At 37.6% G+C, this 144179-nt stretch overlaps 1 protein-coding gene across 3 annotated transcripts; it reads right to left on the reverse strand.

The window, feature by feature from the left end:
* Positions 1 to 14183: 14183 nt before the first annotated feature.
* On the reverse strand, positions 14184 to 103920 carry GNAI1 (G protein subunit alpha i1). Of its 3 annotated transcripts, none has more exons than XM_059934070.1 (9): positions 103815 to 103920; positions 103105 to 103273; positions 50090 to 50132; positions 49855 to 49996; positions 40578 to 40735; positions 37041 to 37169; positions 30567 to 30696; positions 28740 to 28893; positions 14184 to 16282 (listed from the first exon to the last, which is right to left on the reverse strand). In XM_059934070.1, exons 2-9 carry the CDS (start codon positions 103220 to 103222, stop codon positions 16092 to 16094), a joined length of 1065 nt encoding a protein of 354 aa, XP_059790053.1. In that variant the 5' UTR covers positions 103223 to 103273; positions 103815 to 103920; the 3' UTR covers positions 14184 to 16091. The 3 variants fall into 3 exon arrangements, with proteins under 3 accessions (XP_059790053.1, XP_059790055.1, XP_059790052.1); XM_059934072.1 differs by having other exon boundaries at positions 103105 to 103269; positions 103815 to 103915; XM_059934069.1 differs by lacking the exon at positions 103815 to 103920 and having other exon boundaries at positions 103105 to 103519.
* Positions 103921 to 144179: the final 40259 nt, after the last annotated feature.

Below are 144179 nucleotides of genomic sequence, written 5' to 3' on the forward strand. Positions count from 1 at the left end.
TTTTTCTTTTTTCTTATCCTGCTGTGTTTTTTTGTATTTCATGTCTATTAGTATCAGTATGCTTTGACTACTTTATCATGTTCTGTTGTGTAATTACTACAGGTTTTTCCCTGTGGTTACCATGGAGCTTACATAAATATTTCAAAATTATAACACCCTATTTTAAACTGATAACAACCTAACTTTGATAGCATTCCTAAACTTTACACTTTTACTTCTCCTCCTGCTCACATTTTAGGTTATTGATGTTATAGTTTACATATTTTAATATTGTATATCCAATAACAGATTATTATAGTTATGGTTACTTTGCCACATTTGTTTCTTAACTTTTAGAATTGTAAGTGAATTATCACCACCACTGCCACATTACATATTTCTTCTGAGTGGTCAAGTCTGCTTTTGAAGCTCTCTATTCAGTTCTTCACATCAGTCATTTTATTTTTCAGCTCTAGGATCTCTGTTTCATTTTTTGGGTAATTTCTATTCATTTGTTTAACTTCTTTTGTTCATGTATTGTTTTCTTAAATTTGTTTAGTTGTCTGTGTGTTCTTATAGTTCACTAAACTTCAAGAGAATTATTCTGAATTTTTCGTGTGACAGTTCATACATCTCCATTTCTTTAGTGTCACTTATTGGAGCTTTATTAGTTTCCTTTGGTGGTGTCATGTTTACCTGATTTTTTGTGATTCTTGATTTCTTTCATTGGTATCAGCACATTTGAGTAAGTGGTGTCTTCTTTCAGACTTTACAGCTTCACTTTGGCAGATAGTTCCTCACCAGTCAGCTCAGTTTGAGCTTCTAAATGTGTACACTTGTAACATCCTTGGGCAGATGGAGCTTGCTAACAGGGTCTGTTTTCTGGTGAGGCCACTGCCCAAGCTATAAGGTTGGGGCGGGTGTGTTATTGGCTGAGAAGAGTTGGTTCTACGTCTGTGACTGCTGACCTGGTTCCCTGCCCAAGCAAGTCTGAAGGATGGGTTCTGCAGTTGTGTGGGTTCTATAGTCAGGCTTACTAGATGGTTGGGACAGAGTCCTATACTCAGTAGTAGGCGGGTCTATGAATTAGCTTCCCTGCCCTGGTGGGAGAGCACAAGGGGCCCCAGGGCCTGCATGGCTCATTGTTTGGGGACCTCAATCAGGCAAGACTATGCACTGAGTTCCCTGGCTAGACGAGAACACCAGTTTTGCTCTGCAAAGGGAGAAAGCCCTGGGCTGGACTCTCTGTTCAGGTGCCACTGTAAGCAGGAATGTTGGATGGGCTGTGCAGCTTCCCATGTGCTCTAGTTAAGCCTGATCAGATGAGCTGAAAGCTATCTTCAGCAAGGGGTGGAGCCATGAATTAGTTTCCCTTCCCAGGTGGAGTGGGAAAATCGGCTCCAAGATTGGAAAGGCTTTTTGTTTGTGGTCTTGACTCAAGCTGACCCATGCACCAAGTTTTCTGCCTGAAACAGGCCACTGGCTTGGCTTTGCAAACAATCAGCTCTGCCTGCCAGACTCTCTGCTCATGTGTTGCTGGGCTGTGCAAATTTCCAGGTGCTACAACCAGGCTTTCTGGTCAGGGAGGGTTGGGAGCTATACTTAGTGCACTGGGCTATGACTCAGACCCTCACTTCCCCACCCCCAACCTGGGTAGGGGCAGACCAGGCTCCAGAGCCAGCAAGGTCCTTATTTGAGCACCTGAATCAGGCAGACCTGCATCCCACCAAGTTCCCTGGTCTGACTGCACCACCATCTTGGTTCTGCAGATGAGCAAAGCTGCTGTTTGGGTCTTCTACTTGAGTGCTGGAAGTGAGGAGTCAGTCTGTCAAGATCCAAGTGCTGGTTTGTTGCAAACCCCTCCTCCCTTCTCCATCACAGTCAGATTCTAAGTGATCAAGCCCGGAAGATCCACCAGTTAATTTCCAGGGGGGCGAGACTGGAGTTGGGGCTCCCAAGAAATAACCCACAATGCTGGTGGATGTCCACCCTGGGCTCTCTTTTCCCACTGGAGGAACTGTAGGCTCAGGGGTGCTGGGCGGCCTAGGGGAGGGGCAATGCGGTCAGCAGGTAACGGCTCCTCTTACCCTTCGAATGCAGTCTGTCCTGGTCTCTGTGTTGCAAGGGTGTGCTTCAGTCTCACCCCTGTGTTCTAGGGTTTTCTCAGTGGTGTCTTGTCCATGAATAGTTGTCAGCTGTTTTTCTCATGAGAGGGAGCAAAATCAGGAAGGACATATGTTGCCATCTTGGTGACATCATTCCTGCATTTTTAAGTTGCTTTTTGATTAGCAATTAACCATAGTGTCTATAAGTGGAGCTGGTTTAACAGGTCAAATGCTTTCCAGCTGTCCTTGACAATAACTAAACAGAAAGGACGTTTTTGCCAAAGGTTCAAGGAAAAGAGAGGTAACATTTAATTAGAAAATATGGTACTTTTATATGGCTTATTAGATGAACTCTTGCCAAATTTGAGGCAAGTCGTGTTGAGAAAGAGCTCTGGGCTGGAACTGCCAGCCAAGTGTGTGACGTCTTCTACTGCTTAGTAAACAGAATAACCATTGATTTTGATTATCCACACAGTAATGCCAAGAAAAATCATAGGCCTATAAAATAAAGTTTGACTCTAAGAAATTAGGTAGAGGATTGATGCTGCTTTTTTCCTATGGAAAATAATGGTTCCAATGTGAACAATGATGTATTTAAGTAAAGGTAAATGCAGTCTACTGATTTAGTGATATGAAGGGTAGAAACAGACTTACCAGAATGAAGACAGGACTTGTGTATGAGCATGATTTGATTTCCTAAAGATGGATTCTTTCAAACATTAGATTGTTTGATATAAAAAATGAATATAAATTTACCTGAATATTAATGCCTTTAATGGATACATAATCATTTAATTAAATGATAATTAAGTGGCTATAAAAGCTATTCTTTTTCTTCTTATAATTCTTAGAGCAACTTAAGTCAGCTTTAATCATTTAGGCTATTCCAAACTTTAAAAAACCCCAAACTAAACATATTTCTAAAATGTGTCTTGATAATTTCAACTATTTACCAATGAAATTATTCACATATCCCAATACAGTTTTATTTGGTACACGTTGTACTGAGTAGAAAACATTATATTTCTCATGGAATGATTTATGTTTGTATACTCTCATTAGAAGTATGGCTAAAATATGCATATATGTAAAATAATCTTTCTCAGATTGATACTATTCAACTAATGAACTCAAATCCTGAGGGAAGTTTGAGAATCTGGAAAGCTTCAATTATACAGAGAAACAGATGTGATTTTATTGAAACTTAGAAGAGATGTGATTTTATTGCTGTCGTCTGTCTTGATGAGAAATACAAAGCATGCATCTAAGACCTTGGAATATTTGATGTCCTATCCTGATTTAAGCCCTGCAGAATATCAGATTCCTGTCCTCCTCCACACCTCCAGGGAGCTACTCTTTCTGAAAAAAGTTCAGAAGCTTTTTTAATGCATGACTGTGCTCAGTCCAGTCCTGTGGGAGTTGTGGAGGAAGAAAGGAATTTGGCTGGGGGAGTTGAAAAATATTAAAAAACAAAACACAACACAGTAACAACATTAAAAAAAAACACTAATATTGTGATTTGGCTTAAGAATGCTAAAGAGATGGGTTTGTAAACCAGGATTTAGTAATTTTCCAGTGCCCTGATGTATCTACTCCTATTCCACGTATTGGAACTAAAAATAAAGATACAACTATTTGAAAAACTCAGTTTTAGTTTTAGAGTATGGATTTAAAATGTGTATTGCTCTCTTTTATTACAGCTGACATATTTGAAGTGAGAATGAGATAGCCAACCCCCTCCCCCTGACGGTAAAGGCCATATTACACCAAACCAAACCATAGCATTTTATAACTGGAGTAGTCTTCAAGTCTTAGCTTTTTATCCATGGTATCTGCTTCTCTAAAACTTGGGAACTGTTCCATGGAATGCAAATAGAGTTGTTGTGGAAGAAAAAAATCAGTGTTTCACTTCCAAGTAGAAAGATAATGCAAGATGGCTTGAGTATTTTATATATTCCATGAGGCACATTAACCAAGTAAGGAGGAACAGGTGGAATTTTAAAGATATATTTAATTTAACTCAGTATATCCAAAATATTAATTTAACATGTACATTCTTTGTTCACATAAGTCTTGGAATTCCTGTGTGCCTTTGCCCTCATGCCACACCTCAGTTTGGACCAGCTACATTTCAAGTGCCCTGGGGTCACATATGGGTGGTGACTGTTGTGTTAGCGCAGCTCTAGGTTTGTAAAACAGCGGGTTAATACACACAGGGGCTTCTTTACTGCAGGACTTTTCATGGCCATTGACACACTAATGTACACCAGGCACACTTCACATCTGCTTAGGCAACACCATCTGGGACACACTGCACGACACCCTGCGGCACTCTTAGGGAAAAAAACCTCTTGATGCAACTGGATTCTGAAGCCATGGCTAACAATTGACTTTCAGCCCTGGATTTTACTCCCACTCTGCCATTTGCCAGGGATTCAGCATTACACCAGACAGTTAACCTTTCTTAATTTGTCTCCTTATCTGAAAAATGGAACTTTGAACGATGACATTGCAGGACTGCTCTGATGACTAAATGGGAGCATTCGTAAAGCACCGTGAGAAGTGCTGGGACACAGCAGATTCCAAGGAAATGTATTACGTATGCATTTTCTATGTATAGTTATGATATTAGAAGGGACAGGTTATGTGTAATATATTAGAAACTTATGTATAAGCTTATCGTGTTGAAGGAATCCTTATTATATTAGTAAAACTTTTCAAGGGACTCAATTTAGAACTCTGTTGGGTTTTTTTCCTATATAAATATATATATTTTTTTAAGCTGAAGTATAATTGATTTACAATGTTGTGTTCGTTTCAGATGTACAACAGAGTTATTCAGTTACACACACACACACACACGTATATATCTATATCCATCCATCCAACTATCTATATTCTTTTTCAGATTCTTTTCCATTACAGGTTATTACAAGATATTGAATATAGTTCCCTCTCTACTATACATAAAATAGACAAAGAACTTTGTTGTTTCAAATCTGCACTTAGAAGCCTTAGGTGTAAGAGATCAGAGGTGGGGTCTCAGAGAGAAGAAAGGGCACTTTATATTGGCTCCATGCTTTCCCCTCTACCTTTGGCCAGAAGAACTCTTTAATCATTAGATGTTAGATGAGTTTCCTTTTGACAAAAAATATACACAGTTAAAACTAATTGGTAATCTAAAATAATAGGGAATTTAAGAATGGAGTAAAATATATTCCCAAGCCTGCAAAAAAGTTCCATTTATTAGAGGTTAATTGCCTTGTGAAGTAGATTGCTATGAGAAATGGTCACTTATATTAACAGGTTACTTATGTTTGTGAAAAAGGGAAACGCGTTATATGCTAGTGGAATGCTGCACAATGAGCACCACAAATTAGATAAAAGAATTTGCTGCTGGGATGGTCCACATTCCACAAGCTACAGAATCAACAATTCAGTACTATCGGGTTGGCCAAAAAGTGCCTTCGGTTTTTAAGTAAAAATAAAAGACACAGTTTTCATTTTCACCAAGAACCTTATTGAACAACGTGTTCACCCTTTTGTTCCACTACCTTCTGCCATTTTACAGGCAACTTCATAATTCCATCCTCCCAAAACTTTTTATTTTTTGAGCAAAGAACTGTTCCAGTTGCCTTTTACAGCCTTTTACAGTCTTGCAGGGAATGGAAATTTTTTCCATTAAGAGAATTTTGTAAAGACCGAAATAACTGGAAATCCAAAGGTGCAATGTCTGGTGAATATGGCGGATGAATCAGAACTTAGGGAGGAGCTCATAATAGAGGACTCCCTTCTAATCCCACCATATACACAACATTACCTTCTTTGGATGGAGACCGGCCTTTGGTGGTGTTGGTGATGGTTCATTTCACTTGTCCCACGATCTCTTCTGTTCCACATTATTGTACAGTATCCCCTTTTCATTGCCTGTCACAATTTGTTTTAAAAACGGAATGTTTTCATTACATTTAAGTAGAGAATCGCATATGAAAATATGGTCAAGAAGGTTTTTTTTCCTTAACTCATGTGGAACCCAAATATCAAAGTGATGAACATAACTAAGCTGGTGCAAATGATTTTCAACACTTGATTTGGATATTTTGAGTATGTCGGCTATCTCCCGCATGGTATCACACTGATTGTTCTCAATTAATGTCTCAGTTTGATCGCTACCAACTTCAACTGTTCTATCATGGAGCATCTTCCAGTAAGAAATCTCCAGCACGTAACTTCACAAACCACTTTTGACACGTTCGATCAGTCACAGCACCTTCTCCATACACTGCACAAATCTTTTTTTGCATTTCGGTTACATTCTTTTACCTTTCTTGAAATAATAAAACATAATATGCCGAAAGTGTTGCTTTTTTTCTTCCATCTTCAGTATTAAAATGGCTACACAAAAATTCACCAATTTTGATGTGTTTTTTTACATGCACGCTAATATGACAGCTGTCTCATACAGTCTAACAAAATTGTTTCTAATGAAGTTAAAGACAACTAAGTGCTACTAGAGCCATCTTACAGAAAAAAACAGATCAAACTTTTTGGCCAACCCAATATTTTTTTTCCTTGAATGAGTACATTTTTATTCATAGACAGATAGAATTTTAAAGGTGGAAGGACATCAGGCATTTATTCCTTATTCTACTTATTTTTATTTAGATATAATTGACATTGTTTTCCACAGTGGCTGCACTTATTTACATTTCTACCAACAGTGCACAAGGATTCCCTGTTCTCCACGTCCTTACCAATGCTTGTTATTTCCTGTCGTTTTTATAATACCCATTCAATAGGTATGAGGTGATAGCTCATTCTGGTTTTGACTTGAATTTCCCTGATGATTAATGACTTTGAGCACCTTTTCATGGACCTGTTGTCCATCTATATGTTTTCTTTTGAAAAATGTCTACTCAGATCCTCTGCCCATTTTTAAATCAGATTGTGTGTATTTTGCTAATGAGTTGTAATGAATTCTTTATATATTTGGTCTTTATATATTTGGATATTATCCCCTTATCAGATACATGGCTTACAAAATTTTCTCCCATTCTGTAGGTTGCCTTTCCAGTTTGTTTATCGTTTCCTTTGCCATGCAGAATCTTTTTTAGTTTGATGTAGTCCCACTTGTCTATTTTTGTTTTGTTGCCTTTGCTTTTGGTGTCAATTCTAAAATATCACCACCAAGACAGCTGTCACGTAGCTTACTGCATATGTTTTTTCTAAGAGTTTTATGGTTTCAGTCTTACGTTCAAGTCTTTAATCTGTTTGTAGTTAATTCTTTTGTATGGTGTAAGATAGTGGTCTAGTTTCATTCTTTTGCATGTGGCTGTTCAGTTTTCCCAACACCATTAATTGAAGAGTCTGTCCTTTTGTCACTGTATATTCTGGAATCCTCTGTCATAAATTAATTAACCATGTATGTGTAGATTTATTTCTGGACTCTCTATTGTTCCTCAGATCTATGTGTCTGTTTTTAATGCCAATATCATACTTTTTGATTACTATAGCTTTGTATTATAGTTTGAAATCAGAGAATGTGCCTCCAGGTTTGTTCTTGCTCAAGATAGCTTTAGCTGTCTGAGGTCTTTTGTGGTTCCATACAAAATTTAGGATTGTTTGTTCTATTTCTGTGAAAGACACCATTGGAATTTTGATAGGGATTGTATTGAATCTTTAGATTGCTTTGGGTTGTATGGATACTTTAACAATATTAAGTCTTCCAATCCATGAGCATGGAATATCTTTCCATTTATTTGTGTCTTCTTCAATTTGTTTTATCAGTGTCTTATAGTTTTTAGTGTACACCTTTTTGGTTCAATTTATTCCTAGGTATTTTATTCTTTTTTGTTAATTTCTCTTTCTGATTGTTTGTTATTAGTGATAGAAAGGCAACAGATTTTTGTTGACGTTTATATTGACTTTATATCCTGCAACTTTACTGAATTTGCTTATTCTAATAAGCAGCAGCTTTTAAAATATGAAAATATATATAGTCCTGTGGAACCACAAGCATAAATCCTACTGGCCATCAGAGCCAGGTGATCTGGAGCCATCTTCTGGAAAGCGGTTGCAAAAATTGGGGCATGAGATGAGTGTGCAAGCCCCTTTCCAGGAGATACTGGCAACCTGGAGTGTGGCAGAGGGAAGCACACAGATGGTGTCTGCTTGGCCTCCCTCCCCTACACTTCAGTAGACCTCTAGATATATGCGAAGTCAGAAGCCTGCCCCTTAGGTTGCATCTCCAGGACAAGCAAATAGGCCTCTTTCCCATAAAGACTGGGGGTGTGTTTCAGTCTGCTGTCTGCGCTGTTCCCTGGTGGTGGTAACCAGCTAAGAACTGTCTCTCCATTTGTTACAGCCCCATGAAACCCATGAATGAAAGCCCCATTTGCTACCAGAGACAGGCAGTCAAGGGGCATCCCCTGGTTGACAGACAGAAAAACTGGGCCACCAGACATGTGTACAAGCTCACCTCTGGCAGGTACTGTCACTCAGGAGCTCAGCAGAGGGAGAGTGAAAAGAGAATGCCAGCCTTCTGAAGTCTCTGGAGAGGATTAGAGTTGGCCCTTAGATGTGTGTTTAATAAGCAGCCTGCCCCTCAGGCTGCGACTATGAAGATGAGTTAATGTAGCACTTTCACAGAAAGACGGGGCTGACAGCAGTCTCTGGTCTCTTGCTGGGCCCTGGGGATGGTAGCCCGTTAAGAACTCTTTCTCTGTTTGTGACAGTCTCTTGGGAATGGTGAGTGTAAGCCCCACTGGCCACCAGAGCCAGGCATTCTAGCGGTGTCCCCTGGGCAGCAGCTGCAAAAATTGAGGTACCAGATGAGGGTGAAATTTCCTTTCCAGGAGATACATGTGACCTGGAGCAAGGCAGAGGGAGCCGGCTGTCCTCTGTCACTGGAGAGTATTTCAATAGGTCCCTAGATGTGTGTTACGTTAGATGCCTGTCTCTCACCATGCTTTAAGATAAGCATAAAAGCCTCTTTCACAGGAAGTTTGGGTGCTTTTCAGTCGGCTGCCCCTGTGGATGGGCCCTGGCGTGGGCGCGTCTGTGCTGCGTCCCTCTGAGAAGCGTTTCTGTTTGCTATAATCTTGTGGGTCTCATGGACGTGAGCCCGCTAGCTTCAAAGTTAGATGTTTTGGGTGCTCATGTCTGAGGTGCAGGCCTTAAAAGTTGGGGTGCCCAATGTGGGGTTCAGACCCTTTGCTCATCAGGGAGAAGCCTGGGGTTTTGAGTTCTGTTCTGATTGTGGGTTGCCATGCCGTGGCTGGGTTTCATGACAAGATTGTGTTTCACATTCTCTTACCTGGTTCGATGTGGGTTTTTTTCTCATTTGCCCAGTGTGTAGGAGTTGCTCAGCTAGTTTTTCAGTTTCTTTCCAGAAGAAATTGTTCCACATGGAGCTGTAAATTCAGTGTGTCCATGTGCGGCGGCAAGTTCAGGATCTTCCTATATTACCCCTCTTGAACCAGAACCCAGGATTATTTCATTCAATGAAAATTAAAGACAGAATTGTTTAGAAGTAGCTTTGACTTCACTCATTTTTGATTTTCAAAAGTAAGGAAAAGGATCAAAGTTGAAGTTACTGTGATATTTTCACAGAAAATAAAATTCAAGAGGGCATGACAGAAAATTCCAGGTAATATCCAGTCTTCACAGTGGCTTATTTGTAAGACTAGCTTTACAATGAAATTGTACAAATATGTCAATTTAGTAAAAATTAACTGCAAAATTGTACACCTGTGTTGGAAAAGGAATTTCTTTGGTTTGGATTCTTAGGTTCTCAAGAGTCCTACTCCATGTACTTTCTTTCAGGTGAGGCACTATGCAATTCAGAAGGATATGGTACCTTCTTTTGCTAAAAGTGGCACCACCTGCTGAAACAGTAGTTAAAATCTGCTTTGACTTATCTTCTATGCATGGTTTGCTAAATACTAGCATCTCATTTTTAATCAGTTACAATGCATTCTTAATTTGAACAACTATCCCTTGGCAATGTTTCCATTCAGTTTGTTGGTATGGAGACCCAGGAAGATGGCCAGTAAATCAAAGAAGTTGAAAATATTTGACCTTATATATGATGCTCAAGATTTATAACATGGTAGGCCTGTCCCAGTTCAGGCCTCCTCAGCCCTGGCCTGCTAGATTGCAGCAGATTCCTGCCTGTGCATATTTGGGTGTTTCCGGGCTTGATGAAATGTGTTTCATAACTTTTAAAGTAACTAAAAAATCCAAGTAAATAATAGAACACATCACAACAGACACCAAAGCAAGCAGTTACTGGTTAAGGGAAAAATACCTAGGAAACAGGCCAATGGAGTTGTAAAATATAAAAGTTTTGATATAAAGCCATTTTAATTATTAAGATGGGGGTTTTCAGAAGCAAGAGAAAATTTCCCAAACTAACTTTAAAATAACATAAATCTCCCATATTTTTGGTTACGTTAAATAACATCATAATAAATAACATAAATAATAAAAAAATAAAGATAACAGAAGTGTCCTGAAGTTAAGGAGATGCATTTTTTTTCTTCTCACATTTTTCCGATATCATTATCAATGTGAGACACTCTGAAGTTTTAACTATAGAGATGAATTATGATAGTTATCTTGTTTGGAGACATTTCATTCAAAGCTCATATCAACAGCTGCTGGTTAAGCACTGATTATGACTTTAAAGGCACCCCCAAATTAAATAGTTTTTATAGTCAAATAGCAATAATACTTACTGAATGTTTACCACGTGCCAGGCTCACTTCCAAGTTCTTAACAGGCATGTGAACTTAATATTAATGGTCTGATTATTTAATCCCTATTTTTTCAGATGATAAAAAAGAGGCCAAGAAAAATTAAATAACTTGCCCAGGCTTCCCCAATTAATAAGAGATAGAGCCAGGGTTTGAACTCAGATTGAATGCCAGGGCCTAGGCCACCCCCACTACTTTCAACTTCTCTCTAACATAACACATTAAGCAATGACAATGCTAACATCTGTAATATAGATTACATTATTAAACTCCTTTACACAAGGCACCATGGGTGGTTCTGTAGATAATAAGTGATGTAAAAATGCCCATCACTGTTTGTCCCCTTAAGTGCCTTCAAATCTAATGGGTGTTGATAACATAAATAGCTTTGATACAAGATATAGTATCATATATATTGTTTGAAGTTTTTATGTATTTTTATTGAGATATATTTGACATATAACATTATATTAGTTCATGTGTACAACACAATGATTTGCTATTTGTATATATGGCAGAATGGTGACAATAAGTCTGGTTAACGTCCATCACCATATAGTTACACATTTTTTTTCTTGCGATGAGAACTTTTAAAATTTACTCTTAGCAACTCCCAAATATGCTACCCAGTGTTATTAACTATAGTCACCATGCTGTACGTTATATGCCCATGACTTATTTCATAGCTGGAATTTTGTAGTTTTGACTCTCTTCACCCATTTTGCCCACCCACACACCGCCTCTGGCAACCACCAATCTGTTCTCTGCATCTGTGAGCTGAATTTTTTTTTTCTTTTGATTCATATACAGGTGGTATCACACGATATTTTTCTTTCTCTGATTTATTTCACCTAGCATAATGTCCTCTTCAAGGTCCATCCATGTTGCCGAAAATGGCAAGATTTCGTTTTGTTTTATGGCTGATATTCCTCTGTATATGTGTGTATCACGTTTTCTTTATCCATTCATCCATGGATAGACATTTAGGTTGTGTCCCTGTCTTGGTTATTGTAAATAATGCTGCCATGAACATGACGGTTCATGTCTTTTTAAGTCAGTGTTTTTACTTTCTTTGGATAAATACCCAGAAGTACAATTTCGGAATCATATGGTAGTTCTATTTTTACTATTTTGGGGAAGCTTCATCCTGTTTTCCATAGTGACTGCCCCAATTTACATTCTCACCAATAGGGCACAAGGGTTCCTGTTTCACCACATCCTTACCAACACTGGTTACTTCTTGTCTTTTGAGAATAGCCATTCTAACAGGTGTGAGGTGATAGCTCATCGTGGTTTTCGTTTGCAGTTCCCTGATACTTAGTGATGTTGGGCAACTTATTATGAACCTGTTGGCCGTCTTTATGTCTTTTTTGGAAAAAATATCTTCATATTCTCAGGCCATTTTGTAATCAGGTTGTTTTTTTGCTATTGAGTTGTATGAGTACATTTTGGATATAACTAACCCCACATAAGATATATGATTTGCAGTTTTTTTCTCCCATTCCACAGGTTGCTTTTTCAGTTTGTTGATGGATTCCTTTGCTGTGCAGAAGCAGCTTCTCAGTTTGATGAGGTCCCACTTATTTTTGCTTTTATTGCCTTTGGTTTTGGTCAAATCTAAAAATTTATCACCAAGACCAATGTCAAGGAGCTTACTGCCTATGTTTTCTTCTAAGAGTTTTATGGTTTCAGGTCTTACATTCAAGCCCCTAATCCATTTTGGGTTTTATTTTTGTGTGTGGTGTAAGATAATGATCCAGTTTCATTCTTTTGCATGTGCTGTCCAGTTCTCCCAACACCATTTATTGAAGCGACTGTCCTTTCCCCATTGTGTATTCTTGGCTCCTTTGCCATAAATTAATTGACCACATATGCCTGGGTTTATCTTTGGGCTCTCTATTCTGTTTCTCAGATCTATGTGTATGTTTTTATGCCAATACAACACTGCTTTACTCTCGTTTTCTAATATAGTTTCAAATTATGGAGAATGATGTGTACAGCTTTGTTCTATCTTACGTATTTTTAGTCTAAAAATATTATGATTCAGATAAACTCAGAAGGTGAGAGTGGGAATGGTTAAAAGACTACTTAGCCATTCTGTGGAGATAAGGTAGCATTATTTGGAGTTCTCTGATAGACATGAAGTCAGAAGTCATAGGTTTGAAACCTTGATCTTGTTCGTTAATTAACCTCTCTGAGCCTTTTTTGATATATCTCACAGTTACTGTTGGCATTCAGTTAAGAACATACGCATTTTATAATATGGATTTTTTTTTGGAAAAGATTGAAACTGAATGAATGAGGTGAAGCATGAAAGTATTTTTTAGAAGGGTACTGAAATAGATGGAAGGGGATTTTAGAAACTAGAACAGCTTTGGGAACCTTAGGAATGGGAACTAGGACTATGTGATTGGTTCAGCTGGGGTGCTTGCCCAGTGATGGGGACGATGAACGGTTCAGGGAGGTGAGAACAGTGATTGGCAGCCCCGTGAGAACCATGCAGCTCCCAGGAGGGCAGACTGCAGAACAGATGCCACTTGATCTAAAAAAGAGACCACAAACACAAGTGCTAAGAAATAAAAATAACAACATTAACAGACGTGAATGAACATTTCCCATGTTCCAGGCATTGTTTTAAGCATATTTCAGGTAGTATGTAGTACAATACTTGAAGGAAAGCCCAGGCTATGCACAAAGTATTATTAGAATGTGAGGGAGAGAGAGGGGATGTAGTGAAGTGGGCTCAGATGATGAAGAGCCTGGAATGGAAGGCTAAGTTAGATTTCACTTTATTGACAAGTCAGAGCCAATGCACAGAAAATAACACAGCCAGAGTTCTAGATTAGGATAAGTAACCTGGATTAAAGAAGGGAGAAAGTGGAAGTGGGGAATGTAATAAGCCATTTTAAGTGGAAGTTAAGCAAAGACCTGAATTCAGTAGGTGGTAGTGGGAATGGAAAAATAAAACAAAAAACACATGTGAGGCACTGGGAAAGTAGACTTGTGAGCAAATGGTAACTTATATGGCTGAAAAATTCCCCACTGAGGGATTAAATGAATGAGAGTGCAATGGCAAAGTCAGAGGTGAGAACTGGTTGACAGGGAAAATGATGAGTTTGGTTTGCACATACTGAACTGGAGCAGGCAGTCACTTCTCAGAAGGGGATATCAAGCAGGCAATTCCAAATGTGGCACCACATCTCATGCGGATACTTGGGGCAGGGAAAACTCAAGCTTCTGGAGTAGATGAAATTGCAGAAGGACAACACAGATAAAGAAGAAATGAGCACACACAATAGACTGATACTTAAATGCTAATGCAAAACACGTATTAGCCAACAGGTTTGTAAAATTTTAAAAATTCAAATTTATTAGGTTTTATTAGTAACACAATTACACAGACTAAAGTTCAGGAATTCATCAATTATGGTCACCAATATGTGCTTCTTGTGGCGTTTTAAACTTATTTCTCATGATTCAAATTGATTTACAGGATAGTTGAACTTCATACATAGCTTCATAATATGAATACAACAGGTCTTCCATCCATAAAATTAATGAAAACATATCTTTCATGAAAGGCACATAAAGAATCTAAACTAACACATTTGAAGAATTTTGTTAAGAAATTTTTGAATTTCTCTACATTACAAAGAAGAAAAACAAATCCCCAAAATGAAACGGTTATACACACACGCACGCACACACACACACACACAACCACAAAGAGACTTCAACAAAATGATAGCACACAACTAAATTTAGAAACTACTTACCCATGAAGCTTACTGAAAGACTAACTTTTTCAAGATGAGTAAAAAAGAGAAGTAGGGTATGGAATGTTGTTCACTTTGCTGAAACGAGGTCATAGAGACACGCCATGAATAATTAAAAATGACTATCAAAATTCAATATCTAGCAGAAATGTAACACTTACTTGAGGATACACACAATCACTGACTTAATTAAATGCTGTTACTCATTTTCTAATTAAATGCTGTTACTCATTTTCTAAGTGTAATTGCCCATTTCATTCTCAGAAATAATAGCACGGTTTAAAAAGAAATAATACAAACTCAAGCAAGTGGAGGAAATTTGAATAATCTAAGGGAAAAAAGTAATTTTAACATAGCGTGATAATTAAATTTGAAACTAGTTACTTACATATATGAATTTAAAGGTTGCATTTTATCATCAGCAGAATATTCAAAGATCTTTCTTGTTATCTTCTAAACAAGGAGCTATCATGTATAGTAGGTACAAGGGATTTCCCAAAGGAAATACACAAATGAATGTCTCAAAATTCATTATGCTAACTTATTTTTTACCCACAAAAATGCTCTCACACCCACCTAAACTTAGTTATAAATAAAAATGTAGTTATTTAAAGTGTATAAAAATCTGGCATCACCTTTAAGGCAATGCATGAATACCATCCAAATATTAAAATTCAAAGTGAAAACAAACCAACCGAATAAAAATTAAGAATTTATAATAAGTCTGTAAGTATATCCTCAAAAATCTGAAATTTGTTTTCAAACCAAATCTAATGTAGAATCAGATTAGCATGCATTCTTAAAAGAAAAACTGAAATGCATACAATGTTTAACTGATCCAAAGGCAGGTATACTCATCCACTTCAAGAACATTTCAATAAAACACATTAAATTTAAAGAACAAATCATGTTATTAAAATAGTCTGTGCAATGTTTGTACAAATAACATTTTTATGATTACAAGTATACATATAATCAAGACAAGGGCTGCAATGTGTCCTAATATTAATTACTGTACTTAAAAATTTACAGGACATGAACATAAATAAAGCTGTTTAAAACTGGCAAACATAATAGTCTGTCATTCAGTACAAAGTACTTAATATTTCTATTATTTCCCAAGCCATCACACTAAAATCATAAGTTGCCACTCTTAATACCTAAAAGTAATGTGGAAAACTAAAGTCATAAATACACGTATACATACATTTGCATATTTACACTTACACAGAAGTCATCAATACACTAGAGTCCAGCTTTAACACTGCCCTTAGTTTCACACTGCAGGACCACTTCTCACATTTAAGAAAGGACCTTCCATTACTTCCAGTTTAAAAAAAAAGAAAATTTTGGTCAGGTCCCAGATGCATTTCCCATATACTACATTCTGTGTTGCTGCAAGACTCTAGTCTAGAGAGATCCACATATAAGTACTCATTTGGTTTGAAAATGCATTTTACCATTTACTGCAAAACTCAGAAGAGACCACAATCTTTTAGATTATTTTTTATGATGACATCTGTTACAGCATCAAAGACAAACTGCACATTCTTGGTATCTGTGGCACATGTGAAGTGGGTGTATATTTCCTTCGTGTCCTTTCTTTTATTGAGGTCTTCAAACTGACATTGAATATATGCAGCTGCCTCTTCATATGTGTTTGAGCCTGATATGGGAAAAGGAAAGAAACATAAGGCGAAGTTAAAATGAGTGTACCACTAAGCAACATGGACCTTAAAATACTGAAATCAGTTTCTTATGTGTAAAATATGTGGACTCTATAATCGTCTTTGCCCTTCGAGAATAAGATAAACTATTTCTTCTAAGTGAAAAATACCCAGTGTTAATCACCCTGTAATGACATAAGTTACCCTTAAAAAAAACCCAAAAAACAAAAAGCACGGTATTCCAGGTTCCCCATGATCTTTGTTTCTGCCTCAATCTCCAATTGTCAGAGTCCCTTTTTTCTAACCCCTTATACTCTACATCCTAACACAGAACCACTCAGTTTCCTGACGGTGGCACACTATTTCACTTCTAGCCTAGTGGCTGGATCAAGAAATGTTGGCTGATGCTGATCGGTATTTTTTATTCCCCTTCCTATATATACATTAATTAGCATTTCTCAATTTTTGTATTCAAAAACTGTACAAGGGTCTACAATGTGGTTTATGCCTATGAGGTTACAAAAAAGTGAATGACACACTTCTGCTTTCAGGTGACTGACTGAAGACTCCTGAGTACAACACTTTGCTACTTGGCAGTATCTAAAGATAATCACACATACTCTGTGACTCAAGAGTTCAGTTTTCCAGGTGTGTCCTTGACAGAACTATATACATATGTTCACCAGAAGACATATAAAGACTGTTAACAGCAGAACTTCTACTTTAGGAAACAACCCAGAAGTTCATTAACTGTAGACTGGCTAATAAATCCTGGTATATATTCATACAATGAGCTGCCATAGAGAAATGAGAATAAAAGAACTATTGCTACACACAATACTATAGATGAGCTTCATAAACATACTGCTGAACAAATGAAGGCAGACACAAAACACAGTATATGCTGTAAACAACTGATGTTTAGAAAACAAGTTTGGAAACAATCAAAATTAATCGATGAAGACAGAAGTCATAATAGTGGTTACTCTTTGTGTGAGTAGGTGGGTGGATGGAAGTTGATCAGTTAAGACTGGGAGGGGCATGACAGGGTTTCTGGGGACCTGGAAATGTTCTATTTCTTGACCTGAATGGTGCATATATCAGTGTTTTCACTTTTTAAAATTCAGTAAGTTTCACATTTGTGCTAAGTATGTGAGTATCTATATACTGTATCTATATAGTTTATATATGTATACATATGATACTTCAATAAAATGTTCCTTTGAAAAAAACTGTTAATTCTGTCTCTTGCAGTAATAACACAAAATTATGTGACTGGACTTCAAGGTCCTCTGTTACCCAGCCTGCTTGGTAAAGCCAATCTAAGACCCTCTGTTCCACATTTGAGGCTCACTCCATGTCAGGAGGAAACCTATATTCAAAGTACCACCTGTGTTACTGCAGTGCTTCCCCTCCCCTGTACTTCACCAGTTGTTTTCATAGCTTGGCTACTCTAAGTAATGCTGCAATAAACAGAGAGGTGCATGTATCTTTTCCAGAAAGTGTTTTCATTTTCTTCAAATAAATACCCAGAAGTGGAATTGCTGAATCATATGGTAGTTCTATTTTTAATTTATTGAGGAATCTCCATATTGTTTTCCATAATGGCTGCACCAATTTACATTCCCAGCAATAGGGTACAAGGGTTCCCGTTGTTCTACGTCTTTACCAACGTTTGGCATTTCTTTTCTTTATGATAACGGCCATTCTAACAGGCGTGAGGTGATAGCTCATTGTGGTTTTTTTTTTTTTTAATATTTATCTTTATTTGGTTGCACCAGGTCTTAGTTCGTGGCTCACCGGCTCCTTAGTTGCAGCATGCGGACTTCTTAGTTGCAGCATGCATGTGGGATCTAGTTCCCTGACCAGGGATTGAACCCATGCCCCCTGCATTGGGAGAGTGGAGTCTCAGCCACTGGACCGCCAGGGAAGTCCCGCTCATTGTGGTTTTGATTTGCATTTCCCTGATTGTTAGTGATGTTGAGCACCTTTTCACGGACATGTTGGCCACCGGTATGTCTTCTTTGGAAAAATGTCTATTCAGATCCTCTGCCCATTTTAATAGTGAAATCGTGTTTTTGTTACTGACTTGTATGAGTTCTTTATACAGCTGGCCCTCTGTATCTGTGGGTTTGCAACCAGCAAATATGGAGGACCAACTGTACTATGCCATTTTATGTAAGGGACTTGAGCATCCATAGATCTTGGTATCTATGGCAGGTCCTGAAACCAATCTCCCAAGGATATGGAGGGATGACTGTACATTTTGGATATTAACCCCTTATCAGATAAATGTTTTGCAAATATTTTCTCCCATTCCTTAGGCTGCATTTTAATTTTGCTGATGGCTTCCTTTGCTGTGCAGAAGCTTTTTAGTTTGATGATGTCACCCAATTTATTTTTGCTTTTGTTGCCTTTGCTTTTGGTGTCAAACTTAAAAAAAAATCATGACTGTCAAGCTCACTGCCTGTGTTTTCTTCTAGGAGTTTTATGGTTTCAGGTCTTACGTTCAAGGGTTTCAGGTCTCACGTTCGAGTCTTTAATCTGTTTGGGTTTATTTTTGTGTATGGTGGAGAAAGCAGTCCAGTTTCATTCTTTAGCATGTGGCTGTCCAGTTTTCCTAACACTGTTTACTGAAGAGACAGTTCTTTCCCCGTTGTATATTCTTGGGTCATCTGTCATAAATTACTTGATCTTGTATACATGGGTTTACTTCTGGGCTCTCTATTCTGTTCCTCAGATCTATGTGTCTGTTTTTTATGCCAATACCACACTGTTTTGATTACTGTAGCTGTGTAATATAGTTGGAAATCAGGGCACATAGTGCCTCCAGCTTTGTTCTTCTTTCTCAAGATTGCTTTAGCTTTTGGAGTCTTTTGTGATTCAGAATTTTAGGACTATTCTCTTTCTGTGAAAAATGCTATTAGAATTTTGATAGGGATTGCATTGACTCTGTTAGACAACTTTAGGTAGTATGGACCTTTTTAACAATATTAATATTCCTCCAATCCATGGGCATGGAATATCTTTCTATTTATGTGTATCTTCTTCAATTTCTTTCATCTATGTTTCAGTTTTCAGTGTACAGGCCTTTCCCCTCCTTGGTTAAATTTATTCCTAGAAATTTTGTTCTTTTAATGCAACTGTAAATCTGACTTTCAGTTTTTCTTATAGTTCATTACTAGTGTTACAGATTTTTGTATACTGATTTTGTATCCTGCAACTTTACTAAATTCACTGATTGTGAGTTTTAAGTTTTTTTGTGAATCTGAGATTTTTCTATGTGTAATACCATGTCTTGTGCAAATAGTGACAGTTTTCCTTCTTGCTTTCTGACTTGGATGCCTTTTCTTTTTCTTGCTTAAACTGCAGTGGTAGGACTTGTAAATACTATGTTGAATGAAAGTGGTGAGACTGGGAAACCTTGTCTTATTCCCTGTCTTAGGGCAACAGCTTTCAACTTTTTACTGTTGAGTATAATATCAGCTATAGGCCTTTATTATATTGAGGTACATTCCCGCTGTACCCATTTTGTTGAGTTTTTATCCTAAATGGATGTTGAATTTTGTCAAATGCTTTTTGTTTTTTTTGCATCTGTTGAGATGATCATGTGATTTTTATCCTTCATTTTGTTTAGGTGGTGTGTTGCATTAATTGATTTGCAGACAGTGAACTATATACTTGCATCCTCTGAATAAATCTCACATAGTTGTGGTGTAATGATCCTTTTAATGTATTGCTGAATTCAGTTTGCTAATATTTTGTTGAAGATTTTTGCATTTATGTTTATGTTTATCAGGGATATTGGCCTGTAATTTTAAGTTTATCAATTGGCCTGTAATTTTATGTTTATCAGGGATATTGGCCTGTAATTTTCTTTTCTTTTGGCATACTTGCCTGGTTTTGGTAACAGGGTAATGGTGGCCTGGTAAAATGAGTTATGGAAAAGGAGAGAATGCTTCCAATTTTGGAAGAGTTTAAGAAGGACTGCTAACAATTAATTCTTCTGTGTTTGGTAGAATTCACCAGTAAAGCCATCTGATTATGAACTTTGTTTATTGGGAGGTTTTTGATTCCTGATTCAATCTCCTTACTAACATAGGCTGTTCAGATTTTCTATTTCTTCATGATTCAAACTTGGTAGGTTGTATGTTTCTATGAATTTTTCCATTTTCTCTAAGTTGTCAAAATAAGTTTAAATTTTATCTCTTAAGTAAGTTGCTAGCAGACAACCATATACTCTACAAATCAAATTTTAATTTACTAAATCATAATAAGGTTGGTACTCTGAAATTCTAAAGCAATAAACAATGTCTTCTTGACTCACAGGAGCTAATACAACCTCTAAATTAAAAACATGTTTTGAGAAAACAGCTTGCCCTGAGTGCATGGCTCAATTTGCTGTATCTATTGTGGGTAGCTAGTTAGATTATTGAAGCCCTAGAACTACAAGATACATTCCTCAACTTGATTTTAAGTTTTGGAAAAGAATGACTAGGGGGAAGGTGACAGATATTTTCTAACGTGATAGAACTGTCTTGAATAAAGGTTAAGTACAGATGATAATCTGGTTCAACACTAGAGAACTGGGTGCCTGGTGATCTAATTCAAAGGGAGATAAAGGAGATTTGAATTAAAAAAAATAACATGAATTCAGTTGGAGTCTCAGGTGCTAAAAAACATGGATAGATTCAACAAGCAGTTGGAAATGCAATCCTGAGACTCAACAAAGAAATTAGAGTTGACAACTGAATTTATCATGCTGAGAATAAATATGACTATGAAAGAATGGAGTGCTAGAAGACTATAAGACTGCAGATGGAATCTGGTGAAATGCCAAAATGTAAATAGATAAAAAGAGGAGAAGACAGGAGCAGAGAGAGGTAGGGGATAAACCAAGTGAGTAGTTTGGAGGCTACAATGGGTTCTCCTATAGCAAACAGTAGCCACAGGGATTAAGAGCTGAGGGTGCAACAAGAGGTGACAGCATCAATACTTAGCATGTGCAATGAAGTTTTTAATTATAGTCTTAACACTGGGACTATGAAAGAATTATGTAATACTCTCTTTGCTCAAAGAGCCTGAGATCAGTGATTCTTATTAACTTGACAACATACGAAAAACATTTTGAACACAATGCATACCTGGCAAAAAACGCGCTAACAACTATCTTCTTGGCTGCTCTAAAAAATCCCTGTAAGTATGTAATATTTGAGGATTGATTTGGGTCCTCTGATAATATTAGCACAAAAGGGCTACTTCACAATAGAAAATGACAAAGGTGAACTGAAAGACAGAGGAAAGTAAAGGCCAAACTGAGCCACCTTGATTCTGGGCAACTTCAATCTTGGAATTAGAACTATAAATAATTTTATTCCTAACAAAGCACTAAAAATGTTTCTGAATAAGGTGACTTAGGACACTATGACTTTCAAAAAGAAAACAAAACTTTTAAAGTAAGTTAATTCTGTGAAATTATTTCAAAGTATAACTTTGCGATACATAAAAAGGGCTGTAGTAATGAGTAGGAGGATCATACTGATTGGAGACCCTCCTGCTTTGCCTCCATTGAAAATATATAATTAAATGTATTCTGGTTGTTAATGTCCTGGATGTAGGAATGCAACAGACTTGGGTTTGGATTTGGACTCTACTGCTTCATTAAATCACAGTGCTCTCACCTACATAAGTGGGATGTAAAAGCACTGATATCATATGGTTGTTTTAACACTGCCTGTGAAAAGGCAGTGAACACTCACTGTACAATTTACTGAATACAAAATTGACAAATTTTGTTTATAATGAAACAAATTCTTGAGACTTGGGCAGCAGTGGGGGAAGCCGGATTCCACGACAGCGACAACAGGGATCGTGGCAAGAATCACGGCTTGAAGGCTGCCCCGGGTGGTCTCATCTTCCTGCAGCTGGTAGACCCTCAGGCTTAGTGGAGCTGTTAACAGAGGCAGCGGTCACCCGGAGCAGCTAGAGTAGCACCACCAAGCTCCTTCCCCTGGAACTACACTCAGCATCACAGCATCAAGATGCCATATGTCTCCGTGTGGCTGATAGGGACTTGGTGCCTGGGCCTGGAGTCAGGCCTGAGCCGCTGAGGTGGGAGAGCCAAGTTCAGGACATTGGACCACCAGAGACCTCCTGGTCCCACGTAATATCAGTCAGCAAGAGGTCTCCCAGAGATCTCCATCTCAATGCTAAGACCCACCTCCACCCAACGGCCAGCAAGCCAAAGATCTCCATCTCAACTCCACCCAACGGCCAGCAAGTTCCAGTGCTGGATGACCCATGCCAATCAACTAGCAAGACAGGAACACAACCCCACCCATTAGCAGACAGGCTGCCTAAAATCTACTAAGTTCACAGACACCCCAAAACACACCACCAGACGTGGACCTGCCCACCAGAAAGACAAGATCCAGTCTCATCCACCAGAACACAGGCCCCAGTCCCCTCCACCAGGAAGCTTACACAACCCACTGAACCAACCTTACCCAGTGGGGGCAGACACCAAAAACAACGGGAACTACGAACCTGCAGTCTGCAAAAAGGAGACCCCAAACACAGTAAGTTAAGCAAAATGAGAAGACAGAGAAACACACAGCAGATGAAGCAGCAAGGTAAAAACCCACCAGACCAAACAAATGAAGAGGAAATAGGCAGTCTACCTGAAAAATAATTCAGAGTAATGATAGTAAAGATGATCCAAAATCTTGGAAATAGAATGGAGAAAATACAGGAAACGTTTAACAAGGACCTAGAAGAACTAAAGAGCAAACAAACAATGATGAACAACACAATAAATGCAATTAAAAATTCTCTGGAAGGAATCAATAAGCAGAATAACTGAGGCAGAAGAACGGATAAGTGAGCTGGAAGATAAAATAGCGGAAATAACTACCTCAGAGCAGAATAAAGAAATAAGAATGAAGAGAATTGAGGACAGTCTCAGAGACCTCTGGGACAACATTAAACGCACCAACATTCAAATTACAGGGGTCCCAGAAGAAGAAGAGAAAAAGAAAGGGTCTAAGAAAATATTTGAAGAGATGATAGTCGAAAACTTCCCTAACATGGGAAGTAGTCAATCAAGTCCAGGAAGCACAGACTCTCATACAGGATAAATCCAAGTAGAAACACGCCAAGACACATATTAATCAAACTATCAAAAATTAAATACAAAGAAAAAATATTGAAAGCAGCAAGGGAAAAGCAACAAATAACATACAAAGGAATCCCCATAACATTAACAGCTGATCGTTCAGCAGAAACTCTGCAAGCCAGAAGGGAGTGTCAAGACATATTTAAAGTGATGAAAGGGAAAAACCTACAACCAAGATTACTATAGCCAGCAAGGATCTCATTCAGATTTGACGGAGAAATTAAAACCTTTACAGACAAGCAAAAGCTAAGAGAATTCAGTACAACCAAACCAGCTTTACAACAAATGCTAAAGGAACTTCTCTAGGCAGGAAACACAAGAGAAGGAAAACATCTACAATAACAGACCCAAAACAATTAAGAAAACGCTAATAGGAACACACATATCAATAGTTACCTTAAATGTAACAGATTAAATGCTCCAACCAAAAGGCATAGACTGGCTGAATGGATACAAAAACAAGACCCATATATATGCTGTCTACAAGAGACCCACTTCAGACCTAGGGATACATACAGACTGAAAGTGAGGGGATGGAAAAAGATATTCCATGCAAATGGAAATCAAAAGAAAGCTGGAGGAGCAATTCTCATATCAGACAAAATACACTTTAAAATAAAGACCATTACAAGAGACAAAGAAGGACACTACATAATGATCAAGGGATCAATCCAAGAAGAAGGTACAACAATGGTAAATATTTATGCACCCAACACAGGAGCACCTCAATACATAAGGCAAATGCTAACAGCCATAAAAGGGGAAATAGACAGTAACACAATCATAGTAGGGGACTTTAACACCCCACTTTCACGAATGGCCAGATCATCCAAAATGCAAATAAATAAGTAAACATAAGCTTTAAACGACACATTAAACAAGATGGACTTAATTGATATTTCTAGGACATTCCATCCAAAAACAACAGAATACATTTTCTTCTCAAGTGCTCATGGAACATTCTCCAGGATAGATCATATCCTGGGTCACAAATCAAGCCTTGGTAAATTTAAGAAAATTGAAATCGTATCAAGTATCTTTTCCAACCACAATGCTATGAGACTAGATATCAATTACAGGAAAAAAAATCGGTAAAAAATACAAATACATGGAGGCTAAACAGTACACTACTAAATAACGAAGAGATCACTGAAGAAATCAAAAAAAACACCTAGAAACAAATGGCAATGAAAACACGACGACCCAAAACCTATGGGATGCAGCAAAAGCAGTTCTAAGAGAGAAGTTTATAGCAATACAATCCTACCTCAAGAAACAATAAACATCTCAAATAAACAACCTAACCTTATACCTAAAGCAATTAGAGAAAGAAGAACAAAAAAGCCCCAAAGTTAGCAGAAGGAAAGAAATCATAAAGATCATATTTAAATGAAAAAGAAATGAAACAACAGAAAGATCAATAAAACTAAAAGCTGGTTCTTTGAGAAGGTAAACAAAATTGATAAACCATTATTAGCCAGACTCATCAAGAAAAAAAAAGGGAGAAGACTCAAATCAACAGAATTAGAAAGGAAAAAGGAGAAGTAACAATTGACACTGCAGAAATACACAGGATCATGAGAGATTACTACAAGCAACTATATGCCAATAAAATGGACAACCTGGAAGAAATGGACACATTCTTAGAAAAAGCACAACCTTCTGAGACAACCAGAAAGAAATAGAAAATAAAAACAGACCAATCACAAGCACTGAAATTGAAACTGTGATTAAAAATCTTCCAACAAACAAAAGCCCAGGATCAGATGGCTTCACAGGCAAATTCTATCAAACATTTAGAGAAGAGCTAACACGTATCATTATCAAACTCTTCCAAAATATAGCAAAGGGAGGAACACTCCCAAACTCATTCTATGAGGCCACCATCACTCTGATACCAAAACCAGACAAAGATGTCATGAAAAAAGAAAACTACAGGCCAATATCACTGATAAACATAGATGCAAAAATCCTCAACAAAATACTAGCAAACAGAATCCAGCAGCACATTAAAAGGATCATACACCATGATCAAGTGGGGTTTATCCCAGGAATGCAAGGATTCTTCAATATACGCAAATCAATCAATGTGATACACCATATTAACAAATTGAAGGAGAAAAACCGTATGATAATCTCAATAGATGCAGAAAAAGCTTTCGACAAAATTCAACACAAATTTCTGATAAAAACTCTCCAGAAAGTGGGCATAGAGGGAACCTACCTCAACATAATAAAGGCCATATATGACAAACCCACAGCAAACATCATTCTCAATGGTGAAAAACTGAAAGCATTTCCTCTAAGATCAGGAACAAGACAAGGATGTCCACTCTCACCACTATTATTCAACATAGTTCTGGAAGTCCTAGCCACAGCAATCAGAGAAGAAAAAGAAATAAAAGGAATCCAAATTGGAAAAGAAGAAGTAAAACTGTCACTGTTTGTAGATGACATGATACTATACATAGAGAATCCTAAAGATGCTACCAGAAAACTACTAGAGTTAATCAATGAAAATCTGGTAAAGCAGCAGGATACAAAATTAATGCACAGAAATCTCTTGCATGCCTATACACTAATGATGAAAAATCTGAAAGAGAAATTAAGGAAACACTCCCATTTACCACTGCAACAAAAAGAATAAAATACCTAGGAATAAACCTACCTAAGGAGACAAAAGAACTGTATGCAGAAAATTATAAGACACTGATGAAAGAAATTAAAGATGATACAAACAGATGGAGAGATATGAGAGATATACCATGTTCTTGGATTGGAAGAATCAACACTGTTAAAATGACTACACTACCCAAAGCAATCAACAGGTTCAGTACAATCCCTATCAAACTACCAACGGCATTTCTCACAGGAATAGAACAAGAAATTTCACAATGTGTATGGAAACACAAAAGATCCCGAAAAACCCCTTACCTAAATGTAAGGCTAGACACTATAAAACTCTTAGAGGAAAGCATAGGCAGAACCCTCTATGACATAAATCACAGCAAGATCCTTTTGGACCCACCTCCTAGAGAAATGGAAAGAAAAACAAAAATAAACAAATGGGACCTAATGAAACTTAAAAGCTTTTGCACAGCAAAGGAAACCATAAACAAGACAAAAAGACAACCCTCAGAATGGGAGAAAATATTTGCAAACGAAGCAACTGACAAAGGATTAATCTCCAAAATATACAAGCAGCTCAATATCAAAAAAACAACCCAATCCAAAAATGGGCACAAGACCTAAATAGACATTTCTCCAAAGAAAATATACAGATTGCCAACAAACACATGAAAGGATGCTCAACATCACTAATCATTAAAGAAATGCAAATCGAAACTACAATGAGGTATCACCTTGCACCAGTCAGAATGGCCATCATCAAAAAATCTACAAACAATAAATGCTGGAGAGGGTGTGGAGAAAACGGAACCCTCTTGCACTGTTGGTGGGAATGTAAATTGATACAGCCACTATGGAGAACAGTATGGAGGTTCCTTAAAGAACTAAAAATAGGACTACCATACGACCCAGCAATCCCACTACTGGGCATATACCCTGAGAAAACCATAATTCAAAGAGTCATGTGCCACAATGTTCACTGCAGCTCTACTTACAATAGCCAAGACGTGGAAGCAACCTAAGTGTCCATCGACAGATGAATGGATAAAGAAGATGTGGCACATATGTACAATGGAATATTACTCAGCCATAAAAAGAAATGAAACTGAGTTATCTGTAATGAGGTGGATGGACCTAGAGTCTGTCATACAGAGTGAAGTAAGTCAGAAAGTGAAATACAAATACCATATGCTAACACATATATATGGAATCTAAAAAAAAAGTGGTTTTGAGGAACCTGGGGACAGGACAGGAATAAAGACACAGACGTAGAGAATAGACTTGAGGACACGGGGAGGGAGAAGGGTAAGCTGGGATGAAGTGAGACAGTGGCATGGACATATATATACTACCAAATGTAAAATAGATAGCTAGTGGGAAGCAGTCGTATAGCACAGGGAGATCAGCTTGGTGCTTTGTGACCACCTAGAGGGGTGGGATAGGGAGGTTGGGAGGGAGACACAAGAGGGAGGGGATATGGGGATATATGTATACGTATAGCTGATTCACTTTGTTATACAGCAGCAACTAACACAACATTGTAAAGCAATTATACTCCAATAAGCATGTTAAAAAAATAATGCAATAAATATAATATTTCACTTTCACATTTTTCAACCAAAAAAAATTCTTGAGACCTTTTTTTTTTTTTAACAATGAGGATGGAGTGAGGGTAACTTGTATCAATTAGCTAAATTAACCAAGCTTCATAATGTTTAGATTTAGAGATCAGATAAACTATTGGTAGTTAAACTTTTTTTTTTTGGCATCGAACTTTCTTCATTAAAATAAAATAAAGCCTTATTCAGAAACCCAATATGCAAAACAGATGAAAGCTAAATTACTCTGCTTTAGGGAGGGAGAAGTTGAGTGTGGAGGGGGGCAGGGGGTGGGGGGTGAGTATCACTGTTCCTTGCACCCACTTTCAATAGCAGCCAGGGAAGTGTTCCAATGAACTAAACTTAACCAATGTTTTAGCCCAACTTCTGATTTCACAGATGGGGTAGTGAGACCCCATTAACTGCCTTGTTCAAGATCAAATAGCTAATTATGGAAAAGCCAGGACTGCATCTCAGGTCTCCTTTTCTCACTGCAGACCATTTTACACAGCAGTAAAATTAAAGTACCACTAACAGTCTCATTACCAAAGCCTGGATTTCTTGTGAAACCTTCCCTGACTCCCCTGAGGAGTTAGCTAACAGACTCCTTTCTAATTTTTCCCCCTTCCAATTACTATCCATGTTCCTTTGTACTCACGTGCTGCACTGCTATTGTGTCTTTGTTTGTTTAGGAGTACCTCTGTCTTTGAGATTAAGTCAGTGACCAGAGACACATTTTATTTATTGTGCATCACACAATACCTGACATAAGATCTGTTAACTGGATGAACCAATCAATATCGTAAGTTTACGAAGACTTGGAGTCATCATAGAAAATTATCTAAAAGCTTTTCCCTAAAATGAATGTTATTTTCAATCATCTCACCCACAACTCATGGAACTACTTGTGCTTGAATGCAGTTTGATAAATAATTTCTCTTAAAGGTTAAGAATTACTAAGCCAAAAGATTCAAATCAACAACTGAAATCTTGCCTTAGGGAAACGTTCACTTAGAAATATACGAGCTGACAAGTTATCTACAGAAAGTAAAATACCTGCATATTCTGGATAGCATATAGTGAGAGGGCTCTTTTTGATTTTTTCTTCGAAGAGATCCTTCTTGTTTAGAAAAAGTATAATAGATGTATCTGTAAACCATTTGTTGTTACATATGCTGTCGAACAACTTCATGCTTTCATGCATTCGGTTCTGTAATAGAATACAGCCAGTTTGTCATAATGGCAAGGATTTTGAGAAATATTACTTTTAAAAAATGAGCGTGGAAAAAAAAAAAGTATGGTAATACAATAGAACTTAGATGAAAAATAGGTAACGTCCCACAAAAACATATTTTTGCCATTTAAGAACAAGCACACACTTTGATTTTAGGCAAGATGAGTGTCTACATCACTCATCACTTTTTTGCATTCAACCAGTACTTGCTGAGTGCCGGCAGCGTGTCACTGTGCTGCAGGACCCTGCGATCTAGAAATGCGAAGTGCAAACGTTTCAAAGGAGACCTCATTATTACAGAGCGAACTGAAGTTTCCATTAAAAGATAAGTAGAGGTTTTTAAAGATTAATAAATTAAACTGAAAAAGGTGAAACACAATTAGCCCAATACCCTAAATATAATGGTACATTAGGGAAGGAAACCTCCAATTCCTGCTTCCTGCCCTTCCAGGATTTGTGGTTTCAAAAAGGGCACTAATATATTTTATAGTGCCAGAATGACAGAAATGAACATGTGCACTACACCTACTGCATGATAATTGTATATAACTTATTTTAATAAAAGAAACTGACACTTATAGCTTTTTTCTAATTAAAAATATTTCCCCCAGATTAATGGTACACTGAAACATATCTGAAAATTACATGACAGTAGCAAAGTATAACAGAGATCAAGGATTACTGAGCTGGCAGAAGTAATAAATTAAGAAAAATAAGCCTTGGACTATAATGGAACTAACTTTATTTTCATTTAGTATGTAGACACCAGATCTCAGAAATGCCTAGTTAAGCATCTAGGGTTGAGGTGAGATTAACTTTTTGTCAGGATCCATCTGTTCTTCTTTGCATTCTAAAAAGGAAATATACTACACAGAAAAGTTAGAGAAAAGAGCCTGAACTTTCAAATAATTTACGCATTAGCAAGAATTCTTCAAGAATTTTTCACAGGGCTTCCCCGGGGGCGCAGTGGTTGAGAATCTGCCTGCCAATGCAGGGGACGCGGGTTCGAGCCCTGGTCTGGGAAGATCCCACATGCCGCAGAGCAACTAGGCCCGTGAGCCACAACTACTGAGCCTGCGCGACTGGAGCCCGTGCTCAGCACAAGAGAGGCTGCGATAGTGAGAGGCCCGCGCACGGCGATGAAGAGTGGCCCCCGCTTGCTGCAACTAGAGAAAGCCCTCGCACAGAAACGAAGACCCAACACAGCCATAAATAAATAAATAAATAAATAATTAAAAAAAAAAAAAAAAAAGAATTTTTCACAGAAAAATTCTTGGCTACATCTCTAGCTCTTCATATGCCATGCTCAATCTTTAAAAGTGGTTCTGGGCTTCCCTGGTGGTGCAGTGGTTGAGAATCTGCCTGCCAATCAGGGAACACGGGTTCGAGCCCTGGTCTGGGAAGATCCGACATGCCGCGGAGCAACTAGGCCCATGAGCCACAGTTGCTGAGCCTGCGCGTCTGGAGCCTGTGCTCCGCAACAAGAGAGGCCGCGATAGTGAGAGGCCCGCGCACCGCGATGAAGAGTGGCCCCCGCTTGCCGCAACTAGAGAGAGCCCTCGCACAGAAACAAAGACCCAACACAGCCAAAAATAAATAAATAAATAAATAAATAAAATTAAAAAAAAAAAAGTAGTGGTTCTACTTGCCATTTCTTCATCTTCAGCTAGAACCAGGTCATAGTCACTCAGCGCCACACAGAAGATGATGGCGGTCACTCCTTCAAAGCAATGAATCCATTTCTTCCTCTCAGATCTCTGTCCTCCCACATCAAACATTCTGTAAGAGGAAAAATAATGAGTTTGACATCACGCTGAATGTTCAGAGGCTCTGAGGAGTTCTATAAAAATCAACAGAAAAAGCTCCAAATCGCATAGGGAATGTGGGATGGAAAGAAAGGAGAAAAGGACTTTATGGGAGGAAAATAATGTCACAAATTGATTTTCACAAAGGAAAAAAAGTCTGCTGGTTTTTAAACCATTTTGTTTTATCTCACAGTAGAACAAAACAAAAAACCCAAAATACCCTAAAAAAAAAAATAACACATTCATTAACGTATGAGAACACGTTAGAACAGAACATGAAAACAAATACAAAAGAAGGGGCAGCGCTATAAGAATGCGGAGATGACAGAATATATTCAATTTGCTAAAGTCACAGAACATTAGAGGCAGAGAACATGGTCCCCTCATCCAACTACAAAATGTTTTCTCTCAGAAGCAATACAGCAGAACTTCGATGTAAAGGAGAAACCATCCCAGGTAAGAAAAGCTGAGCAAGCAAGTCATATTTAAACAGGGGCAAACAGGCTGCCTAAATTAAAAAGTAAAACCATGGTACAGAAAAAAAAAGATGAGATACATGGATGGCCTACTGAACAGTCTGAAAATTAGGATTGAAAAAACTTAATTTTTACATGATACACAACAGTAGACCATTGTAGGTTACTGTACAGGGTAGTAACACAAACAGTACAAAAACAATAATCTTTTCCTCTTTTCCTTGTAAGAGTTTAAGTTAAGCACAAGTTGAAATTCACATAGATTATGTTATGCAACCTAGAAATAACCACTTACATAATGGAAACACTATGCAAACTGGTACATTTTTAAAGGCTCCATTTATCTAGATACTGCACTAATTAAAATAGTCCCTATTTAATTCTCAGGCAAAAAGAATTTTCCCTGTAGAATAGTTTTGGCCTATAAACCAAATCCGAGTACATAGGATCTGTACTCATTACAAAAGTAACTAGTATTGTTACTTTTATCATCATCTAAGTGCCATTCTTTCTATTAGTTTAGCTAGTAAATTGTTCATTAAGTTTAAGTATGCTCTATAACAAAATCATTCTACTACACACCAAAATGGGTAAGATATAAAAAGGACAGCTGGTAATAAAGATCAGACAAGAACAAAAGAAATTAAAATGATTACCCATTTGTTAAATTGCCAAGGAACACAATTTGAAGACAACTTTACCAAAAAGATAATATATTTTAGCTAACTTCTCTGATCAAATGTCACATATTTCATGACCACTCCATATAAAATAACAACAAAACCCACCCTGTCCCACATTATCACTCTGTTGATGGCTGGTTTTACATGTCAATTTGGCTAGGCTATCACACGCAGCTATTTAATCAAACACTAATCTGGGTGCCGCTGTGAAGGTATTTTCTGGTTATGATTAACATCTGTAGTCAGTTGATTTTCAGTAAAGGAGATTATCCTTGATAATGTGGGCAGACCTCATGCAATAAGTTGAAAGGCCTTCAGAGCAAGAACTGAAGTTTCCCAGAAGAAAAAAAATTCTGCCTCAATACTGTAACATCAGTTTCTATCTGAGCCTGCTGTCCTACACTACAAACTTCCAATTCGCTGGCACCTACAGTCACGTTAAGCCAGTTCCTTGAAATACACAGAACCTACTGGTTCTGCTGCTTGCGAGAACCCTGACTGACACAAATTTTAGTACCCAGAGTGGGGTAATGCTGTAAAACAAATTCCCAAAACTGTGGAAGTGGCTTTGGAAGTGGGTAATAGGGAAAGGCTGGAAGAATTTTGAGTTACTTGACAGAAAAAGCCCAGAATGCCTTGAAAGATGGTTGGTTAGAAATACGGGTATTAAAGGTGATTTTGATGAGACTTAGATGGAGTGAAGAGGATGGTAGAAAAGCTTCTATTCTTAGAGAATGAATATATATCATCATGGACACAATGTTGAAAGATATATGAATGTTGAAGATGTTTTTGTTGAGGACTCAGAAGGAAATGAGAAGTATATTATTGGACACTGCAGAAAAGGTAATCCTTGTTTTAACGTGGCAAAAACTTGGCTTAACTATTCTAGTGCTGGGTGTAAAGTAGGACTTGTAAGAGATGAATCTGGATATTTAGATTTAGCTGAGAAAATTTTCAAGCAAAGAATGCAAGGTACAGCCTTGGTTCTCCTTGCTGCTAAAGTAAAATACAAGACAAAGGAGAGAAATTGAGGAGTGAACTAATAAGCAAAGAGGAACCAGACCCACACAGGGAAGAAGGCCAAGGACTGGAGTGATATGGCCATAAGGCAGGGAACACCAAGGACTGCTGACAACCACCAGAAGCTAAGAAGAGGCAAGGGAGGATTCTTTTTTCAAGCCTTCAGAAGGAGCATAGTCCTGCTGACAAACTGATTTTAAACGTCTGGCTTCAACTATCAAAAAATAAATTTCCATTGTTATATGCCACTAGTTTGTGGTCATTTGTTACAGCAGCTTTAGGAAACTAGTATACCCCCCCCCATCTTGCTTTATTTCTCTTTGTAGCAATTATCACCCCCTGAATACTAAACAGTTATTTCATCTCCTCTCCTCCCCCATCCCTAAAACAACGTAAAGGCAAAGACTTTGTTTTGGCCACATTATATCCCCTCCACTGGACAAACACACACACTTCATAAACATTTGTTGAATGAAAGAATGAACTCTGTCTACAGAATATTTTAAAACACTTTCAAGCAATAATAGACTAGTTTTTACCAATGGCATTTTTCACAGAACTAGACCAAAAAACTTTAAAATTTATCTGGAAACATGAAAGACCCCGAATTGCCAAAGCAATCTTGAGAAAGAAAAAGAGAGCTGGAGGAATCAGACTCCCTGACTTCAGACTATACTACAAAGCTACAGTAATCAAAACAGTATGGTACTGGCACAAAAACAGAACTATAGATCAATGGACTAGGATAGAAAGCCCAGAGATAAACCCATGCACCTATGGTCAATTAATCTATGACAAGGGAGGTAAGAATATACAATGGAGAAAAGACAGTCTCTTCAGTAAGTGAGGCTGGGAAAACTGGACAGCTACATGTAAAAGAATGAAATTACAACACTGTCTAACACCATACACAAAAATAAACTAAATGGATCAATAATAGGTTAGTTTTACCATGTTGAAGATCTAGACCTTCCAGTTATGCTGTGGGAATGTTAAATATAAAAGCGCTTTAACTTGATAATCAAGTAATATGAATACAGAAGAAATCGTCAATTTATTTAATTTAGAAATGAATGAGGGTCATTTATATACTGGTCATAAAGAACCTTTAATCTAAGCCACTGCTTCTCAAACTTCAGTGTGCATTAGAATCACCAGGTGGGTAAGTTGATGCTGCTGATCTGGAGACCACACTTTGAGAATCACTGGCCTAATTCATAAGTCAAGGAGCAAAAATGACTAAGAACTAATAAGACAAAGGATCAGACTGTGCACAGAGCATTTTCATTATTTCACAAATACAGGAGAATTATCTTCAAATTCTGAACTTCTATTTCTTTAACCCAAAACAAAGCAAGATTATAGTATGTTCTCCTTCATATGAAAAGATGAGACTTTTGACTAGTATCAAATAGGGAGTGAAATTGAGTTTTCTTAGGTTTCTCTTTTTAGAGGGAACAGGGGGAGGGAGGGAAGATGGAAGGGGATATATTGGCTATCCTGAGCTATGCTGACTTACCCTCAGACTGTCATCTAATTCCACTGTGACCAAGACTGAGACAATGCTAGTTGACCATATATGAATACCAACCCCATAAATGACATTCCACCCTAAAACCAACTGCACATTACATTACTAAAGAAAAGGAATAGAAACATGTTATGATGATTTTCTAAGAGAAGGGATGCTTTAATTCTATATTCAGCAAAAATATAACAACATAAAACTGTTAATTCTTTAAAGCAAAATAATCCTCATAGACACTTTCCATACATGCCTAGTCACAGAGGTGATAATGTATATTGTTAAGTTATAATGCCTTATTGCCTCATTTTGAATGTTAATTCCCATACCACAAAATAAGTGAAACTGAAATTTTATATCAGCAGTTAAAAATCAGACAATGAATTTATACCACAAAACACACAAAATGATAAGCACACTCAAGAGTTCCCAGTAGAATTATTCTAAGTATATTTTTGCCCTCATTCTTCTGAGGCTCACTTAACATATAAAAAGCAAAGTTGGAACCATATGTTAGCAATGATAGTAATTTAACAGAATTCAAATCCAAAATAAGACAAAGTTTATTTGAAGTTCCTGACAGACCTATGTTTATCTGTAAGTCAGCAAGTGAAAACAGTAACTAAAAACATCCTGTGAAATTTTACCTCACCCAAGGAGACTAAACAGAGCGAGATAAGTGGACTTCCTGGAAGGACCATGATGACAGACAACTCCTGATGTTGAAATGGCAACTTTGAGAAACCTAGGCTGGAAGTGAAGTGTATGGTCTGGAAGCGAATGTTTAGGGCGCATCTACCGAAGAACGAAACTGAAATTTGCACAGCTGGATTGCCCAAAGCACCAAATAATTGATGTGACATTTACCTTTGCCGTTTCCCATCATTTACAGAGCTCACAACTCTACGTTTCCTTTTATAGACAGTAACCATTTTATGTATAAACCTCTGACAATGAGCAAGATTGGACCAGTCTGTTAAGAATCTTAAACAAGTTTGCCCTTACCTAACCAGGGGCCTATGTCCGGAATCCTTACTTGCTAACCCTAACCCCATGCATTTTCTCCTGAAACTTCATGGTTAGAATACAGTCATCATCTGAACATAACAATTTAAGTTTGCTATAGAATATGGTCTTAAAGCAAGGTAAACAGAAACCAAAAAAATCAGAATTTAAGGTGTACTAGGATTAAAAAAAGACCCAGTAAAGCTTAAAATCTAACACTGAATTTCCTTATAATTAAAATCACTTTATAATTTTTAAATACATCTGGCAACAGTTATCAAATAAGACAAATCAGATTATTTAAAATAATACTATTTTAATATTCCTCAGTTTGGTTATTTAATATTCTCCAAATAGTAAGCAAACTAAAAGAAGGTAAATGATTTCAATAAGAGATCATACCAGCAGGGAAAGGAAAAAAAAAAAAGCCCACTGACGCCAAAAAAAAAAAAAAAAAAAAAAAGTGAAAACAGAAAAAAATTAAAAGCAAATGCAAAACAGTACCATGTTACAGTACCAAAAGTTACACGGTCAGATAAACTAATTATGATCTATATCTCTGTTTAAGAAAGCAGGGCAATGTTTGTTTTTTTGGAGGGAAGCTGCCAGGGAAAATTGAAATTAAATTTTAGTTTTCTGGAAAACTTAATTACATGAATCACTGAATGTGGGATAATGTAGTGATAAATGATAGTAACAAATGTATTATATTTAAAATACTTATGGAGAGAATCAGAGGTATAGTTGCATATATTTAGGTGTGCTCCCCACAACTTGTAATACTGAGCTTCTTTACGAGGTCAGCTGATGAATATTTGTTTTTAATCTTTCACTAGGAGCCTTTCTTTAAGATGGTTTCAGAAATTCTACTTTATTATCATACTGCTTCAGAGCACTGGAGTTAACTGAAGCAAAATTCAGCAGTTTTTCTCATACTTTGAAAACTGTTACTTATTGGAAAAAGAAAAACATAGTTCTGTAAATCTGAATGCAATGTTTAAATGAACTTCCCTGAGCCCAGTTCATTACACAATGAGCGGACTAGACAAAATGAACTCCAGATTCCCTTTCATTCTAAAGGCTACCACTTAGTGCTTCTCTGTTCAGACTTCAGTTAAGTTATAGTACACTGTAAATTAAATGAACATTTTTCATCATGAAATAGTACAAACATGAGTTTACATAAATAAAAATCTTTGTGAAAATTTTTAAAAAGATAACTTTTAAAAATATTTCCATAAATAAGCATATATTCTATCAGTAAAACCTAAAAATGGATGGCAACACTTTTCCAAAATATAAAATATTAGAGCAGTACTTCCTTTTAAAAATAAAAGCCAAAAACTATTTTTATTTAAGTCGCTGTGAAAAATATAGGCAAAAGGAATTTGCATGGCTATTTTTTCTTAAATAAAAAATATAAATATTCCTCCTGAATGTTTCTTGACCTCTTTCAGCCCAAAATTCTTTTCTCCAATCAGCTGTGAAACATTTTTTGTAATTTCAAACTCTAAAAATTTTAAAACTTTTATTAGTATACCTTTTTTTCCTTAAACAATGTGTTTTGTATCTAAATTCATAAATCATATGTTTTGAAGATACTCACTTAAAATGAAGATCTTTGAAAGTAAAATGGGTTTCAACAATTCCTGTAGTTTTCACTCGGGTTCTGAGAACATCTTGTTGAGTTGGGATATAATTTGGTTGTGCAATTCTGTCCAAGTCATTCAAATAGCTGAAAAAATAAACAACAGTATGCTAATAGTTAACACTGTCAATAAAGATCATCTAAACCAGAGTAAAACATTCTGATGCATGCAATACTCCAGATTACTGAAGTTTTTATATTTCTGTGAAATGATGTAATTTTAAGTCTATATCTTACACAACTCTCGCAGAAATGAAAATGTTTATACTTCTCCAGCCACAAAGTTCCTTAAATATTTCAGTAATTCTCCTTGTTGGAAAAGAAAACAAAGTAATAACTTCATAAACATCCAAACTCACGGCACACCATGAATTTGTCCCTTGAAACTCTTTATTACACTTCTTCGATGTAGCACTGTGTTTATGTTCCAGACATTATTCGTTTGTTGAGAAATTAGAAAGCCTTCCTAAGTAGTGAGGAAACCTCTGGCCAAAGGCTGAATTCAAATATTGTTCCTTTTCAACCAACCTTAAGTAACATACAGGAAAACACAACACATGCTCCTGTACTCTACATTTTACTGCCTCTATGAATCAATATTCATATTTTACTTCTCACTGATTTCAGTCACTCAGTCAACACTTTCTGCCAATGATGCAAAATATGTTGTGCTATAAAAATGTAGTGGTGCCATACCATGCAGTTCTTTTATTCTGTGTCCACTTAGGTATTAGAATCAATAATGTTACAGTCCAGGTATGGAGAGATTCAGGTGAACCTGAGTGGTTCAAGAGGGCTTCACGGATGGTGAAGGGCATAAATAGAAATCTGACAGGTGCAACGGATAAAAGGGAATGTCATTCACATCAGGAAAAGCAGTAGAACAGTACGGAGGTAGGAGGAAGTCCATCAGTAGGCTACGCATGGAATTAATCCTAAGGTCAGTTGAACGTGGGGAGCATCACCGAAGTGTTGTCTAATACTAGAGTGGAAGCGTCCAAGATAATTTAGACGATACATCTAGGTTTATTATAGAGAGGCACCAACTTTTGCAACTTTCATTGATGTTACCCTCTGAAACTGTTCCTTAGCCATTTAGAATGGGGTCTTACAAACAAAAGGAGCTCAATAAATATTTGATTTCTGGAGATGGGGTTGGAAAGCTATCCCGTGAATTAGTAATCAAAATGTTTTAGACAGTTAAGTCTATGTATGTGATGCTGATACCAGAAGCTGACACCAGAATACATGGAGATGACAGCGTGAGTTATCTGTATTATATTTACTGAATTTAAAATAATCAATGTATTACTGCATTGGTGATAATCCCCTAGTACCTCATCCGTGTTTTTAGTTCCATATATATAACATTCACCTTACTGTAAGAAAACCTGACTTAAAAAACAAACAAACAGGCCATGGCTAGATTTTACTAATTGTCCCTTTGAAATAGTGAGCTATCCTTATTTAAAATTTACTGATTATTCCTATATACATTTCTTTGCTTAAAACTGCTATAGTTCTATTAGCCTCTAAAAATAATGCACATTTATATTTCAACAAGACAAAAAAGAAAACCAGGCATCGTGAAAAACTCCAATTGTTTTAAAAGATCACAAATTTACAATGTAAATTGGTGGTTAGATGGCCTTAATGGGCAGCTTGGCAGCATCCCCCATCTCCGGTCAAGAATTCAGAAATCAAGATAGCTTGTAACTACCACAGGGAAAAGAGATTTTTATGATTTCCTTCATTCTTGAAAAATGGCTCCATTATTGCCATCTTAAGATGAGAACTACTAGTAATGAAATAATGGGGAGCCAAAGTGACACGTTTCTTTCAGAGCGTGTCCAAGCGCTGTGCACAGGACAAAGGGTCTTGGTAAATATACTGAGGGGGGTCCAGAAAGACAAGGGGAAATGAACTTCAATCTGTTGTCCCTAAGAAGCACCCCTTAATTATTCAAATAGTTCCCCTTGCTGGGCTCAGCTCACAGACACCTTCTCACCGTGAGTGACTTCCACTTAGATCTTTCTTCAGGTTCTGGTGGCGCCAAAGCAAGTATGGTGGACTAAGAGCTGTGTCCTTGCCCTAAGAATTTTTCTTCTAATTTTCTCTTCTAGCTTCTGTAAAGTTTGGTTTAGTAATTTAAGGGCATATTGCGTGATGACCATGTATCAGGCAATGGAGATATAACACCGGGCAAAAACAGACCTTACTGAATTTACAGTGCAGTGGCAGAGATAAAAAAGAATCAAACAGTCTCAATATAAGTCAAATCACCTCAAAATAAATGTAAATCTGTGAGTAGTATAGAAAAAAATACATCACATCATGAATACCTAACAGGGAGTCAAAGGCCTACTCATCGAGTTGAAAGAGTATTTCCTTGTAGAAGTGAGGACACACTAAAAATACATATTAAGAAATATAGCATTATAAAAATTGTGACAGGTGACACAGTAATTTGTATTACTTATTCATTCACACTAAATCATTTACCTAACACTGAGTACTCTGACGTGCAATACAATACATGACATGCTATACGATAATAAGGTCCTCAGGAGCCATACCCGTTGGTTTTCCACTGTGGCAAAGTATGTGTATTTACCTGGACCTTCTAATACCTGTCATCTTCTATTTAATCCTCACTTGTGTTCCTAAGAGCCAATAGCTCTGTCAAGAAAACTGAGTAATTTTGGAAAGTAAAATGAGTGCAAGGCACATGTTTCTAGTCATATCATCTTTGACATTTCTGAGTATGTGTGCCAAGTAACGGAAACAAATCCCTGATTTTTTTTTTTTTTTTTAATTCTACGCAGATCATCAAACAGAAAGCTCCCTGATTAGGTTTTATCAAAACTTCCTTTATAGACATTCTGGGGCCACCACCTGGAAAATCAGGGCAGATTTTTCTTCTAAAAAACTAGACTTAGATATCTGTAAACAATGTCCAATGCAACAGGGCACATACAGTTGACAACTTTCAACTGTACAGCTATTTTATTTTCATCAGTGAGAAAATATCTTGGGATCACCATGCACCCCTTTAAATGGGGTGCCTGTCACTCAGGGTGTCTGTCACTGGACAAGTAACTTCTCAGGCACTTAGTAAACAAAAAGCACACAAATCAGTTACTCTCCCCTTTGGCTAGCTCCAGGCAAACTAGAGATACACCCAAATTCAGAGTAAATGTTGGCAAGTTCCAATTACTTTCTTGGAAGTATACTGGAAACAGCTCCATTCTGCACGTTTCAATTAGAGTTACATGAGTCTCTTGAGACAACTTTTGAACACAAGGGAAATACGAGCCTTGCTACCTACAAACACACACAAAAAAGACAGAAAAAGTTTTGAAATACTGTCATCCAAAATATCCTGAGTTGTACAAGAATGTGTCAGGCAAATCTGCACTAAAAGTGACTTGGCGGTATACCTGACTTCCAAGTAACTATTCATGATACAGTAGTTCTGAAGTTACGATTACTTACTATGCTGCAGAATCATTAAGCTGGTACTCCCGGGATCTGTTGAAGCAGGCTTGTACACCACTGTCTTTCCACAATCTCTTTATAACTCCAGCAAGTTCTGCAGTCATAAAACCTTCCTCAGCAGCGCCAGCAAGCACAAAGAGTTGGCGGGCATCATCCTGAACATTCAAAGTCCATTTTTATTTAAAAAGTAAAAAGGCAGACACTACAGATAAAGTACATTATAGATTACAAAAAGTGCAATAGTGAATTTTCTTTATGCCTTTTATTGGTGTCATAACTTGGATTTCTCTAAAAGCACCACTTAAAAAATTGGCTTAATCAAAAAAGCATAATCTTAAATCATGAGTCCATGTTTTGTGATATTAGTAACAGCTATCAAGGCACTAAGGAGCTGAAAGAATGACGACACTTGCAGCTCATGAGAGAATATATTAACCAACTACCCACTGACAGTCTGTTGTACCCTTTTGAGAAAACAGAAGAATGTATGCTTTGCCTCTCCCTTACCAAAATGTTTCTAATCTAAAAAACACATTAACACCATTAGAGGTTATTTTTAGAATCTAATTAAATGTTAGCTTTGTGATATACTTCATCGATGCAAAATAAGTTCAGAGAAGGGAGAAATCAATGTGGAATAAAGCAAGAATAGCTCCACAGAATGGTGTGAGATTTTTCAGAAGACCTTAAAGTATGTATACCTTAAAATCAACGGGCCAGGAGATGGGGATAGCTGTTTGCTAATCCAGGCAAGGAAACAAAATCAGCACAGCTTTGGAGTAGAAATACTCATGACACATATAGAAGACAGCATGCAAAGATTTTAAATGAAGGAATACTACACATAAATTTAATTAAATTTTGCTTAAGTTTTGAGGCTACAATATTTACAGTTATTCCGATCCATAGGTAATCAAGCCCACTAGGTCAGTGTTGTCCAAAAGAGATGGGAGCCACTGACGCAATTCTAAATTTTCTAATAGCACATTTTAAAAAGTGTAAAAAAAAAAAAAAAAAAGTAAAATTAACTGTAACAATATATTTTACTTAACCTGTATATAAAATATCATTTCAACATGTAATCAGTATAAACTTATTGAGATATTTCATATTATTATAGATACTTAGTCTTTGAAATGTGGTGTTTCTTTTATGCAGACAATGCATCTCAATTCAGATTAGACACATTTCAAATACTCAGTAGCCACATATGGAGTAGTAGCTACAGTGCTCTATAACACAACTCTACTCTTCAGGTAATAACACAGTGAATACAAAAATAAGGGATATGTGAAGTTACCATCTTCGCAAAGATTCTTTCTGGCCTGAGATATGCAGCTTTATGTTAACTGGATAGACAGTCCATAATTTTTCTCTAGGGGCATTTTTTCCAACGTGGTGTAGTAGCTCTTTATAAAGTGACGCACATATTATGATAAGGCATACAGAAGGGAAGCATTTGGTGACACAGGCTAGCAGAGGGTACTAGCTGACAATATAAATTCATTCTACCACCAATTTGTGAAACATTTTCTTTTCAGAGGGAACCCATCGTGAGAAATAATTAAGTCACTCAGCATGGGAACGTATTATTCAAGCATATGTTTCCCTTTTTAGTAAATCACAAGAGAAATGCATGCAAGCAAGTAACACTTGTACCATGTCCTTAATAAACCCCAACAAAACACAATTTCAAGTCGTTTTTAGCACCATTTACCTAATTCCAGTAAACAGTTATTCACTTTTCCAAATAATGACTTATATGAGAAATTTCTAAATTTGGTTATTTTTATTTTTAAGTGACATCAGACATATTTTTCTCCATCCACTTTAGAAAAGTGCTTTTCACTTAAGTGAGCTTTAAAATGAGCTTTCATTATGATATATTTATTCAATTTCCATAAAATTTGTTGACAGAAAAGACTAATGCCCTCTGGTATGGGTCATAAGATCACGTTCTCTTCAAACTTTCCGGGAAAGAAGCCTGAAGAAAAGACTTGGGAAACTGTGGAAGCTCTATTTATAAACTGCGGCATTCAAAAATGTCTCCTCTTTACAAAATGTAAAGAAGTCTCTTTTCCTTAAAAAACCAACTGGAATACTCATCTCCATGTCATTAGCAGGACATTCAGATGTCTGCAGATGAGCTTTAAGTAATAAATTTAAGCAGGAAGGTACTTCAGAAATTATTCTACCTAATTTTTTGTTTTGTTTAAAAAGAACCTGAGACATAGAGAGATTGTGCAATTTATTTAAAGTTCCACAGGTAATTAGTCACCCAAACCCACATATTAGTCAACAATTACTAAGTAGCCACTGCCTAAGACAAGATAAATTTGACAACTGCAGAATGATGACAATAATGCTATCTTGTCATGGACTTAGGTCTTTTCAAGATTCATTTAAAATGTTACTTAAGAACATTTAAGAAAGAAAGACAAACTTGAGTGTACTAAAACAGTATGACATAGTGTCGAAAAAGGGTAGGGGTTACTAAAGGGCTATAGGTAAGTAAAGCAGTTTACAGGAACTCTTTTTGTAGTGTTAAAAAGAAATTTATTTGCCAGGCAATTATTTGCAAGTAGCAAGGAAAAAAATCCTTGGATGTAGCCGAGTTAGTATGTTTTCAAGTGACTAAGAACTAAATGAAAATAAGATGGTTTAAAGAATGTAAATTCTAGTTCATGTAACTGCATGTTTGGGGAACTCAAAGGAGATGGGAAATGCTATCTTCTCATGCAGTGATGATCAGGGGGCAACTGTTAGTTAGTGACAACACATTTTATTTGAAGCCGTCACCTATTTTGTGAGAATTACGGGGAAGAGAGGACTTTGAGGGACCATGATGGCTGTCTTCTGATATATCAGGAATCATCAAAGGTAAGAAAGAACAGACTTTGTGCTTAGGCACAGAGCAGAAAAAGAATTCTGAGGGCAAAAGATATCAGATTTCAATCCAATAAGAACACTTTTTCACAACCAAAGCTATCCAAAAACACAAAAAAAGGAGGGAGAGTGAGAGACTGAAATTGTTAAGCAAAGGCTAGATGAGTGTTTCAATAGAAAACATCAGAAAGCCCTTCTACGATAGAGGCTGAGTAATATGATAAAGGAGTGTTAAAAAAAAATAGTGCACCTTTGAATTTTTGACCACAGGGATAATATATTGATGTCATGATTGATAGAGGTATAGAAATCCTTTGTTTCAATGGTTTAGGATAATTATTTCATTAATAACATTAGGCAACAATACTGAACACCACATACAATGAGAATTACTGACATATTTAATCTACCACGTTTCTAGAGCATACAATCACTCCTATAAATTTAAGACAGTTATACTGCTTTCACCAAAGTTAGTGTACTGGTAAGGAAATCTTGAGAACTTTAGTGAAGTCACCTCTCCAAGGCGCCTGGTGCTAATCCCAGATGTTAAAGAATTGCTTTAAGAAATAAACAAATGTAAAACTTTTTTTCTCTAAAAACACAACTGTAACCAAAGTAAAAATGACTGAGGCAAGGAAAGAGGAAGTTGTTTTTCTTTTTTTCCCCGTAACACTGCTTAAGGGGGAAGGGGTGGGGGATAAAAGTAAAATCATCTAAATTAATTTTAACTAAATTGCAGACGGCAAAATTTTTGACTAAATTGCAGTGAGCATGAGCTTCATTATGTCAAGAAGAGAAATTATAATAAGTATGTTACACAAATATAACTTTTATGTATATATTTATGAATCTTATAACTATATAGCTTTAATTTTCAAATTAATAAAATAAATATTAAACTGTTCTTTGTATGCACAATAGAACCTATTGTGAATAGACAAACGTAATAAATACTACATGAACTGAGCAAAGTAGAAAAATACTGTGCTGGAGGCATATAATACATTTCAAATGAAGGTTAATATCACTTTGTCACATATATAAATCAGTATTTCTCAGAATCAAAAACAAAATAATATTATAACTTCTTCATCTTAGTTCTCAACGATAAACCAGACTACTATAAATAATTCAAACATTCATCTGGAAAAATGATAAGTAGAAATAACTAGAAACATTTTGAAAAAGAATACTGGGGACAGAGGGCTGAAATGACCAGATATTAAAAGTCTACAATATATAGAACATCTCGTATTAATGTAGATCAACAGGGGGAGAAAATCCCAAATGTGAACTTACATGACAAAGGTGGCAAGATAAATCAGTAAGAAAGAATACAATTATTCAAAAAATACTTGCGAATAATTAGCCATATGAAGAGGAAAAAAAATAATGTAGATCCTTATTCCATGCATAAAACAAAGTTTCAGAGGGATTAAAGAACTAACATAGAAACGATGCTGAAATTCACTCCCCTAAAAAACTTTTAAAATAGCACAAATATTTGGTAAATCTTTGGTTGAGAGAAGATTTTCTAAATTTAAACACAATGGAAGAAATAATAGGGGAAAATTTTTTAAATGACAACCTAAGATTAAAGGCAATAAGCCAAATGTGAGAGAACATTTGCATTAGTGGACAAAGGGTTAATATGCAAGTACATACAAACAAGCAAATACATGATCAAAACACCAAGACTCCAATCCATAGATGAATAAAGGATAAAATAAGCCACTAACATAGAGAAATAAAAAGTCAATAAAGAAATGGAAAACTGCATAGTTACATTAAAAAATTGAAAATGCAAGTTAAATTAAAATAAGACTTACTAATAAATTAGCCAATATTTTAAACATGTCAGACTCCAAATTTTGGCTACCCAGAGTGCTAGAAAAGGCACTGCTGCTAGGAAAGTAAATTGACACAGCCTTTCTCAAAAGCAATCTGGCAAATCTGGCAGAGACATAATCTAACTAAATAACGAAATAAATTTAAAAATTAGAGGAAGAGAAAAGTGGCCATTATGCAGGAGCACGCTGAGGTTTGGGGGAGAAAGGGAGCTTAAGTCAATTCAAGGCAAGGTTTTCTGTTCCTTACAGCCCAGCTTATTCCAAGGAAGTGCTTCTCAAGCTTTCTGGGATGAAAGATCAGTCTTGTGTTTTATTTGTTTCATTTTCTTTTGTTTCCAATCTTTCAAAGCTAATACTATTGGGAAAATAACATTTAAATGACGTAAAATATAAATACATTTTTGTAAACTATCAGAGTTAACATATAAATTACTCTGTCAATTGCAGTAAAAGTTTGTCTAATCGTTTCCTTTACTTCTGTACTCACCTGTGCACATGCTTGTGTGCAGGCACTGTCCATGGACCACATTCTGAGCAGCACAATTCTAAGTGATGCAGTGACATGTTGATAGGCCCCTGTTCAACACTTCCCTAACTGTACATTACTAAAAACAAAATAATCTAATTTATCAATAAATTGTCATCCACAGATGGACTACATGTATTATGAGAGTTTTGAAAGGATATTAGGCACAAATTTTGATTGCTCTATTCCAGCCTTAAAAACAGTTTTGTTTCCTCTCATTTTAAATAACTAACGTGTAATCTGCTTTGCATATCTGCTAGCTGCTAAATACGAAGCAAACCACAGCAAATTGTCACTGTCTCTTAAAATTTTACATCTTTTAGTCAATTCTCACCCAGTTAACCTACATATTAAAATGTAATTCCAATCAAGATACCGACAGGCTTTTTTTGTTTGTTACAAAAGGGTTGTGAGGAATTAACTTGATTCCCAAGTTTATCTGGAAGAGAAATGCATTATAGCCTTTATATTTTGGTTAAAAAAGAACAATGGGATGGGTGCACTTACCCTACCAGATACCAATATCCTATGAAGCAAGAGAAACTAAAATAATGTGACTCTGACAAATATAATAATAGTAGTATAATCATTATAAATAACAACAGCAATAACAAACAGTTACTGAGCATCGATTATGACCAAGGCATGTAGTAAAGGCTTGTCATTATTTCTCAGTACCCTGTAAGGTAGATGTTATTATTATTTCCATCTTATTACGAAAATAAGTGACTGAGCTAGGGAAGAAAAGAATATATCAATAAAAAGAAAAAATGGAGTTCAGAAAAACACTCAATTTAATGCTAAGGGTAGCATTTTCAAGTCACCCAGGAATGGAGTATTTAATACATGGTTGTAGGCAAGGGATGATCAGATTATAAAATATACTTAGATTCCACCTAGAAAAAGGAAGATAATTTTTAAAAAATAATTGTAAGCTGAAGAATGTCTGACAAGGCACAAAACACAGAAGTCACAACTGATTGAAGAAAATCAAAAGTTCTGTAACAGGAAAAATACTGTTTCAAAAAAATAAAAGAAATATGCTGAATAAAAACATTTGTAAAACATAAAGAAGTAATATCCGTAATATTCAAAGAGATTCAGTGTGAAAAGGACATGGAATTTAACAGAACTGAGTAAAGAATACTAAGAGGAGTCCATAGAAGAGATACAAAATGACAAGATTCTCAACCTCACTACAAATCAGGAAAATAAAAACTAGAAAGAAAGATAATATTTTTTTACTAAGATATTAAAAAATTAAAATGTTAATGTATCTAAGTTAATGACACTCTGGGAAAGTTGACACTGATGCACGGTTGCTAGAAAAGATTATTCACTTTGTGTTTTTTCTGAAAACAGAAAAAACTATGGTACCTATCAAACTTAAATATCTGGTTATCCTTCAACTTAAAAGGCTAATACTTCCAGGAATTGATACTGTAGAAAAAGAAATATATTCAGCCTTTCTCTATACTGTTTCTTCTTTCTAGAATGCGTTTTCCTTGTTTTTGTCTAGAAAACTCTTAATACATGTTCCAATACCAAGCTCAAAGTCCCTTCCTCCTGTCTAGGCCATGTTTAATTCATCTTTGTATTCCTTAGCACAATTTCAATAGCCTCATAGTATTTTAAAATTTGCAGACTTCCCTGGTGGCACAGTGGTTAAGAACCCGCCTGCCAATGCAGAGGACACGGGTTCAATCCCTGGTCTGGGAAGATCCCACATGCTGAGGAGCAACTAAGCCCGTGTGCCACAACTACTGAGCCTGTGCTCTAGAGCTCGCGCGCCACAACTACTGAGCCCCTGTGCCACAACTACTGAAGCCTGCACGCCTAGAGCCCGTGCTCCACAAGAGAAGCCGCCACAATGAGAAGCCTGCTCACCACAACGAACAGTAGCCCCCACTTGCTGCAACTAGAGAAAGCGCGCAAGCAGCAACAAAGACCCAACGCAGCCACCAATAAATAAATAAATAAATTTATTAAAAAATAAATAAATAGAAAAATAAGATTTGCATAGAGGTAAGGCAACAAAGACACAGAGAAGACCAATCAGAACCAATGAGAGAGACTGAAGATGTTTATGTGAAAGAGTAACAATGGCTAAAGCTAACAGAAGTAATAGTCGGTAGGTAGGAAGAAAACAAAGGACCAGGGGACAGCTAGAGAGAGCTTAAAAAGAGTGGATGAAACTAGCACCAGTGAAACAAAAATGAGCAGCGCAGGCCCCCATGTAGATTCCAAAGCATCAGAAAACCAGTTTTAAAAAAAAGCTTGTGGTGAGAGAGCAGTTATTTCCAGTCAGTCCTGAAACAGCCCAAATCTGCCCCAAAAAGGACAGAAAATGACAACATTCCTTGAGAGAAAAATATGAAAATAAAAAGACCTCATAAAAAGCAGCTTGCATCAACCCATCATTACCTCGTACAATGGAGGCTACAAAAACCTCTCTCTCTAAAAATCACACGTAAGATCTGAACACAGAATACTGTACACATGAATTGGAATTAGAGTACAATTTATTCAATTCTTTATCATAGGGTAGCTCTCTTTTGTGTAAGACTAAGAGCTCAAAAAAAATTTGCTGAATGAATAAATGATAAATGAATAAGTTACAGCCTGAATGGATAGTATTGATAAGGCAAAAATTGTCTGGATATGATCAAATCTTACTTCAGATAAGATAATTTAGAAGAATGCTATGAATTATTATTAAAAATGATCTTGAAATCTATTTGAAAATTTTAATTCATTACCCTAAGCTTTTTAATCTTTGCTTAAAAGGAAAAGCTTAGTAAATTAATATGGCCTAGCAACTTATAAATATTAGATTAACTTATTATAAAAAATAAACCAGATTTGCTTTACAGATTTCTCCAATGTATGTTCTCTAACGTTGCTTTCATTCATTTTTTTTCCTGTTAAGCACACATTGAGCCTCTACATAAAAATAAAAACCTAACAGACGTTAAGAAGACAAAAAGTTACGGTCTCTATGTAAAAAATCTTCATAGTATTATCAGGGAGATAGCACACACACATTGAACACATAAAAATAAAAGGGAACTATAAAAAGGGGTAACAGTAGTAGTAGTAATAATAAATCTACTTTGTACAAAAATATTAAAAATTAATCTAGAGATTCAGTTAAAGGTTTCTGGGAAGGTCAAGTTTTACATCAGTTATTAAAAAAAAGAATCAGTGAAGAATAAACCATAATAAAATAATACTAAAACTTGAAACAAACAGATTAAGCAAGCAAACTGGGACTAGGGGAAAAGGAGAAAGAGAAAATACCCTATGGACTGGCTGGGCCTACTTCCAATCAAACTGAAAATAAGTTACACATTGGGCCCAACAAGGAAGCACAGGCACACTGCATTGGTTACCACCATGTGGCAATCTTTCTATCATGTAATGTCCTGGGTTCCAGTTTCTTTACGGATAAAATAAAGAGGTGAAACCAGCTTGTCTCCTAAGGTCCTAGCTGCGAAATTCTGAAAGATGTTTTCTAATAGCCAGTATTTTCTGATTCCAAAGGTTAGCAAACTTGTATACTGTTTTCATTATCTGAGACTAGATTGCTTTTTAGTCTGGGCATGAACGCAAATAATTAGATCAATTTCAGCACTCCAAATCATAAAAACGAATTCTGAAGAATGCCAGTGTAGGCAGTTTACTAAACTCAGGAGTAACTACTAAAAACTGCTATGGAGACACAGAGGTGCCCAATATGCCATGTTATATAGAAAACACTGCAATGGATATCGAGTGGTCCCAATCATCTTATGGATAAGGAAAGTATTCTAGCTCTAAAGGGAAGATTATGTAAACCTGTGTATTCTTACTTCACTCACTTCTAAAGCTTCTGACCTACTTCACTCACTACCATCCTTCTGGTAAAGGATAAATCTATGTTGATAAATCTATGTTATAGAATATGGTGTTAATCATGCAAGTTGTTTTTTTACTCATCAGGTCTGCTCCAAGGACTTTAGTAACTTACAGCCCGGGCCGAGTCACCGAAGTCTATCTTCAACCTCCCCATGGCCCTAATGATAGCAATAATTGATTGGATGGTGTTACTGTAGACCACTGCTTTGTACTGTTTACATTCCTCTTCCGAATAACCAGCTTCGTGGATAATTCTAACGAGACAAAAGAAAAAAGGTAACACTTACTTCCTTTGATGGAACAGTACACGTAAACATAAAAAAATTTAATGTTTTAAATCTACTTACTTCATTTGCTTCACAATTGTACTTTTCCCAGATTCACCAGCACCTAAAAAAAGGGAAATAAAAAAAATGAGGGATTTCTAATTTTATCACTTATGTATATCTAACTCCCAACACACACTCTGTCTCTTACAGTTAATTTTTAAAAAATTTTTATTGGAGTATAGTTGATTTACACTGTTGTGTTAGTTTCTGCTGTACAGCAAAGTGAATCAGTTATACATACACATACATCCACTCTTTTTTAGATTCTTTTCCCATACAGGTCATTACAGAGTATTGAGTAGAGTTCCCTGTGCTATACAGTAGGCCCTTATTTATTTTATATATAGTAGTGTGTATATATCAATCCCAATCTCCCAATCTACCCCCCTCTTCCCCCAAGTTTGTTCCCAAGTTTGTTTTTTACATCTGTGATCGAATTTTTTTATATCAAAATGATCTTTATTGGTTTCCAAACATACAGAAAATTTCTTAAAAATAAGTCCCATCTGTTTATTACATCATAATTCTTAAACTCAGCTAAAAAAGAAAATGCTTTCATCGATGTTTTTATGTATTCCCTGAAGTATTAAAAAAAATTCTTTCTTCTATAACTTAACACTGAAGCAGTATAAATAAATTTTACTCAAGATTTTGCTCCCCACTGGAGGATGTTTAACTGTCTGGCCAATTATCATAATTTGCCTCATGTGAAGTGGACAGCCCACTGGTGCCAAGAAACCACGAAAATTATTTTTAAATATTACATTATAATAAAATAGCTATCTCACACGTTATATAGTCAACCACCATTACTGAACAAGTGACACACAGCCGACATGCTTCGCTAACACTGGGGATGCAATGGGATGGCAGAAATGTCTCCCCCTGTGTTTTTCTTTATTCCCTGTCATAAACCCATTCTCAAAACTCTCCTTCACCCTACATATTCATGACCTCCTCACAATTTGAGTCTCTAGAATTATGCCATCATAACACGAAAATATCACTAACCAAATGGCCCTTTATAAAAATTAGAACCCTCTAGATACTGTGAACATCTGAGCACAGGACACAAAACAAGGAAGGTATGACAAGTCTATTGTTTGGCTTCATACTGTCTTTGGCCAGGGCTACAGATCATGGAGCTGTTATTACTGTCTGAGAGACAGGGCTCAGGATTTTCATTACCTAGGCCTCATATTCGCATTTTTCCGGAGCCACTGCTACATGCTCTATGCTCCAGTGTCACTGAACTTACAGTACCGACAACACCTACTGCTGACGACGCCACCAATCTTCAAACATACTGTTCCTCCTGCCAAAGCGTAATTTGTTCTGCTTCCTAGAGCTACACTCATGATGCTGTATCAACCATCAAACCTACCTCCTTCCTCAGCCTTTCCTGACCCACTCCTGCTGTGATCCCTGTTGCCTCTCCCTTTGAACATTTTCTACTTGAATGCTCAGCAGCTAACTTGTGCTAGACACACAATCAACCAGAAATGTACCCGAATGTATTTAAGCTATCTGTGAAGGATCAGTTAGATGGCAAACTTCTGGGCCTCATTCCCTTCTCCCCTTCCCCCTCCAGCTACACACATCCAAGTCATCAGAGGCATCAGAGAATAAGTCATAGTTGAATGACCTATTTGAAAACCTGGGGGAAAAACTGCTTAAATTTTACTTGTGATTTGATATTCAAGAAATTTTCCCAAGATAGCTGCATATTAAGTAGAAAAGCAGGCGCTGAATAAACAATGAGGGCATTATTCATCTACAGACAGCCTTTGAATCTTGGCAGGGCATCTGCCAATACAAACAACTCCAAGATAAACAACCCATTATATATTAATCAACAACAATATACTTGGCTCTATGAAAAGCACAATCGTAGGCATTATGGCTCACACATTTCTCTAATTCAAGAGAAGTCCGCCCAAGTAACACACCCTCGGCAGTTTCCAGCAGGGCTATCTTCAAGGGGGCCCTCTGTGCTTCTCGGGCACGGCAAGTTGACTCAGCAGCAGCCGTGTTTTGCTGATAGGACGTTTAGATCCCAACATCCATTCACGGGGTGGTGATTCCACACGCACAGTGAGCTTCGATGAACCCATGGCCCATTCTGTTAGTGAAACAACTCAGAGGTTCAGAGAAAGGCTCACATGATACAAGCTCGTGAGGTCTGAGAGCCATACAAGGGGAAAATCAGAAATAGCAAAGAATAAGATGGTTACCAGCTGAACTCTGTGTATGCTGATGAGAATTTTTCAGTCTTAATGAGAAAAAAGCAAGTTTTCCTAATGTTAGACATTATCTTTAAATTCTAACTCACTTCCTATCTCATACAATAGTTGGTGACATGGGACACTGAGAGGCTTACTCCACAATGAGCATCTAGTCAATGGCTTGCGGTTCCAAAAAATCCTGAAATATGTTTAACATTAAAGAGTGGAGATGGCAGTGTTATTGGCTGGATTTCTACCTAATTTCTTTGCTAGTTAGACAAGGTACTCTCTGTGGACCAGATTTCCTAAAGACAGAAATACTGGGGAAAAAACTTTCATAATTTAGCAGTTTATATAATTATTTTTCAATTCTTACTTCCATGCAGAGACTCCTAACAGGAAAATTAGAAATGCTGCACGGTTATGGTTCCAGCATTCTAAACACTGGTATTCTTTCCACACAGCGTACAGGAAAGAGTTAAAGGTGGTCCTCTAGAAATCTCAGTCAGCACAGTCCTGTATGAGAGACTGACAGGAAGCAATACTGTAAAAAAACAACAAAACAAACAAACAAAAAACCCCTCAGAGGTAGTGGAGGCAGGAGAAAGGAGAAAAGGGTAAATTTTCCTAGCAGTACTCGGCTGGGCAGCTATTGCTTTTCAGTTCAATCCACAGGCAAGATTAAAAGAGTGAGAGTACCCTTCTTTCAAGAAGAAACAAGGAATATGTAACACGGATCAGTCAGGAAAGATCAAAGCGTGGGACCGTTGCGGTCACAAAGCTGAGACGGTCAAGGTGACTAGGTGGCCTGTAAAGTAACTGCTGACAAGCTGGTGGCTGTGAAATGAACGAGACTCTAGGGTAGCGGGAAGGGAGGCTGTAGCTCCCCAGGGCGAGACTGTGTGCAGCGTGGGCACAGCGGGCCAGGAACCATGAGGCCACTGAGGGGGTGCCCCAGACCTCTCTTTAAGGAGGAAGTGGCGGATGGAAAACTGCATCTCTGAGAGTAAATACTGAGCCCAGCAGGTGTGTGAAGTGGAGCTGGGCACCTGATAATGCACCACACAGATAATGGGAGGGCAAAGGACCATCACCACAGTAACGCGGGCAGGGCCTCGCCTGCGGCTCCGGGCTGCACACACAGGGCCGCTTATTAACGGGACTCGGAAAAGCAAAACGTATCAAGGGCGGACATGGAGAAGGACGAGGGAGGGGAACGACTAAAAGCAAATCAAGGTCTAAGTAAAGTAACCCCTTGGCTAGATTATAAGTCCTTGAACAGAATGATATAAGTTACCATTATAAAAATGATAATCAAACAGGGCTCACCCCTGATTTTTGTTGAGGGGCAGTCTAGAGAAATTTGGAATTTTAACTGTGGCGAGGTTTAAAAGAAAAAAGAAAACACCTCTGACCTCAGAAAACACATACTCCCCCCCACCAAGAATATGCTTTATCCATCTTTGCTTGGGTTCACATTTATATCATTTATTTACTGGTTTCAGCTGCCTAACATCAAGGCTGTTCAGCATGAAAATGGTGATTCAGTCAAAGTCACCTTACCTGAATTCCTGACACCACTACTCCACTTTTAAAAACTCCCAACTTTTACGTACAATTAAACCATTTTTACATTCAATAAGACGAAATTACAATTCAGTTTAAACTGGAATAAAACCAAATTTACAAGTGCATTTAAAGTCGCTTCTGCTTATCATAATGCTACTGTAAGATTAATAAGATCAAGGTCCTTATTTTTAAGATAGAAGCAAATAAAGAGGATGCAAGGGCAAATATTAATTAAAAATAACAGGTTTAATTATCCTCCTTGAAAGTAAAGGAAAATTTCCCTCCCTTTTTCTTAGGACATTTACTTTAGAAAAATTTTAAATGTAAGTGCTTTCTCCTCTCTTTGAAATGTATATACAGTTGACCCTCGAACAACCTCGGTTTGAACTGCATGGGTCCACATATATGTGGATTTTTTTTTTTCCCCCAATAAATTCATACAGCACTACGCAGTCTGAGGTTAGCTGAATCTGTGGCAGGTTCTGGAACCAATCCCCTGCAGATACCAAGGGACAACTGTATACCCTTTTGAAAACTAAACAGGTGTTTTTTGTCAGCTTTATGATCAAGAATGTCTTTCTCAAGGACCTGACAACCATCTCTTTGAAAGGTAAACATCACAGGAGATAGCACCCCTATCTTCCAGTTTCTGCAGGTAGGTAGGAGTCTAACTTGGGTGGGTGTCTTGCTCCAAGTTGCAAAACTACCTCTTGTCATAAGGTAAGTTTGTTTCTCTTCTGGATAAGGTCCATTAGCTAAAAGATGGTTACCTCAATTACCAGGTAAAGTTAGGATGAACTGTGTGTGACATAAGGTGTTGTAAAGCCTCTCATTTAGGGACTAGCTGTCATTTATCTCGAAAACATGTACGTAACCGTAACCGGTTGAATCAGCTTGGCTATGTTAAGTGGGTGGCACACCTTTCTGTCTTGCAGTCTCTTCATGGACTGCTTGTGGTGCAATCCGTTCAATAAAAAAATGGTTTCTTTCTCCACTACCTTTGTGAAGATGATTTCTGGGTTGGGAGAAGACTTTGTTTTTAATTATAATTCCCCAACATGGGTAACAGACTAGAAATCTTTATTATTTAGCCGTGAGAAGCTCTGGACTTACATTTATATAAATATATATGTATTTATAGGCTATATCTGACATTCTGGGATATAAAAATAATGACTGTAAACAGCAGAATCTAGATTCCCCCAAATGATCCCCTTTCTCCAAATATTAACTCCCCATAAAATTACTCCCCGAGCCATTCATGTCTGAGATAGGGATCACACTATTACACTGCACAAGGATGATTACACACACAAGACTACTCTAGAATCCAGGTAGGACAAAAGAAAGGAGAATCGTGGGCAACACAGGAAGCTTTTTCCTGGCAGCCTAGTCAAAGAGACCACAGAAGTAACTAATTGAACTGAGGGGTCAATGTTTCTACGAGTCGAGTCTCGAGACTCACACGGTGAGGGTAAGGGAGGATAGAGGACTGGGGGCCACAAGTATACTCTTCAGGGTCTACAAGTTTGCTGCAAGAAATTTTAATTCAGTGTTTTTATTTGTATAACAAGAGTAATTTAAGAAATGCTGAGTCATCCGAATGCCTCTATCTAACTGAATTTCAGGATCTATATTTGAGTTTGTGTTTATAGGTCCTGAGATACTCAAGCAAGTGCCAAACATTGCACCTTGCTTGAGAATCTATCCATCCATCACTCTATCTGGTTTGGCTGTCAACCACTAGACCCCCTATCCAAAGAAAGGGCCATGTGTTTCCAGCAGGCCAATCCGAGTTGTGTTTGAGAGTAAAATTCCCTATCCTTATACATCTTATACAAACCATCAAATAGAACATTTTACAAATTAATATATGTAAACATATTTATATATAATATACATAAAATATACTAAAAACTTAACAAAATAATCACTTTGGATACACTGATTTTTTTTTTTTTCCTCCAAGAAAGGAATGAGATCTAGGTGCCAGAGATTTTCCCTGGCCTTTTATGTGAAAATTATCAAGAAAAAAAATCACAGCACTCAAAGCATAATGTGGAATCTGGCCCACAGAAGTCACTTTCCATGATCACATCATGGAAAACACCATTAAAGGATGGGGCCAAAACAGAGGGAAGCAGCACTGAGAGAAAACTAGGACAAGAGAAGCCAGACAGCAACCCTTGAGCCTTTAGATATAGTCATATTTAGGGAGTCATATTACAGTTGACCATCCAGAGTGAAACACTGTTGAGAGTTAAAGGGGGCACAAGCATAAACTAGGACTGACCTGGGAAAAGGAGAAAATATATCACTCTAGTCAGAACTGAAGACGATTTCAATTTGATTTCCAAGCTATGAGTCAGTTATGAGTTTGCTTTCTGTCACATGGACCTGAAAAGAGTTTTGGACTGACCCTGTGCCAAACAGTATTACTTTAATTATCTTTAGCTAATGAAGGAAAAACAAAGGAGGTTAATGATGCATTTGCAGCAAAGGTCAAATGATAATTACTGCCTGCTTTACAAAAGAAAGTTACAGAAGTTCAGACGGAGAAAAGATGTGGGAAAATCAGTCATTATACAGCCCACTGTAGAAGAGGGATGCCTTAATCCAAGAGTCATACTGTAAGTACAATTTATTGACTTATATTGGGTTGGCCAAAAAGTTCGTTCGGGTTTTTCTGTAACATGTTACAGAGAAACCCGAACGAACTTTTTGGCCAACCCAACCATCATTATTTGTCTTACTAAATTCATATTAACTTTACTTTTTAAATGTTCATATACATTATGTTATAAAATTGTTTGGTTTTATAGTTCATAGAAGACCTATAAAGCATACGGAACTTTGTTCCCAATGACACTTACACACTTTTGTGAAAATAATTTAGAACTACACAGGGGGGAAAGGTTTTCCTTTATCAGGGGGCCATACACTGCACTGTCTAAAACTCAAGTCTAACTGCTCTCGTGTTTTTGCTCAGCGGTTTACTATTAAGGACCAGTAAATAATTAACATATACAAACTCTCAACTTTTCCTATGTTGCCCTACAATTCTCCATGGGTCTCTCTCACATTTCTGAACATATGTGAGCAGAGGCACCGACTGCCTTTATTCTCAACCATCTTTTCAAAGATGTTTATAACCCATTGCTTGTGCAGCCATGGCTCTCTTCGTGTTGCCCTTAGGGAACTGGGGCTGGGTAAATCGCCATAAAGGCTGATACTCTGGCAACTGCAATTGCTGTAATAAAGTCATTTTTGTCTCTGAACCAGGACTCTCATGCCTTCTGCCAGCAACCATGAAACTGGGGTGGGAATTCTCCAGCAGTCCAGTGGTTAGGACCCCATGCTCTCGCTGCCATGGGCCCGGGTTCGATCCCTGGTTGGGGAACTAAGATCCTGCGAGCTGCGTCGTGTGCCCCCCTTCCCCCCCCAGAAAAAAGGAAAAAAGAAACTGGGGTAAGCTAACTTGTTAGCTTGTAAGTAGGGTAAAGTCTCAGGTACTGAATAATTCTTGACATGCTCTTCTGCTTAATTTTTAATTAAATCCCAAATTTGACAACTAAGGACGCTTCCAGCCATGATCTCTACACCTGTACTACTTATCTTTCCTCAAATGGCAGCTTAATCAGGTTTGTCCAATAAACCCAAAGAAACAGCTAGAACAGTGCTTCTCAAAGCATGATCTAAGGACCAGTAGTATCAGCAACACTTAAGAAATGTACATTCTCAGGTCCCACCCAGAACTTACTGACTCAAACTCGGGCAGTGGGGCCCAGCAGTCTGTGTTATAACAATCCCTCCCAGGGGTTCTGAGAACCAGGGAGGTAGAAGAAAGGTCGCCTCCTTTTTTCTTGATTGGAATCAGAATTATTATAGTGATTAAGTTGCTGACGAGCTATAACAAACTATTATTTTTATGAAATATTTATATTTCCCTCCTCCCCCTGAAAGTGAGACAAGTAATATTGTTTTACATTTCTGCAAATAGCTTATTAAAAGACAGCTTAACTCTCCTATCTATGTCTGCATTTAATAGGATACAATGTATTACTTTGGTTGAATGAAGAAAATCCATTTTCACATAATAATGTAGTTAGAAAATGAAAGAGCATTTTAATAGCATTTGTAGATAATTGTGGATAGTATTCTTTGATTCTATACCAAACTTTGAAAAGGGTAGCTTAAAGTTTGGTTATAATGGATTTCTGTGAACTTTTCATACTTTGGTAGCTTAAAATCCACTGGTCTATCTTGTACTTGGAATGGATCCCTTACCCATGTCTGATTTGGAAATTAGTTCACTGACTTATGCAGAACTGAATGTTGACATATTTTCAATATTAAAAAAAAGAGCATTTATTTTTAAATTGCCTATTTAATATTATACATAATTTCACCAGAAAAAGCTTTAGGTCATGAGATGATATCAAGCTCCCAGTGGTAGGGACATGGTTTTTAAATTTCCTTTTTCTTTTTTTTTGGCTTGAAAGCTCAAATTTTATTATTGGCAACAAATACTGTTTGCTGTTTTCCTTGAAGTGACAACCGACTAACTGCCAAATCCCCAAGTCGGATTAACCATAGTTTTCTATCAGTCTTTCTTTCAAGTGAAAATGGAATGGTATTCCAGGAAAAGAGCAACTAGTTCAATTCACAACTCAATCAATCACACAGCTGCTCTTCCTCAAGACAACCAACGTGCTCTGGCATATGCTAAAGTAGTTTGGGAGTACTTCCCATTTGGTCACACAGAATATTAAAGACATATGTACTTAATGGTCAAGATTTAATAAAAATAATCATGCTTATGACTTCAGCATTTTTTAAATCACAAGTGCATAGTAGTGAAGAACACAATGACTACTGGTACAATCTCATGCTACTGACATGATTCAGCAGTTTGACCATTATTACTTTGGTACCATTAGAGCAAACAACACAATAGAAAAGGCAAACAACATCTTAGTATTACTACGAAAATGGTCTCAGGGCCCCCAGAGTCCACAGATCCCTCCTAAAACCAGATTTAATGTCCTTCTCCCCACTGGACTATGAGCCATGAGGGAAGAGAGCCCCTGGTTTCTGTCACCATGATATCCCCAAAGCTAACTCCCATGGCAGGAGCACAAGACACTTATTCACCAGCTGGATGACAGGAAGAGAGGGAGGAGAGCGGGAGGGGAGGGGAGGGGAATATACAACAGGAAGAAAGCGTAAGAAAATGTAACTGAATATGTATATGAATTGTGGAAAGGAGAATTCTGTTAGAAGACCAGAAGAAACAAAGAAGTGGGTGGAAGCTTGTGACTTCCCCTTAAAAACAGGTTCTCACACACACACACAAAACAAACAAACCCAACAACAACAACAAAAAAAACAGATTCTCTCCTTCTATTGTAATAAGAGTAGTGGCTTGGAACATGGCAGCTAGAGACTACATTGCTTATCTTTCCTTGCTGCTAGGTGTAGCCACTTCACCCCATTTCTCACCAAATCACGATGTGTGTAAAAGGAAAATGCAGCCTTGGACTCTCTGTCTCCTGTTCCTACGAATGAGCCAGAAAATGGGTGTCCCTGTGGTCTTGTTCCAACCATGTGAATTAAGACAATGTCCAAGGGACGGTAGAGCAATGAGAAGGCAGGAACTCAGGTCCCTGAATGGTCATGTGAGGCAGAGCACCCCAGCTCTAGTTAACCTTAGATCCGTTACACAAGAGAAATAAACACCTATCTTCTTTAGGCCATAGTCAGGTTAGGTTTCTCTGATACAGAGCTAGGCCTTCATGCTGACAATTTTTTAAAAGGTGGTCTAGATTTAAATATACAAGCAAATATAAAACAAACTAAAAAGTCCCCAAACCTACAAATGTTTTTAAAAATTACCATAAAGTAGACAGGCAAACTAAAGAATAGGGAAAACTATCAGTAATTAATGAGTATCAAAATGTAGATTTTTTTTTCCAGTGCACAGCAAAGTGATTCACGTGTGTGTGTGTGTGTGTGTGTGTGTGTATGTATTCTTTCTCAGATTCTTTTCCATTATAGGTTATTACAAGATATTGAATATAGTTCCCTGTGCTATACAATAGGCCCTTGTTTATTTTATATATAGTAGTGTGCATATGTTAATCCCAAACTCCTAATTTATCTTCTCCCCTTCCCCACTATCCCCTTTGGTAACCATAAGTGTATTTTCTATGTCTGTGGGTCTATTTCTGTTTTGTAAATAAGTTCATTTATATTGCTTTTTAGATTATGTATGTGATAACATATGATACCTGTCTTTCTCTATCTGACTTACTTCACTTAACATGATAATCTCTAGGTCCATCCATGTTGCTATATATATATATATATATATATATATATATATATACACCACATCTTCTTTATCCATTCATCCGTCAATGGACACTTAGGTTGCTTCCATGTCTTGGCCATTGTAAACAGTGCTGCTGTGAACATTGGGGTGCATGCATCTTTTAGAATTAGAGTTTTCTCCAGATATATGCCCAGGAGCAGGATTGCTGGATCATATAGAAGCTCTATTCTTAGTTTTTTAAGGAGCCTCCATACTGTTTCCATAGTGGCAGCACCAATTTACATTCCCACCAACAGTGTAGAAGGGTTCCTTTTTCTCCAACCCTCTCCAGCATTTACTGTTTGTAGACTTTTTAATGATGCCTATTCTGACTGGTGTGTAGCTGTCCAGTTTTCCCAGCACAACTTATTGAAGAGACTGCCTTTTCTCCATTGTATACTTGCCTCCTTTATCATAGATTAATTGACCATAAGTGCATGGGTTTATTTCTGGGCTTTCTATCCTGTTCCACTGATCTGTATGTCTGTTTTTATGCCAGAACCATACTGTTTTGATTACTGTAGCTTTATAGTATAGTCTGATACAAAAACAGAACCCATATATATGCTGCCTACAAGAGAACCATTTCAGTTCTAGAGACACATACAGACTGAAAGGGAGGGGATGGAAAAAGGTATTTCACACACATGGAAATCAAAAGAAAGCTGGAGTAGCAATATTTATATCATAAAAAATAAACTTTAAAATAAAGCCTGTCACAAGAGACGAAAAAGGACACTCCATAATGATCAAGGGATCAATTCAAGAAGATGATATAACAATTGTAAATATATACACACCCAACATAGGTGCACCTCAATATATAAGGCAAATGCTAACAGCCATAAAAGGAGAAATCGACAGTAACACAATAGTGGGAGACTTTTACACCACACTTACATCAATCGATAGATCATCCAGACAGAAAATCGATAAGGAAACACAGACCTTAAATGACACATTAGACCAGATGGACTTAATTGATATTTATACAGCATTCCATCCAAAAGCAACAGAATATACATTCTTCTCAAGTGCACATGGAGCATTCTTCAAGACAGATCACATGCTGAGCCACGAAGTGAGCACCACAAAGTGAACATCAGTAAATTTAAGAAAACTGAAATCATATCAAGCATCTTTTCCAACCAGTGGTATGATATTAGAAATCAATTGCAAGAAAAAAACTGTAAAAAACACAAACACATGGAAGCTAAACAATATGCTACTTAACAACCAATGGATCACTGAAGAAATCAAAGAGGAAATTTAAAAATACCTAGAAACAAATGAAAACAAAAACATGACAGTCCAAAACCTAGGGGATGCAGCAAAAGCCATTCTAAAAGGGGTGTTTACAGGGATACAAGCTTACCTCAGAAAACAAGAAGAATGTCAAATAAACGACCTAACCTTACACATAAAGCAACTAGAAAAAGAAGAATAAACAAACTGTGAAATTAATAGAAATGATAAAGATCAGAGCAGAAATAAATAGATGAAGAAAAAAACAGAAAAGATCAATGAACCTAAAAGCTTGTTCTTTGAAATGATAAACAAAATTGATAAACCTGTAGCCAGACTCACGAAAAACAAAGAGGGCCCAAATCAATAAAGTTAGAAATGAAAAAGGAGAATTTACAACGGACATTGCAGAAATACAAAGCATCATACGAGGCTACTACAGCAATAAAATGGACAACCTGGAAGAAACAAATTCTTAGAAAGGTACAATCTCCTAAGACTGAACCCGGAAGAAATAGAAAGTATGAACAGACCAATCACAAGTACTGAAATTGAAACTGTGATTTAAAAACTCCACACAAACAAAACTCAAGGACCAGATGGCTTCACAGGCGAATTCTATCAAACATTTAGAGAAGAGTTAACACCCATCTTTCTGAAACTGTTCCAAAAAATTGCAGAGGAAAGAAAACTCCCAAACTCATTCTATGAGGCCACCATCATCCTGATACCAAAACCACACAAAGATACCACAAAAAAAGAAAATGTATATTTTTAAAATTCATAATGAATTAACATTAACTGACAAGAAAAACACCAATACTCTAAATAACAAAAGACATAAACACAATTCATAGAGGAAAAACAGATACAGTAATTTTAAACTGTATATAGATATATATATCTTCATACTAAAAAAAGTACCTTGAAAGAAATACACTGAAAAGTGTTTGTATCTGACTAATGCAATTTTATGCCTCGAACATTTGTGTAATTCCAAATTTTTAAACTGTAAGACTGAATCAAAATTATACAATTTATTTATAAAAATTTGGTCATATCTCTCCAATGATTAAAGTTGAATAAGATCATCTTCTTTAATCTCGTTTGTTTCAACCCACGTTCCCATCTCATCACTCATGCACATAAATCTCACATTCTGATCACAGCAAATTACTTTTACTTCCAAAGTTTCACGATCATCCCCGCCTCCATTCCTCCCCCATACTTTCTCCCAAGTGGAGCCCTTATCAACATCGGCACTACAAGGGACCACACCATGTTCAGGCAGGGAGCATCTGGGATTGAATTTTCCCAACCAAGGCACGTCCAGTTCTCAGGGACAGTGAAAACTGAGCAGACAGACACCAGGCCTGCTCCATGGCCCAGTATGGCAGGCGGGAAAACCACCCAGCCCGCAGCCATACAGAGACTCAGGTGAGAGATTCCGAGGCCTGCACTTTGAGGCAGCTCAAGCAGGCAGGCTCTAAGCAGGCCATGAGTTACAGCACCAGAGACTTCAACTGTGATACCAGGAGCACCTAGGTGAGAGCCATTACCTCCGTGATCAGAGGAGGAAGAGGGCATTACATCTAAGGGACTAGACCCTGTTCCCGCTGCAATGAGCTCAAGAAAGTCACTCTTCCCTCCCTTCCCACTCACAGTCCCCCACAGCAATTAGGGAGAACAGCAGGAAGGAAGGATGATAAGGGATGAAACATTTTTATCTGAACACTACATAAGTAGACTGTTTAAGTAATCAGATTGGACCAAGGCTTAAGCAACATTGAACATTTTGTAATTTTCCCTGCTAATCAGCAGGAAGTAAATTGATTTTAGGCTAAATAAAAATTAAAATAGTGTGAATCAACTCTTGTAACCCTCACTATTAATATACAGGCAATGATTTTTAAGCATATTTTTAAAAAGACAAGGATATTACACTTTCCCCTATCAAACATCCCAAATTTTACACACTATCTCCATAGCCTGTTCAGAGGAATTATTAAACCAGACTTGGAGGACCACATGTCTCATATCTGATGTGAGCTGACATCATCCTTTCACCACTTTGAACACTTCCCTTCAGTACGTAATCCGATGCACATTCCCTTTTCTACTTTCACCAACTCAGAATAAATCAGTTCCGTGTGGTGCCAAGCTTTTGGCAAGTATACATGTACCTTAAAGTTTTAGTCAGGATTCTGGTTCAGGCAGTGGAAGTGGTTTAAACACAAGAGAAAGAATTCCATCGTTCTTTCACAAAGCAGTCCAGGGCTTGCGGTCAGCTTGATACTGTGAGAGACCCAAGCACCTTCTATCTTATTGCTCTGCCACCTTCATGACACGGCTTCCGACTCAGGTTAGGTATATCTGTTCAGAATCCCACCGGCACATGAACTTGCAGTCAGTGGGAGGGGCAACAAGTAGAGGAAGTGAGGGAATGTGCTTTCTCTTTAAGGGGACAACCCAGAAGTTGTAACTCATTTCTCCTCATATCCCCGTGACCAGAACCCAGCTTCCTGGCTTCACTTGGCCACCAGGATAGCTGGGAAATACAGTCACTAGCTGTGTAACTATGTGTCTAGAAAATAGATATGGAGGGACCATGCATACTGGGGAATAACCAGAAATCTCTGCTTAGCTAGCCCATAAGCGTATTCTTTTCTTTCTTGTGTCATCTGTTCCACCTTCAAGTTAAAAAAAAAGCAAAAACTTTTAAAATGAAACATTATGCCAGTCAATATATACAAAATGAAAGAGTTGGGTTTGTGTTTTGTTTTTTATTTGTTTTGGTTTCCTCTTGAAAACTAAGTTGGATGCCTTGAAAAAATGTAATAAAGCAAGCAAGCTATTTAAAAAGGCCACTGAATTAGATAAGTGTGAGAAATTGTCCAACAGAGACAAGCAAAAAAATTAAATCTAAAAGGATTCTTCATTCATATTCCTTTGCAAGTATCTTTAATTGAAAAAAACAAACTGGACATAAGGGGTTCATTTTGGATATTCAAAAAAGACGACTGTGAACTATAGTCAGTGATTCATACTCCCCCCAAAAAGGCCATGATCGTACATCAAAAGATTGCTGAATAGCATTATACCTATGTTTTCAACTAAAACAAAATATTCAAGTTATATTTGCAAAAGTTTTTTTTTCAGGGTTTCCCCTTAAGACAGGTAAATTCTGATCCCATCAGCACAGAGAATTTCTACGAAGGAAACTTCCCCCTGCATATCAACATATTCAGAACTTAATTACCTTTATCTCCCAATTTTTATACTCCTCCTACAACTATTTTTCTAAAATGTTTAAATTTGTATCAACTGTTTAACCAAAAACTTCTGAGCACGGCATTGCAAGGATGCTAGGATTTGGACCCACATGCCTTTTAGCCTCACGTCTTCTATACTATACACCTCCAATCATTCTCTAGCCATGTAAGTCTTCAAAATAATCTATCTAACCTATACAGCCAGAATTCTAGCATCTATGCGTCAAGGATTATGTTAGGCAATCAAGTCAAAGTTGAATAAATCATGGGTCCTGACTCTAGAAAGTTGTATCCAGAATCAAAAGAGATAGTCAAGAAATGAACAATTTCAATATACTTTCTTTCATTCAAAACATATGAAGTACCCACGTGATGGCAGGCACAACTCAGGGCATCGAGGGCAGGGTGAGTGGGAGTAAGAGCTGTGGCCCCCATCTCATGAGGGGAGGAAAAGGTGGCAGGAAACACTTCAGATCTTGTGGCGAGGAAAGGCTACTTAGAGGGGGTGACTGATACATGCAGATCTTTTACTTAAAATATCAACACCTGCTACTAATATCTCTCAACAAATTGATGTATCCAGTAAGTCAGTGGAAGAGCTCAATTAATGAAAGGAAGAAAATGACAGTAAAAGGTTACAGAAAAGTTAGTACAAACAAAACGTGCACAAGTATGTAATTCCAAAGTATAAGAACTACAGCCCTAATATACTTTTAATGGCATACTTTTATACCATTCTCCTAGGAAGGACACTAATAGGATTATGTCCAGAGAGGAGGTGTAGAGGACTACAAACTCCTTCATTTGAGCAAAGGCTGATGATGGAGGGAGGAATGTTTAGAAAAAGACCAGGAGACAACAGGATGTCTGATAAACAGCTGAAGAGCCCTCTCATGGGAAGAGAAGTTATACTGTGTGACACTCAAGAAGGCTGAATTAAGATCAATAACAAATTACACAGAAGCAAACCTGTCTCAGTAAAAGGAATAACCTATTAATAAAATGATGCCAGAATCTATAAAAACACATCATCTGTCAATAGGATTATTATTCCCCCCAGTTCTTTATAGCAGGAGGCATATATATATATATATATATAAAATTTTATGTCATTTTACATCAAGATATACGTTAAAAAGAGGGGGCTTCCCTGGTGGTGCAGTGGTTGAGAATCTGCCTGCCGATGCAGGGGACACAGTTTCGAGCCCTGGTCTGGGAAGATCCCACGTGCCGCGGAGCAACTAAGCCCGTGAGCCACAGCTCCTGAGCCTGCACGTCTGGAGCCTGTGCTCCACAACGAGAGAGGCTGTGACAGTGAGAGGCCCGCGCACCGCGATGAAGAGTGGCCCCCACTTGCCGCAACTAGAGAAAGCCCTCGCACAGAAACGAAGACCCAACACAGCCATAAATAAATAAATAAATAAATAAATAAATAAATAAATAAATAAATAAATAAATAAATAAATAAAAATTAAAAAAAAAAAAGAAATGGTGCAACTCCCCATTTCCCACAGTTAAAAATATTGTACACTAAACAGTTTGTTAAGAGGGTAGATCTCATTTAAGGTATTCTTACCACAATAAAAGGGGGTGTGTGTGTGGAAAGAATGGGGCAATACAGAACTCTGGATTACACTACTGGAAATCTTTAAAATTACTTGTACCACCTTGATTTATGCAGTCGTGTTTAAACTGTAGGTTTCATACAAACAACAATAATAAAAGACTATGTAAAAGACTATGTTGAATTCATACATTCTGGCCATAGCCAGTTTCTGTATGGGGTCAAAGTCCCATGGAGATGAATAAAAGAAAAGCCTTCACTGCTTTTTCTCATCAGTTCTCTCCACCAAACAAGAGTGAGTCTAAAAACTATCAAATGATGGGGCAGCTTTAACTAAATACCTCACTCCATGCAAATTGACACACAGAACCCTAAAGTTCATAAGTAATAGAAAAAAAGTCTTCAGTAAATATCCAATAAATTAATTTTTGCAAGGAAATAAGGAAATATTTTTAAGTAAAAATGAGAATAAACAATGCATCAAATCCCTCATGACTGGCTAGGACATAAAATAGGTTGGCAAGTATTGGCACACTAATCAGAAAAGATTTATTTAAGCAAAGAGGCTTTACATCACTTAAAAATTTAGTCTGGTTATCTGTAAGAGAAGGAATTACTTGATGCTAATTTGAGAACCCTTTAGTTTCTAGTTGAACCGGTTGCTCTAGGACTATGGAACCAGAAACAGTAAACTTCTTAGATGCCGACTGGGTTTTCTTTTCAAATTGTCTTTATTATAGCCGTATTACACTTACTATAAGATTTGCTAACTTCTGTATGTTAAATGTGAAACACGTGTATAACTAATGAAATACATGTCTTGATTCATCCTCTCTAATGGATGTAAATGCCAGATTAGGGCTTCCATTAGGGATTTAGTATACTTAAATTTTAAGAGTTAAGTAAGAGTTAATAAACATGAAAAGATACTACTGATACATCAGTAGTCATCAGGGAAATGCAAATCAAAACCACAACAGGATACTACTTCACATCCAGGATGCCTGCCATATAGCACAGCGGCCCCCAACCTTTATGGCACCAGGGACCGGTATCATGGAAGACAATTTTTCCACGGACGGGGGGAGGGGGTTCAGGTGGTAATGTGAGCAATGGGGGTGGGGGGATGGCTCAGGCAGTAATGTGATCTATGGGGAGAGGCAGATGAAGCTTTGCTTGCCCACCACTCACCTCCTGTGCTGCCCAGTTCCTAACAGGCTGCGGACCGGCACCAGTCCATGACTCGGGGGTTGGGGACCCCTGACATAGTGGGTACCAGGATGGCTAGAATCTAAAGGTCAGATAATAACAAGTGTTGGTGAGTATGTGAAGAAATCAGAACCCCCATACACTGGTAGTGGGAATATGAAATGGTGCACCGACTTTTGAAAACACGCTGACAGTTCAAAAAGTTACACAGAGTTACCATTTGATTTAATATTTCCACTCCTAAGTATGTACCCAAGAGAAATGAAACATAAGTCCATGCAAAAAGCTGTAAATCAACGGTCAAAGCAGCATTATTCATAACAGCCAAAAGATGGAAACAACCCAAATATCCATCAACTGATGAATGGATAAACAAAATGCGGCATATCCATACAATGGAATATTATTGGCCATATAAGGGATGAAGTACTGATAGAGGCTACAAACATTATGTTAAGTGATAGAGGTCAAACAAAAGGACCACACAGTGTATGACTCTATGTATACGAAATGCCCAGAAATGTCTAACAGAAACAGAAGTAGATTAGTGGCTGCTTAAGGCTGGGGACGGGGGGTGGGGGTGGGGGTGGGGGGGAGGAAATGGGAGGTGACTGCCCAAGGATACAGGTTTCTTTTGGAGGTTATGAAAATGTTCTAAAATTGACTACAGTAATGGCTGCACTACAATGTGAATATACTAAAAAACACTGAATTGTACACTTAAAAAGGGCAAATTGTATGGTTGGGGAATTATATCTCAATAAAGATATTTTAAAAGTTAGTAAAAATTTGATAGTCAATAATTATAATTAAAAAGATAATTTTAAGAATACTTTAGTAGAAAACAAACTTATGACTACCAGGGGGGAAAGCTGGGGGGCAGGAGGGGGGGATTAACTGGGAGATTGGGATTGACATATACACACAACTATATATAAAATAGATAACTAATGAGAACCTACTGTATAGCACAGGGAAGTCTTCTCCATACTCTGTAATGACCTATAAGGGAAAAGAATCTAAAAAAGAGTGGATATATGCATAACTGATTCACTTTGCTGTACACCAAAAACTAACACAACATTGTAAATCAACTATACTCCAATAAAATTTTTAAAAAAAAGAATATTTTAAAAACCAGATTACAGACATTCCATTTACCTCCTTCCTATGAAACTGTCTTGAAAATTGACTAACACTTGGTTTCCTGCTCATAGAAGACCAAACCTTTTCTAAATGGAAACTTTGTTGTACCTTTCCTTCTATCCTGTAGCATTTCTGACCACAGTTTGCTAAAAGACTAGTGATTTTATCTAAAGCAGAAATCCAAAGATTTTATACCTAGCAGATTAGTGGTGTCTGTTATGAGAGTATGATGTATTTCTACTACTTTAGTCTTAATCTAGTGATTAATACTCCCTGAGGAGAAAATTTTAGTCTGTAAAGTCTCTAGACTTGCAAAAGTTAAATGCTTTTAGACCATTCAACAGTCATTTTAGAGCTTCATTAAGGAGAGCCAGAGGGCTCCTGCAGGGACAAGCGGATGGAAAAAGCCACCCCAAGTGCCAGATGTAGGACAGGATATGGGATCTTCCTAAAACTGTCATCTTTAAGTCATGATTCTTTCTCCCTCTTTTAAATCCAGGAATATTTAAAAAGATAGAAATAATTATTTTTTCAATTCTGACAGACAAAATAGTTAAAACTACAAGAATCGGGAAAAGAACTACAGAAAGAGGGTAATGAGAAAACTATTATTTAAAATACTTAAACTAGATAAGATGAAACCAACAAACTAATACAGAGTAAGCAACAACAAAGAAACAAAAAATAAAGCACAAGAATGGCAACAGAGGAAATATAGAAGCCCTGTAAACTTAAAAAGATAATCAATCTCACTAATCACCAAAAAGAAAAGTAATAAAATATTTTTAGCCAAATCAGTACGGTAAATTGTAAGAAATGGTGTGGGAGTGTAAGTACACTCACATACTATTCCTGAGAGTAGAACTGTTACAACCTTTTGGAGGGCAACAGACTATATATTTCAAACGCCTCAATAAATACCCTAATCCAAACACTATGATCCTTTTTAGAGTTCTGTCCTAAACATATTTATACATTTTAAAAATATGAAAAAAATATACTCAACTTAAACGTCCAGTAACAGGAAGCTGATTAAACAAATCATGCTATAACCATATAAATTTATTTTTATAAAAGCATTAAAAACGTGATGGCTCTATTATGAGTCAACATAGAAAAATGTTCAGGATACATTATGTGAAAAAAAGCAGGATGTAAGAGTGTATGGATAGATTAAATATGTGTGTATCAATACACACATACACAATCAGTATCTAGAAGGATATACACAAAATTGTTATTATCCCTTGAGACTAGGATTATGAATGCTTTTCATTTTCTAATTTACATATCTTTTTTGGTAATTCTTTTTATAATAATCACGTATCACTTTATAATAAAAATAATATTCGAAAAATAGCATTCAAACCAAGTAAATAATATATCAAGTGGGCGAGTGCAAAAAGAGATAAGACATATCACGGTTAAAAATAAGAAAGACTGAAAAAGAAGACAAAGCTGAAATAATTTCAAAATTTAAAAAGAATGTGCTTATATTTAAGAATAAAAATGACTGCATAACAATAAATAGAAAATAAGTAAAATATTTTAAAAATTAAGTAGAAAAATGTTATATGTGAAAGGAGATTGATATTATAACGGTGAGATAGCTAACAATTCTGAAAGTGAAAAGTTTAAAATCTGGTAAATTAAGGAGTTCCCTGGTGGCCTAGTGGTTAGGATTCCAGGCTTTCACTGCTGTGGCCTGGGTTCAACCCCTGGTAGAGGAACTGAGATCCTGCAAGCCTTGCGGTGCGGCCAAAACAAAACAAAGCACACACACACAAAAAAACAAAAAACATGTAAAAGAACGAAGTTGGGGGAGTTCCCTGGCGGTCCAGTGGTTACGACTCTGCACTCTGACTGCCAAGGGCCAGGGTTTGATCCCTGGTCAGGGAACTAAGATCCCACAAGCTGCAGGGAGCAGCCAAAAAAAAAAAAAAAAAAAAATGAAGTTGGATCCTTACCTTGTACCATATAAAACAGTTAACTCAAAAATGCATAAAAGGTCTAAACATAAGGGATAAAACCATAAAACTCTTAGAAGAAAACACAGGGGAAAGCTTCATGGCATTGGCTTTGATAATGATTTCTTGGATAAGACACCAAAAGTACAAGTAACAAAAGAAAAAATAGCTAAATGGGACTTCATCATACTTTAAAACTTGTGCATTAATAGACAGTAAAAAGAAAAGACAGCCCACAGAATGGGAGAAAATATTTTCAGATTAAGTATCTGATAAAGGATTAATATATAGAAAGAACTCCTACAACGCAACAACAAAAAGACAAATAACCCAATTAAAAAATGGACAAAGGACTTGAATAGACTTTTCTCCAAAGAAGATATACAAATAGCCAATACGCACATGAAGAGATGCTCCACGTCACTAATCTTTAGGGAAATGCAAATCAAAACAGCCATGGGATACCATCTCACACTCATTAGGACAGGTACTTATCAAAAACCCATAATTAACAAGTGTTGGGAAGGATGTCATGGGAATATGAAATGGTGAAGCCACTATGGAAAACGTTATGGCAGTTTAAACTTAAAAAATATAATTTTTTGATTCTAAAAAATAGAATCACCATATGATCCAGCAATTCCACTTCTGGGTATATACCCAAAAAGAATTAAAAGTAGCGTCTCAAAGAGATATTTATACAACCATGTTCACAGCAGCATTATCCACAATAGACAAAAGACTCAACAGCTGAAATGTGTATCAACAGATGAATAAACTGTAGTATATACAAACAATGGAATCTTATTCAGCCTTAAATAAGAAGGAGATTCTGATACGTACAACAAAATGGATGGACCTTGAAGACATTTTGCTAAGTGAAATAAGCCAGGCAGAAAAGACAAATATTGCATGATTCCAATTATATAAGGTGTACAAAAGAGTCAAATTCATAGAGACAGAAAGTAGGATAATGGTTGCCAACGGCTGGAATGTGGAGTTACTGTTTAGTAAGTACAGAGTTTCAGTTTGGGATATGTAAAGGTTCCAAAGATGGACAGTGGTGATGGTTGAACAATGTGACTACACTTAATGCTACCGAATTGCACACTTAAACATGGTTAAATAATGAATTTTATGCTCTGTGTATTTTACCTTAATTAAAAAAATAAATTTAAAAAGTAGTATCTGGTGTTCTAGGTGTGTTTTCTTATGCATGGGGGCTTGTTTCTAATATATTTCTAAGTAATTTAAAAATAAAATCTAGTAAATTAGTGAAAAGGGGTTAAATAAAGACTATAGATTTCTACAGCACATTTTACATGCACAGGTTCATGTAAATTTTTTGACCTAAGGAAGTTCCCGGGGCTTCAAGGTGCTGGTAAAGTTATACTGGAATCAGCACAGGGCAGAGATTCTCAAAAGGATGGTGCGGCCTCATGGGCACTGTAAAGGAAATTTATGAGAGCATTTTTGGTTATTGGAGTAGCTGGGTGTATTACTGCAATATACAAAACAATCCTATCAATGACGCATTGTCCTGTGTTCTGCACAATTTTCTAATGACCTTCTGGACATCCCTGTTGCTCAAAAAAAAAAAAAAAAAACTCTACTTAATACTGTGTAATGGCTTATATGGGAAAAGAATCTAAAAAAAGAGTGGATATATGTATATGTATAACTGATTCACTTTGCTGTACACCTGAAACTAACATAACATTGTCAATCAACTATACTCCAATAAAAATTTTAAAAGAAAAGAAAAAAAAAAAGAAGGCAAACAACACAATATACAAGGGAAGAAGACTGGAAACCTCCAATAAAATGTTAAGAAAATATGTCATCATGGCCAAACAATATTTATTCTGGGGATCAACAAATGACCCAGTATTAGGAAATCTATTAATATAAATTATTATGTTGCTAGTTCTGAGGCAAATAATTGTACATGTGTCTCCACTGATATATTTTCAAAATTCAACACAAAAGAGAAGCAAGTGAGCTTATCTGTATATCAACTGACAACATATCCACACAGAAAAAATTAACGCAAGTAACTGGGTCATATTATTTTAAATGTATACCCTTAATAAAACAGGTACTAAGAAAAAAAGAAATACAAAGATATCTTGAACTTAAAAAAAAAAAGTTCATAATCTGAGTCTAGAACCTAATCCCATTGCTCATATAAACACAAAGGCCTTTTTGCATGGTTTTAATATATACCGGATTTTTCCAGGAAAGCAACTACTGCATAAATGGAGAGAATAAGTCCTTATCATTTAGAAATTTCAGGAAAGTTGAGCTCCATTTCTGACAATCTCATGTATCAGCGGCACACATACTGCACTTTGCAAGCGTAGCAAACTACAAATGATTCTACACGCAGAAACAAGTATCTGACTTTTATAATCACTTGCAGTGTGGCTGAGTCACATAATGAAAAACATAAATTACTTTGTTTCTCTTAATACATTTATAGTTAAGAGTGTTATACGGATTGTTTTTTAGTAAGTATATAAATATAGGTTATTATTATCTACAAATTTTGTTTCAGAATATTATGAGGCACATTAAAATTATTTGCCATGAAAGGGGGCATTGGGTCTGATAAGGATGGGAACCATTGCTCTAGAGCAAGTAAAATATAGACCTCTTTTCCTTTGTCAGACACCGGACTCCATCTTCACTTCAGAACACTGACCCCTGTCTCAAGTACAGAAAAGAGAAGCTAGACTCCACGTGACTCTCGCTGCACATTAAGGACATTGTAAATGTCTGTTTTCCACAGAACGCCAAGCACTGCAAGGAAGAACTTTCTTTTCTTCCTTCCATCCATCCATGTACAGTGCTCAGAGGCAGAATGCCCACCAATCACAGATGCAGAATGATGAAGGGCATTCCTACAATAGCTGAAGGCAGGACAAGGGTCAACTCCAAGTTTGTTTCTAACTCCAAGAAGTCTGTGAAACTCCCAATGATTCTAAGGTGATTTTAGGTTACCGAACCCCAGGACACATCAAGCCATTAACCTACCCACTCTCAATGGTTTTTGTTTATAAGATGTCAACCACCTCATCAACTCCCATGGTTAGCAGACATCTGGTCCTGTCCAAAACGTCCGTAGGACATTTGGTTCATAAGACATTTGATCCATGCCAAAACGTCCTTGATATTTGTTGGAACATTTAGTCCTAGTCCAAAAAGTCCATCAGACATTTATTCGGTCCATGCCAAAAGGTCCTTGATATTTGGTCCTATCCAAAACCATGTGGCATGGACCGAATACACTCATGGATGTTTTAAAATAGGACCAAATGTCCTAAAAAGGCTCTCACAGGCAACATATTGCCCCAGGTGATACACCCCAATGATTGCAAATAAACCTGTCATGACAACCTTGATAGATCTTGTCAACCTATAAACCAGAAGACTGAAAAGGAAAGACCATTTAGAACCTGCTTTGGGAACTGTAGCACATCATTTTTAAAAACCACAGGTATATATTTTATAGTGGATAATGTGTAGAAGAAGATCCATTTTTATCCCCAACCAATGACATTAAGAATGGGGGGGGGGGGCTTCCCTGGTGGCACAGTGGTTAAGAATCTGCCTGCCAGTGCAGGGGACACGGGTTCAAGCCCTGGTCTGGGAAGATCCCACATGCCGCGGAGCAGCTAAGCCCGTGCGCCACAACTACTGAGCCTGTGTTCTAGAGCCCGCGAGCCACAACTACTGAAGCCCGCGTGCCTAGAGCCCATGCTGCGCATCAAGAGAAGCCACGGCAATGAGAAGCCCGCGCACTGCAATGAAGAGTAGCCCCCCGCTCGCCACAACTAGAGAAAGCCCGCACAGCAACAAAGACCCAACACAGCCAAAAGTAAATAAATAAATAAATAAGTTTATTTAAAAAAAAAAAAGAATGGGGGGCAGGGGGGATGAAACTAAAAATAAATTTATAAATATATATATATTACTGTCAAACTCCCACATAGTTCGAAAAGACTAAAATTAAATTATAATAGAGTTAAAGCAACAAAATTAGAATGGAGACTCAATCCGAGTAATCATAAAGTCAACCTAGAGTACTAAATTAATATCAATATGCAAATATTCACAATGGAACTGTCTGTGACAAGCACTATGCTAAGCATTCTGCATTCATTTTTTTCATCAATCTTAATAAGCACTGAACCATTACCATGTTATATTATAGATGGTAAAACTGAAGCTTAACAAAGATTAAACCAATTGCCCAAGGTCACACCACTTGTAAGTAGAGATCCAGAAGTCAAAGGTTTTATATTAATTGACCTTCTCTGTCTTTAATTCTCAATGAAGTACAAAGTAATGAAGGTCAAGTGGGATGACACTTCCTGTCTAAATGGTGAACTGTTATGGAACTATTTTATGGATTTACTTTGATATTTTGACTATATCTATTATTTATTTTATTTCCAAATCAGAAAAAATTTGGGATATTCTCAAATAGCATTTGTTCTTTTGAGATAGATAATATGACCAGCTTAAGAGTAATCTAGTCGATTTATCTCTTGTAAAAATAAAATACAGTGTGTGTGTGTGTGAAAATAAATAAATAAATAAATAAAGTTGGAAGTGCTGTCAAAAAAAAAAAAAAAAAGAGTAATCTAGTTTCTAAAAAGTACTATAGTGAAAAATACCTCCAGTTGTAGAATAATTTAGCTAAAAATAATTACTTACTAATGAAATATTTGAAAGATGAACTAAAAATAAATGTATGGCATATTCAATTTCACAACAGACAGAAAAATGTTCAGCCAAAACTCTTAAGGTGAACTGAAAAATAAAGATTGTCATTAAAAACAATTTTCAAGTATCTCCTGCCATTTAAATTATTGAAATATTATATGAAGCATTTATATTTTACATAAACATATTGAGTTTTATTTTTATACAGAATAGTACACTAAACTGCAGAGTCACTTTTGCATTAGCAGATTCATGATGGAATGTTAACAGCACTTTAAATGACAGAAAGAGAAAGAATAGGAGTGGCTCTAAGGCATCAGATCTCTAGATGTGAGGTGAGATTTATCAAAAGACAGAATCACTGGGCCAGAAAGGACTTGTGAACGTCAGCCAGTATCTCTGTTAGCCTTGCGAAGGCTACAAATATAAGGCTACACCATTACTGAGAGATGAAAATCTGTTATTTTTAGAGACTTTAGAGGGGAGGAAAAAAAAATCCTACTTCCTCTAAAAAGTCACTCCAGAGATGAACAATTTATTTAGAATCATAAAAGCTCTATTTATGCTCAATATAAATCTTTGAATAATCCAGCTTAAATCCATTTCCTTTTGTTCGGTCTTCATGGAATGTGCAAAACAGCTGGCCATCACACTACAAGTAAAGTTTTCAGCTTTCTCTTTTAGGGGGACAAATATGCCACCTTTAGCTTTTTCTCATAGGCTTTATTTTCTAACCTGTTATAAATCCTTTTCTCTCATCCCTCTCCATTCCTCTTAAAAGGCCAAGTGAGGAGGTAGGTGGTTTCTCATGCTCTAAAATGTCAACCCTCTGTTATTAAGCCATCATTCTTGCTCCTCCAATTGCTGGTATCTTTGTAAAGTCATCAAATGAAAGCTGAGAAATCATGGAGAATGCTAGAGAAGAGAAGAAATGGGCAAGGAGGAGTGGAGAAATTAGATAAGCCTGGAATCAATTTCTGACAATTTTGAAGACAACTCACTGAAAGGTAAATTGTGAGCACTCAACAGAAATCCCTGGCATGAGGAAGTAGCACAGGTTCACTTAAAAAACTCGGTCCTGTATTGATGAGATTATTAGACAGAGAAAAAGGCATGACTACATTTGAGCCCAAGAGTAGCTTTAGTTTCAGAAAGGCTTTAACAAATATCCCATAATATTCTTGTGCTCAATACAAGAATACAATGCTTGACTCTAGTTCATTTAGGTGGGTTTGTATCTGGTATCTATTTAAAGAATGTTGATTAATGAATTATTATTTGTGAATAATGTGTTATAAAATTTATACTTTAATCATGAGGTAGGGAAAAAAGAAGGAAAACCAGTATCTCTTAGTATCTCAAAATTCAGTAATAAAGGACTAGAACAAATTGTCTTCACATATGTTAAAATGGATGTAAAATACAGAACTTAGACTCAAAACATCCAATTTTTCAAACGTGTTACGGGTTTGAGCTAAGCAGTTACGCAATGAATTTTAGTGGAATACAATTAACGTGTTAACAGTGAAGAGCTTGCTAAGCACAAAATACAGTGATGGAGAACCTACCCTAAACAGACCATATTACTAGAGGATGTGTAGAGATCAAGCAGGGTCTAAGTACTTGTTATTGTACAAATATATCTGGGGTTTGCAAATAGGTGTGGGCCCGCCTACAGAAGGGCTATTAGGATGCCAGTGTGTCTGGAGGTGATGTGATAATAATGATGATTACAGAACGAAAATTGTTTAACTTAAACAAAATATTGAGAGGTTTTAGGGTAGGGACCATTCTGTCCTTTAAACACCTAAAACCCTTTCAGATGCTATATGCAAGAGAAGTGATACATATACTGCCAGAGGGAAATGAATACAAGGACCAGACACACATGGAACCTAGGTATGTCAGCCTCCCTTGGGTCATCTCAGCGAGTCAGCTCTGAGTCTCCCATGAAACTGCAGTCAGTACTTGGCCTAAAAATCAAATCCAGGTTCACACATTATTTTTAAAAAGTTTAATAAAGATTCTGTGGGGAGACAAGGAATAAGATTTGCATCACACAGTGCATACCAGAAACCATCCATTCTTCCTTCCCCTGTTTCTCTTCACTGAAAGTCACCGCAACCCTCTCCCACTCTCTTCTCATATGCTTTCTCAAAATCCAGCCACCCCAAATCCGAGTCTGCGGCTGAACAAGGACCATTTATTATTTCTCCCAGTTATCTTAACATCTCTCCCCCAAATTCAAGGAGCTGTTCAAAGTACTCCTTCAACCAAAGAAGGGTTTCTTTTCTAGGTGGAGAGATTTACCATTGCTACTGAAATAACAGCTCCAAGAGCAAAACCTCTTTGAAAACATGAAACTGAAGAGAATTCTGCCGATTTTGCTTGTGTATCAACAAAGCCAAGTCCCGAAGAGGTAGCAGAGTTCTTTTCCTGCCTTTGGTATTAACCTTCGTATTCAGGTATGTAGTCTCAGTCTGAGATGCATGAGAAGAGTATCTGTTTCCTCATCTATAAAACGAGTATAATAATACAAACTTCCTCAGCCAGTTGTTGTAGGATTTAATAAAATACCTCAAAGATCCAGGCAAACTACCTGGCATATTAGCAGACACTCGATAACTATTAATGAAATAAGCTGGTATTTACAGATCCCCTGGGACACTGTCTGGAAAATGCTAAGCAATGTATAACCATCTGCTAATAAATAAAACAACTGAGCACCTTTCCAGAGACTTTCAATCATGCTATACAATTCCATGATCCAGTAGGAATGTTGCAGGGATAATTTCAGCTTTTAGAAAAGGGAGATGGACTAAGGGACACCGAAAATCTCTTTGAACTCAACTTCTTATCGGTCTATGATTCAGTGTTTTGGATTGTGGGGTTCACACTTTAGAAACAAATACAGCCTGCCTTAGCAAACAGTAACATTATACATTAACATGTATTTTTAAATTTAATAAGACTCCAAGGAGTTTATATTGCAGAGCCATAATGTACTTTTAAAAACATACAACGTTTAAAGAAATTCCTTCTTGTTGACACAAACTTAATTAAGGAGTGGAAATTTTCACTTGCCTGCCCAGTGGTAAATAGCTGACATTCTTAAACTCTCATTCTCTAAATCAATGTCTTCTAACAGATTTCTTTTTAATCACCAAAGCTGTACTCAATTAACTGCTAAAATATTTCTCAAAACAACGCGCTATTGCTGATTTAAGATCAAATTTCCTTCTCAACATAAATCTCCAGCTAAGTAAATACGTGCCTTTATAACACAGCCACAGTTTCTCCAACATTCACGTACCTGACTAGTAAAACAATACCTAACAGGGTTGTGAAAATCAAAGGAGGTAATAATGCAACAGTACTTTTATAAACTGCTAAGAACTACATGACTGAGCGTCTCACAAACTATATCCTTGGAACACTAATATTATGAAGAATGCCCGTAGGTGTTCTGTGATAACCAGGCTGTATAGTGTAAGGTGCGTACTATACCTACTTTTTGAGGATATACACAATGCACATTAGCATATTAAAGACTCAGAAGTGTCCTACATTTTAAAGTCTGTTAACTCTAACTCAGCACTTCTTAGATGTAATTAACTGAGAAACCATTTTACTTAATTTATGGAAATTCAGAAAACTGTTCCAAGATATACTATACAATATCAACTATGATGTTAGCTATCAAAACATTTTCTTTTCTGAAAAACAGTATTACTAAATGTAAGGAATATAAAAAACATACTTCCTGTCTTCCTTAGAAAATACTCAAATTATTTTATCAAAATATCCCCTTTAATAGATTTTCACATTGCTCTCAAGAATATGCTATAACAATTCAAGGTAATATTCTTCTTTAACTGGTAAAATCACTCCAGATAATACACTGGCAAATAACTTGAAATGAAGTCTCTGATTTGCAAATGGATATCATAAGTACTATCCATTTTTAAAATTTAATGAAAACCTTCAAAGGCAACAACCAAAAGGGGTCGGATGCTGTTGGATCAATTTCCAAACTCTGACTGGTATTAGGTTTCTCCTAGATACTTACTTATTCCAGGATGGGAACACCAGAATACATCTTACTTACGTGCAAACCACCTGCCTAAAATACAAAGTTGAGCACAGTAGATCTTGTCTTATAGAATAACAAATTTTTTTTTTTTTTTTTTTTAGCGTGGAAAAGTTCTTCAAAGATCACCTGGTTCATTCCTCCCATTTTTTAAAATAACCAAACTGAGGTCTAGAGAACTACAGAGAAGCTGGGCTCTGGGAGCTGTTGCCTTTTTTTTTTTTTTTAAATATTTATTTTTGGGTGTGTTGGGTCTTTGTTTCTGTGCGAGGGCTTTCTCTAGTTGCGGCAAGCGGGGGCCACTCTTCATCGCGGTGCGCGGGCCTCTCACTGTCGCGGCCTCTCTTGTTGCAGAGCACAGGCTCCAGACGCGCAGGCTCAGTAGTTGTGGCTGACGGGCCTAGTTGCTCCGCGGCATGTGGGATCTTCCCAGACCAGGGCTCGAACCCGTGTCTCCTGCATTAGCAGGCAGATTCTCAACCACTGCGCCACCAGGGAAGCCCCAGCTGTTGCGTTTTAATCTAGACTCTGCTGACTGTCACACGCTCACATCATGTGCAAACAGTTCTAATGTTTCCCGCCACATTTGAAAGGAAAATTGTCTACAGTGAGCTACCAATACATAATAGATAAAAGTCACTTCTGGGGTGGCTGGTGGGATCATTTAAACAAGGAGCAGTCATTTTCCAGAGAAGTTGCAGGGAACTGATTTGCAATAGAGCTGCCTCTAAGCTCAGATCTATGAAGCGAAGTAACAGGAGGAATTCATTTATTTACTGATGATTAATGAGCGATCCAACCAACTCAGGAAGGTCAACATTAGCTATCACGTAATAAGCATCCAGCATGTGCATAGCACTTGACGCACATCTAATCCTCACAACAAACCCTGTGAGACAGATACTTTCTTACAATTTCACAGATGAGGAGATTATGTTCCCCAGAAATGTAGAAATGTGTCATGGTCATCCCACCAGTTAAAGTGTTGAAGTCGAGATTCAAACTGAATTCTGCTTGCTTGAGAACTAGCATCTTTTAGCACAGAAAAGTGAAATGGAGAAAATCGACCTGGAGACAATCACAGCTGAAGATTCTCAGCCACCCAAACAGGAAACAAAGCATAATTCAAAACGTTAGAACAGTTTGCTGAAAAAGAAGACAGTAAATAGAAATGTCTCAAGTGTCTATTAAGGACCACCCACTGAGTGTACTGCTTGGACTTGAGCTGTGGTCACCTAGGATTTAGGCTTTTCTAGACACTAGAAGACACTATGTCAAAGGAAATCAGGGGGGTGAGGAGTCAATCCTCACAGTCTGGCTTGAAAACAAAGAACTACGGAGCCTCAGAGCTATGGTGTCACACAGCCAAGCCTATCTGAACTTGGGCCTGAATAGGGCACAAGGGCATTGCAGTAAACAAGCAAGTAAAACTTAAACAGAGCTCCTTCACAGAAGTCTCTGTGGGCATGTGAGAGCACAGGGTTCCAGGACCTGTGCCAGCAGCTGTGGCCAGGACAGTATTCTCAACTTGACACGGGAAACATCACAAGAGACTTGGAGAGACCTTGAGACAGACACAGCAAACTCAAGCCTGGGCACCAAGAGTACCAGCACATCTGGGTGGGCAGTAAGCAGTGGCAAAAGCTAGGCTACCTCTGACCTCAACAGATATTTAGACGACATCACCACTGTGAGCCACGGCAGGAGGGCTGGGCAACAACAGAGTTCACGTGGAAGCCAAGAGCAAAGACACAGCAGATGTGATTCTCCCCTAACAAATCTCAGGATGGACCTGGAGGAAGTTAAAAGGGATGGATTTCAGAGGTTGGCAAGAGTAGCTTGGTGCATACTAAGAATACAGTGTTTTGCCATTTGCACTGTGACTTTTTATTTAAATGTCACTCTTTGGAAAAGAAAAGTTTAATTACATATCTAGAAACATTGTTAAATATTAGTATACTGATTAAGCATGCAAACACCTCATTAAGAGTCCTGGAATTTGAAGGAAATGATTTCATTTCAGTACTCAAAAGCGCTTTAGAATAAGTATACTTATACCTGGGGGTCTGTTTCACCTAGAAAGATATCTAAATCTCTTACCACTAGATCCAGGGTACAAGAGCCTTCTCTTCCCTTGTTTTCTTTCACTTCTGCCAACAGTATGCATGGCACATGATAAGCCCACAGTAAGTGCTTACTGATACAGCATATTTAAGACAGAGGGAAAGTGTTTGGGAGAATTATACAAAGGAGCATGGCGTCCTGGACAACTAAAGACTGCTCCAACAGCTCTGATTTTAATGTGACCGGGAAAAGAGGCAAACGTGCCTGCTCATATGTACATTCACTTTCTAATAGTCTGCTCAGTGATACACTGGATTCTGTTCTCTTAAACATCTAGCTGAATAACTCTGTTATCATTCTTTCTGGAATGCCATTGCTACTTACAATTTCAAAACCTCAATTATAATCACTGATCTTTAACAATAAAGACACCAGCCTACTCGCTGTCTCTGACACCTTAATGACTAAGAGTGCAAAGTCTTGAAAACTAGACTACATAAAATGTATTTAAGGAAGGTAAGCACATACGAGTTTTTGTTTAACCTTGATGAAATCATATGATTTCAGAACAAAAACAACACCCCAACAACCAAATTCTGAAATCACTAAAATCTTTAACTATTATAGACTTGGCACATACCAAAAAAAAAAAAAAAAAAAAAAAAAAAATCATTTTTATGCTTTATACATGTATTGTCTGATAGAAATACAGAATTAGAAATTATTTGAAATTTACAATACTAGCAAAGAAAATTTTGTTTCCTTTTTTATGCAGTAAAAAGCAATTCAATTATGATTAAGATATTCAAAAACAAAACAATTCATGTGCTTGATTAATATCAACTCTCAGAATGCTTTATCCTTATTCATGTTAAGGAAATTCTATTAAAAACATTAAACTTTTCCTTTTACCAAGAAAAGCTCAATAATTCAAAAGTTGGATAATCCCACTTATTGAATCAATAATTTTGGAAAATCTCTGCACTTTAGTTACAAATACAACATTCAGAGGCAATCCACTTAAAAATGAATTCAAAAGCAGGCTAAAATTGAATAAAGAATAACCAGCACATTATTTTATTTTCCCCATAACGTAATAGGTATTTCTTCTGTATCAGTACATCTCATTAAAGATGAAACGATATTTTATAAAAAAATAATCTACTTTAAAAAATATAGTATCTGTAACCTAATACATAAGTCCAAGTCTTTCACAATTAGACTCCACGTATAATTCTGGAACACAGGCCAGAAAGCTATTGCTGAGGCCAAAGCTGTAGTTACAATAATCGAAATCTTTCTAAGTTCTTGCAACTTGGAGAAAACACCATTTTCAAGAGATATTTTATAGTTTTCTCTTAAATGTAAAATGTACCCATCATTTGCTTTATTATAACAAAGAAAACAACTTTAATGATATAACTGAAATGTATTATTTCTCAACCATGAACCTAAATAAAGTTACTCTGGTAAAGAATATAAATTATGGTACAAGATTATTTATCTAAGAAGTACCCAAATAAAAAATGAAAGCTCAGATAACTTCAGTCTGGAAATTAATGTATACAAGAGTTCACAGAATCAGGTTCTGTCACCCCATCCCTGCCCTTCTTTCCAGGGCAAACTCCCCAGAATTTGGGGAAGATTAGGGCTTTATTTCTCAAACCCCTGTGCACAGAATGCAATCCTAGTTTACCATAACTGCACCAAATACAAAATTCACCGTATTTGCATAGAGGCTTTAAAGTATAACCTTAACAAAACATTTACAACCCAGAACTCAAACACAAGCCATTATAACCATAAAAATAACAATTAAAATAAAGGTATACCTCACCATTTTTCCTTAAAAAATCAAATTAGTTGAGTATATAAACCTGATTTCCACAGAGACTTTGTAAGTTGGCTCCTTGAAATATTTCTAGGAATTATATTAAAGGAAACAAAATAGAAGTCACAAAAGATTGAGAGTAAGAAAACTAGACAATCTTCTAAATGCGAGGGGGAAAAAAATGTATTACTTTCAGCTCATTAAAAATTTTTTCCTCTCCTCGACCATGGAACAAAGGATGTATCTCTTTTTTTGATGGTTTCTGGAGTAAAGTATCTAGGGCCATATTTCAGAATGTTAAGGCCATTAACTAATAGGACCCCTCAAAATAAGCTCACCAGAAACACTCCTTTATATATTTACAGTATTTTAGCATTCTGGAGGGAATAAGCATCCTAGCCCTAGAACCTCTGACTTACTAATCATCTCACTGTTTTTCTTGTACAGAATCAGAGCAAAAATACCCCCAACATATTCCTGGTTAACCTGCAGAAATGGAAATGGTTTTAATTTCCAGTGTTCAAATATACTTACAAAGTTAGAAAAATACAAGCATTGAACTACGCTTACCAATTTTTAAGATATACATTTTATAACCAAAACCTTAAACCAAAAATGTAAAACTGTGTATTATGCCTATGTCAAAGAAAAAAGGAACTCAAAGTTAAAATAAATACTTTGATTCTTCTTGAGGTGTACATTAGACATGACAGGCTTGATTAATTCAATCTGCCCTCTTAGAGTCTCCATCATTATCAAGCAGGGGCCACTGTGTCAATGAGATGGGTATTTTTACATGGTGGCATATTATTAAAAATTAAGTATTTTAGTTACCTTGGTTAATGGGAAAGTCACTGATGTAGAAAAAAGTCGTTCTAAAATAAAATAGCCCATAATTTTTCCATGGTATAGTAAAATTAGTAAATATAGTATAGTAAGTATAATTAACTCTTTCTTCAAAGATTCAGGATATTTAGTTTTATCAGTTTTTTAAAAATAATAAATTTCATTTTTCATTTGAAGTACTTCAGCTCTAGATTTGGAGATGGAAGAAATGACACTGAAACTACACCAACCCGAGATTAGATCCAGAGGTTGGTTTCTCATACTCAACATAGACACTATTTTAATGAACATGTATGATTTAGTCTCCCCTTAACAAATACCTAGCTAAAACATCTCATTTTGCGTATCAGTTAATATTGGTGTTTTAAATTATAGTTATTAATTCTTTCAACATAAGACATAATTGTTAATTTATTCAACCAACATTTACTAAATGTCTGCTCTTTACCAAGCCCTGTCCCCCTAATATACCCTTTAATTTCACAAATGCAAAAACCCACATGAAATAACAGAATAGTAGTTTACTTTAGATCTAAGCTAAGAAAGTACTGACAGGCAGTATATGAAGAGTGTTAAGAACCTGGAATGTGATCAAGAGAGATCCAAGACCCAGCCTGGCTACTTACTAGTTGTATATCCTTGGGCAGATTTCATACGTGTATAAGCCTCAATTTCCTACTTTGTAACACGAGGTCAAAATTACCTTCCTTGGTTCTAGAAAACTGAAGGAAATTGGTCCATGAAAAAGAAATGACGAGAGGCAATGAAAGGAGAATGAAGAACATAAATATGAAAGTAGAGAAATCAACTCAAAATAAACACATCGACCTAATATTTTTGCTTGTATCCTTTAATAGCTTAAGGGCTATTAAATGAACAGCTCTGAATTTGAAATCCAGGTGTCTCCCTATATATGCTCAAATACCCAGCACTTATTCCTCCTATAGATAATGCTTCCTTTTGCTTTGTATGACCACTAAACTCCTTGAGGGCAGGATCCATGTCTGACGTGTGTATGGATCCATACACGTGACACAGCCCACAGCAGATAGTAGCTAATTTAATATTTATTGGTGATACCTGGATTTAAGTCTAGATACACTGTTTTTCACATACAAAATTAGGCCACTTGGTGGGAACACTACAGAGCCTTATGATTCATGATATCATAGATGATGCCTCAACGAAGCACTTATACCAATGAAGGTGGGAGCACCACAGAAATGAGGGTTTTCCAATAATTCAATTACAGAAAGGGGAGGAGAGAATTGGGACATTGTGCGGCATCTGGTAGTATAGGCGTGCCAAATGCAAAGGCAATATATACCTGACTCATACCACAACCAGCACAGAACAAATAATGTTCATGACAATTGTATACATGGTTTTGTTTGTAATTTTTTTGGCTTTGTGGTCGCTTAAGAGTAAGAAACATGATTTTTTTACACCTAATTACATGTTTGCACAATTGTGTATATTTAAGTGATATTGCAATACATTTAAATCAGGAATCTATAAGAATATAGAATTAGGAATATTATTAGGAATATTAGAAATCTATAAGAATTCTTTCCTCTTTGTTAAGGATCCAGATATTACTCAATTTTGACAAAAGTTGTCCCAAACTCTACTCAGGAACATACACGGGCAGGACTGGAAATAGGTAAGGATGGAAGGGTATTCCTAGAAAGAAGAACAGCATGAGGAAGGGTATCAACATGGGAAAGCATGTGAAGTGCTCAGAGACTGGCAAGGGATCATCACGGGAAATATGGAAAGGCAGGGTGGAAGCCAAACCACAGAGGCTCTTGATTACCAAAGTAATAAACAGGGGGATATTCTGTAAGTAATCACAACTACTGAAGACTTCTGAGCAGTTACTGATAAGATGAAAGCTGTCATTCATGAGGATTAATTTAGAATGAAGGGCAGAAAGTGTGTGAGTAGGAAGTCCAGGTAGGAAGGAATTACAACAGATTAATTTATATGAAAATGGAAAAAAGAAGATGATGGACAAGGCAATGGAAATGAGAGTAAACAAGGCCTGGGAAATAACAGATGTGAAAGCACAAAAAAAGAGGATGCCAAAATTGACATGAATTAGCCTACAGTAACAAAACTTCTGTGTACTTATGAAATATTTCAGTCATACAGAAATACCTAGAAAATAAGAGAATCAACACCTGTGTAGTGCATCCAGCATGCTACTTGAGACATAAAGCACTACATACCTCTCTTACATCCACTTCCCTCTCTCCCTTCTCAGAAATCACCAGCACTCTGAATTTGATGTTTATCCTCCCCATGCATTTCTTCAAACTTTGTTATATATGTGTGTACCTATAAACATATGGTATAGTTCTGAAGATTTTTTTTAACTTTACATGGATGTCCCATACAGCATATCATTTTGCAAACTGCATATGTAACTTAACATTATCACTGAGATGCATCATACGTTCGCTTTCTCTGGATAGTATTTCATTTGTATAGTTGTATATATTTCATTTTTAATACATACTCGTATTTATTCATTCCTGCTCATTTATTTATTCACTCCTGAAGATGAGTAATTCTGGTATTTCCAAAATTTGCTTTTACTACTAACAATATTGCAGAAAATATTTTTCTCGGTATAAGTATACTTATACTAAGTATAGTATAAGAAAAAGTTCTTAGGTTGTATATCCTGAAGGCATTTATAACTAAGTGAATATAAAAATATCAAGGCATAGTTATATGGTCTAACAATTTAAACAATTCTCAACCTTTTTATTTAACTTGAAGTAAGACAAGCAATGTGTGTCAAAAAGCAAAATCAAGAAAGAAGAACATAAGTGGGGAAAAATATATGCAAAAGTATGCAGAGTATTACAGGACAGGTTCTGATGAATCTCAAAATGGACCAGATTAACTTCTTTAGAACAGAAAGCCCTTCTACTGCCCTTTAGTAAATCCAAGATTGCAGATTAAAGTAACAATGTGAAGCCATTTTTATTCGATTTAGTACTTTAGTATTTATGAGAATACTCAATGCTAATGAGTGTGAGGTGAAACAGCAGCCTCACATACCACCTGTAGGGGTACAAACCTGAACAACTGGGGAAAGCAATTTACCTGTATACATAAAGCCTTTAAGCAGTTCAAACCTTTTAAGCCAGTAATTTAAGGAAATAATCAGGAATACAGGCAATGATATATGCATAAAATATGATCATCTCAGCATAATATCTGATCATAAAACTCAAAGATCTCAATTTTCAAGATTAGTATGATTAAATAAATCATAGCAGATCTATAAAATGGATTATGTAGCCAGTGCACTTGATATTTACAGAAAACATTTAATGACAGGTAAACATTTAAGACAAAACAGTTTTTTATACACACACACACACACAATTATGTCAGCTGTTTAAAATGCATCAAGAGGACTTCCCTGGTGGCACAGCGGTTAAGAATCCGCCTGCCATTTCAGGGGACATGGGTTCGAGCCCTGGTCCGGGAAGATCCCACATGCCGCGGAGCAACTAAGCCCGTGCGCCACAACTACTGAGCCTGCGCTCTAGAGCCCGCGAGCCACAACCGCTGAGCCCATGCGCCACAACTACTGAAGCCCGCGCACCCTAGAGCCTGTGCTCTGCATCACAAGAAGCCACCGCAATGAGAAGCCTGCACACCGCAACGGAGAGCAGCCCCCGCTTGCCGCAACTAGACAAAGCCTGCACACAGCAACGAAGACCCAATGCAGCCAATTAATTAATTAAATTAAAAAGTGCACCAAGAGAAGAAACTTACTCAAAGGTTTATTTTCCCAAATGTCCAAAGAAACTTACTCAAAGGTTTATCTTCCCAAATGTCCAAAGTGCACATATAAAGGATTTGGAAGCACACACCATGCTTTTTTTTTTATTTTAAAACAGTCTGACAGCCCTTTCCTTGGCTTTACTGAGAAGCAGGCTCAATGACCCTGCACTACTCTCACAGCACAGCTGCCTAGACCAGAGAAGAGTGAGCACGTGACCAAAAGGTAGCCCAATATTCACTTACCAAAGACCTATGAATCCAGAGCTTGGGGCAAAAGTTGAGATGGGCAGGTGATTTGTCTGATTTTGGAAAACTAATTAAGGGTATGAGGCAGTGAGTGGTGTGAGCTGAACTTAAAGCTCGTGGAATGAGGAAACCAAAGGCTGGGTGGAAATCACTGAGGCAATGTCATGCAGCTCCAGAACCAAAGGCACCGGTCTTGGTTCCTGATACACCAGCTTTAAAGAGTTTGAGCCTTGGGCTTCCTCTGAGTCTTCTGTGATAATGATGCCTTCTTTGCAAGAGCTGGTTTGAGGAGTATCACTTCCTAGCCCATAAAGAGCCCCACCCAAAAACAGAAGTGTTCTTCACACACTTATCATGTCAGATATTTACTATACCTATCAGCACAGATGCCAATTTATTTTTAAGAGACTGATATATAAACATTAAATATAACATTAGAGAAACAGCTAGGAAGGAAGAAAAACAGTTTATGGATATGTTACGCCCAAGAAAGTTGAAGAATGTATCTTTTATAAAATCTCAATACTGAAATTGTAAAAGTAGATTGCATTAAAGTATGAAATAATCTTGGATCTATATTATATAATCCATTATTAGCAGAAGAAATGTATTCAAAGAGTACTTTTAATAACTCAAGTGCTCTGGCTGACTGCTTCAATTTAAGACATATACATCAAATTTTAGAAACTTTATAGTAAACTAAACTGTGAAAATGCAACAAATGTAAATGATATACACATTACTAAAAACCAACTTTTCTTCAATCACAGACTACTTATATGGGAAACACATGACAAATAAATATACCTCTATATTTGTACTCAAAACGTTCTATCAAATAAGGTGACTTTCTTGGTTGCAAACTTATCCACATAATATTTAACGATTAAAACTGTCATAAAATCTAAATACCTAATCTTAACTTTCAGGATCCAGATGAAACCATTATACCAAATTATTTTTTAGAATACCATATGATTCTTAAAATACTAAAGTTCAACTCGCAACTTATTCTCCCATGTACATGGATCCATTCTAGAAATTCCTCATGGCATTTGCTATCTTTATTCAGAAAAAATAAGTTGCATATCTGACAGGCTCATTCTCTTTGAATTTTCTAATGTTTCTGTTTTTTAAAATAACATTTGTCCACAACGAAGAAAAACATCCACACACCCCCAAATAAGTTCAAAATCTACACAAGTCTATGAATTATAAAGCATAAGTTCAGCTGACTCTCAAAAGGTAGCCACTAGGAAGACTCTGTTTAGAGTTTCATATTTTTCAGAATCACTCTTCGTATACTTCTTAGATTAGAGCTGAAACTATTTCAGATGTGACTGCTAAAACTACAATGGGCTACATTTGTTGACTGATAACTTTTCAGGAAGTTTGTTCTGAAATTATACTAAGCGTCACTATGTGCACAGTATAAGTTACTGTGGAGCTCATTACTTATTCTCTGCTCTGAAAGTTTTTTAATAGCTTTTGGCAAAAAGCAATAAAATTCAACTTGACGTATAAAATGCAATCATCCAAAGCAAAGTTAAAATGATCTACCACAAAGGCTTACTAAGACAAACGGCAGAGTGGAAGAAACCCAGAACCCATTTTTTTATACTTAAACTTACACTAAACAAGCCAAAATAACCATATTGTTTTTATCTAATGGTAAAATGCTTAAAGAATACTTTCTCTAATTAATTTCCTCTTCCCAATGATTTTTCCATTCCCAGATACCTAAATGCAGGCCATAGGGTTGGCATTCCATAAATATTTGTTGAATGAATTTACACATTTCATAAGAACCAGATGTCATAACTAACTGAAAGTAAGCCCAACCAACTAATGATACTATGATGAAAGCAGAAGTTATAGAACATTTATGCTATATTTAAACACATTTTGTAGGTACCTGTCAGTAAATATTAATGTGACGGATAGTTTTCTAAGATCAGAATTCCCTTTTAAGGGCAGTGGAAAATGTGTTATATGTGCATATACATTAGGAGAGCTGAGATTATATACAAATAGCAATGGCTATAAACTTGCTCAGAATTTGCAACCATCTTTTACTTACTTCTAACAAAGGAATTTCATCATGAACTTTACCAGATGAAAATGTCCATAAAAACATTATTATAAGGTCACATTCAACCTGACCTGAATAATCATATCATCACAAGAAGCAATCCACTGTAAAAATTCTTACTAAATACACAGAAGATTCATTATCACTAATTACAGTTTTTGATCACTTTCCAGGAAGCGCATGTTTCCGTGCAAGAAAACATCAAATAGTTTTTTCTCAGAATGCACTACTAAAACAAGGTTCCAGATTAACATCAGAAGTTAACTATATAACCCTAGGTGGGTAGGCATTATATATGTGTGTACATGCATGTGAATGTATAAAACATAATGAGTGCTTACTTCGTGCAAGGCACTGTTTTAAATACTTTATTAATAAGGTTATGGGAGGCTTCATGAATGTGGCAAAGACCGGATAAGTCTTGAAAAATGCTTACAAAATGGATAAATGGAAAAGACCCAGGAGGATCACCTCTAGGATTCTGCTTCTCGAAGTACGGACTGGACTGTGGATTAGCAGCCCAGGCAACCCCTGTGAGCTCGTGAGGAACGCAGAAACTCAGGCCCCACCCCAGACCTACTGAATGAGAACCCGCGTTTTAAAAGATTCCGACTTATTTCTATGTGTATTAAAGTTTAAGTTTAAGAAGAGCTGCTGTAGGAAAATGAGGTGAGCACATATGGAGCAGCAAGAACATACAACTGTGGAAAAAACCAGCGTGGGAGCAGGAATTAAAGGATAAGAGAGAATGTAATGCGAGAACTACTCTGAAAATTACTGTGGTTTTTTTAATCTTTTGCATGTACATGAATAAGGGGAAAGAGGCAGACAGGGTACCTTAGTGTCATCTAGATACGAATGGATGAATACAAGTGGTGTACTCTCCAGACGTCACATGGCAAGACTGTAACCCTGGCAGCCACAAGGGACCCAGTGGCCTAGGAGCAAACTGCAGAAGGCAGATGGGGATAAAGGAGGCAGGGAGTCACCTCTATCCTGATCTCCTCTCTGGGCCAAAGTTTCAGGGGTGAATGGTACGTGAGAGAGAATGAGGAGATGGCTAAAGGCAGAGGGGCGTATTTGGGATCCAGGGAGGAGAAAGTCGCCGAGGCAGCAACACATCCACGCAGCCTGGCGGAGATGTGGGGGTCTGCCGAGAGAACACCTGAGCTCATCTCCCCCAGCACCATGGCACCACCCCAGAATCGCAACTCAGAACCCGCAACGTGCTTGAGGTGGTTGGAGAAAGCAGAGCACTCGGGGGCTAAGAGCCTGGCTACCACGCACCGGCTCTGCAGCAAAGGGCCGCCTGGGGAGGCGCGAGATCAGGAAACCCACAGCGTCCGCGAGAGAGCAAGGAGGGCCACGACAGTGAGACAGATGGTCCTGGCTATGATCAAAAGGAGACATCATGGACCAACAAGGACGTCCACACTTAAGCAGTGGGTGCCAGTAGACAAGGAAGAAGCTGGCTGCCAGGGTCACGGGCACGATGCAAGTAAACGAGGATCCCCAGAAGACCCCCCCCACCGTGCTCGCACACGGACACGCACGCACGCACGCGCACACACACACACACACACGCACACACCCTTCTCAACCTAAGCAGAGACCACGTGAGCAAAGGGTGGAGGGAGGCAAAAAAACAGCACAGGAATAAATAAGTTCAGCGCTGCTGGATGATAAGAAGTAAGGCAGGGAAATAACTAAAATATTTAGAAAATAAAGTCAATGGAGATTTTGACTAATGGGGTGTGAAGACAAATAAGAAGTCAAGGACTGGTGGTGCCGGGAGCTAAGAAGAAGAAAACAGGAAGAAGGAGAAAGTGTAGATAAGTGGCTGAGAGATGATGCCTTCAATTTCGGAACACCATGTTAGGTAAATGAGAAATAAACCTGCCCTCCACCCTCCACCCGCAAGACTGAAAGGAAAACTGCAGCCAGTCCAGGGTAACCAGGATTCACACAGGCCACGTGCTGGTAAATATATGCTCACAAAAAAAATTACAAGAGGATACAATCTACTTACCATGAGATACAGTCAAGACCCTACAAGTAGTTGAACAGCAAGATTCTTTTTTAAAAAAATCAATTTTTTGCAAAGAGACTATGAAGTAAGTGTAGTATTAATGAAAGTTACTTTTTTAAAAAGACAGAAAATACAATAAACTATTTTTAAAAGATTAGAAATAGTTTCTAGAAATAAAAATGTCACCATTAAAAGACTCAATTATGTTAAAAGGCACATTAGTTGATTACTGAAGAGAGAAAGTAAATTAGGAGATATCTAAGTAGCACACAAAAAATAGGGAGATAAAAAACAGGAGAGAGGAGAGAGGTTGAGAGAGAGAGAAGTTAGAATGAGAAGCCCAAACTAATTATAAAAGAAACTCCAGTGGAGAGAGAAAAGTCACAAGATACTCTCTCTTTAAAAAAATATATTGATGTGTGTTCCATGAGTGTCTGTGATATTTCCCAATACTTGTGTACCACTGGAAAAGTCCACAATTTTAAAATAAAAAGCAGTTTAAAGACTGAATGGAAGGTGAAAAAGATGCGAATGCAGCCTAATATTTTGAAAAGTTTAGATGACAAAATGTGGGATGAAAAACTATTTAAGGACGGTATGAACAGTTTTGTCTGGATTTTATTACTTTTAATGCTGGGCATGACTTGAGAATGCTTAACGGAGCAGGGCACAGGAGTCTTTAAAGCGTGAAGATGGTAGAGAGAATCATGGAGGATGGGAAGGTCCTGAGGGTAAGAAGGGATGAAGGAGTGGGGGTGAGTACGGAGCGCTGGCCTAGAGTTGGGAGGGGCACCTTCTCATCAGTTCCAGCAACTCAACTGACCGGCATCACCGCTTTGTACTGTCACAACACATCTCTTGCAGGCATGTCTTGATCTGGTTGCTGATGACACTGATGTGCTCAGTTTGTGAAAACTCAGTGGATCAATTTTCAAACTGCATAGAAATATGTTATGCTTCAAAAGATTAGCTTCAGAACTACCAATCAGAAGGCAGTTTTCTTCTAACTCCTATTATATTATATTATATTATATTATATTAATCTTAAATGTGGTTTACTTACAGGTTGCATGCTTCTTAAATACATGAAAGGCTATCAAATAAAAGGCATGTGCCCAAACAAGAAAAAATATAATGTACATTAGATAAGTATATTACCAGAAAAAAAAAAAAAAAAAAGAATCTGGAGGGTACCTTAGAAAGGCAAGGTAAACAGAGGAATTCCAGGTAATTCAAGGCTAAGTCTTAAGTGACTCCTTTGAAAAATTATTAAAAGGCATAAATACTGTCACAGATTCAATGCTTGTTTCTAGTTCAAGGTTACGACCACTTTTCAAGAGATGTTGCTTCTCTTTTAGAAGTAAATTCATTGTAATTCTGGAGTTTTATTAGTAATCTCTTTGAGTTATCAGTACAGGGAGTTTCAGAAAAGTTTTAAAATTTGTAGGAAGTAATCATAAACTCCCCTGATAAATGGCACATTCACTTGAGTCAACTCAATGTTTCGTAATTTATATTAACAGCTGTGTTTTATTTTCAAGAAAGATAAAAGGAAAGTTTGCAGGAAATTACTGCATTTATTCTAAAAATGGGTAATAAAATGGAGAGAAATTACTTTTAAATCATTTGTAAAGTTTTCTAATTACTCAAAATTCAGGCTCTATAGAATTCTTAACCTAGCACAGATACCTACCTGGTCTGTTCCCAGTGGGGAGTCTGTAACAGAAGTCCAAGCCCCAGAAGGAAGCTGTGGTGGGACCAGAAACTAGTAATTACAATTGAGTTTATACTTCTTGAAATCTTTGCTATGTGCACACCCGCTGCTAAGAAGAGCCGACAAAAGGATTTAATGTCTATGACCATAAATGGATCTATCCACAAGGAGGCAGGGAGGGAGGGCTGATCGCAAAGAGTCTCTAAAGTATTTATAATAACAGCTTATATTTAATAAAAACTTGTGCCATGTACAACTGCTCTAAGTACTGTAGATACATTAGCTTATCTTGTCCCCAGCCCTATAGGGTAGGTACGTTTATTATCTGGAATTTATAGAGAACTGAGGTTTAAAGAACTGGATAACTTGCCCAAGGTCTTAAGGAAAACATTTTACAGCCCGAGTTCCTTATACGTGGAAAAAGTAAGAAAACTAAACTATAGATGGCAAAGTCTCCTCTAGATTGCAGGTTTCTGTATAATACAGAGCTTACAGCCAATCAGGATCCAAAAGTCTGCTCAGAAATACATGAAGGGGTTTCCCTGGCGGTCCAGCGGTTAAGACTCCGCGCTCCCACTGCAGGAGGTGCAGGCTGGATCCCTGGTCGGGGAGCTAAGATCACGCATGCCGCAAGGCACGGCCAAAAAAAGAGAGAGAAATACATGAAGGCAATGGACAGATCCTTAACTGCTGTAATTTCTGAGAGGCATGCTACCTACGCCCTCATCCCACAAGATCAACAATGCACACTCCGATATTAAAGCTCATGTCCCCGGGTATCTGTTTATACCACTTCTTCCCCATTTTCCCTTATAAGGAGTTATCTTTATGTACATATTTTCTTTCCCTAAGTAGACTGTAAATTCTCCTAAGGATTTTGTAAACTTAAGGCATAACTGGATACCAAAAACATGAAAGACACTTTACAAATGCCACCAATGACAATTCTCACCATACAAGGACAGGCAAGGACCTCCCTGGTGGGGCAGTGGTTAAGAATCCGCCTGCCAATGCAGGGGACACGGGTTCGAGCCCTGGTCCAGGAAGATCCCACATGCCGCGGAGCAACTAAGCCCGTGCGCCACAGCTACTGAGCCTGCGTGCCACAACTACTGGGGCCCGTGTGCCTGGAGCCCATGCTCCACAACAAGAGAAGCCACCGCCACGAGAAGCCCACGCACTACACTGAAGAGTAGCCCCCGCTCGCTGCAACTAGAGAAAGCCTGCGCACAGCAGCAAAGACCCAACGCAGCCAAAAATAAAAATAAATTAAATAAAATAAATTAAGAAAAACAAAATTAAAAAAAAAGACTATTACTCAAAATGAATCATTTAACTAGTCACTCATTTAATTAACATTTATGAAAAGACTAGTACGTGCCACCTCATTAGGTGATAAACAAGTTGGACAGGATTCGTGCTCTGACGAGCCAATCCCCACGGAGAGATGCAACAGACAATAAAAAAGTAAATGCACAAGATGATTTCAAAACTCTAATTTGGAAGGGAGAGCAAAGAAGACTAATTTAGACTGGATGGTCAGGAAAAACTTCATTGAAGAGGAGGCAAACAAAGGAAAGTCTTATTCGTTCACATTAATCCACAAGTGAAGTACCATGAGTTCAATATGAAACACCAGAAACTGGTGGTTTTGCTATTACCATAACAGTCACATAAATTATAAGGGACCAAAGAATATAAAATTACCATCGTTATGCATTTCCTAAAGTTATACATGAGGTATCAATGAGGGTATCTGGAAGTAGGGTGTTGCCACAACAAACACTAAAAACGTGGAAATGGCTTTAGAATTAAGCAATGGGTAGAAGCTGAAAGAATTTTGAGGACCATGATAGAAAAAGCCTAGGTTGCCTTGACACGCTGTTAAAAACACAGATGTTAACGGCTCCCCTGGTGAGAGCTCAAAAGAAAGTGAGGAACATGGTAGAGAAAACTAAATACAGTCATGAACAGACTGTTGATAGATATGTGGACTTTACATGTGCTGCTGGTGAGGACTTGGATGGAAAGGAAGAACATATTATTAGAAACTAGAGGAAAGAGGATCCTTGTTATTTTGTGGCAAAGCATAAGTGAATTATGTCCTGCAGTTATGTGGAAAGCAGAACTTGTAAACTATAAATTTGAATATTTAGACAAGGAGATTTCCAAGCAAATTGTTGAAGCTGTGACCTGTTTTTTTTCTTACCGGTTATAGTAAAATGGGAGAGGAAAAGATAAATTAAAAGAGTACATAATGCGGTGGTGGTGGTGTGATGAATTGGGAGATTGAGATAGACATACATACACTAATATGTATAAAACAGATAACTAATAAGAAAACTGCTGTATAAAAAATAAAATAAAACTCAAAAAAAAAAAAGAGTACAAAATGAAAGAATGCTGTCAGATCACCATCATACAGGCAAGAAACAGGCTGGTAACATTACTCCGCTGCAAACATGTGCTACCTTTGATTGAAAAGGAAGGATGACTTGAAGGGAAGAGTCCAGAGGCCAGAAAGTCAAGCAGAGTCACCAAGATTATTTGTAGGCCTTGAAACCTAAAGTAGTTTGGAAAGTGCATGGGACTGAATACTCACTCCTTTTCCTTCCCACTTTCCCCCTTTCTGAACGAGTGACTGTAACCGGTATCCTATGCCTGCTCTGTCACGGTGCCCCTCCTACCGTATTCTAGGAGCACGTAATGTGTTTTCTAGCTTCACAGGTTCACAGAGAGAAAGAAACCTGGTCCCAGTATGGATTATATGGAGAATCTCACCCATACCAGAGTTAGATTCTGAGATCTGGATGAGATTTTGGATGCTGAGTTGATGCTGTAAGGGGTTGAGACTTTGGGAGATGTTGGGACAGGATAAGTGCATTTTGCATGTGGGGTGGACATGAATCTTTGGGAGCCAGAGGGCAGACTAAAGTAGACAGAATGATAGCCCCCAAAGATGCCCATGCCCCCAGCCCCTGGAACCTGTGAGCGTGTTATCCTACATGGCAAAGGAACTTGGCGGAGGTGATTAAGATAAGGATCCTGAGATGCATCTGTTATCCTGGATTATCTGGGTGTGCCCAGTGTAATCACAAAGGCCCTCAGACGTGAAGGAGGGAGACAGGACAGTAACGCTACAAGAGAAAGACTCCACTAGCCATTGCTAGCTTCGAAGATGAAGAAGAGGCCATGAGCCAATGAAAGCAGGTAGCCTCTAGGCCAGGGGTCCCCAACCCCCAGGCCGCAGACCGAGAGCGGTCTGAGGCCTGTCAGGAACCCGGCCGCACAGCAGGAGGTGAGCGGCGGGCAAGTGGGTGAAGCTTCACCCGCCGCTCCCCACTGCTCACGTTACCGCCTGAGCCACCTCCCCGCCGCCCCGCAACGCCCCTGGAAAAACTGTCTTCCACAAAACCGGTCCCTGGTTCCAAAGAGGTTGGGGACCGCTGCTCTAGACAGAGATTGGAAAAAGCAAATATACGGATTCTCTTCTACAACCTGCAAAAGAAAAGCGGCCTGGCTGACATCTTGATTTTAGCTTGGTGTAACCTTCTGAACTACAGAAACGTAAAGTTAATAAATTGTGCATTGTTTTAAGCCACTAAGTTATGGTAACGAACATTCGTTTTAAAATTATTTTTGCCCCATTTCTGTTAAGATTTTTAACCCTATTTCTGTTAAAGTTTTTAATTAGTATTGAACAAATTATGACAGAAAGCAGCCTAAGCGCTACAAGACTAGGTGCAGTTGACCTTAGCTCATTCAACTCAAATGCCATGTGGGATCTGAGCTTCACCAATGTCACACTCTGGGAAGTCAGACATTGGCTAACTGCGTGCCAGAACATGTGACCAAGAAATTTATGTGACCTAGAAATGTGACAAATACATCAGGTCCTCCCATGTCAATCTGTGGTATCTTGAATTTTCCAAGGCAGAGAGAAATGCATAAGAAAATACAAATTAAGATCGTGGTTGGATACTCAATTTTTGTCTTAAAAATTACAGTGATCTTTTTCAGGTTTAAATAACATCTTTGACTAAATCCTATAATACAGGTATTGTATTTCCTATCATTGATAAGTTAACAAGATTCATGCTCTTTATAGCTAAGAGGCCAAAAATAAAGAGTAAAAAAACCTGAGATCTATCCTTACCAAAAAAAATTATTTTAAGGACAAACACTACACTATAACACTATAACAACATAGAAGACCCTCCTCCAATGAATATCCATTGTCATTTTCTTGAATTTATCTAAACTGTCAAATAAATATAACGACTGTGAAAAGTTCTTATAAATATGAAAAAAATTCTTAAACCAAACAATTTACTTTTAGATACCATGCGCTTACTTTGGTTGTCATTTACTTTTACTGTTCCCTTTTTGTTTACATTCCCATCAATATTGAAAATGGCAAAGTATAAGGTTTATATTCTAGGTAAATCCTAATCCTACACAAGATATTAACATAATTAAGAACTAAATATGCTCATGACAAAAGGAAAGGTTTGTTATGATGACCTACAAAGATCCTGCCCCTGAAGTCTCACACTAGTGGGGGAAGCAGGCGGGGCATAAAGCTAAATCACACTAGAAACCAGAGAGCAAATGTGCTCTGTCATATGCCAACTATTCCTGTTTGGAGAAGAACGGTGCCCTGAGGAAAAGAGTATGAGGCTAGAGGGAAGCCAGGTCTAGAAGAAAGTTTTTATTCTGCAGGCAATGGAGAAGTCAAGAATGGTTTTCCGAGCAAGGCATTAGCATGATACCTACTGCAGGCTAGAGGCAAAGACCAGAAGCAGGAAAGTCTACTGGAAATAGGCTGCCAGAGGCAGAGGAGAACTTGAACTATAAAAGTGAGAAGGAAAAACAAAAGATACAGAAAAATCAGCACTTTCAAAACATATGTTAACACCACCTGTGGCTTCTAGTAAAGTAATTGCTAATACAAAGTAGGTGAGGGAGAGAGAAGCACATAACCCCTGTAGAAATACCAGATCCATTCACTCACTTAAGGAAAGGGGCTTTCTGACATCTAAGATCCTGAGCCAACTCTAAGGAAACGGCTAAAGCAATGCAAAATCAAAAGTTCTGCAATGCCAGAATTTCTCAACTAGGGAAGTCACAGGGCAAGATTAAAGAAAGCCAAAAAGATGAACGGTTTAGTTTCTCAAATAGCTGGTGGGTGGTAGCAATGTAAAAATATTCACCAGGCAGAAGAGATCCAGTCCCTCACCTCATTTTAAGAAGTTAAAGAGATAAAGGGTATGGATTTGTATTTGTTTGTTTGTGGGGATGAGTTCAGTGGAGGGAAGGATAATGGGTGGAGGGAAGGATAATGGAAGGAGTGAAGGAGAATACAAGCTCAAAACATCAAAGTGAAGGGACTTCCCTGGTGGCGCAGTGGTTAAGAATCCTCGTGCCAATGTAGGGGACACGGGTTCCAGCCCTGGTCTGGGAAGATCCCACGTGCCGCGGAGCACCTAAGCCCGTGCGCCACAACTACTGAGCCTGCGCTCTAGAGCCCGTGAGCCATAACTACTGAGCCCGCTTACCACAACTACTGAAGCCCGCACGCCTAGAGCCCACGCTCCACAACGAGAAGCCACTGCAATGAGAAGCCTGCGCACCAGGACGAAGAGTAGCCCCCGTTTGCCGCAACTAGAGAAAGCCCACGCATAGCAACGAAGACCCAACGCAGCCATAAATAAACTAATTAAATAAATTTCAAAAATTAAAAAAAAAACTCCAGAGTGAAACAATTTAAGAACAACTAATTCATAAAAATTTTACTTGTATATACTCTACCCTCACATATCTTTGAAAATTACCATAAGATATTTAATAAGTACCCATATGTACAATGTAGTCTCACTGAAACAACCACCTAGGCCTAATGCTATACCCTTAAAAGGATAAGTTGTAACATCCTCAAAGATATAACAATAAATGATGTTTTCCTTGAGACAATCAGTCATATACAATGGAAAGAAAACTTTAAGTATTAAAATAAGTTTCATTATTTAGGATTATTATTCTAATACTAAAGCCTGAAAGCTAAATCTTTAGAACCACTCAAACCCTGACCTGATTTCCTTTAGGTCAAGGATTAGACTAGGTCCTCTTTTTTTTTTAAGGCCTAATTCACTGCTCCTAATAAGGATAGTGAAATACCTCTGAGTTTAAAAAAAAAATATATATATATATACATACACACACACACAATATATATGCACATATATATACATATATAGTATATATACACATATATGTATAAAATAGACACCCAGTGCCCAAATCTTTGTATGTGTCTTATACCCGAATCTCTCAACCCAAATGTCTAAAATGACAACACATGCCTTAAGAAAAATGAAATACAGTGAACTATTTACTATACCATCTTAAATGTGCTTTATACCTTAAATGAAAAAAAAAAAATCATTTGATGAGAAAAACAAAAGTGAAGCGGAGGAAAACCTGATGTAAACAGAATTGACATTGGTTATAGGTTACCTAGAGACCATTTCACATTTCTAACTGATTCAGTTGCCGTGTTTTACATGGACTGATTTCACTGAGCTCCTTACACGTATAACTTTAAACATCCAAAAAGGAACCAAAGGTCAACCCTCCACTGCTGAAGTCAAACTAGGAAAAAGAAAAATGTTTTCAAACATTCCAAGAATAAGCCAACATTCTGTTTATAGGAACTAGAATGCTGGAACTCTGGGCAAAAGGGTAGAGTAGAATGGGAGTAAGCCAGACAAAGAGGAGTGTTGGGCCAACAAGACAGGGATGCTGTGACGGGGATTTCTACAGAGAAAAGGTGTACGGAACAGTAAGAGACTAAAGCTAGAAAAGAGAGCTGAAGAAATTCAGTTACCTAAAGATTTTAAAATCATTGTGAAAGCTTTCTAATGTTATTGGTATGGAGAAACAAAAATTCCCTAACTTCTGAAAATCGCAACTCTGCTACACCTTTCTCACGGATCTCACTATAGTTCGTGGTAGAGATGCAACTTTGGGTTCTATGTTACACATTGAAGTATATTTAATTGTTAGTCTAGAACAGTGATTCTTAGCCAAGATTAAATTTGGCCCCCAGGGGATGTTTGGGGGATATCTGGAGACTTTTCTGGGTCACGGGTGGAGGGGGGCTGCTCCCGGCATCTAAAAGGTGGGTGCCAAAGATTCTGCTTAACATCCTACAATGCACAAGACAGCCCGCACAACAAAGAATTATTCCACCCAAAATGTCAACAGTGCTGAAGTTGAGAAACAGTGATCTCTTCTGAATATAAGCAAAACCCAACTTGGTGGACCTTGATCCTAGCCCACCTCTCTCTAACAGACATCTATTTAAAGCATAAAACAACACCAGAGGACTCACTTTCCAATGCTTTAAACATGGTGGATGGCTGACTCAAACTCAGGTCACACAATACACTGAAATAATATAACAGAGCAGGAGTGCAGAAACTGCAGGAAAAGAACTTTTCAATCCTTTTTCCATTTTTGTCGCAAGCACATTGAATTCGAAAGAGGAGCACCTACATGTTTCCATACAAAGGTGTGTGTCACCTTTGTGCTCAATACACGAAAATACACTGACTTCCTCAAAAGACAATATTTCTCATTAATGTAAAAACTTAGGTAAACAGTATTAACTGAGAAAGGTTTACGTTGGGGCGCGGGGGTGCAGAAAACCACCAGGTCTTTAAAATGCAAAGTTATTTCACAGTTACTTGCAGAATGACTCAGATCATTATTACTTTTAGTCATGCCAAGTTTGCTGCTTCTAAGCCTACTAGTAATGGAGAAAAAACCCACCATTTTTCCTGCAGTCATTAAACCAATGAAACAGAAGCTCACCGAAAACAGGTTTGTGCGATAGTATTTCTGTTTTATTGTAACCGTTACAAAAATAAAAGCAGTCGCTGGGAGTGCAAATAAAGATTCTGAGAAATCTTTCACCTACTTCACTGCCTACAGGGTGTGTGTTTGGGGGGTATGGGGATGCAAACAAAAGAAAACCCTAACTCACACATCAACAAATCTTAAGCTGCGAGTATTTTCCTAATGCATCCCTTAATCAAAATCCTGGCTTACTCTTTTTACGTTCCCTCCCTTCAAACAACTGCAAAAGACCTCCACAGAGCGTTTCACCAGGAGAACAATACTAAGAACAAGTAAGAGCCTTGCGTGTATCTGGCAAATCTCATTCATCTGAAGCCGTGGCAGCAGAGAAGAGAATCCTGTTGTCCAATGTGACCCACTCACACCTTTCACACCGGTTTTCACTGCTCGAGTATCTTTCTGAAGCCAGTGTTGCCTAACTTTGATGGTTTCCATGTCCCACCGTAATAAAAATCCAGCGTCCAGCATAGCCTACTTCCTTACGCAAGATAAATATAATCAGTGCTGCCTTAACACTTACTGAGTCGCCACAGGAAGTTCAACAGAAAGACACAATTCAACCCTACGGAGACCCCACAAAAGGTGCACTGATTTCACAAAACGTGGCACTCGTGACATGAAGAAACCACAACCGCGATACGACACCTTGTAGGAAGGCTTTTCGCGCGGGGGAGGGGTGGAGGGTGGGATGTGCTTTTATTTCCTTGTCGCCAGTGCCCTTTCATCTTTACAAAGCTGAGCTAACTTCAGAGAAAAGGGGTTCCTCGCGATTCGCTCCTCGGCTCCTGGCGGGATCCACACCGAGACACGCGAGTGAAGCTCCTGCCCCGCCGCGGGCGAGTTTCCCCAGGCCAAGGGAACAGAGAGGAAGGGGACCGGGGAGAGGGGCACCCGCCTCGGCTGGGCGCCGCGCCGCACAAGCTCGCGCTCCGAAAGCATCCTCGGGCGCTACAAGACGCGCCCTCCGCCGCTTTGGCACGTCCCCTCCGGGCTTCCCAATGCCGAGGAGCCCGCGCCCAGCACACCCGCCAGACTCCCTGGCCCCAGGCCCGCCGGGGGCCCCCGCCCGCCAACCCGGCCCGGCCGCCCTTACCGAGCAGCAGCAGCTTGACCTCGCGCGCCGCCTTCTCGCCATCCTCGCGGAGGTTCCGGTCGATCATCTTACTCCTCTCCACCGCCGCCTTGTCCTCGGCGCTCAACGTACAGCCCATTGTGCCAGGAGCAAGAGCTGGCCGCCGCTCCCTTCAAGTCCGGCGCGCTGCCTCGAAACACAGGTGAATTCTTTCTTCCTGGATGCGGGCGTTCGAATTCCTCCCGACGCCGGCCACGCCACCCCCACCCACTTCCGAAACGGACCTAGGGAAGCGCTGTCTGCAGAGAAGCTAGCAGCACCGCGCGGCTCTTGCCTACGGCCGGGCTCCGCGCCTCGCCTCCCTCCGCGCCTCGCCTCGCCTCCCTCCGCGCCTCGCCTCCCTCCACGGCCCCGAAGTCTCGGGTTTCCAAGCTCTGCGTACAGCTACCGGTGGCCTCCTGCTGGTGGCCGCGCCGCAACCTCTAGAAGCCCGGCGCTGCTCGGCGTCCGCGCGCCGCCGCGGCCCCGCCCCTGCTCGCCCCTCCCGCCGCCCCGCGACCACTCCCAGAGCGCGCGCCCGAGCACGAGCCCTCGGACATCACCCTCTCGGACGGGTGCGCGCGCCCACGCTGCCGCGGACCCCGGCGCCCCACAGCCCCCGAGGGCCGGCCACCGCGCGCGCCCTTGGGGAGCGCCCCCGGAAGGCCGAACGTCGCGGCGAGCTCCCCTACCTCGCTTCCTCCGCGGGAGCGTGATAATTTCTTCCCGTTTACTCACACCCAGGGATGTGTTCGGACCTGCCCCTTAGGGGCGCGGGTGGGAGAGCTGCCAAAGTTGGAAACCGAAAAAAGCCAGTCCTGAGCGTTTGAGCATGCCCAGCTCGGGCAGGCGCGCAAGGGTTTTCCAAATGTAAAGGCGTGTCAGCTGGCCTTCAGGGGTGAGGGAAATAGAGGGAGCTGGGGCCGGGAATGGAACCGTGGAGAAAGCAGAGAGGGTAAAGTGGGGAACAGAAAAGTCTGGGGAGGATAGGAGGTCAACTTTCTTCCGCTTTTTTCTTTTTCCCTTCTCTCCTCCCTCCTTCCATCCACTCTCACGTCCCTTTCCACAAGCAAAGAACATTTTGAAGGATTTCCTCAAACCTGAGAAAATGTAAGACAAAGAATCAAAGAGCATATTTTTTTTCTCCTATCCATACAATTTTATGTGCCATAAATTTTATTCAGAAAGTCTTTTCAATACTGTGTCCATTCATCCCACTTTCAAAATTATCCACAAAATGTCCAAGGATTGCCAAAATGATGGGATACTCTACAGCATTAAAAGTTATATTATAGAATAATATTTAATGATATAGCAGAGATATTTATATTTTAAATGAAATAGAATTTTTAAAGCAGTATGAAAAGTACGATAAATTTTTTCTTAAATAACATATATGTTGATAAAGTATTTGGAAGAATGCCACTTAACGTTAGAAGAGACCATAATCGTCACTTAGCCCAACCTCTCCATACTACGCAGATTTCACAGCTGCTACCTATTCCCTCCTGCCACAGATTCAGGCATATTCCTGGCTTACATGTTTTCATTGACTGAGAATTCAGAAACGCAGGGGCGTCAAAGTCTACTGCTAGATTGCTCTCGGATATTTCTTACTTGCATTAAACAAAATCAACCCTTAAAGGATTGAAACAATAGAAACGTTTTATTTTCTCTACAGTACCAGGGTAATTATATTTTCGAATGGATAAGCTTTAAAAAAGAGCATATTTTTAAATAAGACCAAACAACACACCCACACAAATCTCCACACCTTAACTGACCTCCTCTGAGGCGACATGGAAGCTTCCAGGCCAAGTTCTGCACCAATATTTATGGCCGTGTTAGTAAATCATAAGCCACTGGGCATGTCATTCCTTATTGCAGGCCTTGGCTTCCTCATCCATGAAATGAGATGGAGTTGATCCAGACCATCCACCATCCTTCCAGCTCTACCTGGTCTGGAGGAAATAGCTTCTGTGGCCCTTGGAGGCATTGCACCCAGCACGGTATGAATGAGCATAGGTTTAAGGTCTGGTCTCTCCCTGTCACTTGTACTACTACACTTTTCCCTTATAGACATCGCAGGAAATGTTGACTGATTATAAGATGGGGTTGGTAGCAAAGAAAAACATCCTCTTTGATGTGTTCAAAAATTAGGAAACTGTTCTGATGGAAACCAAAGAGCAACCATCTGGAAGTCTTATTTTCTAAAAAACATTTGTAAAAACTGGGCTTGAGTTTTCCAAGAAGGTAAGGCTGAGCTGATGCTACAGGAAGAACAGCCTTAGAGTGGGTCTCCTAAGCAAGGCCTGTGGGCTAGCAGAGGTTGCCAGTTTCCTCCCTATTTGACATGCCCTTTCCTGTTCTCCTGCAATAGTCAAACCTGCTGGGCTCAACAGCTGCAGTTTCAAGAACTGCCTCAACTTTTCCTATGGCCTTTTGTAATATACCAACAAAAAGGAACAAGCTTTAAATTGTATTTAATCACCTCCTACCCTCTTTGTACTTCTTGGCAGTCTAAATGCTGATGTTCATCAGAAACTCTGGAATTAAACTTGACAGAGTGAGCTTTCAACATAGTGTTTACATATTACCACTTTGGATTATCTGTGAGTCTTTCCTATAAGCTTTCATGCCATACGGAGTATGGGACCACCAATCGCAAGAAAAGAGGAAGCAATCATGACTGAGTACTAGTGGAAATGACTACAAAACTTGTGTTTTGGAGAAAAGAAAGCTGAACAGAATGATACACATTACACCTCTCATTTGTCAAGTAGGTGAGGAGTTAAAATACAATATATGGATGAATAAGAACTGAAAATTAGCTTTATTATGAAGCTAAACTTCTGAGAGGATGCAGAATAATGGAGTGAGCAGTATGAGGGGAAATTCCAAGAGGAGAAAGTTTTGAAAAAACTTTAGAAGGGAGCCATGACTGGGGATTGATGGGGAGTTTCCAGGGCTTTGTGTTGGTCAACTCAGGCTGCCATAACAAAATACCATAGGCTGGGTGACTTAAACGATAGGAATTTATTTCTCACAGTTCTGGATGCTGAGAAGTCCAAGATCAAAGTACCAGCTAATTTAGTTTCCTGGTGAGGACCCTCCTCCTGGCTTTCAGATGGCTACCTTCTCACTGTGCTCTCACATGTGGAGAGAAAGAGCTCTAATCTCTCTCACTCTTCTTATAAGGACACTAATCCCATCATGGGGGCCTCACCCTTATAACCTCATCCAAACCTAATTACCTGCCAAAGGCTCCACCTCTAAATTCCATCATACTGGAGTGAGGGCTTCAACAAATGAATGGGGTTGGGAGGGGAGCACAAACATAACAGGGTATATTTTAAGAGGAATAACCAGCTAAAAGGGTTAATTGCAAAGTACATGATGGAAATAACAGTTGTTTTATAATCACAATGTAGTTCGGTTGTAAAGAATGATAGGAAGTATGGCACAAAGTTGAAAGAGAGCTTTAAATATTAAGGTGAAGAGGTGGACTTTTTTATAATGGGTACTAAATGTTCCCTACATTCTCCTGAGCTGGGTAATAGGTGTAAAAAAAAAAAAAAGCTTTCACCCAACAAAACAAAACAAGTGGTGTTACCAGCAAGTGGATTGTGTTAATAGTCCAGATATGAGGTGGTGAGAATCATTCAAATTAACAATTTACATAATTACGATGTTGAAAAATATGATTCAACAACCTTGTCAAGCAGGTAGAAAAAATAGTATTAACTCATCTATTTTATAGAGAGTGAAACTGATATACAGATGTTGAAGCAATCTACCTCAGAGTACTGTTTTCCCTTCTGGACATCATATGTTTTAAGCAACTATATTGAGATATAATTCACATACCGTATTATTTATCCATTGAAAGTATAAAATTCAATGGTTTCTAGTATATTCACAGAGTTGTGTGACCATCACAACAATCAATTCTCGAACATTTTCATTACCTGCAAAAGAAACCCCATACCCTATAGCCATTATTCCCCCAATCTTTCCACCTTCCCTGCTACCCCCAGTCCTAGGCAACCAATAATCTACTTTCTGTCTCTATAGATTTACGCATTCTGGACATCTTATATAAAAGGAACCATGTATGTGGTCTTTTGTCTATGCCTTCTTCCACTTAGCATAAAATTTTCAAGGTTCATCCATGTTGTAGCACGTATAGTACTTCATTTCTTTTTGTTGCTGAATAATACTGAGCATCATATGTTAAGAGAGTTAGAGACATATGTTAAAAGACAAATCGAGACACATTCAGGTGACAGCATCTAGGTTTTAAAGTAACTCCAAACCATGTCATAAGGAATAATTGAAGAAACTAGGGATATTTAATGCAGGAATGAGAAGATACAAAGTGACATGATAGCTATTTATAAATGGTTTAAGAGATATCATAAATCAGAGGGAATAGACATCTTCTGTCTGGATTCAAGGTGGTGGATTTAAGACCTATTGGAAGAAAGCTATAGCCAACAAATTTTACCTTGAAGTGAAAAAAAAAAGTGTACAATTTCCCCCGAAGGAAATAGGGAACCTCAGAAACTCGTTTATTCTTGACTAAGATGTAAAACTCTAGACTGCATGATCATATATTGGGAAAGATCTAGAGATCGATGAACTTTTGGGATCCCTTACAACCTTGAGATTCTATATCAGTCAGAAGTCACATGGGATTAGTGTGAGAAATGATATTAAAATCCAGAAACTCCTTCTGGTCTTCAACCATTTTCTTACTCATCCTGCCATGAGGTATACAAGCAGAAGTGGGAAAGGAGAGTTTACGTGAGACATTTTGGCTTGGTGTATTGACGGATTCGTGTGGGGATAAGGATGAACCAGAGAAGAGAGAGTCAGGACAACCAGACGTGTACACACACACACACACACACACACACACACACACACAGACAACCGAACGGCAGTGTATGTCTTTGGCTAAGTTGGAAGCAGACGTGACATGCGGACACCTTTCCATTGTCTACATTGAGGGTTTTGCTCTCTAAGTAAGAAGGAGAGAGTCTGGTTTGGGGAGAGGCTATAAATAATTGGAGAATAGCGGGGCTAGCATGGCATCCGTACCTGTCTATAGTTAGAAAGGCCCCAAACCAAAACCATTTTTATTAGAGATGTTGTGAGATTCTGGGCAAAGGTTGAAATACAAAAGCTCATTGAATTATTACTGAACGACTTTAAAAGACAAGCAGCACCCTTCGGTTTGCAAGTTACAACACTGTGGGGCAGAGGTAACATAAAGGCCATCGTCTCTGCAAGGAGCATACCACCACCCAGGCGCCAGCACGTTGGTGGACTGAAAGCATACAGAGACGGCCCCTGAGTATGGACATGTACATGCTCCTGATGGGCGCTGCACCACTGGCAATGCTCAGTCTCCCTCATTTAGCTTCACAGACAGCAGCCATGACAGAAGAGAACCGGAAAAGAAGAGGAAAAACATGGAAGGTATTAGGCAGTGACTTCAACCATCAGACTGGTTTGCGAGCACACGTGAATATGATGCCAGCTTCCTGCTGAAGCAGGTAAATCTTGAAGTCAGTGTCCATGAGGCCAGGGGGCACTGAGGAATATAACAGTACATAAGTAAAGGAGGGAGATGTTTAAGAAAAAAAAAAAAAAAGGTAATATATTATTTCAAACGCATCAAAGATACTCCCAGGGACAAGTATAAACAAAAGAGAATTGGAAATAGTATTATGGTAGAAGAAGCTCTAAGCAGGTAATCAAATAACCTTGGAGCAATTCAGAGCTCTATTTTCAACTGCATATCTGTCTTTGAAATTCCCTTAACTTATATAAACTGCAATATCCCTACCTATAAAAGTGTGTTGAATTAGATCATCGGCAAGATCCCAATAATTCTGAATTCCTTTGAGTCTGTCATTTCAACAGTAGATGGTTGGTACAGATGAACCGGTTTGCAGGGCAGAAATTGAGACACAGATGTAGAGAACAAACGTATGGACACCAAAGGGGGAAAGCCGCGGGGGGGTGGTGGTGGTGGTGTGATGAATTGGGCGATTGGGATTGACATGTATACACTGATGTGTATAAAACTGATGACTAATAAGAACCTGCTGTATAAAAAAAAAAAGTGCCTTCCTGATAAAATGTTTAAAATAAAAAAATAAACAATAAACCACTTTGCTCTATGTATTTATTAAGAACTTTGGAAAAAAAGAAAAAAGAAAACAAAAACAGTAGATGGTTGGCAAATATACCAAAGTACTTTGATGTACTGCTGTGAATGGAAGCCATACCATGTAAAATTAAGGAGTAAGTAAGTGCTGAGAATGCAGAGATTAATGAGGAAATTTCCCAGAATTTTTAACCATGGAAAGTGGTAGACACATGGGATGGTAGATGGAGAGGCGGGTTTGGGATTTGTTGTTGTTTCATTTAAGCCATGACTCTTCTTCCCAAGTATTAGGCAGGGGTAGAAAAGGAAATTGTTACTATGCTAAGGAAAGAACATGGCTTCCCCACTCTCTGACCTCTGCCTCTGATTTTTCCATCTCACGCCCTCTGAAACCTCATCACCATCATTTCTTCAATCCACAGAGACCTTCCATCCATTGACCATTTGCCTTTTCCCTGTCCCTCATGCCCTGTCATGTGATAATTTCTCTCCTTAAGCAACTTATGCATCTTGTACCAGGATAATCATTCCTTTGCAGATACCCTCAAAACATCCCCACCATTGTATTCAACAGAAAAACCTCAAATTTGGTTAAATCACCTCTTGGCCTATCTGTGTCTGTACCTGTACAACTGAGCTTGACTGGAGGAAAACACATTACTCAGCAATTCTATCCTTCCATTTGCTCAGGCCAAAAAGATGGCATCATCTTTGATTCCTCCCTTTCCCTCAACCCCCTGAGGAAATCCTGTTTACTCTGCCTTCAAATATATTCCGAATTTGGCCAAATATCACCATCCATTGATATATCCTAGTTTGAGATATTGATGGAATATCACAATAGCCTGCTTTCTTGTCCCTCTGTCTCCACCATTATCCCCTCCTATTTTCTATCTAGCAACCAGAGTCATCCTTTTAGAATGGTCACTCCTTTACTAAGAACTACCCATCCATTTACTTTCCATCTTACTTAGAGAAAAGTCCCACCTAAAGTTCTTATGATGACATACATACAACCAGTTCTTACCTGGTTTATCAAGTTCACTTCTTTCACCCTAAATATTACTTCCTACCATTCTCCTTGCTCTCAGTGGTTCAGCCTCACTGACCTGCATGCTATTCTTTGAACTTGCCAAACATGCTTGTCACGGGACCTTTGTACTTGTGTTCTCCCTGCCTGGAACACTCTTCCTCCAGATAGCTGTTTGGCTGACTCTCTTACATCATCTCAGTTAAATGCCACCTTATCAGGGAGATATATTGCTTAACCACCACATGTCACTCTTCATTCCCTTACTATGCACTGCCATTTCTTTATAACTCTTATCACATCACACACTTATTTTTGTGATTTGTTTACTGCCTGTCTTCGCTCACTTGAACATAAATTCAAAAGAGCAGAGAATTTGTCTCTTTCGTTTACTGTTTTATCTCCAATCGCTAGCACAGTAAATACCCATATTAAATAAATAAAGGGAAGGAGCTGGATTTAGAATATAAATCTAGTCTTCTATGCCATTAATTCATTCATTCAACAATATTAATTAAAGACCTGACATGAGTCAGGCAATGTTCTTAGCACTGGAAATGAGGGGGTGAATAAGACTTATTTTGTTGGGATGGTGCAGTGGTAGAAGAGAGATGTTAAATAAGTAGGTAAGTGGATCAATTAAACAGGATTCAATTAAAAATAGTTGTAAGTGCTATGAAGATAAAGAGTTTTACAAAAAGAGTGTACCAGTTCAGGTCTTCTGAGAAGCAAACTCCAAGACAGAATTAGACGTGCAAGAGGTTTATTGGGGGAAATGCCTGTGAAGGATAAATGAGAGCAGGGAGCAGGAAGAGATGGGGAGAACCTTCCAATGGGATGCAGCTCGGACACCTGGGGAAGGAGAGAAGGAAAGAAGAATTGGGTAGGAAGAGTCTCAGACTATGGTACGACTCTGAGAAAGTCTTGGCCAGGCCAGTGGGGCTCCCTTCCCTGACTCCTGAGGAAATACTGCTCATTAGAGGGGTCCTGCCTTGGGCAGAAACGGCCTGGGTCTAGCAACCCCCATGACGCTCAGTGATGGACTCTGGGCAGCCTCAGGTGTGAACACTGCAGTGGATCTAAAGACGGGGCAGTTGGAGGTGGTCAGCCAACTACACTCCCCTAAAGTGGGATCTTAGTGAAACGCTTTCATGGCTACAACAGGGAGTTACTCTGAGGGAAGAATTACTTTCAACTGAGGGTTCAGGGAGATCAGTCTGAGGAGGTGACACTTTTGAACTGAGAATTGGAGGAGAAGAAGGAACCAGATTTGAGGGAAGAGGATTCCAATCTCTCTCACTGCAAAGTGCCAGTGCCAAGTCCCCAGGATAGAACTGAGGTTGGCCTAATCAAGGAACCCACAGGTCGGTTTGGCTGAAGCGTAATAATGAAGAAGAGAGTGGTGGGAATGAGAAAGGAGAGGGCTGCGAGAGAGGTGGGGCAGATCCTCTAGAGCTGGGCAGGCCATTCTCAGGTGCTCAGAATTTATTCTAACTTTATTCTAAACTGGAAGTTGTAAGCCTCAGTTTCTTCTGCAAAACTGGATATATCAGCAGATGTGTTTTCATGATTAAATAACATCAAGTGTAACACAGTTCCTGGCACATCATGCGCTCCTAATTATAGTACTTTTTCTTTCTGCTTTGTCAGATCCAAGAGTTTAAGCATTTTACTCTTACACAAAATAGGAGAGAGAAGAAGTTAAGGTGAAGAGGACAACTGAGGGCATTGAGGGCCAAGATGAAGGGTTTGGATAAGATCCAGAGTGGAGAAATTATATAATAGTCAAATTCATGATATAGTATCTATTTGTATCGTGATTGACAATGCTAAAAATTTTGAATGTTTTTGTGATTCCTATTTGCCTTGTCTTTTCCTGGTTCTTAAACATCCTGCTTCTCTTTGTGAGAGAATAAACCTAAGAATAAGGTCATGTCTTTTTTTTTTTCTTTCTCCCATTTATTTGTTTGACCTTGCCAAAATTTCAAAACGCTGTTCTAAAAAAGGATCAAGCAAACCTTGGGCCGAGCTTGAAGCATAAGCTAACTTCTCAAGGAAAGAGCTACCTGGCTTTATTAAAGTCTATGTGTTTATTTACTACACTGGATTAAAAAAAAATAGGTATACTGACACCTCCCCCGCAGTTTATGCTTCCTGCTGGCTCAGCTGTTCTTCTGTAGCTCTCTCTTTAAACTGTGAAACTGGCATGTGTGTCTCTTGTTCAGCTCAGCAGGGACTGCAACAGAAGGGTTATCAGGACTGGAATTAGGAGTCAGGCCAAGGGAATTCAGGGAGGCACTTACTGCTTTTCTGTCCTGATTACCAGTATTGGCAATATTATTCCAAATCATGGTAGTAAGGAGTTTAGCAAGCATTTGTTGACTATCAACACCTTATTAGGCTATGTATGGATTAGGGGCTAAAAGGGACAAAATTATGTTTTATATTAAGTTATTAAGAAATGAGTTCTTTGTAAGAGTTCAGGGTCACTGAATGGGGAAAAAAACCACGTATGAGGAACTTCAAGGCATGAAATTTTCAAGGTTTTCCTTGAAAAAGAACCACGGTACTCAACCACTAATTGACTCTTTTACTCAACCACAGGAAAATAGAGAGTCAATCAGTCAAATGCTGAAGATCAGACCTTAAATCTTCTATGAGAATAGCGACTGGGGTAAAATATATGTATTGGCAGAAAATCTCTGGTCACCCCCGCCCTGGGCCTGGCCTATCCGTGCGCCCTCTATTCCCAGCTCACTGTTACTCTACCCTTAACACCCAGGAAGAGAAATTCAATAACTCAGGAACATGGCATGGGTGCTGGTACATACATTGGTTTCCGCCTGGGATCCATGCTCTCCTTGCATATCCTGCTTCTAATTCCCGTGGGGTGGGCAGATGGAGGCCTGGCCTCGGCAGAGCTTCTCTCTGCCCTTTGATGCGCTCTGGGTAGGTGCATGGGCTCAAGCCCTGCCCGGGGCACACTGTTTTCCACAAGCATGCTGAGTGTGTTGGCCCACACATGTTTAATATGTGTTGACTGGGAAGTGCTGCTTAGCCCTCAGGCTTCAGCCACAAGTTCGCCCTCATCCTTTTACCAAAGCTCTGCTTCAGACACCTGGTGCTGCACAGCTGCCGACAGAGGGGCGCTCTGATTCACAACGTGCTCCTGTTCCTTTCCTAAACGGCTCCTTTCGAACACCTGGGTGAGCAAGAGTGTCTACGCTGGCGGAGCACCTTCCAAGCCCTTCTTGGTCCTAGAAGGTAAAATTTTAAATAATTTTCAAAGCTTTACCCTTAGCCTCTAAAATTCTCAAAGCAGAGAGACAACTGATCTATCCTATGTTGAGTCACTAGCAATTGCTTTTTCAGCAACAAGAAGAAGTTGATGCTGAGAACAGTATCTAAAAATCACAAAACAGAGCCAGAATATTGAGAAAGGTAAGGTAAAAAAGGGCATTGGCTCTTTTTTAGAAGTTCATCAGATTATTCAGACTCCTTTTTAACATACAGTGGTTGAGGGAATTTTGGCGAGCATAGGAAAACAACGAAAAGGAAAATGTAGCAATGGAAGTAGCGATTGCAGTGGAGTTAGTGTTCATTTTCAGAATGATTTTATTATCCTGAATTTATACACAATTAGAAATGTGATGTTGTTTTTTTTAAATTGGGATATAATCCATGTATAAAATTCACCATTTTAAAGTGTACAATTCAATGATTTTTAATAAATTTATAAGGTTGTGCAACCATTACCACTAATTCCAAGGCACTTTTATCACTCCAAAAAAGAGACCTCATACCCTTTAGCAATCATTCCCAATTCCCTACCCACCCCAGCCCTTGGCAACTACTAATCTACTTTTTGACTCTATGGATTTGCCTATTCTAGACATTTCATGTAAATGGAATCATACTATATATGGCCCTTTTTGTCTGGCTTCTTTTATTTAGTATATTGTTTTTAAGTTTCATCCATGGTGTAGCCTGTATGAGTCTTCATTTCTTTTTATTGCTGATAATATTATTCCATTGTATGGATATGCCTCATTTTGTTTTTCCATTCATCAGTTGGTAGACATTTGGGTTGTTTCCACTTTGGGGCTATTGTGAATAGTGCTGATATGAACATTTGTGCATAAGTGTTTGAATACATGTTTTCATTTATCTTGGGCATATACTAGGAGTGGAATTTCTGGGTCATATGGTAACTCTATGTTTAACTTTTTGAGGATCTGCCAAGCTGTTTTCCAAAGTGTCTGCACCGTTACATTCCCACCAGCAATGTATGAGGGTTGATGAGGTTAGTTTCGGAATCTTAACTATTCAGTTCTGCTGCTGAAACCAGATCAGGCTTTGTGTGACACTGCGATTTCAAAGAGTACTTAAAAAAAATCAAGAACACTGTGAACTGCATGGTCCTCCATTACTATTTAGTCTTTTTGTTTTACAATTTTAAGATTCACTTTGGTCAAACTATTCTTGCTCAGAAGCAAGGGGCTGTCACCTACTATAGCGCTGGTCACAGAATAGGAATTCAACAAATATATATTAAGTGAGTAGACGAATGAATAAGAGGTAATCTTAGTGGTTTCATTAAGAGCGTTTAAAAAACATTAAAAGCAGTTTGTGAAAAGCAATGTCTTCTTGATTCTTGCCACTAAGGTATGCTACCCCTGTTCTGTCGGTGTCATAACATTTGAAGGAAATAAAGAAAATTCAGTGCAGTAACGTGAGCCCAGGAGTGAGGAAACATATAGGCTTCCGTCCTGCTCTGAGACTAACTGGCCATAAGACACTGGGTAAATGATTTTTAGTTTCCTCATCTGTCAAACACTAATGATGTGTTTTAATTACCTGACAAGCTGTTGGGCAGATCATAGGGAATGATACACGTATAGCCCTGACTCAGCTGCTGCCTCGCTGCCCTTGAGATCCTGGGTGGTGTACGCGCTGCCTCTCATAAGCAAGGGGCTTTTTCGTTTCTGCATACATTTCTTCTCTTCCTTACTGATGTGTCCAGACGAACTTAAGGTACACACACACACACACACACACTTACCTCATTTACATAATGTCCACAGAACAGACATATAACCCAAATTACACAGATTCAGTTAAAAACCACATTGAGTTATTTTCCTCCTTAAAGGACTTTTTTTTGGGTTAGATGGAGGCTGAGGCTTATTCTACCACCAGGGAGATTTTTACAACTTCTTTACTCCGTGCTGCTTTGATGCACAGCATTTCTTGGACTCTCGGCCTCCCTGTCTCCTTCCTTCTTTTTCCTCCCCAGTTGTCTTAAGAGCTGAATCTGATGCCTTTCATTTTCTGGAACAGAGAACCCTCAAGCACTCTTTTGTTCTTGGGACTCAGGTGGTACCCACACCCTCAAGATCTCACATTTCTTTCGAATAGCTTGCCAAAGTATTTTTTCTCCTCAACAAAAATAGTTTCATCCCTCAGAGAATTCTATCTGTTGTGTATTAAGACATTTTTTCACCTCACTCACATGCGAAAATGCTTTCGAAAGTAAAGGGGAATAGTGGATGCCTAAGGGATTTGATGTCTGACAGCCCCTTTTCTAGGGAAGGAAAAAGGGTCTATCTTTCCAGTCTATTGGAGAATAGCAGTATTCACTGAACAGCCGTTTCGTTTGTCTTGTCCTTGATCATTGCTCACAATATAGGGCATGGGTGGGCACGTCATGCAAGCATAACCAGATTCCCCGTGAACTTGTAGTTGGAAATGAAAGAGATCAGTGTCTTCAGGTGGCTGGATCTGTAAAATATATGCTCTGGATCTGTGGGTAGCCACATTTTCATTCATGGAAAAGCAGAAGAAATCTATCTTTAGATTTAAAAAAAAAAAAAAAAGCTTCAGGCAAATAGAAGAGAAGAGAGAAGTAACTGGTTTCAGTTTTTTCCTAAGATCTTGATGTGCTCCTGGTTTCATATACCAAGAGATGATTTTGCATCCTTATATTACAAACCTCTCTCCATGTTTTGCCCCCCCCTTAAGCTTCTTTGAGTTGATTCCTTTTGCTTGCAATCAGAAGATTCCTAATAAAAGAAATACTTACAAAATGAGGACTTGTCATTGTTATTACTAATGAAATTGTTCTAAGCTTCCAAGAATAATCTCTCTTTTTGTTTACAGAATGTATTTATATGTTTTACCTCATTTGATTCTCATGACAACCCTGTGAAGTAGGTAGCACAAGATGTACTGTCCCCATATTATATACGAGGAAATTAACTTTCAGAGATTAACTGACATACCCTCGCTAAAAATCAGTAACTGGCAGAGCCAGAAATAGAGGACAGACCTTCTTTCTGGTGCTTCTATGACACTGTAGGAATGATGCAGAGACGAGTGGCTTCTAACTGAATTACAATGTGTTTATATAAGAGGTGTAACTGTTAGAAATTTAACAATGCCCAGGTCCTACCTATTATCTATTTAACTTGAGTGAAATGTAGGACATAGGAGGCAAAACCCTTACTGCTGAAATAAATGGATGAAAAAGAGTCAACTGTACTGCTCTTAACCAAGAAAGTCATATGATTCTATTTATGGGGTAAGTAGCATAACTGGTTCAAATTGTAAAAGACTTTTTCTAGCAATGCTAAATATGGTATTATATTTTATTTCCATTTAATACCATAAAATATTTTTTCTTCTGTATCTGTAATTTTCTCTATATTAAATTTCAATCTTTTCTGTCTAGGAACCTACCAGTGGCCTGACAACACTGGAATTTGTAATTCACACAATACTGAAACACTGAGCATATAGTAGACTCAAACCTCTTGGAAAATCAAGACAGTCCTACTCTGTTTATCTCCCCTAATGTGGAGTGTATTAGAAGTTCTCCGGAGACAATATTGTTACCTATTCTGGACACCTGGAGCAGATCTGACATTTTGGAGCACAAAGGATAAAGGCCTCCCCAAACTGGTCTGAGAACCATTCCATTCCACATCCCTTGGCAAACCCCTAAGGTTGGCCTAGATGGGTAAATTCTGATGTGTTCTCAGGAGGGCTGGACCAGAGCACCTGTCCCTGCAGGCTAGGCTCTTTGTCTTCTGACGTTGTACTCACAGCATCTTCTAGAGTCAGGCAAAAATGACAGACATAGGCCAGAGCATTCAGCCTCTTATATCCATGAGCTTGTATGCTGTTTTTAAAAATAGCAGTATTTCATTTACCTAAAATTATTTTTTAAAGTGTTCTCAGAGAGATGAAATCATCATATAACATATTTTTCCAGAAAATTAGAACTGTCTTAAATAGAATTGTAAAAAAGAATTTAACTGGTGTTGATAGAAATCTTCATAATATATGTTATTTACTTTCTGTCTTAATAAGCAGAAGGTATGAAACATATAAAATCTCTTATTTATTATTCGTAGGGACATGATTCTATTAGAACAATATGTGTAGGAGCTGGGTAAGGTCATTTGGACCAAATGTCTTCAGATAACCTTGATGCCCTTGATTTTAGCCACTTCTGTCTTCTGCTTGTTACTGCTCCCATTGTCATTGAAAACTCTTCTTGCCACCACTTGTGTTCCTCCTGGAACCCACTGTGACTGATTCTCCATCCATTCTTTCACCATTATGCATAGTAATCCACTACTTTTGCTTTCCATTACTTTCATTACATCAATGATTATTGAAAAATTTCTCCTTGCCCTCTTTAATTGCTTTAAAATTTAGCACTGAAGGTGTCTGGCCTTTATAACCATCACTCATGCATAAACATCCCTTAAATTATGTCCCTAGCTTCGTATTTAAAGTGAAAATTTAGAAATCATCTAAATGTTCTGTAATAAAGAATATATCTAATATTCCACACAGTGAAATACTAAACAATCATTCAAATAAGCTAAATATAGATCTGTATTTATTGACTTCAAAGGATGTTTGTATAATATCATTAAGTCAAGGAAGTAGTTTATAAAAGAATATGTTTCACAAAAACCTATATATGTGTAAGTATATGCATATATAAATATAGATGTATATGTATGAAGTGATATTCAATAGAAGTATAACGTAAGCCACATATGTAATTGAAATTTTGTGGTAGCCACTTTAGAAAACATAAAAATAGATTAGATTAAAAATATTCTACTTAATCCATTATATCCAAAATATTAACATTTCAACATGTAATCCATAAAAGAGTTATTACTAAGATTTTTTGGATTTTTTATATTGTCTTTAAAATGCAATGTATATTTCACATTTACAGCTCTTCTCAATTCAGACATTGTATTTTCAATAAAGCAAAATGTAGTCATGCCAAACAATAAAGTGGTGTTTGGAAAAAAAATATTTTATACTGCCTCAATTTTAATTTTAGTTTTATTAAAAATAAATAAGTAAATAAGTAAACTAAAAATTCAGTTCCTCATTTGCACTAGCCATGTTTCAAGTGCTCAATGACCATATGTAGATCTCCATGGGAAAAATCTGGAAATTATGTAATAAAACATTAATTGAGGCTTTGACCAGTTGACAGGAGAGCAGGTATTCCTAGATTATTTTTCCTTATAATATTTTCTAAGATTTCTGCAATTATGTATACATTTCTTTGTAACTTTTCAAAAAGGAAAAATGTGTCCCTTTAAACTTAGTATGTTTATTTTTTGTTCTCTCAGCTGTACTGTTGCTCCATATGTTTTTGGATTATTTACATTTTCTGAATTTTCTAGACAATTGAGGGTATTGACCACTTAGTTTGGGTTAGATTGTGATGTCATCCAATTTCACACTCCTTGACCTTTTTCATATAATAAACATACTTTATAAATAATCTATTCATTTAGTCACATATTTATTCAATAATTACCTATCAAGCGCTATACAGGGCAGACATTGGCCTGGGCTTAAAAAAAAAAAAACAAAAACTGATCCAGAGAGATAATGTCCCTGTTCTCCAGAAGCTTCCATTCAAGTGAACATTCAGATGGATAAAGAGTGAACAAGAAACCAAATCAGAGGACTTCCCTGGTGGTCCAGTGGTTAAGACTCCGCACTCCCAATGCAGGGGGCACAGATCTGATCCCTAGTAGGGGAACTAAGATCCCACGTGCTGTACAGGGTGGCCAAAAAGTCGGACGTTTTCAGGTGGTGATAGATAGGTGTAGGGCAAAACAAACAGAGTGAGAAGATAAAGAGTAGTAGGCAGAAGCTACTTTAAATGGTTTGGGTAGAGAGAAGGACTCTGCAAAAAGGAGACATTTGAGCTGAAATATAAAGGATGAGAATGAGCCAGATGATGGTTAGGAGTGGGAGGAAGATCATTTCAAGCAAAGAAAGGCAACGTGGATACTGGAAGGGCAGTATGAAGGCCAGGTGGCTGAAGAATGGAATGTAAGCAAGAGGTGACACAGAGGACCTGTATTTGCAGAGGTAAATAGGAGCTTGATCATGGAAAGACTCCATAGGGAACAATTAGAGGAGAATAAACAGATAAGTGATATGATCTTATTTATTTTAGAATATCACTCTTAGTACAGTTTGGAGAATGGGAGAATTGTTCATGAGAGCAGGGATTATAATTAAGAAGTTTTTGTAATATTTTAGGCAACACAAGGAAGATAACTTAGAACAGGGCTGGTGCAGTTCAGAATCACAGCTGACATCTTCTAGATAAATTCAAGACATATTTTAGAATTAATTAGACCAGGAGGACTTGATGATCAATTGGATTTAGGGATGATGGTGTAGAACAGAAAGGAATCAAGTATGATTTTTAGATTTGTTTGTTTGTTTTTGTCTTGAGTAACTGGCAGAGCCATTGCGTAACAAGGGAAAATAGAGAAAGAAATAGGTTAGTGGAGAGAATCATCAGCTACGTTTGAACATTTCTTACCAACTAGGTATCTGAGAGATGATGTCAGATAGGCAGGTGAATACATGAGTCTCGACTTCATGAGCCAGGATTCAGACCTAGAGGATAGGTCTGACGTGGAAAAATAGACATGGAATGCGGGAGAACAGGAATAGTATCTAAAGCTATGAGAAAGAAAAGGCAACCTAGGAAGAAGATGTGGGTAATAAAGAGAAGGAGGCATACTAGGAAGGCATTTAGGAAGATCTAAATCAGAAACAGACTTTGAGGAGACTGTGAGGTAGGAGGAAAAGCCTGAAACTATTAGGTCAAGGAATCCAGGAGGGAAGGTTTCCAGAGGAACAGCATTTCCAACATGTTGAATACCGTCAAGAGGCCAAGTAGGTTAAACACAGAGAAATTCCTCTTGGAATTGGCAACTCAGAAGTAGTTGGTGACCTTGAAAAGAACAGAGTCAGTGGAAAGGAGAATGAAGTCATATATGTGTAGTTTGATGTATGAGTTGGAGAAATGAAGTCGGGGAGAGTAAGTAAAGCCGCTAAATAAAGAATGTTTTCTGGGAACAGGAGTAGAAAAATAGAACAGTAACAGGAGGAAATGAGGGGTTACGGAAGGGATTTTAAAATAGAACTAGTAGAGAATATCTGTATGCTGACAGAATTATGCCAATACAGAGGAAGAGACTGATGATGGAGAGATGAACAGATTCAGGAGGTAGGGGAGAGGAGGCATGGCTGAGGAGTGAAGTTCTTGATAAGGCAAGAGGGCACGGAGGCCAGTGCCTGCAAGAATAGACTTGATAGGACACTTGTTCCTACTCTAAGTAGGAGTGCAGAGAAAATGAATAGATCTGCTGCTGGGAATGTGAGGGAGTTCCCGTGCAGTAACTTTTCTCAGTGAATGATGGGGTGGGGTGTGCATCAGCTGAGAGTTAAAGACTGTGGGGGAGGGAAGGCAAGTACCAAGGAAATAGACAACGCGAGGAATAGTGAACTGGGGGTGGGGTGGGGTGGGGTGGGGAGGCAGCGTTCTCACTAAGAAGGAGGGGATGTTTCTGTTGTGTTTTAATGTCATAACGAATGGGTTACTTTTCAAGACATGAAGGATGAGTGCATCAAGTAATATGACTGACATATTTTTAAAGGTTCAGGAAAATAAGGTCCCATGTATATTTTAGAATTAGCTTTCTAATATTTGTTAGAACCAATTAATTGTTTCCATTTAGGTCACTTATTTTCTATTTCATTTTTAGTGATCTGGGAAGCACTTGATTATCTGTATTTACTGACACTTGACCAGACTAAACGTCTGTCTTCAATACAGTGATGTTTAAATAGAGTCCCTGAGATGTAATGACAAGTCTTAGAACTACCATTTAGTGTAGTATTACTGAAGGATTCTACATCATATTTTATATCATTGAAGAATTCTATATCCTATTTTCCACAAGGATTTTCCAAAATATGTACATGTGCACACACATGAAAATTCCTTTAAAAATATTCAAATAAATGAATAAGATAAACTATAAAATAATCTGAGATCCTAAAGGACAGAAATCACAAAAACATGGATTTTAGTAACCATAATAAAATTACATAAATAAAAAATCTAATACAAACTAAAGCACTATCTAGTGTCTTAATAATTAGACAAATTAACCAGATTAAAATTTAAAATAGTCTTTTTTAACACTTTAAAACACGAAATTGCCCCATCTTTTTATGTTGTATCTGTACATTTTCAACTGGGGTAGTATATGAGCTGTGATTCAGTATATGTATGTGCATGTACATTTGTACATAGCAAAACTATTTTTTTCACGAGTAGTAAAATAAATCAATAGAGAATGTAAATATATTAATTTTTTTTTCTACTGACTTCTCTTTTCTACTCTCTCACTAGCACCCACTATTGGTGAAACCTACATGGACTTGGTTTGCAAAAAAGCAAAACAAAAAAAGTTTTGAGTTTCCAGTACCACAAAGTACCACAAATAGAGCATAAAACGGTGGATGTGGAACTGTGTGAGACCATAGTTGAGTAGACACATAGCACATATGATGATTTACAATGTTAATTGAATTTGCCAGTTCTTATTATGTGAAATTAATTGATTAAAGAATGGAGATCTAATAAATAGAATGTAGAAAATGTTTGGATTTAGAGAATGTAAATATATTAATTTTTAATTTCCTTAGTGCACTGAATTCCAATAGATTTATTTTTTTGTTGAATTATGCATTATGTTTACTGGGTAAATGAAAATATAAAATTACCTTTCTCTATATCTTACTGGACTCAATTGATTTGACTAGGTCTCACACAAAATTAATATGTAACAATAGTATTTTTTTCTTTCATGTTTATTAACTTGTTAGTAGTCTGTCATACGAACATAAACATAGAAAATGTATTTTTTTATCCTAATACTGTTTCAAAACACCTAAAGTAACTACGTTCAGAGGCTTCAAATGAACAAAACTCAGTACCTTTGGTAGGAGACATGCCTTTGATATGGTCATTAGGAAAGATGTTGCCCTTCAGTTTGTATCAAAACCTCATCTCCGAGGCTTCAGCCCACCATCAAGAGACCCAATGTCTCTTGATCCTCCCCATTTGAAAACAGTCTCCTACCAAACTGTATCTTCAGCTTTTCTTTTTTTTAAAATCCCATGAAGGTCAATACCATCTATTAACAGATGACTTCCACTAACCAACTAACTATACTAACTAGTTCCACTAATCACAATATATAATCTACAGATGTCTACTTCAGCTCCTATTAATTTTAATTAAATGTAATTAAGCTCTATCCACATTTCTCTCTGACAACTACCATCTACGTAGTTCAGACTACTATCATGTCATGCCTATACTACTGACATATAGGTTTGACTATTTGCTTTAAATTTCAGTCTGGGATAATTTTGGGAATGAAAGAGTCAAATTACATTACATAGTTTTAAAATGAGAAGACAACCCACAGAATGGGAGAAAATATTTGCAAATGAAGTGACCGACAAGGGATTAATCTCCAAAATATACAAAGAGCTCATGCAGCTATGTCAAAAAAACAAACAACTCAATCAAAAAACAGGCAGAAGATCTAAATAGACATTTCTCCAAAGAAGACATACAGATGGCCAAAAAGCACATGAAAAGATGCTCAACATCACTAATTATCAGAGAAATGCAAATCAAGACTACAATGAGCTATCACCTTACAAGGGTCAGAATGGCCACCATCAAAAAGTCTACAAACAATAAATGCTGGAGAGGGTGTGGAGAAAAGGGAACCCTCTTGCACTGTCGGTGGGAATGTAAATTGGTAACAGCCACTATGGAGAAGAGTAGGGAAGTTCCTTAAAAAACTAAGGATAGAGCTACCATATGATCCAGCAATCCTACTCCTAGGCATATATCTGGAGAAAACCATAATTCGAAAAGATACATGGACCCCAATGTTCATTGCAGCACTATTTACAGTAGCCAAGACATGGAAGCAACCTAAACGTCTATCAACCCAGGAATGGATAAAGAAGATGTGGTACATATATACAATGGAATATTACTCAGCCGTAAAAAAGAATGAAATAATGCCATTTGTAGCAACATGGATGGACCTAGAGATGATCATACTAAGTGAAGTAAGTCAAAGACAAATATCATACAATATCACTCAAATGTGGAATCTAATTTTAAAAAATGATAAAAATGAACTTATTTACAAAACAGAAACAGACTCACAGATATCAAAAACAAACTTTATGGTTAACAAAGGGGAAACATGGCAGGGAGGGATAAATCAGGAGTTTGGGATTAACATACACACACTACTATATATAAAATAGATAACCAACAAGGACCTACTGTATAGCACAGGGAACACTACTCAATACCCCACTGTAACTTACATGAGAAAAAAAAATCTGAAAGAGAATGAATATATGTAGATGTATAACTGAATCACTTTGCTATAAACCTGAAACTAATGCAACATTGTAAATCAACTATACGCCAATAAAATTAAAAGAAAAAAGAATTTAACTAAAGACATGAAAAAAAATTACATTGTTTTTTGAAATGTTTATCTCTTTACTCCCCAAATTATTTTATTAGAATGCTGAAACTATACAAAGATTTCTAAAAATAAAAATAGCATATATCCATGTTCATCAAAGCAAAAATTTTAACAATTATTTATGTTGATTATATAAACATTAAAAAATATAAGCAGAATAATTAATTTTGGCACATATTCATGTTCTTTAAACGGTTTTTTACATAATGTCACTGGTGCTTTTCTTAAGAATGTATTTTTTCAACATCTTTTCTTAAAAATGTCTTAATTATCTTGTTTTCATACAATTACCTGCAATGTTCTTTGAGGTCGTATTTTATGTTTACTAAATTTGAAATTGTTGACAAATTACACAAATATTTCTCTGTGGACCACTGTATTTTTAATTAAACAAACAATCTCTTTATAGATGTTAAGATGCCTGGTAAGATCTGAGCAAATTTTGCTAAATGGAGGATATTGTCAGTTCTTCTTTTTTGCCATTCAGCTGTGCAAATATTTCACCTAAATATTTTGACAGGCTTTCTTTTTGCCTCCGTTCAGGAAACCTTTCTTTGATGTACATTTTATAAGAAAAAAACTTGTCAGTTATCTTTTTCTATTATTTTTTGATGTTTCACCATATTTATAATTGTAGGTCTTTTATTCAATTTTTGTGGAAATTATAAATTTATCCATTAAAAATAAGGCCTCTGTCAAAAGATTCATCCCACAACTTGCGATATTCCAAAGTGCAATTTTAGAATTCAAAAATTAGATTGTGTACCCCGTTTGAGCTCTCATCCTTTAATTTATTCAGTTTCTTCTTTGCTTTTAAACAGATATATTTTAATGCCTTCCTGATTTTAGCATTGTGTTAAATAATTTTTCTTTTCTAAAAGTAAGTTTTTTATTGTTTCATTTGCAGAAAATTTTGGTTAAATATTTTCAACTTTAATTTTGAACAAGGGCTTCCCTGGTGGCGCAGTGGTTAAGAATCTGCCTGCTAATGCTGGGGACACGGGTTCGATCCCTGGTCTGGGAAGATCCCACATGCTGCGGAACAACTAAGCCCGTGCGCCACAACTACTGAGCCTACTCTCTAGAGCCTGTGAGCCACAACTACTGAGTCCGCATGCCGCAACTACTGAAACCTACACGCCTAGAGCCTGTGCTCCACAACAAGAGAAGCCACCGCAATGAGAAGCCCACGCACTGCAACGAAGAATAGCCCCTGCTCACCTCAACTAGAGAAAGCTGGCGCGCAGCAACAAAGATCCAACACAGCCAAAAATAAATAAATTAAAAAAAAATTTTTTTTTTTTTGAACAAAATGCAACCACAATTTAGAAGGGTTTTATTTTTTTTAAGAAGTTCAATTCCACTGTAGGCCTTTTAGGTTGTTTTACAAAATTGTGTCTTCCAAGTCTCAGATATTTTTAAAAATCAAATTGACGATGAGCAGCAACGAGAGAAAGCACATACTTCAAAGCCGAAGTGTGTTTATGTTTATTTAACATCAGCTTTACTCCTCCAAATTCTGTAGTTTACTCTGTGAACATATTAAAAAGTGTAAATTTTGACATCTACATCCTCTGTTTTGACTATAGAGCGCAGTACTTTATGGGATGCAGTCAATTATGTATGAGCACAGCCAATTCCAAGTTTATCTGTTTAAGAGCTTATTGCTTCCAAAAGGGTTAGTAGATTGAATGACTGGCCCAAATCTTTGCATCCTTTTTTGTATCCACACCCTAGTCATCCTGAGCAGAATCTACTTCCCAGCCCTTGGCTTATTTTGGCCAGCGGCATGTGGATAGATTTGATAGTGTGCTAGTTCTGACCTCTGGCTTTAAGAAGTCTGCAGCATTTCTGCTTGCTCTCCAGAGCCTTTGCCATAACCATGGGAAGAACAAGTCCTTGTCTATTCCATTGGGTCCACAGGAAGGATGAGACAGACATAGAATAAAGTGGCAGCTGAATATAGCCCAGATCAGTTGACGCAAAGCTGACCCATGTATTTAAATTCAGTCCCTTCTTATCACTCCCCAAGTCCTCACTCCTATCATCCTAGCCTGAGCCACCATCATCTCACTCTTGATTACTGAATTCATCTATTAGCTGGTCTTCTTACAGTCAGCTAATCATATATCCATGCAAATAAATAATTTTTGTTTTAAGCCACTGAATTTTGGGGTGATTTATTAAGCAGCATTAATGTGGCAATAGTCAATTGATAAAATAGGTTTCTTAAATTAGCCACAACATTGTTTCTATCACAATGCTTGCTCCACCAAAATCTGTGTTCATTTTATCATTGTACAAATAAATAATTGTATCTTAAATGTTGAACTTTTTAATTGAATTTACAACTTTTATGTAATGTTGTAAATGTCAGATGTTTCACCTCCAAAATTTTTCCTTTGCTTGCATGAGCTGGTGGAAAAAGTCTGAAGCATTATTGGAATTAACTTACATGAATTCTTATTTGAAGCATATAATGACATATATAAAACTGACATCAGAGCTACTGCTTCACTTTACACATGTGTCCAAGAAGAACTGGGATTGAAAATAAATTCAGCTATTTAGAAGGACACTCATTTGATCCAAATGAAAACTCATGCTTCTCAAGAACGAAATGTTTCAGCTGTATATATTAAATTGTTGTCTTTGGGAACATTCTTCTTAAAATAAGTATTAACTTTTCAAATAGATGATGTTTCTTCAGAGATTGTGTTTTCTCCCTTTGTAGCGAGTATTAGCTTTACTCTGGATCCTGGGATGAATGGTATCCATTGATAAGCTTTCTGTGCAAGTTCACATTACATCTACTTGTTTGAAAAGTAGATGTTTAGTACTAAAGTTTTCATTAAACATGCTTTTCATATTTTGAGTTCATTGTTGCCCAGAGTCTATTGCAAAATTTTAAAAGCTTTACCAAACAATAAAATAAATATTTGTAATTTACAGTATTTAATAAATGACCAAACTACTACATCAAGAGATTTTAAAGTATACTGTACTGCAGAAGTACCGTATGCATCTAACCTTTAATAGTCCATATTTCCCATTGACCCTATTGACTGGTGGCTTCATGCATCTGCCAGACTGTGACACGTTGCCACCAAACAGTTGACTAGTTTACCAAATGTCTGGCAGAGGCTGCAACTTCAAAAGCATCTCCTGTCAGCACCTGAAACTGCAAAGTTAACTATCCCTAGCCTTTCATGTCCAAGTGTACTTGGTCTTATCAGTGTGCATACTGTATGCTCTTCTTGAAAGGGAGGGGCTTGTTATACTGAATCTGAACAGACTCAGGAAAAGGTAGGTGGTTATTAAAGGTTATTTTAAAGGTATAACCGTGTTCCTGACAGACCTGGAAACACAAAGAGTAGATCTCACAAACTCATCCCTGATTATTTTAATATAAATACTAATACTTTAAGAAAAATAAAAAGTTCTGAACAAATGCTAAGGAGGTGTAAGTGAGTCCTGTTCCAGCTAAACTGGGACAGAGATACACACATACACATGTAAACACACATACAATGGGTCAGTGGGCTCCTAATAGGATTGGGTTCCCTCAATCCACTCTTCCTGCCATTCAAAGCATTTCTCCAAAAGAAAGAAAAGAAGAAAAGGCAGAATAGGTAGGGCAAATAGTATTAAAATGTCTCTTGTACTAATCAGCTGACGATTTAACCTGAACCCAGACAATCACATATCCATTCTGTGGGATTAGTATATTCTAATGGTAAAAAACTACGTACCAGTTTTTCAGGCCTGATGGCACAAGCCACTATAATCACCCATCTAATGTCTTTGGCTCACAATAACTTTCTGATTATAATATTGCTTCCCACACATAGTTGTCCCAGGAAGAGAATGTGCTGATCAGCAAACATGGGTATCCTTTCTTCTTGATAATGTAATTCTTATCTTTAACAAATTGCCTTTCTGGTTTTATAAACAGTCAAACAAAAACACTTTGAATGTATCTTCCTTTTGGCTATTGCCCTGTATCTTTTTCTGGTACAGTCTATTCTTGAAAGAATAGTCTTTGTCTCTAACACTGATTCATTCATTCAACAAATGTTTGTAGAGGACTCAGTGTGAAGGGAGGAAACCTTCTAGCTATCCATTTAGCGAATTGCTAAAACAGGACCGAGTCATGTGCACATTCCCTATTACAGCTTCTTTAGATTTAGAAATCTTTTCAAGTCATGCAAGGAAGGTGAACAGAATGCTCGATCACTTGACTATTTAAGGATATTTATATTTAGTTCAGTGACATATTAAATATTATTGAAATTATGATTTAAAATAATGAAGAAATTAGCCAGAAAAATATATCACTAATAATTACTTGATATATTTTTCTATTTTTAAAAACATTTTCCAACTTAGAGTACTATGCAAATAAAATCTCTTGTTTCTACTCAATTCTGAACTATACCCATTTGTTTAAACTGACTCATTTAAATGGCTCACTTATAATTTATTGATTATAAAGAAAACCCAAGATGTGAAAAAGTAAAGTTGAATATGATTTGAGCTACATTTCTTTGAAATGTGTTTCTTTCCACACCACCTGGGACCTTTAAACCTTCCAGCATACTAGGTTTTTAGTCCCTCAAGCATTTCTGCTCAAATTCTAATGTGCATGCAAAGCATCTGAGAATCTCATTAAATTAAAATTCTGATTCAGCAGGTCTGGGGCGGAGCCTGAGAGTCTACATTTCTGACAAGCTTCCAGGAGATGTGGATACTGCTGATCTCAGGGACCACATTTGAATAATAAGGCCCTAAAAGACAGACCAAGATACAAATAACTTGGAATGTTTTATAAAGAGAATTCTTACAAATAAAAACATATGCAAATTATGATAAATAATCTTGGTAATATACACTGGTGTGTCCTGAGGGTCTAAGCCTTAGGCCCAGCAACGTCCAGAGATGCAGAACCATAGAAATGAGCTTTTTGTTTTAAAAACTGAGAGTTCACCCAAATTACTACAAACCAGTAAGTTAATCATTCTATGTATTATCAGATATTTAGGCATGTACAATTTAGGTTAATATTTAGGTATGCACTGATTTAGGTTAATCAGTAAAACTGACAAATTTATAGCTTGTCTCGGTTTCTTAGCTGCAAACACAAAACTCAGTTTGCACACCATAGTTGTGGAAACTTTTTTAAACATGAAAAATAATCAAGAATTTGAGAACAATAGCATTATTCACATCCTATGTGTGTGCTCTTATTCTATTACAAACTATTTAACATATCATTATTAATATTTGTTACTTTCCCCCTTGGTTGAATTATTGTATATTTAAAAGAAAATTTCTATTGTATAACATAAATGTTTTTTAAAAAACAACTGTTTCGGGGCTTCCCTGGTGGCGCAGTGGTTGAGAATCTGCCTGCCAATGCAGGGGACACGGGTTCGAGCCCTGGTCTGGGAAGGTCCCACGTGCCGCGGAGCAGCTGGGCCCGTGAGCCACAATTGCTGAGCCTGAGCGTCTGGAGCCTGTGCTCCGCAACAAGAGAGGCCACGATAGTGAGAGGCCCGCGCACCGCGATGAAGAGTGGCCCCCGCTTGCCACAACTAGAGAAAGCCCTCGCACAGAAACGAAGAACCAACACAGCCATAAATAAATAAATAAATAAATTTAAAAAAAAACAAAAACAAAAACAACTGTTTCATCATTTCATAGGAAAATAACAAGTCCAGTATACAAGTACAAAATATAAAATATCATGAATGTAATGTTTTATCATCAATTAATTATATGTTGAATGAAGTATATATAAGATCTTTCGGACAACATACTGTTTCTTCTACCTCTCAATAAACCTTGAAATGCCTTGCTGTATTAAGAAAAGAGGCATTAAATGAACTCAGTTATTCTATTTCTATGGTAATCAGAACCCTCAATTTCTATCTGATTTTTGAGTTAAAGCAGTCTCATTTACATGAGTTCAATAAACGTTTTTAAGTGTGGCTAGGACCATTTCTATAATTCTGTATTTTTTTCTCTTTCCTTAATCTTCTTGAACCCGACAGTGTGCTATAACTTGCAAAACTAAAATCCATTCAGAAAAAAAAATCTTTGGTAGAAAAGTAAAAACCAAGAAGACAGGCACCACATTCAATGCTGCTCTGCTCTTTCATCATTAACCCAATGGGCAGGAAGAAAAGCATCACAAAGTAGTTCACCATAAGGGCAGGATTAATTAATTTGCTAGAAAGAGACATCATTTTCATCCAAGTTTGGATTGGCTCATACCAAATACTGTGTGATTTCACTTGGAAATGGAACCAGCTACAAGCAGCCATGTGCCCGAGCTGAATACAGAAAGTATACCTGCGCTATTACTCTCCTTTTTGGTCTAGATTATATAAACATAATGATAAAAGCAAAGAGAAAAGGCACGAATGTGAACAGCAATACTAAAATACTTACACAATTTTTCCTCGAGTTTGTGTGCTTCACAAATATCTCTATACAACTTTTTTTTTTCAAACAAGAATCTTTTTCTGCATGTCTCTTGGCATTCTAGCAAACATTTGTGTCATGTTTAATTATGAATGTGTTCATTTAATTGAGAGGATTGAATAAATTATATGCTTAGCTGATGAAATTGCTTTCTTTTCTAAATAAGCAGATTGGCATAAAATACTTCAGTCAGTCACTTATCTATATTTGACTGATTTTGAAATTTATGTCAGGAACTTACAGTTTCTCTATAGGAGTTACATATTTAATTAACAGGGTTTTTTTTTTCCTAAAATAAGTGTTACCAGATGAAGTCAAATAAAATTTCCATGCAGCTTTTCCTTATACCCTGAAAAGCAAGCACTTAGGCAAATAAAGTTAAAGTGTGTCATAAAGCCACATCCTCAATGGATGTTTTTTAGAGGAAGCACTTTTTCTTTTAAAACAGGACACTTAGAGCCTTCAGAGATAAAATAGCAGAAGCTACCCGTCTCTTAGCATCTGAAACCAGTCTGTACTTGTCATTTATTGTTTTGTAAATCAACTAAATATACAAGGTTGATGGGCTGTGTGAAATCCGTAATTTCTGTTAATGGCCTAAGAAGCCATGTGTTAGGACTCTTGTTATTCGGTGATCCTCCTTCCACGTTGTTTTAAAGAGAGCTCTCAGAGCACTTGTGTAGTCATTTTTTGCCATTTCAACTTGGAAATAAAATAATAATTTTAGCTTATTCAATTTAGTTTCTTTATATAAATATTTTTAGCACGCGATATTGCTTTCTAACTTCACAGAAAGTCAAGAGTTCTCAATTTCCTGTCCCCTCCCCATTTAACTCCCTGAAAACAAATTATTTTTCTTTCTAGTCTCAGGGGCTGTGCTTATGTCCAAAGCTAGTGCTAATATATATCGTTGTCTGGATATTAGTGTCCCCTTCTGCTCAAGAAAATATACTAATTATCTTCTCCCCCGACCTCTCATTCTACCTCTCCCCCCACCTCCCTCTCTCTCCCTCTCTCTCTCCCTCTCTCTCTCTTTCTCTCTCTCCCTCGTTCTCTCTCGCTCTCGCTCAGTCGCTCTCACGCTCTCTCTCGCTCTCTCTCTCTCTCACTCTCACTCTCTCTCTCTCTTTCTCTCTCTCCCCTCCATCCCCCACCTCCCTGTCCTTATCTCTATCTCATCTCTATCTTTCCCTCTCTCTAGTATTTCAACTTCTTCAGCTCCAGCTGCTTTTCCTTTCAAACTCCTTCCCTTCTAAATATAACACTCGGAATCTCTTGTTCTAAAAATAATATCCTATAACTGCCCCCCTTTTTCCTTCCTTGCAAAACCAAACTTTTCCATAGAAAAGAAAAGAGCATTCCCTACTTCATTTCCTTACCTCTAATTCAATCACAAGCTTACTGCAATTTGGTCTCTGCTCAGAGAAAATCTCAAGGCACCAAAGATGTCAATAACTTCCTCCACACTAAACAGTTTCCTGACGGTATTTTCTTGGAGTCTGTGGCATTCGATAGAGTTGACTCTTCTCTTCTTGAACACATCCCTTTCTTGGCTTGTCTTTTTTGTTTATACATTTCCTTCTATCTCTCACTAGTCTTGAACCAAATATATTTAAATAAAACTATGTATAGAGCTTAACAAATTCTTAGGTATAAAAGAAAAAAAAATGCCAATCTCATTGTATAGAAAAAGGCATCAAATTGCCCAGGCCCTAAAATTATATATGGAAAGCAGTCATCATCTATACTTCTAATTAGCTAAATGTATAAAACTGGAATTTTATCTTCAGTTATCAGCATAGGAAAAACTGTTTTATTCTATGCACTTATCACTGGGTGCTTGAGCTGACCCAACCAGGAGAAACCACTGAGGAGGAGAAATCAACACTAAGTCCTTGAACATTGTATGATTATAGGGAAGAAGTTTTAGATTCTCAACTGTCGGCATTTTCTGTTTCTCAAAAAGGAAGGTTTAAAAGGTACTAATCTGAGACAAGTTTTTCAAAAGCAACTTAATCTATTTTTGCTAAATTATAAATTCATCTTAATGGAGAAAGATGTATTCGTTTCCTAGGGCTGCTGTAACAAAGTACAGAAACCAGATGACTTAACAGAAATTTATTCTCTCATAATTCTAGAGGCTAGTATCAATAGTTCAAAATCAGGGGGTCAGCAAGCCATACTCCCTCTGAAGCCTCTAGGGAAGAATCCTTTCTTTCTTATCTCTTCCAGCTTCTGGTGGTTGCCAGCAATCCTTGGTGGTCCCTAGCTCATACATGTATCAGTCCAATATCTGCCTCTGTCTTCACATCCCTTCTCTCCTGTGTGTGTCTCTGTGCCCAAATGTTCCTCTCCTTGTAAGGACACCAGACATATTGGATTTAGGACCCACGCTACCCAGTATGACCTCATCTTAAGTTGATTACATCTGCAAAGACCCTACTTCCAAATAAGGCCACGTTCACTGGTTCGACATGTGTTTTGGAGAGACACTATTCAACCCAATACAAATAAAAAACCAAAAATTAGTACTCTGGAAAATTAAAAAGGAATTTCTTTTTTTAACCAAATGACTGATCACATGTTGTTATTTTTCTTCCTTTGCAAACCTTACTAAAACAATAGTAAAGGAATAAAGCAATAAAAAAAATACCATAGGGCTTCCCTGGTGGCACAGCGGTTGAGAGTGCCTGCCAATGCAGGGGACACGGGTTCAAGCCCTGGTCTGGGAGGATCCCACATGCCGCGGAGCGACTGGGCCCGTGAGCCACAATTGCTGAGCCTGCGCGTCTGGAGCCTGTGCTCTGCAACAAGAGAGGCCGCGATAGTGAGAGGCCCGTGCACCGCAATGAAGAGTGGCCCCCACTTGCTGCAACTAGAGAAAGCCCTCGCACAGAAACAAAGACCCAACACACCCAAAAATAAATTAAAAAAAAAAAAAAATACCATAAGAGATAAAATCCACTGGAAACAGAGATAACATAGGGAATACTATTTTTCAATGTGTATATTTTTCAATAGATATACGAATAGGATGCTATGAAAAGGAAAAAAAATCAGAGCACAAAAATAATAGAAATAAATAACATTCTAAAATAATTGAAAGATAAATCCAGGACCAAAAGTAAAACAAAACACAAAGAAGTGAAAAACAGGAAGTAGAGAAAAGAAAATAAGAAGATAAGTCTATGGGGGTTTAGAATCCACTTGTTAAGACACTTTGGAGCAATGTCTTCAAAAGTTTTAACAAAAATGGTATTTAGTGAACAGTTCTATACTCAAGACAAGCTAATGTTCAAGAATGAGAGTAAAGGGAATTCCCTGGCAGTCCAGTGGTTAGGACTCTGTCCTCTCACTGCCCAGGGCGTGGGTTCAATACCTGGCTTGGGAACTAAGATCCTGCAAACCGCATGGTGCGGCAAAAGAGAAAGAGAGTAAAATGAGGACATTTTTAGGAATGCAAGGATAAATATATACACACACACACATATATACATATATATATACATACACACCGTTCAGTCATTCATTAATGGGAAGCTACTACTAGAGGATATCTCTGAACAAAGGCAAATGCAAATTAAGCAAAGAGACAGATATAGTATACAGTAAACAGTGGATAAAACCTAGAAAAATGACCGAATTTTTGAGGATGACAATGAAGGGAAGTACCAGTACCGTGCAGCTAGCCTGGAGGGCAACCAGTCCACACTGGATGAGGAAAATGGACACTTACTTTCAGGGGTCTTGGTTCAAAGGAAAAGTCAGAACAGCATAAATTACTAAGGAATAGAGGAATGTTCAGATGAATTGCAAATGGAGACAAAATTAGTTTTCCACAGAGGGGAGGAAGTCAGTTAAATCACTTCCAGACAAGACAATTTACTTATCTCTCAGTTACCTACAACCTACAGAGTTGCAAATTAGCTCAATGAAAAGTAACAGGGCTGGAATATGATAACCTAGAAGGGTATACTACAGAAGATGCATAGTTTTCCATGGAAGCACACAGAAAAAATATTATACAGTGTATATAAAATAAAATAAAATGTGAAACAATATATAAGGTAACTTTGTGAGGCAGGCATTCTTCATTGAGGAAGAAACTGAAGCTTACAAATTGGTTAAACAATTTATATTCCCATAGTCAGCAACAGCATAATTAGGACTGTAAATTATACGTGTTTGTATGTGTGTGTTTTCAGGAATCACCCTTGATACTGCTAATTGTGTAGGTTTTTTTTTTTCAATTTTAAAAAATAATGAAGAGAATGATATCTGTTTCTTTAGTGGCTTCTTATTTTTTTCAAAGCTGCTATTGTCAGTTTATCACCTGAGACCCAGTCAAAGTAAAATAATTTTACTTTTCAGAGTCTTTACCTACAGTGAATAGTGACATAATCTTTTTCTAGTTGCTTCTAAGAGGAGGAGGCAACTTCAGGACAGCCAGGGAAGGAACATGTACCTCTGTCAGTCCTTGAAGTGGCTGTGAAATGACACAAAGATTCCACCTTCTTCCCAAAAGAATGGTAGCCCTGGAGAGGCAGGAATGTGCAGTGACTTTCTCTGGGGACACAAAGGCCAGTGGGCATTATTTTTGGAGCCCTCCCTCTAGCCTGCTAGCACCAGTGGGCATTCTCTGCACACCACCCACCCATGCAGCTGCCGAGAACCCAGTCTTAAGGGGCTCAACCACAGACCAACTTGCCCTGAGATCCATCAAAAAGCAGCAGTTTGAAAAACACCCAGACAGTATGTGAGGAAGACCCAGTTACTAATCCCAAAGTGTCTGTCAGAGAGGCAGAAAACTGAAGTGACTTTCTCCAGGGATGAAAATGCTGGTGGGTACCATTTTTGCAATCTCATTCTAACTTGCTGTTGACAGAGCTGGCGGAAGCCATGTTTGGTGCCTTCCTCTAACCTGCTAGCATGGTAGGCGTCCTCCATGCCCCACCCACCCCACACAGCAGCCATGACACAACCAAACTGGGCAAGTGCACCATGCCCCGCCCTCCCCACACACTAGCAGGGCTGCAGCTGGGCAAGCTCCCTGCACCCAACCCACCTGGCACAGCAGCCATACCACAACCAGGCCAGGTACGTGGGCTGTACTCTAACTTCCCTGTGCCACAGCCATGCCACATCTGCACAGGGAGGCTGCATCACATCCTGCCCTCCCTATGCAGCAGCTGAGGCCCCAGGACAGTCCACAAAGGGATTCCTCTTGAGCACCTGGCTCTGGAGGGCAGGGAAGACAGCACTTCTGGGCACCACAGATCATCTCCTACACTCCTACACTTCAAGACTACTCCTTCAAGACTGGGAAAGGTAGATGTTTTGCCTAATACATATAGAAAAACACAAAGAGTCAGACAAAATGAGGAGATGGAGGAATATAACAAATTCCCAGAAAAAAAGACCTTATGGAGATAAATAACCTACCTGATAAAGAGTTCAAATTAATGTCGCAAACATGCTCACCAATCACAGGAGAAGAACGGATGAACATAGTGAGAACTTCAAAAGAGACAGAAAATATAATAAAGTACCAAACAGAGAATATAAGTGAACTGAAAAATGCACTAGAGGGGGTTCAACAGCAGAAGGGATGAAGCAGGAACACAAATCAGCAAACTAGAAGACAAAGAAATAGATCTCAACCAGTCAGATAGAGAAAGACAAATACCATATGATTTCACTCATATGTGGAATCAAACAAAAGAAAACAAAGGAACAAATAAAATAAAACAAAAACAAACACATAGATACAGAGAACAGATTAGTGGTTACCAGAAGGGAAGGGGGTTGGAGGTGAGCAAAATGGATAAAGGTCAACTGTGTGGAGATGGATAGTAACTAGATTTGTGGTGTTGATCACTCTGGAGTATATACAGATGTTGACCTGTAATGCTTTATACCTGAAACTTACACATATACACACACAAAAGTAGGGCAGCCCTCTTTATGTGTACATGTTTTTCCTGTGTATAATTAGCACAGCTTCATTCATATCCCCCCCGCACCCCGCTGCCTCCTTTTTTAAAAATTTGTCTTTGTAAATTCTGTCTCTTCCACTGGGTTTTGCCTCACTAGTCTGATTCTGATATCCTAGCTCTGTTCTGAACCTGGCTAGAATTTGCTAACTTTGGGTACAAACCTGCCATAACTGGCTTAGACAAAGGCAGCAAGGACCACAGGGACAGTGCTGGTCTCTCTCACCCTTAACCAGTTTAGTTCTTGTGACATTTATAACCACCAGGCAACAGTTACATTATCTAGTAGGTTCAAATGTCATCCCTTTAGGCCTATACCTCTCCCTGGGAAGCCACAGAACTGCCCCCTGCACATCCCATATTCATACTGTGTGCTAGAAGGGCTACTGGGAAAACTAGACATTTAAAGTAAGATATCCTTGAGAGGGGAGACAGCAGAAGCAAGAAGAACAACAATCCTGCAGCCTGTGGAACAAAAACCACATTCACAGAAAGACAGACAAGATGAAAAGGCAGAGGGCTATGTACCAGATGAAGGAACAAGATAAAACCCCAGAAAAACAACTAAATGAAGTGGAGATAGGCAACCTTCCAGAAAAAGAATTCAGAATAATGATAGTGAAGATGATCCAGGACCTTGGAAAAAGAATGGAGGCAAAGATCGAGAAGATGCAAGAAATGTTTAACAAAGACCTAGAAGAATTAAAGAACAAACAAACAGAGATGAACACTACAATAAGTGAAATGAAAACTACACTAGAAGAAATCAATAGCAGAATAACTGAGGCAGAAGAACGGATAAGTGACACGGAAGACAGAATGGTGGAATTCACTGCTGTGGAACAGAATAAAGAAAAAAGAATGAAAAAGAAATGAAGACAGCCTAAGAGACCTCTGGGACAACATTAAATGCAACAACATTCGCATTATCGGGGTCCCATAAGGAGAAGAGAGAGAGAAAGGACCAGAGAAAATATTTGAGGAGATTATAGTCGAAAACTTCCCTAACATGGGAAAGGAAATAGCCACCCAAGTCCAGGAAGCATGGAGAGTCCCATACAGGATAAACCCAAGGAGAAACACGCCGAGCCACATATTAATCAAATTGGCAAAAATAAAGACAAAGAAAAATTATTGAAAGCAGAAAGGGAAAAATGACAAATAACATACAAGGGAACTCCCATAAGGTTAACAGCTGATTTCTCAGCAGAAACTCTACAAGCCAGAAGGGAGTGACATGATATACTTAAAGTGATGAAAGGGAAGAACCTACAACCAAGATTACTCTACCCAGGAATGATCTCATTCAGATTTGATGGAGAAATCAAAAGCTTTACAGACAAGCAAAAGCTAAGAGAATTCAGCACCACCAAACCAGCTCTACAACAAATGCTAAAGGAACTTCTCTAACTGGGAAACACAAGAGAAGAAAAAGACCTACAAAAACAAACCCAAAACAATTAAGAAAATGGTCATAGGAACATACATATTGATAATTACCTTAAACGTGAATGGATTAAATGCTCCAACCAAAAGACACGGGCTTGCTGAATGGATACAAAAACAAGACCCATATATATGCTGTCTACAAGAGACCCACTTCAGACCTAGGGACACATACAGACTGAGGGGATGGAAAAAGATATTCCATGCAAATGGAAATCAAAAGAAAGCTGGAGTAGCAATACTCATATCAGATAAAATAGATGTTAAAATAAAGAATGTTATAAGAGACAAGGAAGAACACTACATAATGATTAAGGGATCAATCCAAGAAGAAGATATAACAATTATAAATATATATGCACCCAACATAGGAGCACCTCAATACATAAGGCAACTGCTAACAGCTATAAAAGGGGAAATCGACAGTAACACAATAGCAGTGGGGGACTTTAACAGCTCCCTAACACCAATGGACAGATCATCCAAAATGAAAATAAATAAGGAAACAGAAGCTTTAAATGACACAAGAGACCAGATAGATTTAATTGATATTTATAGGACATTCCATCCAAAAACAGGAGATTACACTTTCTTCTCAACTGTGCATGGAACATTCTCCAGGACAGATCACATCTTGGGTCACAAATCAAGCCTCAGTAAATTTAAGAAAATTGAAATCATATCAAGCATCTTTTCTGACCACAATGCTATGAGATTAGAAATGAATTACAGAGAAAAAACCGTAAAAAACACAAACACAAACACATGGAGGCTAAACAATACGTTACTGAATAACCAAGAGATCACCGAAGAAATTAAAGAGGAAATCGAAAAATACCTAGAGACAAATGACAATGAAAACACGACGATCCAAAACCTATGGGATGCAGCAAAAGCAGTTCTAAGAGAGAAGTTTATAGCTATAGAAGTCTACCTCAAGAAACACGAAAAATCTCAAATAAACAATTTAATCTTACACTTAAAGGAACTAGAGAAAGAAGAACAAACAAAACCCAAAGTTAGCAGAAGGAAAGAAATCATAAAGATCAGAGCAGAAATAAATGAAACAGAAACAAAGAAAACAATAGCAAAGATCAATAAAACTAAAAGCTGCTTCACTGAAAAGATAAACAAAATTGATAAACCATTAGCCAGACTCATCAAGAAAAATAGGGAGAGGACTCAAATCAGTACAATTAAAAATGAAAAAGGAGAAGTCACAAAAGACACCGCAGAAATATAAAGCATCCTAAGAGACTACTACAAGCAACTCTATGCCAATAAAATGGACAACCTGGAAGAAATGGACAAATTCTTAGAAAGGTATAACCTTCCAAGACTGAACCAGGAAGAAATAGAAAATATGAACAGACTAATCACAAGTAATGAAATTGAAACTGTGATTAAAAATCTTCCAACAAACAAAAGTCCAAGACCAGATGGCTTCACAGGGGAATTCTATCAAATATTTAGAGAAGAGCTAACACCCATCATTCTCAAACTCTTCCAAAAAATTGCAGAGGAAGGAACACTCCCAACCTCATTCTATGAGGCCACCATCACCCTGATACCAAAACTGGACAAAGTTACTACAAAAAAAGAAAATTACAGACCAATATCACTGATGAATATAGATGCAAAAATCCTCAACAACATACTAGCAAACAGAATCCAACAACACATTAAAAGTATTATGATCCTCGGACCATGATCAAGTGGGATTTATCCCAGGGATGCAAGGATTCTTCAATATAGGCAAATGTGATACACCATATTAACAAATTGAAGAAGAAAACCATATAATCATCTCAATAGATGCATAAAAAGCTTTTGACAAAATTCAACACCCATTTATGATAAAAACTCTCCAGAAAGTGGGCATAGAGGGAACCTACCTCAACATAATAAAGGCCATATACGACAAACCCACAGCAAACATCATTCTCAGTGGTGAAAAACGGAAAGCATTTCCTCTAAGATCAGGAACAAGACAAGGTTGTCCACTCTCACCACTATTATTCAACATAGTTTTGGAAGTCCTAGCCACGGCAATAAGAGAAGAAGAAGAAATAAAAGGAATACAAATTGGAAAAGAAGAAGTAAAACTGTCACTGTTTGCAAATGACATACTATACATAGAGAATCCTAAAGATGCCACCAGAAAACTACTAGAACTAATCAATGAATTTGGTAAAGTTGCAGGATACAAAATTAATGCACAGAAATCTCTTGCATGCCTATACACTAATGATGAAAAATCTGAAAGGGAAATTAAGGAAACACTCCCATTTACCATTGCAACAAAAAGAATAAAATACCTAGGAATAAACCTACCTAGGGAGACAAAAGACCTGTATGCAGAAAAGTATAAGACACTGATGAAAGAAATAAAGATGATACCAACAGATGGAGAGATATACCATGTTCTTGGATTGGAAGAATTAATATTGTGAAAATGACTATACTACCCAAAGCAATCTACAGATTCAGTGCAATCCCTATCAAATTACCAATGGCATTTTTTTACGGAACTAGAACAAAAAATCATAAAATTTGTATGAAGACACAAAAGACGCCGAATAGTCAAAGCAGTCTTGAGGGAAAAAAGCGAAGCTGGAGGAATCAGACTCCCTGACTTTACTATACTACAAAGCTACAGTAATCAAGACAATGTGCTACTGGCACAAAAACAGAAACATAGATCAATGGAACAAGATAGAAAGTCCAGAGATAAACCCACGCACCTATGGTCAGCTAATCTATGACAGAGGAGGCAAGGATATACAATGGAGAAAAGACAGTCTCTTCAATAAGTGGTGCTGGGAAAACTGGACAGCTACATGTAAAAGAATGAAATTAGAACACCCGGTAACACCATACACAAATATAAACTCAAAATGGATTAGAGACCTAAACGTAAGACCGGACACTATAAAACTCTTAGAAGAAAACATAGGAAGAATACTCTTTGACATAAATGACAGCAAGATATTTTTTGATCCACCTCCTAGAGTAATGGAAATAAAAACAAAAATAAACAAACGGGACATAATGAAACTTCAAAGCTTTTGCACAGCAAAGGAAACCATAAACAGGATGAAAAGACAACCCTCAGAATGGGAGAAAGTATTTGCAAACGAATCAACGGACAAAGGATTAATCTCCAAAATATATAAATAGCTCATGCAGCTCAATATTAAAAAAACAAACAACCCAATCCAAAAATGGGCAGAAGACCTAAATAGACATTTCTCCAAAGAAGACATACAGATAGCCAATAAGCACATGAAAAGCTGCTCAACATCACTAATTATTAGAGAAATGCAAATCAAAACTACAATGAGGTATCACCTCACACCAGTCAGAATGGGCATCATCAGAAAATCTAGAAACAATAAATGCTGGAGAGGGTGTGGAGAAAAGGGAACCCTCTTGCACTGTTGGTGGGAATGTAAATTGACACAGCCATTATGGAGAACAGTATGGAGGTTCCTTAAAAAACTAAAAATAGAATTACCATATGATCCAGCAATCCCACTACTGGGCATATACCCAGAGAAAACCATAATTCAAAAAGACACATGCACCCCAATATTCGTTGCAGCACTATTTACTACAGCCAGGTCATAGAAGCAACCTAAATGCCCATCGGCAGATGAATGGATAAAGAAGTTGTGGTACATATATACAATGGAATATTACTCACCCCTAAAAAGGAACGAAATTGGGTTATTTGTTGAGACGTGGATGGATCTAGAGACTGTCATACAGAGTGAAGTAAGTCAGAAAGAGAAAAACGAATATCATATATTAACGCATATATGTGGAACCTAGAAAAATGTTACAGATTAACCGGTTTGCAGGGCAGAAATAGAGACACAGATGTAGAGAACAAATGTATGGACACCAAGGGGGGAAAGCGGTGGAAGGTTGGTGGTGGTGGTGTGATGAATTGGGCAATTGGGATTGACATGTATACACTGATGTGTATAAAATTGATGACTAATAAGAACCTGCTGTATTAAATAAATAAATAAATAAATAAAGATATCCTCTAAAACTATAGCAACTCTCAAACAAACAAAAAGCATAGAGGATGTTTTTAAAAGGATGTTAAACGTCCTTTAAAAATAGGGAAGCAGGGTATGTAAGGTCAAATTGGTCCTCAGGTTTGCATGTTTAGTCAGTCATTCCACAGAATTATTGTGTATCTATTATATGCCGAAGTCACAATTTTATCAGGTTACTCAAAGATTATTAGGATTTTGGGAAATTATTTCATACGAATAACCAGAGATGAATATAATAGAAGTTTTAATTGGTACATTCTGGAAATATTATCTACTTCCATCCAGGTTACAGCTTGGGAAGGCACCCCCCCAAAGGGTGAAAACATTCCAATCAATGGAATTAATCACAAAACAAAGGATAACACAGCCAGATCTCCCTCACATTCTAGTTTACTAAGAAATAAAGCTGATAAACACTCATTTTAAGAGCTCTCAGAAGGAATTTTAGTATTATTCAGATAAAAGGCATATATTTAGATAGGCTTGAAATAGACCATCACTTTGCCAAGATTATTATTTGTATGTAATATAGAGTCATGGTAGAGAGAGTTGAGTGATTTCGGAAACAATGTCATCAAGCTATTATATCCTAAGTCACCCATTTACTTCTGTTAGTAAAGGAAACTGCCTGGATAGTATGAACATACAATGACAGAATCAACTCACTGTTTCTCTTTATAGACTCCATGAAATCATTATCCTTGCCCTATGACAATATTACCTTGAATATTCAAAAATTAAATTAGTTGTCTAATAATCAGACGATAGCTTAACAGTCAACATCAGTTTTGGAAAACCTTTTAGTAACTTTAAGACACACTTGATCTATATCTTAGACTGGACTTCAGAGTTATTTGGAAAGTATAAAAAACTCATCTATTTACAACTTTCCACCAAACTTCCATATATATTCAAATACCATGTTTTATGCCAAAGCAAAGGGGCACCAACTCTACCTGACACTAAGGGATTACAGTAGTGATTTTATTTAGGTTTATTTTGAGGAACAAATAGAATCAGCCCTTATAACTTAGCATATTTATAAGAAAAAGGTCTTCTGTATTTGGCTATCAATGAGTTGGTTACTTCTGAAGATAATCTCTACCTTTTTAGTTTTGATGTGGGCCTATTTATATCCAACTTTGGGTCAATGCCAATTGATAGATTAAGGAGAGTTTCTTTAAAAATAATTTTCTTACATTAACTTATATGTGATCCCATTTCTAATTTTCTGTAAGCGATTATGTAGGAAAAAAAAGTATTTTGGAACCAAGCAATATGTCTCAGTTTAAAAATGCTTATGCAGCTATCTTACCACATATATTCAAATTACTTAAGTTTTCAGTTCATAAATCCTTTGATTATTGATCAACGATGATTCAGCTCTAACAGCCAAAGATTTATATTGATAATGGTAATTTTTTTTGCTTTATCACTTCTTTCAAATATTGCATTATTTTATTTTGGTGTGAGTTTGACTAATCCAAGACAAAGAAATATACTCATTTTAGAAATATGATATGCCAATAGCCCAATTCAATATGTGACTTTAAAAAAAGAAAGGACTAAATTAGACATCAGTTATATCATTTAATGAGTTTTCCACAAAACACTGGCACCTAGTGGCTATACAAGTGCTCCTCATAGCTGCTTCTAACTTGTCTTTGTTATTAGTTTACATCTGGCATTAGTTGCCTAATGGTTCAATTGCCATTGAGGTTTACTGAAGATCACCTGCTTTACAGATTCAAACCTTTGCAATATTAAATCAATCTTTTATTTAGCAGTTCGGTGCTTAGCCTAATGTCCACAGTGCTATTTTTCTTACTAAAGAAGTTATTCTAATATAGAGCTTTATATTTAGTTGGTGGTAATGACTTACTGCTACTTAAAACAGATAAATTA

The sequence above is a fragment of the Balaenoptera ricei genome, chromosome 9 (assembly GCF_028023285.1).
Source record: "Balaenoptera ricei isolate mBalRic1 chromosome 9, mBalRic1.hap2, whole genome shotgun sequence".
In the NCBI taxonomy this organism is placed as follows: Eukaryota; Metazoa; Chordata; class Mammalia; order Artiodactyla; family Balaenopteridae; genus Balaenoptera; species Balaenoptera ricei.

Coding starts and splice junctions, on each gene's coding strand:
- GNAI1 (XM_059934070.1), bottom strand. CDS start 103,222: ATGGGCTGTACGTTGAGCGCCGAGGACAAGGCGGCGGTGGAGAGGAGT. Junction 49,997..50,089: donor ACAATTGTGAAGCAAATGAA/GTAAGTAGATTT, acceptor TTGTCTCGTTAG/AATTATCCACGAAGCTGGTT. Junction 28,894..30,566: donor TAGCTGAAGATGAAGAAATG/GCAAGTAGAACC, acceptor ATTCTATTACAG/AACCGAATGCATGAAAGCAT.